We start from the raw sequence: 117,909 nt of genomic DNA on the forward strand, positions 1-117,909 counted from the left end.
ATTCAAGCCTCTGTAGTATTTTACACTTTCTGAAGATCTTCATAGCCCAATCTCATTTTATGGTTTATTTGTTCATACATTCATTCACCAAGTAAGAAGGTTTAGAGCATAGACTCTGGAGCCAGATTGCCTAGGTACAAATTTAACTTAGTGGCTAAGTGTGCTTGGGTAGGTTACCGTGAACTCTCAGTGCCTGTCTCATCTGTAAGTGGGCATAATGACAGTACCTGCCTCATGAGATCATACAAAACATTAAATAAATGGGTACATAGAAAGCACTTAGAGCAGTTTCTGGCATATAGTAAGTGCTATAAAAGTGTCAGCTCTGAGCACAGTGGTCACTAATATATAGGTCAAGGTGGACAGACTATGGCTCACAAGCCAAATCTGGCCCACTGACTGTTTTTTATGAATAAAGTTTTATTAGAACACAGCCATGCTCATTTGTTTATGTATTGTCAATAGCTGATTTCATGCTTCCACAACAGACATGAGTAGTTGCAAGAGATCACATATCTAAAGCCCCAAATATTTACTATCTGGCCCTTTATAGAAAATGTTTATTGACCCCTGAGACCTATGCTCCTGGAGCTTTTAATTCTAGTGTAATGGTCAGCATGAAACAGAAGATGAATATGAATAACTTACTGTAATGGCAGTAAGTGCCATGGGGAGAAGAACCAGGAATTACGAGTGTGATCTAAACGAGAATGGATAGTCACGTGGGTCACTTGCAGCTAGATGTGTGTGTGTGTGTGTGTGTGTGTGTGTGTGTGTGGTTTTTTAAGATTTTATTTATTTGTGGGATGCCTGGGTGGCTCAGCAGTTGGGCGCCTGCCTTTGACTCAGGTCGTGGTCCCGGGATCCGGGATCAAGTCCCACATCAGGCCTCTTGCGGGGAGCCTGCTTCTCCCTCTGCCTATGTCTCTCCCTCTCTCTCCCAGTCTGTGTCTCTCATGAATAAATATAAATCTTTTAAAATTATTTTTTATTTATTTATTTATTTATTTATTCATTTATTTATTTATTTATGTATGTGAGAGAGGGAGAGACAGAGCATGTACACACACTTATGCCAGCTCAAGCAGGGTGGGGTGGGAAGAAGCAGAGGGAAAGACTCCCAAGCACATTCTGTGCTGAGCGGAGCCCTATGCGGGGCTCAATTCCACAACCCTGAGATCATGATGCAATGAAAATCAAGAGTTGGATGCTCAACTGACTGAGCCACCCAGGCTCCCTGCAAGATATGTTTTGATGAAGAAGAGAAGCTGGTCAGGCTCTGAGGCATTGATGATAATGAGGGCAAAAAAGTTGGGGGAAACAGCACAGGGCAGGGTCAGGTTCCAAAAGAAGTGTACTGTGTGAGAAGGAAAGGGAGTGAACTGACCCTAGGAGAGGAGGCAGGGGCCAAGTCAGGAATAATCTTGGAGCTTCACTCAAGGACAATGAGGAGGCATAGCAGGATTATAACAGTGGGATGACATGTCAGATTTACATTTGGAAAGATAATTCTGGCTGCATTCAAGCGGAATAGATTTGACAGGGTCAGAGTAGATGCTGCGATCCAAGTAAAAGGCTATTTCAGTCATCCAGGTAGAAATGAGGATGGCAGGGCACTGCGTGGCTCAGTCAGTTGAGCATCAGACTCTTGATGTTGGCTCAGGTCCTGATCTTGAGTTTGTGAGATAGAGCCCCAAGTTGGGCTCCGTGCTCAGTGGGGAGTCTGCTTGAGATTTTTTCCCTCTCCCTCTGCCCCTCTCCCTGTCTTGTGCTCTCTCTCAAAACAAACAAACAAATAAATAAATAGAAATGAGGATGGTTTGAACCAAGATGGTGGCACTGAAGACAGGGAGAAGTAGATACATCTGTGACATGTTTAAGAAGTGGAATTTGAGGGGCATGTGGGTGGCTCAGTTGGTTAAGTGTCAGCCTTTGGCTGGGGTCATATTCCCAGGGTTTTGGGATCCAGCCCATTGGGATCCAGACCTGAGTCATTGGGCTCCCTGCTCAGTGGGGAGCTTCTCCCTCTCTCTCTGCCTGCTACACCCCCTGCTTGTGCTCTCTTTCTCACTTTGTGTCAAATAAGTAAATAAAATCTTTAAAAAAATAAAAAAAGAAGTGGAAGTTAAGGGGTGCCTGGATGGTTCAGTCAGTTGGGCATCTGCCTTCAGCTCAGGTCATGATCCTGGGGTCCTGGGATAGAGCCCAGAATTGGACTCCCTACTCAGCTGGGAGCCTGCTTCCCATCCCCATCCCCACCCCCCACCCCTGCCCCTGCAGGCCTCTACCCCTCCCCCTCATCTCCTTTCTCTCCACTTGCACTTGCTCACTCTTGTGCTCTCGCGCTCTCTCTCTCAAATAGATAAATAAAATCTTTTTTAAAAAAAGAAGTGGAATTCAAGGGGACTTTGTAGTGGTTGGCTGTGGGTGTGAAGTAAGTGGAGTAGATGAGGCTGCCATTTTATCAAATGGGGAATGTAAGGGAAGGAGTTTCGATGGAAGTGAGGAGCAAGAGTGCAATTAGGGGCATATTATATTCGAGATAGCCGTGAAACACAAGTGGAGGTATCTAGGACGCTGCTGGATATATGAATCTGGCCTCCAGAGGAGAAATTTAGATTGGAGATACACAATTGGGAATCGCGAGTGTATAGTTGGCCATTGAAACCATGGTAATGAATGTGATTATGGGAGGAGATATAACAGAATGAAAAAAAAAAAGTAAATCTAGAATTCAGCTCTAAGGAAGTTTAGTATTTAGAGACAGATAGAGAAGCATGAAATGTCAAGAGACAGAGAAGAAGAAAAAAAGCAGTCAAGAGGAAGAAATCCAGAAGACGATAGTAGTATGGATGCTAAAGGAAGATGAGTCAACTGTCAAATGTAGTAGCGGGTCCAGTAAAATGTCATTTGAATGTTCAGGCATGGAGCCATTCTATTTCACTAATGAAGACTCAGTGGTGCGTGTGATGGCGGTGGGGAGGGGTGGAACAAACCAGACTGAAGAGGGAAGTGTCATAGGTGGGAGATGGGAAAAAGAGAGCCCTGGGTGTAGACCGCTATTTTGAAAGTTTGTCAGTAGAGGGAGGAGAGAGTTGATGTAGTGGCAGAGATGGGGAAGGAAGTTACTAGGGGAGGATTATTTTTAAATAAAAGAGATACTATAGCATATTTATTTATTTATTTTTATTTTTTTATTTTTTACTATAGCATATTTAAATATTGATACGGTTCCCCTTGTAGAAATTTGTCCTACAGAAATACTTCCCACATGAGGGTCAAGACATGTGTAGGAAGGCATTCAACTGCTTGTAGTGACAAAAGCCTGGAAACATCTTAAATGTCTAGCAACAGGGGATCCTTGGATGGCTCAGCTGTTAAGCATCTGCCTTTGGCCCAGGGTGTAGTCCTGGAGTCCCACGTCAGGCTCCCTGCATGGAGCCTGCTTCTCCCTCTGCCTCTCTCTCTGTGTCTCTCATGAATAAATAAATAAAATCTTAAAAAATATATATCTAGCAACAGGACACTAGTCAAATCACTTATGGGACAGTCACACAGCTGGGTCAGTACTCAAGAGAACGAGGCAGATATGCTGGTATAGAAATAGCCCTTGGATACTAAGGGGGAAAGAGCAAGTGGCAGGAGAGCATGTATAGCATGTTCCCTTCCCGTGTGTTTTGTGCTTTTACATTTGTGTGTATTAGTCAGCTTGGGCTGCCATCACAAAATACCAGAGACCGGGGATCCCTGGGTGGCGCAGCGGTTTGGCGCCTGCCTTTGGCCCAGGGCGCGATCCTGGAGACCCGGGATCGAATCCCACGTCGGGCTCCCGGTGCATGGAGCCTGCTTCTCCCTCTGCCTGTGTCTCTGCCTCTCTCTCTCTCTCTGTGACTATCATGAATAAATAAATAAAATCTTTAAAAAAAAAAAAAAAAAAACAAAATACCAGAGACCAAATGGCTTAAATAACAGAAAATGATTTTCTCATGGTTCTGGAAGAGGGAAGTCCGAGATCTGGGAGCCAGAATAGTTGCGTTCTGGTGAGAGCTCTCTTCCTGCCTTGCAGATAGCCACTTTCTTTCTCACCGTGTTCCCACATGAGGGGGAGAGAGTAAGTTCTTTGTGCCACCGCTCCTAAGGACACTTATCCTATCAAATCAAGACCCCACCCTTATGACCTCATTTAGCCTTAATTGCTCCTTAGAGGTCCTATCTTCAAATGCAGTCACCTTGAGAAGTTAGGACTTCAACATATGAATTCAGTGAGGACACCATTTAGTCCATAGCAGTGTGTATGTGAGTGTTATGTTTAAGTGCTGGAAATATATACATATACAAGAATTTGTTTAAAATTTCCTTAGAGTGAGATGTGGGAACTAAGATAGCAGGAAGGCTCATTTTTCATTATACACTGTTTGTGCAATTTTCATTTTTAACATGTGAATGTATTACTTTTTTTCATAAAAAAAACTAGTTTAATACAAATGAAAGCAAAAGGAAAGATCATATCATATGGTTAAGGCTAAAAAGACAGACACCAATAAATAGTGATAGGGATGCAGAGAAAACGAGTTCTCTTACCCCATTGGCAGGAATACAAAATGGCATGACCACTTTGGACAACCATTTGAGAGTTTCTTATAAATTAAACATATAAATTAAACATATCAAGTGGCGATTCCTTTCCTAGAAATTTAATCAAGGGTATGAAAACTATGTCTCCATGAAGCCTTGTTCACGATCATACATAGCAGCTTGATTCATAATAGACCCAAACTGGCAACCCCAATGACTGTGGCCAGGTGAATGGGTGAACAAATTAGTGTATCCATCCATTCAGTAGGCTACAACTTAGCAAAATGGGACATGAATGTAGATGAATCTCACCAACCTGCTAAGCAAAAGAAGCCAGACACAAAAGAGTAAATATTGTCTGATTCTATTTCTGTGATATTCTAGAAAAGGCAAATTAAATCTAGAATGACAGAAAGCAGGTCAGTGTTTCCCAGAGAGGGAGGTGCTGGATGATTAATGGCAGAGGAATAAAGAGAATTTCTGGGGGTCATGGAAATGTTCTGTATCTCCATTAAGGTTATAGTTACATGAGTATATATATTTATGCAAACTCTTTAAACTGTACACCTAAAAATGGTACATTTGATTATATGTTACATATACCTCAAGAAAGTTGATTTTAAAAGTCTAAAGAGGTTGAATATATAGGAGAAATCATCCCCACGTGCAAACGCAGGGCTCCTGAGCAGGGGGAAGAGGCAGGTGCATACCGGGTGGATCTGGATGAAAGTAGGGGAGTAAATTCTGGTGGGGGATTCAGGCAGGACCAGGTTTAAGGCTTCTTTCTTCTCTGCTGAGAATGAGAATGGAAAAGGTGTGAGGAGTGAAAATACTGGAAATAAACTGGAAAAGCCAGGAGACGGGAAACAGGGTAGAAGTTCTGGGCAGCATGGAGGGCTCAATCAGAGCAGGTGACTTCAGAATCCAAATCAAGCCGTCAGACTCAACACTGGGATGAAAGAAATGGGACTGCTCCAAAAGAAGTCAAAGAGCAGGTGTCCAGTAAGTATGCAAGAGGGCTGAGATGCGGAGAGGGGGGCTCTGCAGTCGGAGGGCAGGATGCGAATTTCAGCAGTAGGTTGCCTTTTGAATGGGAAGGAGGCCAAAGGACCAGGGGAGGGGGTGGGCAGAGTGCCTTTGGTCCATGGGCCTGGAGGTCAGGCCTGTGTTTCTCCATCACTCATAGCCCTCCCCAGTTTGTAATCATATCTGTGTCATAAGGTCTTTGAATAATCTTCAATATAGTCTGACAAATTCCCGTCTCCCCCAGTAGTCCACAGTTCCATGGGTGCGGGGATGATGCCTACTTTGCCCATTTCTCTATCTCTGGAGCCTAGGACATGGCCTGGCATACACAGTGGGTGCTCAGTAAATAGATATTAGATGAAGGGGAGATTGTAGTTTGTAATGCTAACTCAACTCCTCTGTTACCAGCTGTGAGACTGCAGGCAAGCAACTTCTCTCTGTGGCTCAATTTCCTCCTTGAGGTTTAATTTAAACGTGGTGATGCCTGTGTACAGCTCCCAGCATCGATAGGTGTTCAGTATGTATGGTCTTCCACCCCCTCCTTTTCTCTGCTACCCCTCCCTCCTGCCACTCGCCACACCCATTATGTGGAGCCATAAAACCCAACCCAGGTTGGACTCTCACCTCCTCATCCCCTCCTGGCCAGTCCCCTTACCTCAAGTTGGGGTGAGGGGCTGGTGTCCTTTCTATCTGGCTCCAGGTATCTTCAACCCCAGAGTGCAGAACTGGGGCCCAAGTGGACCTCAGGTCTGGCCAGGTTGCCGCTGTCATGGTAACAGTGACAGTCCTCAGCCGCAGGTTCCCTAAGTGACTGGTTACTCTTTAACGTATCCACCCACCTTGGGTGATTAGAAGAATCAATAAGATAACCAGGCGGTGGCAGCTGGCTGTGCTCACTGCCTTCCTGGTGGACTGGCTCCCGGTGGCCCTGCTGTTGTGTGTGGAGCCCGGCTCCTCCATGCCCCCGCGTCTCTGGCTGGGTGGGCTCGGCCATGGTCAGTGTGAACGCGCCCCTCGGGGCTCCAGTGGAGAGTCCCTATGGTGAGTGGGACCAGTGGTGGGGCTGGGGGAGGACTGGACAGGGCAGGACCATGGTCAAGTTTGGGAGGCCATGGGACGCCTCATTATGCATTTCTAAGAAGCCCAAAGACTCTAGAGTCTCCTGGAGAATAGCAGGAAGCCCAGGGGATGCATGTGACTTGCTTCACTAAAGTCCCAAACAGGAGCATGCATTTTTGGTCTGGGAAGTGCTGGGAGGGGCTGTAGGAGCCCCGGAGCAGGGGCTTTCTCATTTTGCCTGCCAAGAGCCTGTTTTCCTGGGGCTAAATCCCAGGGGTCTTTCCAAAATTCCACAGAGGTTTGGGCTGGAACTGCCAACCCCAGGTTATCAAGGCAAGTCCAAGCCGACGGGGAGCTCGGCTGGGCCTAGCATAGAGCTGGCTCATGGTCTAGGCGGGATGGGACCCAAGGGGAGAGTTGGCCGATCCCTCTGATGAGGGCCGTTGGCTCTGGATGATTCACCAAAGGGAAGCCGCTCCAAGCAGCACACAGCATGGGGCGTCGGGAAAGGGAAATGATCTCGCGCTAGATGTTTGAAACTGAGGTGCAAGGCTAAGGAAGAGTGTGTTACTGAGGGTGAAAGCCCAGGCTCTGCTGCTGGGGTGACCCCACAATTGGAAGTAACCCAAGTGTCCCACAGTAAAGGATGGGTAAACAAAGCATGATGTATCTTTAGCAAGGAATGCTATCCTATTGTTGAAGGTTAAAAAATGCAGATCTGTGTACAGATAGGGAAGGGCCTCTAGGTTACACTTAGTGAAAAAAATAAACTGAAGAAACGTGTGTAGCATTTTGCATCTCTGATAACAGAACGGATATACGCATGTGTATGTATACACATATTTGTATTTGCATAGAAAACCAGTAAAAGGACAGAAAGACCAGTAACAGAGTTTTATTGCTGAGGAGGGAGGTTCAAGAAATCTTTTTAACTTTTTTTTTTTTAAACATCAGGTGCATTTTATAAATTGATTTAAATCGCACGAACACACACAGTGCTCGGCCTCTGGAAGCCAGGATCTAGTTTTGTGACTTTAGACAAATTATTCAACATTTGTATGCCTTGGTTGCCTTCTTTTTGCGGTGGAGAGAAGGTGTCTTATGGACCCTCACAGAGGATGAAAGGAGGCCAAGTGCTCTTGCCACTAGGGACATAATAAGGACTCAAGAAATATTATTTAACATTGTCATTAGCTAAGGATGGATGGCCTTAAGGAATCAGGGTCTGGTCTCTTGACTGGTCCAGGGGATCTTTTCTTTGATCTGCCATCAAGAAGAAGTATGTGATCGGGGAGAGTAATAGCAGCGGAGGCTGACCAACCAATAGTAGCCTGGGGATCCACCCCCATACACCCCCTATATGACCTTGGGCAAGTCACTTCCCCTCTCTGCATCTATTTCCTCACCTGCAAAATAGAGAGACCTGACGGGACCTATCTCACAGAGATAGGAGAGGAGGGGAGAGGAGAGGAGAGGAGAGGAGATAGCATAGCTGGAGGGCTAGGTATGTCTTAGTTGTTTCATCCAAGGTTAAAACACAATTAAGATTTGGTTGACCTGTAGCCAGAGGAAGACGCTGTCTGCATAGGGACCAGAAAGTCAGCTTCTGAGGATGGAGAGCCCCAGGCCACAACCCTACGCTAGAGATGAATAGAAGGCGCCCCACATTCCTCCCAGGGGATACTGTAATAATCTAACCTGATAGCCTCTCACTGTCTCCCAGGTCTATGTACTTTGTAGTGTCCTTACGCCCCTTCATCCCGACCTCTCGGTGGTGCTCATCACAAAGCAAGCATGCAAAACATATTTGTTGGATGGTTGGGTGGATAGATGGTTAGATGGATGGATGTTCTATGCCTATTACTTCATTTAATTCTTGTAACAGTTGTTCCAGATAAACAATATTGTTATCTCCAAGAATAGGAGAAAAACTAAAGCTCAGGATTGTTAAAAAAAAAAAAATTATCTGACTTTAGTCCATTTGTGACTCTGTTGACTAAAGCTACAGACCTGGCTGGACAGAGAAAGGAGAGCTCCTATGGCCAGATTTGCAGCAAACATCAACAGAAGAACATTGTTGGCGTGGGACAGTTGGGCGTTTGTTGGTGTGTGTGTGTGTGTGTGTGTGTGTGTGTGTGTGAGAGAGAGAGAGAGAGAGAGAGAGAAACACAGAGAGAGGCTAAAAGACCTTACTTTTTAAAGAAAATAAATCTAGGTTAGCATCCCCTTCCCTTTAAAACTGTGTGGCCTACCCTTCTCTGAGTCCTCATGTTTCACCTATAAAATGAACTAGGGAAGAGGACTGGGAAGCTCTAGGAAAGAAACAAGTGCTTTGAGGAGCACCCCTTCTCCTGGAGTTCTCTAATGGGGATAATACCAAACCCCTTAAGGCTGCAATTGCAGAGGTAAGTTGCAGGGTAAGGGATGTGGTACATAGCAGAGCCTCAGGAGAGGCACTGACAGGCAAGGTCGTGGTTAGGATCATGCGAGTTAAAACTTGTGTACTGAGTACTTGTGTACTCAGAATAGTGCCGGACACGGAGTAAGCATGTAATAAATCTCAGTTGCCATCTCACATTTTTTGAGCCCTAGTAGGACAGTCTTTGAGGGGCTGATCTTTGGCGTGGTGATGCTGGGTGAACTTGACCCTCCCTTGGACTTGCAATGTGCTCATGGTACACTGGCTTCTTCTTTATAGTTCTCATCATGACTGATCAGATAGCATTGGTGTGCGTTGTGGAGTCTGTATCCCCCACTCAACTATAAACTCCACGAGGTCAGGGACTCTCAGTGGTTTGTTCAGCCTTGCACGTCTCACACAGTGGCTGGCACAGAATAAATGCTCAATAAGCATTTGTTGGATGAGTGAATTGAAGGGGGTTTTAAGAAACAACCCTATGATAATAATGTCAGCCAGATCATGCTCTTCCCTCCTTCCTCTCTCTGTGCTCACGGTGGTGGCTTTACAGACCCAACATGGCTGGCACAGTAGCAAGCATCACATCTACCCTCAAGTGCCTGAAGCTGGAAGGGATATTCCTTGAAGCATTTGTTTCTTTTATCAAAAAGCAAATTTCCCCCAGAAACCTCCCAGCAGACTTCCCTGGTTCAAGGAAAGCTGAGATTAAGTATCTAGCAGAAAGAAATTTGAAAGCCAAGATTGGCTTAGACCAACGATATTCTTTTCTTGGAGTCTGGCACAATGCTGCTCCAAACAAAATCAGGGTTCTCTCAGAGTGGGTTTCTCAGCTTCAGCACTATTGACATTTTGGCTTGGATGATTCTTTATTGCGGCGACTGCCCTATGCATTGTAGGATATTTAGCAGGTTTCCTGGCTTTGACTCACTAGAAGCCAGTAGCATCCCTCCCCATCAGTTGTGCCAACCATAAATGTCTCCAGACATTTCTAAATGTGCCCTGGGCATGTACAACACTACTGTGTTATGAGGAAGCAGGAATAGGTGCTGCATGGTGTCTGCCACAACTGAATATACTGTGACTCTTATGTGGTAGTGTTTGCTTTGGGTGCCAGGAACTAGCTCAGAGGCAAATCTGGAGCTGCCCTTAGCAATTATGAGTATAAGATGCACTGGTGTGCTTATCTGTGTGCTAACCAGACTCCTGGCTCCACTATTTTCCTACCCTTTCCTATGCTTTTTCTTTTAACATGCTTTTCTTACCTTCCCTTAATTATTTGTTTTGGTCCTTTGGGAGTTTGTTATTTTTCCAAGCATTTCAAATCTCTTGAGGGCAAGGTCTGTATTTTTCTGATCCTTGTTGTTTTACTACAGGCTACCTCAGGACCTGGCCCTATGTTGATTTTGATGGAGGTTTATTGAATGAATAAATGAATGAATGAGAAGATGGTTGGATGAATGAACAGATGTGATGGGTGGGTGGGTAGATGGGCAGACGGGCAGTTATGGTGGATGATGGATAAATGAATAAAGAAATAGATGGGATGGATGAAGAAATATGTGGACGATGTATAAGTGGATGAATAAGTAATTGGATAGATGAGTGGATGGCTGGGTGGATGGATGGATGGATGGATAGATAGGTAGATGGATAGGTGGATGAATGGATAGATGGATGGATGGATGAGATATGCTGGGCTGGGCTGGCAGCACCTGCAAGTGCTTAGGACCAAACAAATGAGGAGACGGGGTGATTTGGCCACTGGTCAACATTCTTCCAGCAGGGTAGCATATCTAAGTGACAGATGAGCCTGTTTTTTCCTGGGGAGGTAGGTCTAGTTCCTTGACCAATAGCATCAGTCTCAAGCCAGTTCAGAGCTGTTGTCAGAGGCAGTTTGAGTATGTGGCTCTCCCATTGAAAGCTGTACAATGGTTAGTTAACACTTTGCTTCAGCCATCTGATTCTGAGTTTCTTCATCCATCAAACGAAACTTGGTTGTTGAGAGGATTCTATGAGCTAATGAAGGAGGAAGTATCATAAACTATAAAATGCTCCATTTCCCTGAAGTGTTGATGGGCCCAAAGTTGGGTTGGGGTCAGATGCTGGCCAGCTACAGGACTGTGTTGGATGTCAGGCATGGCTGCTCCCACTCCTTGCTCCCCAAGTATAGTTTTCCCTCTCTTATCACCTCTTCCCATTTCACCTCAACTCAATTTCAGCCTCTATGATTCACTGGTTCACAAACCTATCTGCAAATAAAAGCCTCCTTAAAATGATTTGTTTTGAGGCTCCACCCCAGACCTGGTGAATTAGAATCTTTTGGGGTGAGTTTTAAGAATCCTTAATTTTTTTTATTAAGTTGCTTCTGTGATTTTGGGTCCAGAGGAGCTGAAGTACAGAAACCATCATCTTATTTCATCCCATTTTATAAAGGGAGGATATCAATGCCCAGAGTGGGTCCTATCTCCACCTGGGAGGCTCCTGTATTCATTAAGTCACTGTTCCCTAGTTCATTTTTTCAATAAACCTCTACCTAGGGCTTATGGAATACAGGCACTCTGGTAGGCACTGTGGGGATGGAAGAGAATAAAATATGGCTTCAGATCTTCGGGATTACCTCATCTGGTGGGGAAGACACATGGCCTAGCCATCATCAAAGACAGAGCAACAGGATATACATAGATATGGAACTGTGGGGACACAAAGGGACTTAGGAGGAGGGCAAGGAATCAGGGACCTCTTGACCCTGGAGGAGTCGACTGATATCTAAGCTAAAACCCAAAGGTTTCACAGGAATCAGCCAAGAGAGGGGAGGGAAGGAAATACCATATGCAAAGGCCTAGAGCCTGGCATAACACGCACAGATTTTACTTGCACTTGACTGCAATTGATTCTGTCCTTTATTGAAAATATCTTGGGAGTTTTCTGATTGTTCTGGGAATGATTTATTTTGTTCCTAAAATATTAGGAGATACTTACGTGTAGGAACTATGCCTTCCATTTCTTTCTGACTGACTCACATGCCTCTAGCATGAGGGTGGACCTGAGAAGAAGAAAGGAATCTGTTCCCATTGAAGCCCTTCCTATGTGACAGGCAGGACTCTGGCTTTACTGTAGATGTTTTATCCCCCTCCTTTTTTTTTAATAAAATAATTTTTATTGGTGTTCAATTTACCAACATACAGAATAACACCCAGTGCTCATCCCGTCAAGTGTCCCCCTCAGTGCCCGTCACCCACTCACCCCCACCCCCCGCCCTCCTCCCCTTCCACCACCCCTAGTTTGTTTCCCAGAGTTAGGAGTCTTTATGTTCTGTCTCCCTTTCTGATATTTCCCACACATTTCTTCTCCCTTCCCCCCTCCTTTTTTTTAAAATTTTATTTACTTACTTATTTATTTATTCAAGTAATCTCTACACCCAGTGTGGGGTTCAAACTCATGACCTCGAGATCAAGAGTCGCATGCTCTACCAACTGAGCCAGCCAGGCACCCTTGTTTCTTCCCTTTTAATCCTTGCAATGACCCATCAGGTGAGAAGCATCATCCTCATTTTATAAACAGGGAAATTGAGATTCAGAGTCACTAAGTTTTGCTGCATCACACAGCAAACAAATGATGAAAACCTAGTCAGTCTGACACCAAATCTTCATTCTTTTAGCTACAACTATCACCCTACAATAACATCTAGGAGCTACCATGATTAGCAGCTCAGACCCCAGGGTCAGGCTGCCTGGGTTCAAATTGCAACCTTCTTCATCTGTCAAATGAGGTGATAATAGTGTTACCCACTTTGTAGGGTTGTTGTGAGAATCAAATGAGGTTTATATCTGGAAAGTGTTGAGTGTCATGTGCAAGGAAACTGCTAGACAAGTTTTAATGATTATTACAATACCTATAGAGTGTGTACCTACTATGAGAAAATAACTGAATGCTTACTGTGTGCTGGGCATCTTCTAGAAGCTGTGGAACACACTGAAATGAAGGAGGGCTATGTAACTGGTTTACAGGACTTGATTGTCCGGGTGGAGAGTCAGAACAAAGTTTACTTCCAAGCCTTCAGATGCCCTCTGAAGTCTGTCAGAGGGGTCTGTTCTCAGGGGCCTGGTTCATGAGCCTGGGGCTGTGGGAAGTAGATGGGAGGCATGGACATAGTGGGAGCAGAGTTGCCCTGGCCGCAGATGTGGGAAAAGGCTCTGGCCCCAGAGAGCTGTTTGTGATCCCACTCACGTCCTTCTACTGGCTCTCTACCTCCTCTTCTGAGAAAAGGGAGTGTGTTCCTTATTCAGGAGACATCATGCTGTATTCACTAGACCTTGAGGAGTCAAGAGTGATGCCCCAGGGTTCACTTTTGAGGCCAATTTGGGTGTTCACATGGACCAGACTCCTAGCCTCCCCCACTCACCACCTCTGGTTCAACCAGAGAAGCTGCATGTTGTCTTTGCACGGAGCATTTGATGAAAGGACTCCATGTTTCAACAGTGTTGGGAAAGCCAGAGGACCAGTTAGTGTGTCAAGCTGCAATCTTGACCCATTAATGGTTCATGCAATTTATTAGGTTTATTATTTAGGGCAGCACTAGGTGATGCAACCAAAAAAACCAAAATGGAAATTAGAAGTTTATTTACCTCTGTCACATAGTCATCCAGGAACCCCAGAAGTGGCCCTCTCTTGGAATGGCATTTGTTATTTCTGCTCACATTCCATCGGTCAGAACTAGTCATATGACATTGGCCAAAAACAGAGGAATCTGGCATGTGTGGTTTCTATAGGCCAGCTATTTTCCAGGAATAGCTCTAAATTATGGAAGGGGAAATATGAATTTGTTGCTACCCAGTTGACCACCTCTATCTTGGGGTCATGCACACACACACACACACAGTCAAATATATACAGCAAATGTGAATATATGAGTTTTTTGTTTTTATTTTTTATTTTTTGAATATGCAGTTTTTAACATCAAATATTTCAATAAAAATGTGCACAGACAGAAACATAGATGGTGATAAAGCAAATGTGAGAGATTGCTACTTACTGATTGGTGAATCTTGGTGAGGGATACGTCAGCTCACTGTGCTATTCTTTCAATCTTTAGTAGGTTTGAAATTTTTCAAAGTAAAATGTTGTGGAAAATATAATTGTTAAAATTTGCTAGACTTATGGATAGAATAGAACAAGCTATACATAGAAAAAGATTTAATTTAAGCTTAGGGGCTTTGAATTGTAACTTAAATACAGGAGCCGGCTAAGTTTTTCTGTAATGGGCCAGATGGTAAATATTTGGGGCTTCTCAGGCCAGATAGAACTGTGGCAACCACTCAGCTCTGGTGTTGGATGACTTGACTGCATGAAAGTAGCCATAGGCAACGTGTAAATGAATGAATGTGGCTGTGTTCCAATAAAACCTTATTTACAAAAATAGGCAGTGGGCCAGATTTGGCCAAGAGGTTTTAGTTTGATGACTCTTGCTTTAATATATGATTTTTAAAAAGCCTTTGAAGCACTATTTTTTAAAATTTTAAGCAGATATATTATTCCTGCTTAAAATATAATTAATTTAATTAAACAGTCTTTATTAGATATTATAGATCAGCATGTCCCAGCTACCCGGGACCCTGAGTCTATTAATGTTCCCTTACTATGCTAGACAAAATAATTTTAGCACATTTGCTGTTCATATAATCAGCTGTTTTTTTTTTTTTTAAAGATTTTATTTATTTATTCATGAGAGACACAGAGAGAGAGAGAGGCAGAGACATAGGCAGAGGGAGAAGCAGGCTCCCTACAGGAGCCTGATGCAGGACTCCATCCCAGGATCCCGGGATTATGCCCTGAGCTGAAAGCAGACACTCAACCACGGAGCCACCCAGGCATCCTTAATTAGCTGGGTTTTTTTTTTTTTTTCCCATTTCTTGCCTTTTCTTTGAATAAAAATGTACTATCTGGGGCCCCTGGGTGGCTCAGCTGTTTGAGCATCTGACTCTTGATTTCCACTGAGGTCGTGATCTCAGGGTCGTGAGATCAAGCCCCATGTCCTCTGTATCAGGGCTCCACACTCAGCAGGGAGTCTGCTTGAGAGTCTCTTTCTCCTTCCCCCTCTGCCCTCCCCCCATGTGTGCTCTCTCTCAAAATAAATAAATAAAGTCTTTAAGAAAAACATACCATTTTAAAAAAGAGTTTCACTGAAGTAGAACATTCACACAGACCAGAACATGAATTATAAATCACAATGGATAAGTCAAATTTCACAATGATCACATTTTGAAAAATGAAGTAGTCGAATAGACAACATCCTACCTTGTCTGTCTACTGCAGCGAGAATAAATTCTGCCTATGTGAAACTTTGGTTTCATTTATACATGTTTATGGATGTGTGTGTGGGGTTGTGATCATAGCAAAATTCTATAAAGTACTTATGGAGCTTTACACACACTAACTCCTTATCTTCACAATGACCCCCTGATGTAGATGATATTACTGATGTCCCTGTTTTATAAATGAGGGAATGGAGACACAGAGAGGTTGACTCACTCAGTGGAAGTGACACAGGCATTAAGAGGAAATGTTGAAGTTCCAAACCAGGCAGGCAGGCTTCAGAGTCTCTATTTTATGGGGTCATGGTCAAAATGGTTTCAAAGCCATGGACAGAATGTTCCCAAAGGTTCTTTATAGACCTAAAAATAGCGTCCTTCTCCTTAGGTGTACCCACAGGGTAGGGCTGATTTTAGGAGGACATGGACAAACATTTTAAAATCTTACTTACTTTATATTACTGTGTGTTAGAAAATTTTATAACCAGCATATTAAAGCACTAATATAAAATATACTTTTAAAGATTCATATATGTCTCTGGGCCATACATGGCCCATATCTGGGTCCATGTTCATTCATCTTCTAGTTCTGATTTATCACTTCAATAGTACTTACAATGGGCCAGGCATTGTTCTAAACAATTTTTTTAAAAGTTTTTATTGATTTATTCATTAGAGACACACAGAGAGAGGCAGAGACATAGGCAGAGGGAGAAGCAAGCTCCCTGCTGGAACCTGATGTGGGACTCGATCCCAGGATCCTGGGATCATGCTCTGAGCTGAAGACAGATGCTCAACCAGAGCCACCCAGGCATCTCTGAACTAAATAATTTATAACAATTACTTCCTTTAATTCTCACAACTGCCAATTGAGTTAGGTCCTGCTATCATACCCATTTCTCAGAAGGGCTAACCAAAGCCCAGAGATATGACTTACCCCAAACCACACGGACTACAAAGAGTCAGAGCTGGGATTCAAACCCAGGCATTGTATTAGGAAGGGCAATGCTAGCTGGTGTAATAAACAAACCCAAAATGTAAGATAGAAGAGTTTATCTCCTTCACTCAGGGATGTCAGCTCTTTCTCTTGTGGCTGGAAGAGGAGTTTTATTTTAACCACTGCACTCCACGGTGATAGGTTGCACTTTCTTTGTCATTTTGAGCTCCATGAATAATGCCAGTTCTGCTTACCTCTCAGGATACCTCTGCAGGTACAACCAATGTTGTTGGATGTAAAGTGTTAGTATTATTGTTATGTTGACCAACACATACCTGATAGTGTTATTGTGAAGATTAACTGAGAGAATGCAGGGAAAACTCTTGGTTCATATACAGGACATTAGCCATGGATAACAGTAATGACAGCAATGTGGTTATATACAGGAAAACAATGAATATTGACTTACCTCCAAACTGGGACATAGTTACCTAGGATCTCTCCTATTAGCGAGTTAACATGTTACATCTAAGACTGAAAAATCAAGAAGTAGTAGTATAACCATGATATGTAGAAAAAGAGAGGAAAACTAGCTAAAGGAGTTGCAAGTGGTTGCCTCTGGGTAGTGGGAATTAGATTCAGGAGAGAGAAGGTGGACAACTACTGTTACTGATTATCAGCTTTGTAAAAGTAGTTGCTTTTTTCCAACCGTACACCTGCACCTATGCAGCTTTGATTAAACTTTTGAAAAGAAAATTTAAATTAAAAAGGAAAAGAGAATAATGAAATGCTATTTCAAACACCCTTGAGTATACCTGAATAACAGAAAGCCCCAGAGGGGAAAAAGCAGAGTTAAAGTTACAGGAGAAATTTAGACTACAATTGTGTTCAAAATCCCTGCTGAACACGTTTTGGTACCTTTGTGTCACCCAAGTCTTTTTCCCTAACCTAAGAGGTTCCATGCACTCCGATTCTTGTCTGTCCTGCCCCTCTGCTGGTCTCTCCTGTCTTTGTCCCCTTTGCTTACTCTATTTCAGCCACAGTGACCCTTTTTTAACTATCTTTAAATCATGCTGAACATATTCCTGCCCCAGGGCCTTGATACTTGTCATTCCCTCTGTCTGGAACACCCTTTTCCCAGTTCTTCTCATAATGGATTTCTTCTTATAATCTGGGTCTGAGCTCAAAAGTTTCCCACTTGGAGTGGCCAGCCTTCCTTGACTGCCCAAATCTAAGACTGCCCCACCTCCACCCATCACTATCAATCCTCTTATCTTCTACAGTTCTGGAATTACAAATCTATCTCCTCCACTACAATGTAAGTTCCATTAGAGCAGGAAATCTGGCCTCTGTTGCCTTGCTAAATCCTCAGCATGTAGAAGAGTGCTTGGCACACAGTAGGAGCTCCATAAAAATTCATGGAATGAGCAAATACAGCCAGGGACAGCTGAGTTAGTATGCTGAGGGGCTGGATGGGCCAGTGGCATGGGGTGGAAGCTGCAGCCCCTGCCTGGGCTCTGCCCTGGGTAAACAGGCCTCCCTCTGCCCAGACAGCCACTGTTTGACAACTGTCTGCTGTGGGACCGGCCAAGCCTGGGCCGCCACACTGCCAAGGCCCCAGGATTCCCTGGGACAAGCAACCGAGGAGCCACACCTCAGGCAGAGCTTGTGAAGGAACAGGTTGAAAAGTTATCCAAACAGGCATAAGGAAGGGCGGAGTCTGTGGTGAGACACAGAGAGAACGGTTGGGCCCTTCCCTGGGCAGAGCCCAGAGAGGCTGGAGGAAGGCCCTGGCATACTCAGGGGGCAGTTTTCCTGGCGGGGCCTGGCCTCCAGACCAGGCCTCCAGGACCACTTCTAGTCCCAGCTCGGGTCCTGACTTGCAGACGGACCACAGGCACTTGCTTGTGGGGTCTCTGGGTCTGGGTCTCAGTTTCCTTCTCTGTAAATCAAGGCACTGTGGCAGGTCAGTGGTTTCCAAATTTAAACAAACAAAAAATGGCGGTAGTCTCTCTTCAAACAGAATTTTACCCCAAAGTCAATTCATAGGAAAGATACGATGGAGGCACTCGGTTTAAACCAAGTGTGGAGGTGCAAAAAGCCCCCCACACTGTAGCCCCCAGGCCCTTTGGAGTAGCTCCAGGGTAAAAACTACCAGGCTCCTTGGTCTCTGAGTTTCCTCAGTGCTGGGGAGTGGAAGAAGTATTGCCAGAGGGAACATCTAGACTCTTCTAATCAGAGATCTGAGCTTCAAAGCCCCACAGTGTGATCTCAGGCAATCTAATTCCACCTTTCTGAGCCTTGGTTCCCCGTCTCTAAATCTGGTATCATAAACGGTACCTCCCTCATGGTTTCCTGGTTCAGCATAGAACCGGGCACCTAGTCCATTTCTCAGTAAGGATAGTGAAAAAAAAAAAAAAAAATCAATGTTGGTCAGTAGGAGAAGTAGCAGAAATGACCAGAAGAGCCAGTTCTTTGTCTTTGCTATATGAGTAGGGAAAATATTTAACCACTCCGAACCTAGTTTGCTTCTCTGTAAAACATGGTCAAGGGTTTCATGGAGATCAGAGGTTGCAATCCAGCCCACCCAGTTTGGGGTTTTTTGAATATGATTTGAATTGACCCCTCACCTTTAAAAATCCCAACTTTCTGCTCCTTTCAAAAAAAAGCAAAACAACAACAACAACAACAAAAAAAAACGGGAGGCTCTAGTAACACTGGTCCCCCAGAGCCATGAGGCAAGAATCGACTGGAAGAAGTTGGCCTGGGTGTGCTTTCTCTAACTTGCTGCAGTCCCCACCATTCCTTAATACCCCTACACTAAAGTTATGCTAATGAACATAAACCATTGTCCGCTGCCCTGGTCATCTTTCAGGGAAGTGTGAGATTGGCATATGTGCCATCTGCTCCATATACCATTGAGGGCAGTTGAGTTGGGGACCCCTGATTGCGAAGACCAAGGGAAAGCTCATTATTTGTGAGAGCACTCTCCTATTTCATAGATTTTTTTACCGTGGCTGTTGAAACTTTTCAAATTACATACGTGGCTCCCATTGTACTCCTGTTGAACAGTTGCTCTAGCCCCCTGGATGCCACAGCAGTGACCCAGGCCACTGCTAACTCATTGTCTCCATGTCCCACAGTGAAGAGACTGGTCCTAGCCAAACCTCTTGGGCTCGTGTCCCTGGCTGGCTCTTCTCTCCTCCCCACAATTATCTCCGGTGTCCCCACCCCTTGCTGCCTGCTTGTCCGTCTGGAGGACCCAGGCTCCAGGACTCCAGTCCTGTCTTGTAGAAGTCTCCACTTGGGAAATCTCACCTCCCAGCCCTCATCTGGCAGCCATTGTGTTTTCTTTATCAGACATTCACATAAAACAATAGTCAATTTGAAACTTAATTACACACCCATTCTTCTGTCTCCAGCCTGCCCAATTTACCCCAAATCCAGTGATTTTGGGGGTGGAGCTGGGGTGGGGAGAGGCTTATTTTTTCCCCTTTCTCCAGGGCAAGTCATAGTTTTCCCAGAGATAAGGGGGATCGGGTTGAGGGGGAGGGACATAGGTCCTTCTATGGCAAAGGCACAGACTTTGTTTTTGGAAGAGATAATGTCCACAGCCCCCCTGGGGGGATGAGAGAATCCTGAAGGACTCAGGGAGTAAGAGGGAAAAGGAATCTTGGCAGGAATGAAGAACCCCCTTCCAATGGAGAGGTCTTGTCTGGTAATGGCTTTCGAACCTGTTACAGAGTCAGGAAGACCTGGCTTAGAGCTATGCAAGCTGTATGCTTTGGATAGGTGACCTCCATGACCCTCAGTCTCCTCTGTAAAATGGGGATAAGGACAGACCTATCCTAGCACAGTGCTTTTGCACATCAGTGCTCCATAAATGCGAGGCTATCATCACACTTTTTGGGAAAAAGTCCACAGGGGCAAGGTGGGATCATTTTAATCATTTTTTATTTTGCTTCAGTGCATTTTCATGATTTTCCTACCATGAGTCTGCTTAAAAGAAACAAACAAACAAACATAAAGTTAGTAGAGAGAGGAGGAATAAAATTAAGAGGAAATGTCATCCTAACACGGAGCTCCAATACAAGGTATTAGATCTGGAAATAGGTAAGAAATCTTAGAGTCTAAACTTCACACATACCCATGTTATATCTTAAACCAAAGCTCCAAGAGGAAACGTGATTTGGCCAGAGTCTATAGCAAGTTAGTGGCAGAGCCAGAACTAGAATGGAGACCAGGGAGGTCACCAGGTCAGACTTTCCCAAGGCCACTCAGACAAGACAGATTCTATTGTTAGTTGTTTGAAAAAGCTGGATTTTTCATTGGATTCATTTTTTTGTTTTAATGAGAAGTGAGATATTATTCTTAGTGTTGAAAGAAGTTGCGCTGATTTCATTACTGAGCACTTCTCAGAGCCCTTAACACATGACAGTGCCTTGGGCACTCCAAGAGAGGCCTCTAGAGTGCCCACAATGGTTCATCACAGAGCCCCTTAAAAAACATTAACACCCATGAAAGCTCTCCCCGCCCACAAGCAGAGAAATGCAATAGCTTAGATACACTCCTAGATTTAAAAAATAATAACTTTTTAGGTAGTTTTTAAAAGGATTTTATTTATTTATTCATGAGAGATGCAGAGAGAGAGGGGCAGAGACATAGGCAGAGGGAGAAGCAGGCTCCCAGTAGGGAGCCCAGTGTGGGACTCGATCCCAGGACCCCGGGATCACAACCTGAGCCAAAGGCAGACACTCAACTGCTGAGCCACCCAGGTGTCCCAGCTTTTTAGGTATTTTAAATCGTATGATTTTAAAAAATTACATTCAAATCGTCTGTTGCTAGTAGATAGAAAGCTATTTTTTTCATAATATCCTTCCTTTCTTTTAAGTTGGAAATATTGCAAACATGCAGAAAAGTATAGAGAACGACATTGTGAAACCGACATGCCCATCACTCAGTTTTGTGAAATCTTACTGCATGACCATTTTTTCATTGGATTCATTTTTTTTGTTTTAATGAGAAGTGAGATATTATTCTTAGTGTTGAAGGCTCCCTTGTACCTTTCCCTGATCCCATCACCCTGTCACCCTTCTTATTTATTTATTTATTTATTTATTTATTTATTTATTTTTCCTGTCACCCTTCTTGGAGGTGACCACTGTCAACTTGTGCTGTTTAGCGTAAAAAATATATACTATTATTCTGTAAATCCAAAAAATGTATTCTAATGGTATGTTGTCCGTATTCTTCAGCACCTTCCTTTTGTTCCTTCCTATAATAGCTTTTTGGATCTTCCCATGCATACACAAGTAGCACTGGGTCACTCACTGAAAATGCTGTGTCTGAACGTCCCAAGTATTGATTCTGGGTTTTGACAATGGAGTTATTTCCATTTCTTGCTACTTTGAACAATGCTACAAAGAACATTCTTATACCCAATGCTACAAAGAACATTCTTATACCTGTGGCTGCGGGTTTCTCTAGGATGACACGTAGGCATGGAATTTCTGGATCTCAGGCCTTGGGTGTTTTCACTTTGATGAGAGATTCGTAAACTGCTCCATCTTGCCCACCAACTAACCACTTCAATAACGCAGCGTCTAGGGGCACCTGGGTGGCTCAGTGGTTGAGCATCTGCCTGTGGCTCAGGTTGTGACCCCAGGGCCCTGGGATCGAGTCCCACATCAGGATCCCTGCAGGAGCCTGCTTTTCCCTCTGCCTGTGTCTCTGCCTCTCATGAATAAATTAATAAAATCTTAATAAAACAAAACGCGGCGTCTAGGGTTTCTGGATGCTCCACATTCTCACTAGCACTTGATTCTGAGAGATGATGAATGTAATATGAGAATTTGTATTTACCCTTTAGAGAAAGAAAGGCTCTTTTTGTCATTTGAGTTTGTATTGGGAGTGTACTTGTTCATATCCTTTGCCCATTTTTCTGTTACATTATTCAACTTTTCTTATCATCTGAAGGAACTATCTATCATCTATCTATCTATCTATCTATCTATCTATCTATCTATCTATCTATCTATCATCTATTTATCTATCTATCTATGATTTTCTTTTTAAGTAATCCCTTCACCCAATATGGGGCTCAAACTCACAACCCAGAGGTGGAAAGTCTCACGCTCCACCCAGGGGCCCCAGGCACTGTTTATTCTTGATCCAAATCCTGTTTCAGTTATATTAGCTGAAAATATCTTTGATAAGATTGCAGCTTGTCTTTTCACTTTCTTTAGAGTCTCTTTTGTTGTACAGAAGTTTAGAGTTATGCGGAAGTTACATTCTGGTTAAATTACAAATCAGGTCGTTAAATTTCCTAATCTTTTACTTTATGGTTTGTGCTTATTGCATCTTGTCCATAAAATCTTGCAGTACCCTGAGACCATAAAGTTATTATACTAAATATTTTCTTCAAGTTCTAAAGTTTTCTTTTTCTTTTTTAAAAATTTTTAAAAGGATTTTATTTATTTATTCATGAGAGACACAAAGAGAGAGAGAGGCAGAGACACAGGCAGAGGGAGACACAGCAGGCTCCATGCAGGGAGCCCGACGTGGGACTCCATCTCCAGGATCAGGCCCTGGGCTGAAGGCGGCACTAAACCGCTGAGCCACCAGGGCTGCCCCCTAAAGTTTTATTTTTCACATTTAGATGCTTATTCATAGGAATTGATTTTTGTGTGTGGTATGAAATAGAGACACCATTATATTTTTCTTCAGATGGATAACTAATTGGTCCCACACCATTTATTAAATAGGACTTGGCGGTGGAGGTAGGTAGGTGAGTGGAGTGCGGGGAGTGAGGGAGTGTGAGGGCGGGAGAAGGGAGGATTGGAGGTGTAGGAAGGATTCATGACTTCTTCCTTCCTTCCTTCCTTCCTTCCTTCCTTCCTTCTTTCCTTCTTTCTTTCTTTCTTTCATTTTCTTTCTTTCCAGACATCCTTTCTTGATTGGCATGCAATGCCATTTCTTTTTTTCTTCCATTTCCAAATACACGTAGATCTGTTTCTAGGCTCTGTATACTGTTCCACTTACCTGTCTCTAATAGCCACAGTTAAACAATAAAGAAAATTTTTTTTAACCCAAGTGAGTGAATCCACAATTTACTAAAATAAAAAGTTTAATTTTTAAAAAAGCCCCCAAAAGAAATGGTTGGAATTATTGATTAATATATTTCATTTAATCCAATACAATCCAATATTGGGTTATATATATATATATTGAATTATATATAGATTGGATTTTACATATATATATAATTTCAGTAATCATTTCAACATCTAGTCAATAAAAAACAATATTTCTTGTTCTTTTTTAATACATAGTTTTCAAAATATGATGTGTATTTTATACATACAATGCATCTTAATTTGAACCAGCCACATTTCCAATACTCAGTGGTCACATGTGGCTGGTAGGTAGCTACCATGTTTGACAGTGTACCTACAGCTTTCTATATTATACGGCATGTCTTTCTCATAGTATAGTTCTTTAAAAACCATCTTGTCTATTCTCATTATTCACTTATATAAATTTTAGGATAATGCTGAATAGGACAGAAAAAAGGTTTGGGACCAATGGTATATTTGTCTCCCTCACTGGATTTTAGTAAAATCAACTACCATATTTTGAGTACTTGCAATTTGCCAAGTACTGTGCTAAGTGGCTTTGTACTATTGAGCTTTTAATTGAAACTCCACTGAATTTATTGATTAATTTGGGAAGAACTGACATCTCTACATAATAAATCCTTCTGCTATGAATATGACACACTGATTATATAGGTCTGCTTTTATGTTTTTTAATAAAGTTAGATCATTTCAATAATCCAAAGTCTTTTGTTAGATTCATTCTTAGATAATTTATAATCGTTACTGTAATTTTTATTTTTTATTTATTTTTTATTTTTATTTTTATTTTTTTAATTTTTTTTTATTTTTTATTTTTTTTTTCGTTACTGTAATTTTTAAAACAGAATCTTCTCATTTCTTGATGTTAGTGTACACAAACCAAATGCTTTTAATGTATTGAAAATGCTAAATTCTCTTATTGCATGTTTTTAATTTGTTTTATTGCATTGTTAGGGCCTCCAGTAAAATATCATATAGAAGCAGTAATAATGTGCATATCAGATAGGGTTTTAGTTTGTCAGTGAGTAGCTGAGGCACAAAATAATAATAGCTTGAGCAAGATAGATTATTCCTCAGTTCTGTGGAAGTCCAGATGTAGAATATCTAAGGTTAGGATGGCAGCTCTTCCCCACAGCAGCCCTCAGGAATCTAGGCCCTTCAGCTTCTGCTCTTTCATCTCTGTGAGGTCTTCACCCTCATGGTCCAAGATGGCTGCCACAGCTCCAGCCACAAGTCCTTGTTACAGAAAGACCAAGCAAGGGGACAAAGGAGAAAAGGGAGTAAAAGTCCTGGTGCAGCTGTCCTTTAAGAAAAGATCCTGGAAGCTGCCACATTACATTTCTGATTGTATTTCATTTACCAAAACATATGTGTGTGGTTTCACCTAAGTTGACGTTAATCTTTTGGGAGGGCATCTATGTGAAATAGATGGAGGGCATCAAAGGAAAATGGAAGTTCTATTACAAAGGAAGATCAGGAGACTAGATGATATTGGACAATTCACAGCCTCTGCCAGTGGACAACCTTGTTTATTCTTCACTTTAAAGGGACTCTTTGACCTCTTTAAGCATGATATCTGCTTTGGATTTTTGGTAGGTAGCTTTTACGAGGTTTTAATTTTTTTTTTTTAAGTAAGCTAGAAATTTTGTCTGTTTTTCAAGTGGTGTTGAGTATTTTTAATTGCTTTTTGTGCACCTACTGAGAAAGTCACATTTTTCTCTCCCTAAATCTGCTAATTCGTAAATAAATATTCTCCAGAATGTTAAACCATTCTTGCATTCCTAGGATAAACCTAACTTGGTCATGATGCAATAGATATATATTTTATACATTGCTGAGACTTTAAAAATTGTGGTAAAATACAAAAAACATAAAATTTGCCACTTTAGCCATTTTTTATTGTACAATTCAGAGGCATTAAGTATATTCATACTGTTATGCAACCATCCCTTGAATTCTTTCATATTCCCCTACTGAGTGTCTGTACCCATTAGAAAATAACCTTCCACGCCTCTCTTCTCCCCAGTTCTGGTAACCACCATTTTACTTTTTGTCTCTACAAATTTGGCTGTTCTAGGTTCCTCATTTAAATGGCACTTGTCATTTTGTGATTGGCTTACTTCATTTAGCATGAAGTCCTGAAGGTTCCTTCATGTTACAGCATATCAGAATTCCCTTCTTTTTAAAAGAAGGGAATAAGATTCCATTATATGTATATATCACATTTTTGGTTTGTGTGTACATCACATTTTGTTTGTTTTTCACAAACACATATTTGTTTGCTATCGGTCAATTGACACTTGGGTTGCTTCTACCTTTTGGCTGTTGTGAATAACATTGCTATGAAATGGGTATAAAACATATTTCAGACCATGTTCTTAATTTCTTTGGGTGTATGCTGAGAAGTGGAATTACTGAATCATATGATAATGCTATTTTTAATTTTTTAAGGAATTGCTATATTGCTTTCCATGGTAGTTGAGTTATTTTATATTCCTACCAGCTGATCAAAAGGGTCCGTATTTCTCCCTATCTCTGCCAACACTTGTTATTATCTGTTTTTTTTTTAATACTATCCATTCTAATGGGTATGAAGTGGTATCTCATTGTGGTTTTGCATTGATTTACATTTCACTAATGATTAGTAGTGGTACGAGCATCTTTTCATGTGTTTCTTGGTCATTTGTTTATCCTTGAGGAAATGTCTATTCACATCTTTTGCCCACTTTAAAATCTGGTTTTTGTTATTGTTGTTGAGTTGTAGGAATTTACATACTCTGGATATGAACCCCTTATCAGACACATGGTTTGCAAAGACTTTCTCCCATTCCAGCTATTGCCTTCTTACATTGTTATAGTGTTCTTTGGTGCACAAAGGTTGTTAATTTCAATGCAGTCCAATTAATCTATTTTTTCTTTTGTTTCCTGTGCTTTTGGTGTGGTATCCAAAGAAATCACTCCCAGATCCAGTGTCATGAATATTTTCTCCTATGTTTTCTTCTAAGAGTTTTAGAATTTATGTTTAGGTCTTGATCCATTTTGTGTTAGTATTTGCAAATGGTGTAAGCGGAGAGTCCAGTTTCATTTGTTTGCAGGTGGATCTCCAGTTTTTCCAACACGGATTTGGTTTTGTTCAAATTTTATTTAAGACTTCTGTACCTGGGAGATGCTACTGTGATTTAACCTTTGGTTAAATTTCATTATCCTTCCTGACAGGTGGTCACTTAGCTTGGGCTTGATGCTTCCAGTGACAAGATGCTCACAACTTAATAAAGCAGCTTCTCCCCTGGTAGAACTACTGTATCTAGCAGAAAAATCTTAATTTGTGGCAAAAACCTTCCTCTCTGGAGCATTCATTTGTTGGTCCTGGCCTGTTTTCTGGGGCTATAAGAAGAGATATGCATTCTTTCCCAAAGGAAAGTATTTTGACTTAAGTAACAGAAGTATATGATAGGGAACTATATGCCAGGTTATAAGGTTTATCACATTTATTCCATAAAGCAATTGATTAACAAGTCCTATCACTGATTCCCATTTTGCAGATGAAGCAAATAAGGCTTAAAGAGCATATGATTTTCACAAGTCAGTTATGTAAATGGCAGCACTGATATTTCAAAAGCAGTGGCCTTGATCACTCTGTCACGCTTCCCCATTCCTCATCCCCAACAGCCAGCCCAGAACTCCTTTGGTTCTTTCTTTATTTATTTATTCATGAGAGACGCAGAGACAGAAGCAGAGACAGAGGCAGAGGGAGAAGCAGGCTCCCTTTGGGGAGCCCGATGGGGGACTGGATCCCTGGACCTGGGATCACGCCCTGAGCCCAAGGCAGATGCTCAACCACTAAGTCACCCAGGCGCCCCTCCTTTGTTTCTTTAATTATTCTTCAAAAGACATGGTTTTCTCATCCTGTTTCATCCTATGACACAGGAGGTCTTCATATATTTTGCATATTAATTCCTTATCAGATATATGATTTGCAAATATTTTCTTCCATTCCATAAGTTGCCTTTTCATTTTGCTGATGGCTTGAAGCTTTTTCGTTTGACATAGTCCCACCTGTTTATTTTTGTTGTCTTTGCTTTTGGTGTCACATGTATGGTCTTTAAGGGGAGGACACAGAGGACTTCTTAGCTCCTTTGACCTGAGCACTACCTCCTCCCTGATGTCACATGAAACCAGGTGAGAGGTGTGGGCAGCTGCTGCCGAGTGAAACCTCTAGAACTTAGTCATGTCATCTGCCACTAAGGCAGCTCTCCCCAGCCACACTGTCCAGATGATTTATTTTCAACCAATGTGGAGGATTTCTTATTCCTCTTCATGGAGTTCAAACATTTCTCAAATCCATGTGGATCTTGATCCTGCCATTATTTGATAGCTCACACCTGTGCAAAACTCACTGTGTGCCAGGCATAGTTCTAAGTCTTTTCTGTATATTAGCACGGATAATCCCCATAATATCCCAATGACATACATATCATTATCATCCCTATTTTGCCAATTAAAAAATAGTCACAGAACAGTTAAGTAACTCACCTAAGGTCACACAGTCTGTGGCAGAACCAGAACTCAAGCCCAGAAAGCCAGGCTCCAGATTTTGTGCTCTCAGCCTCTATACTGTGCTGCCTCCAAGCATCTGACAGTCTCAGCCAGCTTTTTTTTTTTTGGGGGGGGGGGGTTGTCCAAAAGGTTGCCACACACCTAGGGACCTCCTTTTTTTTTTTTTTTTTTTAAACAAAGAGACAATAGACCAAGGGCCAAAAGTCTTGAAAGGCAACAGTATTATATAGTATAATGGTTTATTTCATTCTGCTTATTTCCCCATTGCTTTCTACTTATGATGCTAGTGTTTCATTTGGAAATAATCATTTCCTCTGAAAATAAATTTGAATTAAAGCAAGTGAGTTGATGTAAGAAAAATATTAAGTAATAGTACAGGTGGTTTTCAGATATGACAACAATCATAATGATCACAGGAAAATCAGTGATCTTTGGAAAGATCAGAGTCAGTCAAGTTAGGTGAGGCTGGGTTGCAGTGACAAAAAGTCCCAGTCTCATTGGCTTAACACTGCTGAGCATATCGATCACCTACAGTACCTGCCCATCAGAGGCCCACAGGGTGCACTCCTCATCCTGGTGACTCCATATCCACACTTGCTTCCACTATGACCCCAGCGCTGGCTCTTCAAGCTCCTGCCCAAGTGTGACACACCTCTTTCTGCTCTTGTTTCATTGGCCAGAACAAGCCATGTGGTCACATCTAACTTCAAAGGAAGCAAGAAAGTGGTCATGTGCCTGAGATGAGAGAAGTAGAACTGTTGAGAACAGCCCACAGATAGGCTATGAATAAAGGAGCCCACAGATAGGCTATGAATAAAGGAGCGGGTCTAGAAAGGTAGACTGAGTCACTTGATTAGTCAGACCACTATGACCAGCCTCCCCAAGTGGCCTTCATATCTGTTCTCAGACAAGGGACTCTGGTCTACCAACGAGAAGACAGTCTGACAACACTGTTCTGTTAAGCCAATACTGCTCCGAGGCAGCAACTCAAGCTTTCTTTTAGATGGGAGTGCTGTTGTTTCATAAGCAGTGTGGGCTGAACTGTGTGGTCCAGTTTTCTTTGTTCCCTGAAGGTAGATGCAGCAGTGTGGGCTTCGGCAGGGATAGGATTTGGTTTTGTCACTACTTTGAAAAGCTATGCAGAGAAGGGAATTGGAAAGGAGAGGATTTCAAGGATAGGGTCCAAAGGACTATTTTCCAGGTAAAGAAAAAAGAATGTGCTAAGATCCTGAGATGGAAAAACGAACAAATGAAAGGCCAGTGTGGCAGCAGCCACTGGGATTGGAGTGAGTGGAATAAAATGGAGTTGGAGATGTAAGGATAGAGACACAAGGTCATCAAGACCTCACAGTCTAGAGGAGTTTTGCATTGTACCAGTTTTATTATGAGTGCATGAGAAACCACAGAAGTTTCAGTAAGGTCTGATCTGATCAGACCTGTGAGGATCATCCCTGGCCCTTGGGTGAAGAGTGGGTGATAGGGGAGCCAGCACCTGCGAGAATAGAAGTGCAGAGACTTTTGCAGACCCGCAGAAATTACATTGACGTGGACCAGGTTGGCTGTGTGGGGAGGACAACACGATGGAAATCTGAGATCCATTTGGAGGTGGCAAGAACTGGATTTCCTGATGATCCAGAAGGGATGGGAGGAAGAACACAAAGACAGTGACTCCCAGGGTTTGGGTTTGAATATCGGAGATGGGGATGGGGTGATGAACCACAACTGTAGGTGGGATTGCTATTGTTCTTTTTCAAAGGATGAGGAAAGGGGCGTGAGCGAACTGGCCTTCAAACCCTAGTGACTAAACTCCAATTCAGGTGTGTCTACTCCAAAGAGCATACTTTCCCCCACTCTCCCAGACAACTACCTTAATTTTTAGACTGGGGTGGGGGGTGGGGTATTTAATGCTTTTTTAATTTTAATTTTTTTAATTTAATGCTTTTACTATCATTCAATATTAAAATACATAAACGCCCCCGAATGTAAATGCAGACTTCCAATGGGGCCGGCACGAAGCTTGGGAGCCTGCTTACAGGCGCCGGCGCGGGGGGAATACACGTTTCCTAGCTGCTGTGAGACGTGAGGAGTGTTAAGGCCCGACTCCCGGGTCGGGGCGGTCGCCCAGGGCGGGTGTGATGGGCGGGACGCGAGCGGGCTCGGCAGCAAACTCAGCGAGTCGTGATTGGTCGTCGGGCCTCCTCGGCCTGTGATTGGTGGGGTTGTAGCGCTACTTCCCCTCTGATTGGCTGAGCCCGCGAGGGAGCGGAGAAGTTGCCGAGCGCCAGTCCAGCGTTGGCCACTAGGTGGAGCCCGGGATGCGCAAAGCGAGGCGCTGCCGCGGGTCGGGGCCGCTTCCTCCCGGAGGCCCTCCGGTTCTGCGGCGGCGCTGCTCCTGCGCTGTGCCCTCAGGCCACGGCGGGGCGGGGTGGGGGACCGTGTTAGGACTCCCAGCTCCAGCGCTGGTGGCCGCGCTCCTCCGCACGGCCCCTTTGGCCCCTTCGTCTGGCTCCCAGCTCCGCAGAGGACTGTGGCTGAGCGAGGGTTGGGGTAGCGCGTTTGCGAGGGTTTGTGAAGGGCCGGATCCAAAATGCAAAATTGTGGGGTCTATGGGAGGAGACGCCGCCTCGCCCCTTCCGTCCACGGCGCCCTCGGGCCCCCGGAGCCCCCCTCTCTCCACCGCGCCCTTTCGGATCCTTAAAGGACTTTTGCAGAGGAGGGTCTCGCTGGAGCTTAGGACTGTGCCCTGCGGCTCGGGGCCACCAGCTCTCATCCCCAGGCCCTGGCGCGACCTGCTGTTTGATGGTCTTGCTACTGCACTTCATCACCATTTGAAATTCGAGTCTTTTAAAAAATGTATTTCCTTGCTTACTATCTGGCTATCACGCCTCCACACCAACATCCAAGCTCTGTGACGGAGGGAGGAGGGAGGCCCAGAGACACTCCACGGTGCCCAGTGACATGTGCATTTGAGATAAACAACAACTTATTTTTTAAGTGTAAGTATGCTTCCTGCCTTATTTGGTACATATTTATACTAAACATGCATTGTTTATCTTCAGTGTCATTGGCCACCCTGTATTCTGATTTGCTAAAACCGCAACCGAGCGGGGGCTGGCTCTTGCCTGTTGGCTTCACAGCTGTGGCTCCACACCAGCAGGGCAATGGGAGGTGGTGAATACATGGTAAATGATGGCGTGGATGAGTTCCTTCCTCTCTTCCCTCATCCGACTCGCCCATTATGTGAAGTTCCAGCTGGGGCCTGGGAATCGCACAGTAAATGGGACACAGTCCAATGGAGGAGGCAGGAGCCACCATTTGGTTACGCTGCGATGGTGTAAGGTGTTGGGGGCTGTGTGGGCACAGAGGAGGAGCCTGCAGGCCTGCAGGAGGAAGATGATGAAGATGGGACTTGGAGGGGGGGAAGGGGAGAAAAGAAAGGTGTGACAGCTGCTCTGGGCAGAAGGCCTGGCATGTGCAAAGGCCAGAGCCAAGGGGAGGCTGTGGGATTCTGAAAGCTGCCAGTGGCTGGGGGGGGAGGGGGCTGTCAGAAAGAGCTGAGGAGGGACACTCGTTCACTGAGCATCCCTACCCACCGATCAGGCACAGTGGCGATGCTTGGTTGGTATTATTGTGCCCATTGCACAGATGAGGGGACTGAGACTCAGAGAAATGAAATGCCTGGTCTGAGTTTACAGTCAGAGTGAGAAAAGCTGAGCTTCAAGCTCATGTTTGACAGACTCTGAAGCCTGTACTGTTCTGGAAAAGCTCCTGGGTTAAGGATTGGAACCCTAATTGGAGGATGAAGAAACAGCCTCAGAAAGGTGACAGGGCCATCACTGTGACTATGGCTCCTCCAACTTAATAGGAGAACACTGAGGTGGGATGAAGGGTATGGCTTGTCTCGAGCCCTCTGAGACGACGGGAGGGCCGGGGAGGACCCAGGAGTCGAGGCTGCTGTATTTCCTACTCCTGTTTGGGTTGGGTCTCCGGGACCCCCTTGCTGAGCCCTGTGGCTAATTCCTTGCATGGGTCCTGGGCGGGTCCACCGTTTCCATGGAGACCGCCTCCTCTCGTCCCTGAAATCTCATTGTGACCAGTATTAAGAGATTAACATTGCCTGGCAGCCCTCAAAGGGTACTGGGTGCCAGGGTGGCGGCAGGAGCCCCCTCAAGGATGAAGAGGTTGCTCACTGTGCGGGACCCCATAGCACCAGGAGGAGGATGTCAGACTGGGGCCAGGGCTTCCCCCAGCACCCCCCAGGTATGGTCCCGACTCCACTTCTACCTGGAGAGGAGGACGGGGTGGCGGAAGAGAGACATGGGACCAAGGGGAGGAGTCCAGATTTTGGAGCAGTTAGAGGCCTGGCGCCCTTAGCCCCCAACCCAGGAAGGCCCAGGGTCCTTGATGCCATTCTGATGGTGGCAGATCCAGGTGAGGAGAGCCTCACAGAGTCTTATAGCTAAAGACCAACTACCTAATCTTTGTTTTGCAGTTTAGGAAACTGAGGCACAGAGAAGGGAAGTGAGTGCTTGGCCAAAGTCAAGGAGTTAGTGAACAGAAGCAGGTGGACAATCCAGAGGCAGCCCTGAGGTTGCCTGAGCAGAAAACACTGGCAAAGATGGCACTGCTCCCTCCTCCTTGAATTCTAAATGCTCCTCCCTGACCTCCAGGAAGGGGGTCCCCTCAGTCTCCTTCCCCTGGGCCTGTCCCATTGGCCATGCTTCCCTCCCCTCCCTCCCGCTCCTCCTCCTGATCCTCCCTGCCTCTCCTGCACAGCCTGACTCTGGCACAGAGTTCCTGATAGGCTCCACTCCAAAGGAGGACATGGCCACCAGGTCCTAACTGTCCCCATCCAGGGGACATTTCCCAGCTGGGTCACCATCTGGATGACTTTAGACATTCTTTTGTTCCCCTCTGTTTCTTTGGGGTCCGACACAGTGAGGGCCCTGACAACCCACTCCCACCCTACCTGTTGCCAGGCCAGCTCCAGAGAGATTTAGGTCAGGCTCCAAAGCTCACTGGGCCAGGTTTCCTGGAAGGCCACATTGGGGCAGGGGATAAACACGGCTCTGGAGCCAGGTAGAGATAACTCAAACACTCAGCAATCTGGGCCTCAGTGTCCTCGCTGGTGAAGGGAGACAATAACCCTTCCTTCCTCAAAGCTTGTTCTCAATGCTGTGGAAGAGTGTGCGGCCTGCTATGAGAGACCAAAGCAAAGTGCAGAACAGTGCGTGGGGCAAGGGTGCTAAGACACGGCCTCCTATACTGCTGGGTTGGCAGGAAATGAGTGTGCAAGAGGCTAAGGAAGTGAGAGAAGTGGTGGCCTGTGGTGAGGAGGGGCAGTGGCCTAGTGGGCAGTGTGGGAGGGGACCAAGACCTCTCAACGTGCACCTTTTTGTTTTGTTTTGTTTTGCTTTTTGAGCCACGTGAATGTAGTACGGATTCAAAAAATAATAATTCAAAAATTTTAACGAAATAGGTAAAACATCAAGTGGTAATAATAATAATTGCACCTGCCTCAATAATATGAAAGGCATTCGGCCAAAGCTGAGAACAAAGTACGAGGACTTGACACAAAGAACAGAGAAAGCCTGCCTCTGAGTCTGAATTTTTGACCTGGAAAGGCCCTTTATTTTAAGCCAATCTCGTTTTGTCGGTAGCAAAATAATGGTCCTTGGTACCAAGAATCAGGAGCTCCCTGCATCCGGCCACAGTGCCAGGCGCTGTCTGAATATCATCTCACTGAATCGGGATTCTGTCTACCAGGAAGCTATCATCGTTCCCATGGGGGATGTTGGGGAAACTGAGCCTCACTGAAGTTGCAACTAGTGAGTCGCAGAACGGGGATGCATATCTAGGCCTTTCTAGCTCCCATAGTGTGTCTCAATCTTGGCTGCACATCAGAATCGCCTAGAGACTTTAACAAATATGGATGCCTAGCACCCAGCCACCCCAATCCCAAGATTTGATCATTGGTCTGTGATGGAGCCTGAGCATCAGTATTTTTTTAAAGGTCCCAGGTGATTCGGATTCACTATCAGATTTGAATCTCTGCTTTAAGCTAGACAACTTTTCTTTCTTTTTTTTTTTTTGAAGATTTATTTATTTATTCATGATAGACATAGAGAAAGAGAGAGGCAGAGACACCGAAGGAGAAGCAGGCTCCATGCCGGAAGCCCGACGCAGGACTCGATCCCAGGACTCCAGGATCGCTCCCTGGGCCAAAGGCAGGCACCAAACCGCTGAGCCACCCAGGGATCCCCGCTAGACAATCTTTCAAACAGGAGACCAAAGCCAAGGAGGGAAATGACCTTGCCTAAGGTCACACAGTGGCTGGAAGCAATGCTGAGGCAGGGCTCTCATGGAGCCTTTGTGAAAATAAGAGGCGCTCTCTTCTGGGCAGATAAATCTCCATGGACACTTGCTTTGATAAATGGAACAGATTTCCACACTGATTCACTTTCTTGCACAAAGAACTTTTGTGCAGTGAGCAACCTGTACAACTGTATGCAGCAACCCTAGCCTGAGTCTCAGGACTCCCAAACACTACATCTCAGTGACCTTCAGGCAAATCCCTGGGGCCCTTCAGTACAAGGGGCAGGGGAAGGGGAGGGTGGGCAGGGAGACCCAGGTGGTTCCTGGGATAGGGGTTCATTCCTTACACCATGACCAAGGTCTGGGCCAGGCAGGGGCTTGCTATCATCCTTCAGGCTCCATAGGGGCTGAGTAGGCCCCATCTAACTCCGAAGGTCACTTGTGCAGATAAAGTCAGGAACATAACCAGGAGGGAGGAGGGACATAAACAGGGGGATGACAACAGCCTCAGCCCAGAAGTCACAAGCCACCTAGCAGGAGGCAGCCCTCAGGGAGGCCCTGCCCACACAGACCCAAGTCCTCCTGGCTTCCCTCCTGATCATTCTCCAGACCATCCACTCTACCCTAACTCTTGAGCCTTGTGGTCAGCGTCTCCCACAATGCCCTGCTCTCTGGCCAGAGCGGCTTCCCTGTCCTCCTGTCATCACCCACCACGTTGTCCGCTTCTGGATGTTCCCTCTGCCCAAGGATCCATCCCTGACCACCCCAGCCCAGAGACGTGCCCTCCTTCTCAGGGCCTCTCCAGCCCTCACAGTCCATGCACAAAGCCCACACGGGCCTCAGGATGGAGCCTATTTTGTCATCATCCTGGCCAACTTGCCTTGGGCACCGAGTGTCAGCCCTGGAAGGCCAGGGTGGCCCCGGGGTTGGGAGCACAGACTCTGGAGCCAGACCACTCAGGTTGGAATCCCCGCTCCTGTTCCTTATACGTTGAATGAGCTCAGACACACGGCCCAAACCTCTGTGCCTCGGGTCTGTAAAATGGTGCTAAAACTATTGCCTGCTTTGTTGATTGGTTGTAAGGATAATGCACTGACCCGTGTAAAGCCCCCCAAACAGCTGCATCAGCCCCAGTCGTGGCTGTCCGCGCTCCGCTTCATCCTCACAACCAGCCTGGGAGGTAGGTATTATTTTTCCCAATCACAGGTGAGGGAACAGATTCACGAGAGGTCCCGACTCAGGGAAGGGCCCTGCGTCTCTCTCTGTGGCCTGAGGCTTCCAGAGAGAGGACGAGGCCGAGGAGGTTCTAACCTGGAGCCTCTGGTTTACAGCTCAGGGCTGCTCCTCAGAGGGCCCGCAGGCCCCGGGCCGGGTGGATTCCCCAGGCTCTAGGTGGCTCTCGGCCACCCTGCTTCCAGCCAGCCAGGGGAAGGGGGTGCACGGCAGAGCAGGGCGGCTTGCTTACTCATGTCCAGAACACACCACTGAGTCCGGAGACGGCCCCTGTCTTCCTCAGGCTACCTGGAGATGCTAAACACCTGGGCAACCTCCTGTCCCCGGACCATCCTGCCCCCCTCCCCCCATCTGCATCGGGAGTGAGGGGCTGAGGCTGGTCCGGCACCCTTCCTGTCCTGTCATCAGCTCTGGCTCTACCTTTCAAAGGAAATGTTAAAAGGAGGACAGCAAAGAGGCGCCAGTGTGAGGTGGGGCCTGGGCATTGGTCCCTCAGCTCCTGGGAGCCTCGAATCTCATTTAAAGGCCGTGGGCGCACATCCTCCTAAGCACTCCCCGGGCTCTGACCATGCAGGATTCTAGAATCCTGTGCTCAAAGCTGCCGCTCTGCATCTCTGTTGTAAAGCCCCCCCCCCCCCCGCCCCCCCAGCTGCCTTTATCTCTCTCTTTGGTAACAGAGCAAATTTGCTCAGGACCTAGAGCAGGGGCAACAAGCAGACTGTTGACTCTTGAGCAAAACCTACCCTTTGGAGAGCAGGAGAGGAGGCGCTGGATGTGCGTGGGGAGGCCAGCAGCCTCTTGCATAACCCGGGTGGCCTCCTGCCCACCCAGGCCTTTTCAGGGTTAGGGGTGAGGCAAACCGCAAACTCATGCCCAGTTAATTTTTTAAGGCAAAATCAACAGGCTCAGCAATGATTAGCAGGCAAGTAAGTTCGTCTTAATCGTGCTGAGGACAGGGAGGAAGGAGGCTTCTGGGGGCCCAAGGATGGGGCTGGGTTATCAGTTAACCACATGAATGTTGTTTCCTTCCAAATCCACTGGCCTTCAGCCCCGAGCTCCCTCATCTTCCTCTCGGAAGTCCTCCCGTGGCAACCCAGGGGCCATCAGCGACTGAGAGAACTAACGGTCTACCGTGCCGGGTCCCCAGGAGGCACCTGCCAGGGCTGGGATGAAGGACAGGAGTCCTCACAGGGCTTGAGGTCTTCTTTTGAAGGCAAAGCCCCTCTCCACCCAGCCTTCTACCGCTGTGCGGCCTTGAGCAGGTCCCTTCCACCCTCTGGGGCTCAGGGAGAGGCCTGAGGTCTCTGGCTCAACCTACAGCCAGCTGCCACTACCCTGGGGGCCTCAGTGTTTCCATCCACCGAATGGGTGGGTTGGCTGAGACACCCTTTTCAGTCTTGAGGTTCTGGGAGGTCATGACTGGATTAAGCCAATGTAGCCTTATCCAGGCAAGGAGGGTGGTATGGGCAGTGTTTTAGGAATTCAAGGGGGAGAGAAGATGCCCAGAACAGGGAAGGGGCCTACCTGTTTTCTGCTGTTGCCACCAGCAAGCGACAGATCCCAGCTCCAGGAAGAGAGCTGTCCTCTCAGATGGGAGGCAGGGGTCCCTGTGGGGTGAGGCTGCAACCGGCAAACCCTGGTTGGCCCAGGACCCTTCCCCTGGACTCCAGCACTGCCAAGGGAAACAGCAGGGCCACACCAGCCCCGGGGCCTGCTGGCTGCCTGGACTGGAGTTTGGTCAGTCGTTGGGGACCTATATTGTGAGAAAGTTTAGGACTTTGTCCACAAACTGGAATTTGAAATTTCAAAGGGGCGAAACTGGAGGGCCCTACCCCAGAGTGGAGATGGCTCTTGGCTTCTTTCCCCCACGACTTTTGTTCTTTGTCTTGATAAGTCCGGGTTCCCTGCACCACTCCCCAGGCGGTGGGGGCGGGGTGAGGAGAGACCAGAGATAGTGGGGTGGTAAGAGCCCAGAGGAAGCTGAGATGCCAGGCAGCCTCGGGTGGCCAGTGTCTGGAGGATGCCTCTGAACTTGCAGGTGACCAGGGACAGGCTCCTTGGCTCCTCAGATCCCTGAGCTCCGGACAGTAATGTGATGGAGTCCCCAGCTCCAGGGCTCCAGAACTCTGGTGTTCTTTCTGGAATTCCCAGAGGGAAGCAGTACATAGGGGGTGAAGCCCTTATTAAGCTCTGGAGTCAGCCTTGGGCTCAGATCACAGTCCCCCTTGTGTGGGCTTAGGCAAGTCCCTTCTTTCTCTGGGCCTTAGTTTTGTCATCTGTAAAGCAGAGTGGATAAGATGGGAAGAGTGGAAGGTTCTTAGCACCGGGCCTAGCACAGGCTCTCTCCAGAAACATTAGCCATTACTATAGTTTAAAAGGAAAATGAAGTGGTCCAGAGTGGCAGCGCTCTTAACCACTGTCCACACCAGAGGCTTGAGCACCCTGCCCACAGCTGGGTCTGTGGCAACCCCTCCCCACTGGCTGCCCTAAATGAGCCCTCCTGCCCTTCTAGAGGCCTCCATCTCTCCATCTATGCTATGAAGGAGCTGGACCTCTCCATGAGCTCTGAAGTCCTCTGTTATCTGCTAAGAGCCACCATATGTCAAGTGGGGTCAGATAGCCCATGGGGCAGGGCAGAGAGCAAAAGTGGCTGCTGAGCTGATGGCACCGAGGCAAGGGTTTGTCCATGGCTGGGCAGGCCATCCCCAGGAGTTCTCCTGAGCAGGGGTCCTGATTGCCACCAATTGTATGACTAGTGCGTCAAGGAGTCAACCACCAGCGATGATAATTGCCCCTGTTGCACCAGATGCCTACACTTGGTCATTTAATGTCTACACCATCCCTGCAAAGAAGCTATCAACCCATTTATCTGATGCCAAAACTAAGGCTAGGAGGAGCGGAACTTGATGTCAGTTTTGGGAAGTTGGCAGCGCCTGGATTTTGACCTAGCTCCTTCTGATTTCAAGGCCTGTGGTTTACCCTCTTGAGTGGTGGGGGGGAGAGGGAAGGGGGGGCTAACAACCCTTATGTTATTTTATTTAACCTTCACGATAAACTACAAGTTAGGTTCATTTTGCAGAAGGAGAAACCAAGGCTTCAATAGAGTGACTTACTTGAGATCACAGAGCTAGGAGATCTTACAGGCGGTGTGTTGTTCATATGAGGGAATGTATCTAGAAGATACAGTTTGGGGTTGGCTGAGGGTGAAATAAATCATGTATATAATCAATTACGGAAGCTCATGTGTCAGTAGTTATAGTCCAAGAGTGGATAGATTTGCATACAGAGGAGGTTGTGATGTGTGGGACGTGGGCGGGGTATGGAACAGGTTTCCAGACTGTAACTCAGAAGCAGAGGATCATGCGTGTTGTGTGTTTGGTGAAGTGTTCATGTCATGCTTTATGTACTTGGTAGCTTGTCATATATGGACTGTCTACCTTGGTGGTTCTTATGTGTAATGGGTCCTGTGTGTGGCATGACATGACTCACCCCAGTTGACCATAGACTTTATTTAATTCAATCTAAAATGTCATCGATCGAGATTGAAAACTTGCTGTTTTTGTTACCAGCGAAACTCTGACACACCAATAATCACATCTCACTTTTGGTAACGAGAGCGTGTGCCTCTGAGAACTGACGAGACTCTAGGTGTGGAGGCCAAATATTGCTGGCTTGTGAGAGGAGTAGCTGTGTCTGGCCCATCACAGGTGCCAGACAGGTGGCAGGACCTGGGGCCAGCCCTCAGAGCTGTCCTTCCTCCTCTGTGTTTATCCCTTAGTCAGGTCTCTTGCCCAGCTGAGCTCTGTCTTGGCTACTGGAGCCAGAGTCAGATGTCCCCGAGTGGGCACGGGAGGGACCTGCCAGGAATTGAAGTCTCCTTCGGGCCTTTATCAAATCTCTAGATGCAGATTATGTGTGGGGGGCTCTGTCTTCCTCCCTCTCTGGGTTCTCCCTCCTTGGGGGGTCCTGTCCTGACCAACAGACAAGTGGGCCAAGATCTCCCCATTTTACAGATGTAGCACTTGAGGCCCCGAGAGAGATGTGATTTGAACAAAGTCATCCGAATAGTGACGGAGCTAGCTCCTAAGCCTGAGTCTCCTGACACCAAATCAAGTCTCTCTTCTCTTCCAGAACGATCACTTCCCTATCTCAGCCCTGGAGGGGTAGATGGAAGGGGACAGAACAAGGCTACCCAGGGCAGAGAAGGGACTTCTAATAATTGGAAGAATGAGGAGGATGCCTCTGCCCACCCTCGAACACACACCACCTCTCCCCTTGATTTACCCACAGAGAAACCCTGTCACCTATTTACTCATTCACTGATTCATTTCCTTTCACTAATTCACTGGCTCATTCCTCCGTCCCCTCCATCACTAACTCACCCCCTCGCCGCTTGCTAACCCGCTCACCAGCTTGCTCCAGCTGGCAGAGGAGGACAGGCTCCCAGGATCCCGAGTCTAGGCCCTTCTGCCCTTGCCCATGCTTTCTACGTCCTGCATTGCGACCTCACCTCCCAGGAACGCTCGTAGAAGGCAGGCAGGACCAGTAGCAGAACTTGCAGAAATCCTGAAGAATTGATTGCAAAGCATTAAACCAAACATGGGGACCTAAGTGAGGGGCCCCGTGCGACCGCTCAGGTGACAGGCCCACAAGGAAAGGCTCCTCCGAAGGAGGCGATGGGTGGAGAGAAGAGGGAGATAGAGACAGAATGGTGGGGGGAGGAGGCTTGGATGCTTGATAAGTGCTGCCTGATACCATCTCCTTTAATACTCGAGCCATCCTTTGAGGTCGATTATGCCTTTTACAGGGGAGGAAACTGAGTCTCTGAGAGGAGAATCATTGACCCAAAGTCATGATTTGGTAGGGGGTAGGCGCCTGAGTGTAATCCAGGTCTCTGGCTGTTGAGGGGGGCGGGGGAAGGAAGCTGGAGTCGGGATGGCAATGGGAGATGGTATCTGGCGGGCCCTGAGAAGCCGTGGGGGGCTGGTAGGGAGCAGGGGAGGAGAACCCCAGGTGAGTCCGTGCTGCCGCCCCCCCGGAAGGTGGGCAACTGGGAGTTCCCGGAAGGAGGATCTAGAAGATTGGTGTCTGGGGCCTGGGATTTAGGTCTTTAATTCATGTGCCACAAGGCAGCTTTATCTCTTCAAGAGCATTGAGGGTAGAAGCCAATGATTTGGGAAGTTACTGAGTCAGGGCATCTAGGCGGTGGGCTGTCAGTGTCTGAGCGCATCAGTTAGGATGCCTGACTTGGGGTGACCGTGACTCGACGGGGGGTGGCTGAGTCAGGGGTCAAGGGAGTGGCGGCGAGTTCGTGTGCCTGTCTTACAGAAATCCATAACTGGATGTCAGGGAATCGGGGCCCCAAGTGCTGTAATAGCACCCCCGTGTCCACCAGAAACCAACAAACAGCCAAATCCCGGCAGCCCCGCCCAGCCTATCCACCAGTGGGGGAGCCGATTAACCATTAACCCCCACCCCTCCCAGGCAGAGCCTCCACCCCTCCGCAGGGGCTAGGCCAGGACTCCCGGCAGATCCTCCCAGAGGACGGTTTGAAACGCAGGAAGGCAGAGAGGGCCCCTGGGAGGAGGCAGTGGGAGGGCGGAGGGCGGGGGCCAGGGCTCTGCCCCGAGCCTCTGGGGTGGTCATCCTGGGCAGGGCGAGCGGCTGAGGTGTGGAAGGGGAGGATGCGCCTCTCCAAAACCCTCGTCGACATGGACATGGCTGACTACAGTGCCGCGCTGGACCCAGCCTACACCACCCTTGAGTTCGAGAACGTGCAGGTGTTGACGATGGGCAATGGTAGGTGGGGGCGAGTGTGCCCAGGTGCGCCGCTCGGGAACAGGTATGCCCAGACACGGGAGCGGATCTGTGGCACTCAGCGTTGGGCTGGGAGAAGAGTGATCGAAAACGGCAGGTCGGGCCTGTAGGCCAGTACAGGTGTCTCCAGGTGAAACAGGTGTGCTCAGGTACAGTGACCAGAGGCATTCTGGGTGAGGGGAGGCCTGCGTGGGCAGCTCTCCAGCTACAGTCGATCCCAGGTATTCTCCTGTCTGGCCGGGCTGGTCCCTGTTACCCCAAGGCTACTTCTGCTCAGCCTGTCCCTGGGAGCGGGCGGTGACATGATGGTGAACTCCCTCTTGGTGTCTGGCTCCAATAATTGGGCCCGACTAAGGCCCCTTCTTGAACCCTTTGGGCTTAGGTCCAGAGAGGTAGAAAGGTATGTTATGTCCTTAGAGATGCTGGATGGGGGCACAACTGGGTGTCTTTGGGACTTTCCTGGGGTGAACGCCCCACTTAGGATAAAATGGAATTCTTAGGGAAGTTTTGTTCAATGAGATGCCAATCAGCAGTGTGTGCTGTGGTGTCCCCATGGCCTCTCCTTGGAGTGCGCGCATGTTTCTGGGCACTAGTGTGTGGGTGGGGGGTGCTGTGTTGACAAACACGTATGTACCTTTGGGGATCATTTGCACGTCTGTGTTAGTTTGTCTGGGTGTGCCTGTTCTGTGTCACTTTCCATGCGTATTTGATTACCGTGTCTGTGTTGGTTGGTGTCCCCGGGGGTGCCTGTGTGTTTGTCTTGCTTATGTATGTGAGCAGCAGTGAGCGTGTGTACGTGTATCTGTGGATGTTCGCACACATGTGCTGTGCTGCGGAGGTGGATCTGTGTTGGTGCGCCCTCTGCCTTTTGGACATGTGTCCTAGATGGGCATTCTGTCCTGGGCCCCTGTTTATACCTGCTTGTGTATAGGCGTGCATTCCTGGACTGGGGAGTGATCAGTACTGTCCGGTAAACATGGTCATGAACACATGACGCGCAGGGGTTTGATACTGCCGTTTGCCAAAGGAGATTCACAGGAGCCACACGTCCATTTCTCTCTGCGCAGATTTTGTTGCCCACGTTGTGTCTCTCCCCAGGTTTATATATTTGCTCCCACATCACCAAGAGCTCATCTGAAGCAGGGGTGGGAGGTTCTCCTCCCCAAGGAGGTAGGGGCAGGGAGGAAGCCTGGAAGCCAGGTAGCTTCCAGAGGCCAGCCTCAGAGGAGAGGTGGGGGGCAGGTGGCCGAGGTCAGCCTGCCGCCTGCCTTCCTTCTGTGGCTCAGCCAAGGTCTGTAATGCTTGTGGTTAGTTTGGCTTAGTCAGAAAGATGTGACTGCCCTGCCCATGTCAGCCTCCTCACCTGGTGCTAACCTGCCCTTGCCACCCACTCACTGTGTGACCTTGGACACGTCATATCCCTTTTCTTAGCCTATCTTCTGCAGAATGGGTTTAATCACTTCAGGCCTGCTGGCTGGCCAGCTTTTTGGGGTGTCCATGTAAGGGAGTTGAGGGGAAAAGAAACAGGAAATGGTACACAAGATGCTTCTGTACTAGGCAGGGTGTCGTGTGACCCCACAGGGACATTATGTACTGTCACACTCCTGGCCACTGCCCAGCCCCAGACTACTCCCTGGGACCAGCCCCATCACCCCTGCAGAGCCTGCACCTCCCAGGAGTTGTGTGCGCCTGAGGTGGAGGCCACCGCTGGGCGTCCCGTAGATATGACAGCCTCCAACTGAGGAGCCAGAAAGATCTGGGCTCAGATTCTGGCATGGACCCTTCCTTCCTGTGTGAACTCCACAAGAGGTTTTCCTCTCTGAGCTTCTGTTTCCTTATCTGTCAAATGGGAATGAATAATAGCACCTGCCTCCCAGAGCTCACCAGAGGATTAAGTAAGATGAAGCACCTGGTACTCAGCCCTGGTAACTGGTCCTGGCCCCACATGGGTCGTCTCCAGAACACTGGGCATCTGTAAGAAAGGTCTGCATTCTCCACTGGCATTGCCACCCCAGGAAGGGCAGCATGGGCCAGAATCATCCAGCACACCTGGGCTGTAAACCTGGCACCTCTACTCAACAGGAGTATGATGACCCTGGGCACATCACTGGTCCTCTCCGAGCTTTGGCATTCTCTCCTGGAGAATGGGACCTATCTGCTGAACACAGCAGTGAGGTGACACACTTGGCAGCACCCAGCCCCTTCTGCGCAGGATGTAGGAACGCCTGCCCCCAGCCTCCACCTGAATGGCCAGGAGTTGTGGGGTCATATCTCCCCCGGGGTTGAGGGAGGTGAGGCTGAGGAAGAAAGGGCACCAACATGGCTTAACAATTATCCCCATCTCCGGGAATAATTCACCAAGTGGAGGGGGCTGAGCTCTGGGCACCCTTAGGAATCCACGAGATGTCAGCCAGGCGACAGCAGAGATGAGATGCGACGGTGTCCGTTTATTCCTGGAGGCTGAACATCATCTGCTCCAGGGGTTTGATTCTGCAGAAAAGATTTTCTTTCGTGAATGTTGATACTGTGCTTTTTATGTACCGAGCATGTCATATACATTGATTCAGTGAATCCTCATAACAGTCTTAGGGGATTATTATGCTCCCTATTTCACATGCAAGGAAGCAAAGACATGGAGAAGTAAACTCCTACAGCTAACGTCACACGGCTAAGATGTGGGCAAACTCAGACTTAAGCTTGGCAGAAGGACTACAGAGTGTGTGCTCTTGACTGCAGCATGATGCCCCCTCCAGTTCTCAGTGGGGTGTTCCCTAGGAATTCAAGGTCGGAGTCATAGATATATGAAAACATGTGTGCATATGCCTGCATGGTGTGCATATGCACGCATTTTTCTGAGGAGATGGTCCATGGTGTTTATCATCTTCTCCAAGAGGTCTATCCTTGATGGAAGATCTGCTTACAAAAGTATGGTTCAGCTACTGAAAGTTAAAAAAAAAAAAAAAAAAAAGGCAAAAGGCAAACAACCAGACCAGTTGAACTGGTTGCCTTTTACAGGTAGGGACACTGAGGCCTAGGGGACCTGAAGCAAGGAAAAGAAACTTGCCCAAGGTCACAGGTGAGTTAGGGGCAGCATCTGGACTAGCACCCAGGACCCTAAGCACCTCATCCACGATCTTTGCCACCTGCCTCTTATCACCCTTCTCATACAGATGCAAGCTTTTGCCTCTGAGACAGGTGGTATTTGAAAGATGCCCAGAACCTTGCCATGACCCTCCCAGGAGGACAAATGGGCCATTATGTGCGTCTTCCCATTCCCTGGGAGAGTTTTCAAGGCCTCTGGGTACATTGAGAAATGAGGGACAGGACCTGAGCAGGTTCTGAGCAGATGATAGGGGAATATTTGTCCCTTCCACGGCACCCTCTGCCCAGTCAGTTGGGGTCCCTAAGAGTCAGATGCATCCTAGTGGGTGGCCAGGTTCTCATTACTTCCCAGAGGAAACGGCCTTGCAGCCTCTACCATGGAGAAGCACACCCTCGCAAGGGACTCTGAAGCCATGTCACAACCATCACTAAGTAATAGATGCAAAATAGGAGTTCCAAAATGCCAAGGGACTTGCTCAAGGTCATTGAGGGAGTGGGAACAGCACCTGGGTCTGGATGAGGCTGAAGCCCTGTGGTGGAGATCCCCACAATGCTCATATTGGCTTCTGGATCTAAGCCATCAGGGGAGCAGAGCCTCTGGGAAGTGAATTCCTGCCTGTCCTGAGGTGTTACTCTTGTTTCCTCTGGTGCAGACACATCCCCATCCGAAGGTGCCAACCTCAACGCACCCAACAGCCTGGGGGTCAGCGCTCTGTGTGCCATCTGTGGGGACCGGGCCACAGGGAAACACTACGGTGCCTCGAGCTGTGACGGTTGCAAGGGCTTCTTCCGGAGGAGCGTGAGAAAGAACCACATGTACTCCTGCAGGTGAGGAGCCCCTGCTTGGAGCCCGATTTCTCTAGCTGGGAAATGGGTGCACTGAGGCTAATGATATTCCCCAGAATCTATCTTCTCCCTGACTGGGTCCCAGAAGCATCTGCCTTCTGAGGCCTTTAAGCTTCCTCTGCTTTCTTGTGCCTCAGGGATCCTGATGGGAACATCCTCTCTAGGAGCCTCACTCATAAAGCTACCAACTGCCCTTTATTGAGCACTTACTATATGCCAGATATACTGAGTCTTTGTGTGTATTTAACTGGCCCTACAAGCCCATCATTATTTTTCCTATTTATTTTTTTAAGATTTTATTTATTTATTCATGAGAGAGAGAGAGAGAGTGAGAGAGAGAGAGGGAGGCAGAGACACAGGTAGAGGGAGAAGCAGGCTCCATGTAGGGAGCCTGATGTGGGACTCGATCCTGGGACTCCAGGATCATGCTCTAGGCCGAAGGCAGGCGCTAAACCACTGAGCCATCCAGGGATCCCTATTTTTCCTATTTAGCAAATGAGGATCCATTTGGGATCAAGCTTCCTCTGAAGCTTCAGAGGATGGGGCCCATCCCCCTAACTTGGAGCTTTTCCTGGGGCCAATCTCTGATTCTTAGAGTCCATTGGGCCTTTCTACCTATCCCAAGGACTTTCCAAGGCTTCCTTTGACAACACCTCCCATTCTGAGTAACAATAATAAAATAATAGCACTCAGTTATGAGTAGTTGTCATTTACAGAATGATGCTGTGCCAAGTCCCATCCACATATTATCTCATTTCTACCCATCAACACGCCTCTGACATGGTTGCTGTAGATGAGGAAGCTGTGGCTTGGAAAGGGCCAGGAATCTGTCCAAGGTCATCCAACTTGAGTTAATGGCAGACCCATGTTGACGCTCAGGGTGCCACCCTTAACCACTGTGGGGTACTACTACTGCTTACAGTCCCCTCCAGAGAGTCACTTCTGTGGACCAAGTATGGACTCTGAGCCATAACCAGGAGCCTGCTATGGGCTCTGCACTTTCCTAGAATGTTGTAGAAAGAGTTGTCCCTGGTTCTCAAGGGGCTAGAGGTTCCAGCTCAGTTTTGCCATCAGGTTGCCATCCCAGACTTCGTGTCACCTCTCTGAGCCTCAGCAGGACAGGGCTAGAATTTTGGAGTCCATTGGGCCTTTCTCATGGTTAGCATGAGTCCTAAGGCAAGGAGGCAAGGAGGCTGGGAGTCAAGGCTGGGATGGCCAGGATTCCGTTCAGGCGGGCTGTCCCTTCTCCATCCAACCATCCATGCCCTCCCCAGGTTTAGTCGGCAATGCGTCGTGGACAAAGACAAGAGGAACCAGTGTCGTTACTGCAGGCTAAAGAAGTGCTTCCGGGCTGGCATGAAGAAGGAAGGTGAGCCCCGGCCCCCCTTCCACCTCACTGCCCCACCCCCACCCATAGTCTGAGGACGTTTACAACTGGGGCCACACACTTTATGACTCGGTGACAGGCCCCAGGGTGAATGGCTAATGGCTGAGAGGAGGGAGGGCCTGGCAATCTGACCACAGGGAGGGGCTGGGCTTGGTCTTGAGAAAGAGATAAGCTCTCACTCTGGGCTACTCAGGTTCCCAGCCGCCACCACCACCATGGGCAGCCCAGTTGGGCGTTTGCTCTAATATACTGTTTCAAACAGGAAGAGAGCCGAAGATGACATTGCCGATGCCCCTGTGCCCACCACCTAGACTCAGCCAATGTGCACAGTGAGGTGTGGGTGGGGGGAGCTCTCTTCCTGAGCTTCCAGTCCCAGGGATAAGTGCCCCCCCTTCTGTAGTCTTCACTCTTGAGTATCGGGTGACCCCAAGTTTTCACGTTCTATGGCGTGGGAACAATGTGTCAGACTTGCCCTGGGTGGAGGCAGAGGGGAAGACCAGAGCACAATAGCTGTGAAGGTCTCCCCAGGCCTCCCTTCTTCTACCAGCAGATGCCAGCCACTGGGCTGGGCTTTGATAAGAGTGACCAGTGACGTGGCACCCTATGTGGCCACCACTATTGTCATTCCCTTTTTTCCTGGATGAGAGGACTGAGGTCCAGAGTAGTTCAGCAGCTTACCTGAGGCCCCACAGCTGGTCAAGACCTGAGGTCTGCACCCCGTGCCTCGGACTAGAGTTCACAACTATCTGGCACTACCTCAACAGTGCCTCCTTTATGACCTCCAGACCTCAGGAGATTTAAAATGTTTGCAGCCCGAGCTCAAGAAGCAGGAATCCTCCAACTACTCCATCTCCTGCTCCCCTCTGCTCACCTTCCCTGCTCTGGCCCCAGACCTTCACTCCTCACCCACAGCTGTGGCACACCAGCCCAGCCCTTGGTCTAGTCCTGTTCAAACACCACCCCCCACACCCCACCCCATTTTGCCTGGCCCATCCCTAGGAATGTGTCTGTGGGTCATGCCCGCAGGGCCTTGCTTTGAGCTCACAAGTCCTGTAGGGGACTTGGACCCTGCTAACTTCAACGAAGCGCTGGGTGGGCTCCAAGGCCCCCTCCTGCTGCCAACTTCATAATGGTAGCGCCCAGATCGTGGGGGAGGGGGGTGAGAAGCCTCAGGTGAAGAAGGGGCTTTTTCAAAGCGCAAAGTCCCCTCCTCCTTTCAGTGGGGAATGAAAGTCCCCTTTCAGTGGGGTTGAGTCTTTCTCCTCCAAACTGGGTACCACTTTGCAGAATGAGAAAGGTGAGAAATGGGACTGTGACACACGTCTGAGCCACTGGAGGCAAGGAAGAGACTGAGAACCAGGGGCCTCACGCTCTGTGGGTCTCCCAGCCAGTGGTTTTATTCCCCAACAGCCTACGGTTTTGGATTCAAGAGCTGAATCTTCCATGGTAAAATTTCAGGCCTTGTGACAGACAGGCAGGGAAAGGATTGGCCGCCTTCCTAGGCTATACGTGACCTGGTGCCCGCATGTGGTCAGTCTTTATATACGTCTCTTGCTTAACATCCAGAGTCATTGACACGAGTGTCAGTCACTTGGAAGACATTTCTTCTGGGCTCCAGTGTTCCCGTCTATAAAATGAGGAGGAGACAATGGTGCCTTCCAGCTCTGAGTCCAGCTATGCACTCACAGATTTACCTGACCCCACGGGGACATGTGTGTCTGTTCCCTGGTCCTGCCCCCGAGCTGCCAAGGAGGCAGCAGACCCATATCCTGGCTCCTGCAAGGGGACAAAGAGCCCCAGACCAGTCTGCCTTAGTGTAGCCTTGAAAATAGCCTGCATTTCTTGGCTCAGGGAAGGAGGCTTTATGCCAGGAGGATAGGAGCATTGGCTGATGGCAAGTGAGTGTGAGCTAGTAAGTATTCCTGATTTGCATGCCTCAGGCAACCTGAAGATCATGGCACCAGCAGTCACTTGGTTGCTTCCAGAATAGGTCAGGGCGGCAGGGTGTTCAGTTGCCATGGAGGGCAAGCTCTGGGAAGAAAGAATATTACCAGTTCTGCGGAAGTCTTGTAGTCTCAACACCCCTCATCAGCCTGGTGGCAAGTCCCCAAAGCCAAGAGAGATTTCTCGGTGGAAGCCTCTATGATCCGGAGAGTTGAGACAAGTTTTCATTTCTCTTCTTTGATAGCCTTAGGATTCAGGAATTGAAACCAAGAAGTGGTCCCCAACGACAGGAAGGCCTGTGCTGCCAGCAGGATTTATGGGCTGGCCGGGTGGAGGCAAGGTCACCAAATCGACCCCCTCCCTACTTTACAGATGGGGAAATTGAAGCCAGACAGGCGACATGATTGGGTGGAGTCAGGACTAGGACTCAGGCTCCCCCGAGCTGGGCACACACCAGCTGAAACTGGGAGGGCTCGGCTTGGAGGCATCTTTTCTGGTCTAGATTCCTGAAACTTCCTCCTGACCACGGCAAAGGGCTCCAGGTCCCACAGGCCTGTGAGTCTCAGCCAGGAGATTCCACAGTGGCCCGGAGTGGGTTCCCTGGAAGGAAAGACTCTGGGGGTCAGTGGGCCCAACTGCGGGTCTTGAGTTCTCTCCTCTAACCTGAGATGACATTTACCTGGGGCTTGGCTGGCAGACCCGGGACGAATGCCCAGCCCCTGGACAGAAGCCTACCCAGGAAGCAGAGCCCAAGGGTGCAGCAGGTACAGGCTGGCGGTGGGCCAGGGACAGTCTGATGGGCCCTTCCTCAGAACCCTGGCCCACCCCCCCATGGGCCCCGTCCAGGGGTTCTCTGGGAAGACAGGCTTGTCCTCCTCTCTGCCTCTGGCCAGGTCGGTTAATATTCAATAGAAGTTACATTAGGTCCCCGACCCTGCTAATACTGAGCAAACATTTGGAAAACATCATTCCGTGACTGAGCTCGCGCTGGGCACTGATAACACCGGCTAACCTTGGGGAAGCCCAATCCGCAGCTGCTGACAGCAGCCCTTTTATTGGGCCCGCCTCCCCTCGGCGCCCTGGTGGGTGCGGGCCCTGGCAACCAGGGAGGGGTGTCGGCGGGCAGGGCTGCCACGTGCACTGGGGAGCGGTCGGGGGCTGGCCCTGTCCCGGCTGGTGGGTCTCAGGAGAGATCCCTGACCTCGGGACCCACTCACACCAGGGCTCGGTTTAGACTGTCTGGCTTTCATTTTCTGATTTCAGCAAGGTGTGAAATCATGAGAAAGCTGAGTGGCTGCCCTGTGGATGTGCCATCGAGAAACAGGGCCTCAGGCCCACCTGGGAATCAGAGCTTCTTTCATGCACGCAGCAGACATTTCTTGAGCACCTACTGTGTGCCCAGCTCCCTTCTAGTCGCTGGGGCTACAGCAGTGAGCAGAAACGGAGTTCTAGGTTTCTGGAGCATTCCTTCCCATCGGAAGACAGAGAGGAAAAGAATGAACAAGAGATTCTATGATAAGGGCCCAGAAGAAAAGGAAAGCAGGATAAATCGGGGGCAGAGCACAAGGGAGGGAATGCTGCATCAGGCAGGGTGGTCAGAGGGCCTGACTCTGAGCAGGTGCCGTCTGCGTGGAGCCAGGCCGAGTGAAGAAGCAGCTAAGCGGTGGGGGGAGCAGACCTCCCAGCAGTGGAGCAGTGGTAGTTTGGGGGACAGAGTGGGATGAGACAGGAAGGCCCATGGTGAGGGGTTGTGATGTCACTCAGCATGAGATGGGGCCTCCCTGGTCTTGAGCAGTGGGGGGATGTGACTTCGATCAGTTTTAGCAGGTCCCGTTGTCTTCAGAGAGCTGCCAAGACGGTCAGGGCGAGGCCAGAAGCAAGGAGCCTGGCAGTTCCTGCGAAGAGGCAGCGGGGCCCAGCCCGGAGTTGGGGGGGGGATTCCAGACAGCAGGTGGACGTGAGCAGGGGTGGCCCCTGAGAGAGAGAGGGGCATGCTTGTAGGCGGGGAAACAGGCCCTGAGAGAGGATGTGATTCGTACCAGCACACGGAGAGCGAGTGGCCAGTTCCAGACAGGTACCCCGGGCTCGTGCTGCCTCGCCCTCCCTCCTACCGGCCTCAGCAAAGCCTCGTCCCACAGTGAGGCCTCTTGGACTCCAGGAGACGGGGCCAGGGCAGCAGAAAGTCCGTCTTATATCTTAGGCCAGGACTGATGTGGACGGGGATGCACAGGCAGGAGTGGGGCCCTAGTAGGTGGAGGCCTGCAGCTCTGAGCTCCTGGGGGAGAGCCTGCAGCAGGGCAGGAGGGAGCTGGGGCTTTTTCTTGCTGTCTCTGAGAGGGTTGGCCCAGAGCAGATGCAGCTCCTGCTGATGGATGAGTGTCAGGGCAGGTGGGACCTCCAGATCCCCTTCTCTGGGCCTTCTGTCTCCTGTTCAGGAACACCCGGGCCAGATCTGTGTCACCCAGAGCAGTTCATTTTGCTTGTTTTACACACTTTCATCTAGAACAAAAGGGACTCTTTTCCAAAACAGAACTTAAGAATCTGTCATCTAGACAGATCTCTCACTCAATACTCAAGACCCATCTTGAACCCTCTGCCAAGGCATCACTGTATTGCGTCCCTTCCAGGGACAGGTGGATCACTCCTGCTGCACCCCACTGTGTTGAGGGCAGTTCTGGTGCTTAGAAGGTTCCTCCATGCCCTGGGTCGTAATCCATCTCCCCTTAGTCCTACGTCCAGGCTCTGCCCCCCTGAACTGTACCCCCCCACACTCCCACCTCCAAACGTGTTTCCTTTACTCCAGATCAGCCCTGCAGTACTCCTTGTGGGTCAGACTCTCTCCCCTCACACCTCATCCACTCCTCAGCAGTCAGGAAGGGAGCAGTCTCCCCTCCCTTCCACTCTATCCCTGTCCTCCCTCCTCACCTCTCTCTGCCTCCTCACAGCTGTGCAAAATGAGCGGGACCGGATCAGCACTCGCCGGTCAAGCTATGAGGACAGCAGCCTGCCCTCCATCAATGCATTGCTGCAGGCCGAGGTCCTGTCCCAGCAGGTATCGGGATGACCCTCTACCCACCTGGCGATCCCCCGCACCAGAGAGGGGTCTCACCTCCACCCCTGTCCTCCCTAGCCAGGCCCTAGAGCAACAGCTGGAGGGGCCCTGGGATATCACAGAAGGGAAACTGAGCCAGCTTAGTACCAAAGACAGAACTTGAACCCAGGTCTAGCACTCTGTGGCACTTTCTAGTTCATCCTTTTGCATGCATCTGCAGGCCCAGCAGAGCTTGCTTCCATTGAGGGCCTGAGATCAGTTTAGCCCCGAGAGAAAAGATTAGTGGACAAGCATACAGATTGTCCCCATAAATTGGGGACCGCCCCACAAAGAGGGGCTCAGGCTATCCCTTGCTATGTGATCTTGGGCGAGTCACAGCACCTCTCTGGGTTGTGGTTTCTTCACCTGTCAGACAAGAATGATGATTTATCCCCCTGCTTCTCCTATAAGGCTGAGGGGTTCTTGGGGTTCTAAGGAGCTAGGAGAGGAGGAGGTGGGTGCAGAAAGCAGGTGGAGGCCCAGGGGGAGCCTTCTTTCCTCATATCTGCCTTCTTTGGCATCATTTCTTCTCTTCATTTGCCCCTGAGCTTCCTCCTGAACTGGGAGGCATCCACAGTCCATCTCCCCTTTTCCAGACAGGGAAACTACTGGGGGGGGGGGGGCGGCTCTGTGCAGGGGACAGAGACTGTAAGGAGGGCCTGGCCATCCCCAGCATTGTCCTTCACTCCCCCCAGATCACCTCCCCTGTCTCTGGGATCAACGGAGACATTCGGGCGAAGAAGATCGCCAGCATCGCAGATGTGTGTGAGTCCATGAAGGAGCAGCTGCTGGTGCTCGTTGAGTGGGCCAAGTACATTCCTGCTTTCTGTGAGCTCCCTCTGGATGACCAGGTGAGAGAAGACATGGTCTGCAGGCAGGGGGAGCACTGGACAGGTGGGTCCTGCGGCCCACTTAGGGTACAGCCTTGGATTGATTTGATTTGATTTAACAGAACACACATGGAGCTCATGTGTGCCCAGAGATTTTAAATCACTATTCAAATATTAACTCATTTAATCCAGCCAGCAGCCCTATGAGTTAGGTGCTATTGTCATTCCCATCTTACAGGTGATGCAATTGGGGCGCAGAGAGGTTAAGTAACTTGCTCAAGGTCACACAGCTAGTATCCAGCACAGCTGGGATTAGAACACTGTGCATACAAGTGTACTTTGGTCGGCAAGCTCCAAAGTCCAGGCACCTAGCCACTGCACTCCTGCACCACACAGCTCTCCTTGAGGCATGTTGACAGGGACCCCTGAGCCAGGGATCATTAGATTTGAGTTTGAGCCTTGGTTCTGAGACTGAAATTGCTTCCTCTCCCCGAGCCTCTGTTTTCTTATCTGTAAAGTGGGAATTAAAATATCTGTTTCAGAAAAAATGAAGGACATCACCATTTGAAATGCATTAATCATCTAATAGAGCACCGACATTGTGGCCCAGGCCACAGCTGGCCTCCCTAAATGTCACTTTCACTCTTGTATCCCACCAAGATGGTTTGACTCTGCGTTTTATTTCCCAAAGTATCTTCTTTGGAATCAAAAAACGTCCTGGGGACAGGGAAAGAGACTGGGGCAACGGAGGTGCACGTTTGAGGACAGATAAGTTTCCAAGATACTGCAAATGATCACTCCTGACCAGGCACCTCGTAGGCCTCTCCTGTCTGGCAAAGGGTTGCTGGACTGGGTCACCCTCTCAGCTCAGATGGAAGCTCAGGGGCGCTGATGGACAGCACCCCAGACCCATCAGTGCCTTTGAACATGTACACAACACCCTGGTGATGTATATTAGACAATTCAGGTTTCTTCCTTCAGGCCAGGAAGCTGCTGAACTTTGTGGGACCCAGGGCTTCTCAAACTCCGGTAACCCCCAGACTCTTTTGGAACACCTGTTGGCATCCTATGGTGGTACATGCTGTGGAAACGCTGGTTTGGTTGGTCCCTCTCACTGGTTTGGCTGGTCCCTGGATCAGAGGCTTTGTCCTATGGATCCTTCGCTGCTTTGGGAGGGATGACAGGCCGGGGATGTCAGCCAAGCTGCCCCTGCCTTTCCCCTTGCTCCTTGTGTCCTGGCCCTGGTCTCCTCTGCTGGAGAGTCTGTATTAATATTTAATCCCTTCTGTTCCTTCCCAGGGGCTCAGCAGGGCAATAAGATACCCCCAAGCTGAGCAATTGTTAACCTCAATTTCCCACCCAAACCTCCCTGGCTGGGGCTCAGAGCATTCTTAGAGAGCAGTGATGGGTGGCCAGCAACACAGGGCAATCATTAACACCCCCACCCCGCCTGTCCACCCCTGGAATAGCCGCCATGTCAGGAGGGTTCCCAGCTCCCCATTCATGGTGTATAAGGAGCCCATCTTGCCCAAGATAGTTGCCCCAGAAACCATCTTCCAAGTTTGTTTGATTCTTGATTTGTTTTGGGCCTCACCTCCATCCATGGAAACCTAGGAGGCTGAGTAGCATCGAATAAAAGGGCTGAGGTCTAGAGAGGGAAAGGGATCCACCCCAGGTGGCAGAGCAAGGCAGCCACAGGTGGGGATTTGGTTCCCAGGCTTCTGCCCCTGGGTTTGAGATGAAAGCCCTCCCACAGTGCCTGGTGAGTGGGAAGTGCTCAGCATTAAGTGTCCTTGGCCTCGCTTGTCCTGGTCATGGAAAGTGGTCTCTCATCTGCAAGGCTCTTTGCCATTCTCCTCTTTCTTGTCATCCTCACAAGGTATAACCTGGGGAGAATAGATGAAGGGCAGGTGACTGCCCAGGAGGGGCTGGATCTGGAGAGGGAGTTAATGAGTTTGTCCATTCATTCATTTATCTTTTTTTTTTCATTCATTTATCTATTCACCCATTCCTTCCTTTCTTCATTCAAATAAATATTTACTGAATGTTTACTATATGCCAACTACCTTTCGTGCCCTCGACAACGTCTCCTCCTTAGAGAGACATCTAATGTAGCCCCTCTTGTCCCGTTGCTCTTTATTCCATGACTCTCATCCCCCTCCTTCCCTCTCTCCATCCCTCCTTCTAATGCTTCCTTCCTAAGAAGTGTCTGTCACCTAGTAGCCGCTTAACATTTGACGACCAAAAGAATGAACAATCAGATGAATAGAATGAACAAAAGCACTTCTACTTCCTAGGTTAGCCTGCCAAAAGATCTCCAAAATTCTCTCACCTGATGTTGCAGACAGGATCCTTGAGGCTACCGGTCTGCTACTACTTTTCACCAGCTGCTATGTTTGCCATCCTTTGGCCTGATGCAAGCACCAAAGATGATGGTTCAGAAAGGACAGACAGTGTCATCCTGGCTGGGCCCCTGCCTCGGACTTCAGGCTGCCAAAGCCACTTTGTCTTCTCTGCAGGGAAGGGATACGTCAAGCTCATCCCTTGCCAAGGACCAGCGCTCACACCTTGGCCTTGGAAACCAACATCCATGTTCAAATTCTTGGAATTAGCTCTCCAAACCCTAGAATCTTAAAATGTCAAGTGAGCAGGTGCCCTGGAGACCTTCCAGAGCAATGATTTCCCAGACCCAACTGCACATCAGAATCAACTGGGGAGCTTATGAAATGGAGATCCTTGGGCCCACCTCTGTACACACAGACTCAGAATCTTTCGGAGCAGGGCCTAAGAATCTGCATTTTATAAAGTACTCTTCATAATCTTCTGTAGCTGGTGGCCCATGGGTAGGAATTCAAGGCCACAGTTTTATTTATTTATTTTAAAGATTTTATTTATTTATTCATGAAAGACACAGAGAGAGAGGTAGAGACACAGGCAGAGGGAGAAGCAGGCTCCCTGTAGGGAGCCTGATGTGGGACTTGATCCCCCTGTCTCCAGGATCTTGCTCCGGGCTGAAGGTGGCGCTAAACCACTTGGCCACCAGGGCTGCCCGAGGCCACAGATTTAGAACTTTCTGGCTCATAGACTCTTTTGAGAGTCTGATGAAAGGCGTTGAACCTCTGCTAAAAAAAAATACACTGAGAATGTTGTTAAGTTTCATTAGGCACAGAAATGAGGCCCAGAGGGAAGAAGCAACTTGCCCAAGGATGTAGCAGTTCACAGATAAAGTGAGCTCGGAGTAAATGTTCTTTGCCCTTCCAGGTTCCTGCTGAATCTTTTCCAGGTTTTATTGATTATGGGAGGAAGGCAGCAGTTTTCTGATGCCCATTTTATTGATCAGGCAGGTAAAGGCAAGGGAGGCATTAAGCCGACTTGTCCAAGGTTGGCTAGGAGCAACTTCCCAGGGGGTGCAGACACCTTTGCAGGGATGCAGCTGCTGGACACCATCCCTTCTCTATTCCAGGTGGCCCTGCTCAGAGCCCATGCCGGTGAGCACCTGCTACTTGGAGCCACCAAGCGATCCATGGTGTTCAAGGATGTTCTGCTTCTAGGTAAGGAGGCTGCCTGCCCCAGCCAGGGCTCCGAGGAGGGCATGCCCCAGGGGAGATGCACCCAGGCACAGGAGATTTCCAAGGTGGCATGCAGGGAAGAGGGAGAGAGATCAAGAATGGCCATTCTCAGTGCTCCCAACTGGATCCTCTCCTCAGATGCAAGGAAATGTGGATGCAAGGAATGGAAGTTCTCTAGCATTACAGTTAGAGCACAGTTGGGGTTATCCATGGAATTGTCCGTGCACTCTAGTCTGCTTTCTGGAGCAGGGGCAAGAGGCCACCAGGAGAGGCACAACACCCCCCCCCCAACCTATGTCATTTATGCTTCCATGGCATGTTTATGTATTATTTTAAATGCTTATAGATGGGCAGCCCGGGTGGCTCAGCGGTTTGTGTCGCCTTCAGCCCAGGGTGTGGTCTTGGAGACCTGGGATTGAGTCCCACATCAGGCTCTCAGGCTCCCTGCTTGGAATGGAGCCTGCTTCTCCCTCTGCCTGTCTCACGCTCTCTATCTCTCCTCTCATGAATAAATAAGTAAAAATCTTTAAAAAGAATAAATGCTTATAGAGATCACACTACGGTCCAGATACTAGTCTGAGTACTTTGCAAACATTACTCTTTTAATATAACAACCCTATGAGGTAAGCTCTATTATTTATCCCCATTTTACAGATGAAAAGATTGAGGCACAGAAAGCAATTTATCCAAATATATATGGTTAGTTATGGTAGAACTGGATTTCTTTTCTTTTCTTTTCTTTTTTTTTTAGAACTGGATTTCAACCCCAGGCAGTCTAGTTCTAGAATCTGAGCCTTTAACCTTGATGCACTGGTGCCTCCCAAGTGGCCCTTGAATGTCACTAGTCTTACAGGTTGTATTAGAGAACGGAGTGTGAAAGGTTCCTAGAAAACCAGACTCCAGGCCCAGTCCAATGACTTCAAGCAACTCATTCCTTTAGTCTGGGCTCCATTTCCTCATCTGTAAAATGGGCATGACAATCCCTATGGGGCCCTCTCCCATGGGCACCAGTGGCATTGCAACTGCAAAGGGCAGGGCCTGTCCAAAGCTGGGGAGAAGAGTACATCCAAGATGGCATTGTCATCCCCTTTCCTTCCCAACCCACCCAGGCAATGACTACATCGTCCCTCGCCACTGCCCAGAGCTGGCCGAAATGAGCCGGGTGTCCATGCGCATCCTCGACGAGTTGGTGCTGCCCTTCCAGGAGCTACAGATCGATGACAATGAGTATGCCTGCCTCAAAGCCATCATCTTCTTTGACCCAGGTACAGTCCACACCCCTCACCCACCCCTGATGCTCCAGACCCTCTGTCAAACTTCTCCTACTGGGTTAAGTACCCTGCATTCCCAGGCTCAACTGGGAGAGGCCGTTTGTGTGAGCTACTTAACAGATGAGGAAGACCTAGGTTCAGAGGGATGATGTGACTTGACAAGGCATACAGACTCCAAAGGCTTTGTTCTGTTCTTTCCCCCCTTTACCATTTGTCCCCTCCTCCTTCCTATCCTCTCCTTACCTCCTATCTTCTTTCTTTTCTTTCCTTTCATCTTTTCTTCTTACTCCCAAAACATTTTTATCAAAATAAGATCTGCACATACTTAAAATGCAAACAGTCCCCCCACCCCACTTTCCCTGCTAAAGCCTACTCCCATGGGGGAACCATTTCTGAGTCTTCTAAGTGTTTCTTCAGGCTCTACATAAAATGCTAAGTCTTCTCTTTCTGGATTTAGCTATTCTCAGTCATATATTTCCTCCTGCCCTGGTTGAGGATTTCCCTTTTCTCTGTCACCATTCCCATCTTTTCTCTCCCATCTTCTTCCTGTATTTTCACTGTGATTTTAGTGTTTCTACTGATTGTCTATGTTGTTGCCTCTCCTCTCTCCATTCCATCTACTGACTCTCCACCCGCATTTTTACAGAATGCCTTTTTAGCTATGTCTTTGTGCAAAGCCTGATTTCATTTCACAATATCAAGATGGCTGGACTCCAAAGCCTTGCTTGGTTACTTCCTTTCCTCCTAACATATTAGAGGGGACCTACATGTGCCAGGCCCTGCCCTCCCTTAGTACTAGGCTCCATTTATGTGGAGAGGACCTCCGGTAATTATAGTAATGAAGAGGGAGATGACCATAGTTTATGGAACACTCACTAAGGCACCATTCTAAATACATTATGTGGATTATGTCACTTACAGCATGGTACCTATGAGGTAGGAATCGTTACTATCTCCATTTCGCAGACAGGAAAACAGGCACAGGGAAATTGATTAATTTGCCCAAGGTCACACAACCAGGAAATGGCAGAGCTTGGATTTGAACTTCAGACTATCTAGCTCCCAAGCCTATATTCTTACCTACCACACACTGTTCTCCATTTCTTGAAGAATAAGATTTCTGGTTCCAGTTTCCTTGAGAGCCTGACCCATGCTGTATCCCCTGTAGTGCTCAGCATGGAGCTGGACAGATAGTAATTGTTCAGTAAGATGGGGAGAATTATTGATGCTGAGTCAGGGTCAGCAACCTGGCTTGGAACAGCAGGTGACCCAGTATAGGGCCTGGCATGTAGATGATGCTCCATACATGTTTGTTGACAGAATGAAGGCATGCACAAATGTGGCTCAGTGCAGGGAGCCCTGGACTGGAAGTGTGGGTGAAATTCTTCTTCTACCACTTACTTTGTCCATAAAAGAAGAAGTAAATGCGTTACCTCGATGAAGACTGAGTTTAACTATTGGACAATCACTTGAATCCCCTTCTAGGTTAAGGATCTATGTATTGATTATGTATTGATTTTTTTCCCATTGATTCCTCTTTCTATCCATGTAACCATCCCTGTATGTAGTTATCTACTCAACAAATATTGATCATGCATGGTGCTAGGTGGTGGGTTTAAAATGACAATAAGACATGCCTGTCCATCCAGAGCTCACAGTCTAGTGGAAGAGACAGTTACATCCTGTGTGGCCAGTAGTGACAGAGAGCTGCAGAAATCTAGGACATGATGGACACTCATAAAGCAAGAATGAGAGGATGGAACAGAGAAGGCTTCCTGGAGGAGGTGAAACCTGTTGAGACCCCAAGATGACACAGGCAAGGGAGGAGGGAAACGGGGAGACTCTTCTAAGCCAGCAGAAGCAGGTGTGCTGAGGTCTGGTCAGTGGGATCTCAGCTGTGATCAGGAGCCCCAAATCCCCATCACAGATCTGCCAACAACTGGATGTATGACCTGGGCCAAATCCTTTCCCTGCTCCCTGCCTCATCTTCCCTGTGAGTAATGAGGAGGTTGCCCATGCCCTCCCGTTGCAGATGCCAAGGGGCTGAGCGACCCAGGCAAGATCAAGCGGCTGCGCTCGCAGGTGCAGGTGAGCCTGGAGGACTACATCAACGACCGCCAGTATGACTCCCGAGGCCGCTTCGGTGAGCTGCTGCTCCTGCTGCCCACCCTGCAAAGCATCACCTGGCAGATGATCGAGCAGATCCAGTTCATCAAGCTCTTCGGCATGGCCAAGATCGACAACCTGCTGCAGGAGATGTTGCTGGGAGGTCCGTGCCAGGCCCAGGAGGGGCTGAGAGGTGGGCGGGGCTCCCTGGCAAGAGAGAAGCCTCACACCTAGGCTCACCTCTCAGCCTCTGTCACCTCCTTCCTCTGTGGCTTTGGCCAGATCCCTTAACCTACCTGAGCCTCAGTTTCTTCATCAAGAATGGGGATGATGGTCCATTTATTCAGGCACTGAGAGCCTCATGTGTGCCAGTCATGGCTCTAAGTGCTGCAGATTGAGCAGAGAATAAGAACTGTGCCTTCCTGGAGGTTTCATGTGAGTGTGTGTGCATGTGTGTGTGTGTGCGTGCGCATGTGCATAGGGCTTATGGGAACCAGCAGTAACTAAGTATACAATAAAGGGAATAACTACAGTTTTGAAATAAGCAGGTAATAGGATAGAGTGTAACTCTATTTTACACTATTTTAGTAAAAAGGGGCCTATTTTAATAGTTTGGCCAACAGAGACAGGCCTCTCTGAAGTGGTGACTTTTGTGCTGGGTGAAAGAAAATAGAACATTTAAAAACCAAGAGAAAAATGGTCCAGGCACAGTCAGAAGTAACTCATGCAAAAGCCCTGAGGCAGGAGAGGTTTGTGTATTCAAGAAAAAAGGATAAGGTCGTGAGATGGGGCTGGCGTGAGATGAAGATGGATCTGGGCAGGCACTAAAATCATGAGCGGAAAGCCTTGTAGGCCACGGTCAGAAATCTGGATTTCATTTTCATTGCAACCTTCATAAGAAGACTGAAAATCAGACTCCTGTTTTCAACAAACTACTCTGATTGTTAGCTAGAAAGTAAATTTCAGAGGACCACAGGAGAGGCAGGAGACCCCTGAGAATGTTATTGGCACCAGGCGGGGGTAGGACAGTGGAGGCTGAGGTGAAGACGTGCCTAGATAAACTGGATCATCTGTGCAGAGGAAGAACACACAGGATTTGGTGATAGATCTGATATGGGGAGCGGGGGAAGGGAAGAGTCAGGGATGAAACCCACTTTTTTGCTTTGAGTGACAGGCATGATCACAGAGTAACTTACTGAACTGAGGAAGACAGAGGGAAAACAGGTTGAGGCTGAGATGGCGGTGGCCGTGGAGATGAACCAAGAGACCATTTAGACTTTGGCAAAGCTCGAGATGACTGTAGATATCCCCCTGGATATCTTTCATGTTTGAGTCTGTTGCTTGAGCACAAGCTCGAAGCTCAGGACAGAAGGCAGCTCTGTGGTGCTCTAGCAATTAGGGACCGTGGTGATAGACATTAAGAAATGGGGGTCAGTGAATTGAAGCGGCAGTAGGGTGGAAGAATTTTTACAGTGATAGTACTAGATGAAGTAGGCTAGAAGGATATGAGTCAGGATCTAAATGAACATACTTGAACTCAGGATTTTGGAGGTGATGCGGTCACTGGTGATGGTATGGCTAAGGCCCCTCTCAGCAGATATTTGGGACTGGATAATCCTTTTATTGTGGGGGCTGTTGTGTACACTGTTTAGCCCCATCCCTGGCCTTTACCCATGTGATGCCACTACCACTCCCATAGGAGTGACAGCCAAAAATGCCTTCGGATACTGTCAGATGTCCCCTGACAGCCCCACACCTTCCCCAGTTGAGAACTACTAACTCACTTCACTTTTACTTTGACTCTGAATTATGAATCAAATGTCACTGAGATCAAGATTAGGACATGAGTGCCTGGCTGGCTCAGTTGGAAGAGCGTGTGACTCTTGATCTCAGGGTTGTGAGTTCAAACCCCACAGTGGGTGTGCAGATTACTTTAAAGTAAGCTCTTTAAAAAAAAAAAAAAAAGTATGGAGCTTGTGCTCTGTTGCCAATAAACTTGGATAAAATAATTAATCTCTCTGGGCCCTGTAATCTCATCTGTAGAATGGGACAATAATGATAACAATACCCACCTTATAGGACTGTTAAGAGAATTCAATTATTTTAAATCAGAAAAGTGCTATAAAACAGTACCCAGCACATATTAGATGCTCAATAATTGATAGCTGTCATCGAAACTTTAGAGGCCTCTTGGAAGCCTTAAAATCCCATCATGGCACACCAGTGACCATGGCTATTACCAAACTATACTTTATATGGTGTTATTATTCTGATGCTTTTTTGAAGTAGTTACTGAGTCCTAGACACTTTGATAGGCCCTCAAAAGGAAGAAAAGTACATCTGTAATTTTAATATTCATGGACAGAAAAGTAGATGTTCCCAAAAGTTAGGTTAGGGATAAATTGCAATAGGAATTCCAAGGAAGAAGAGGTTTATTTCCTCCTGGAGAATCAGGAAAGATTTCCCAGAGGTGGAACTCTCTGAGCTGGAATTTGGACTGGTGGACATGGGGGTGTGGAGAAAGCATCTCTTGTGGAAGGAACATATGAGCAAAAGCAGAGATAGGGAAGGACAGGGAACACTTAGGGGCTATGAATAGGTTAGTTTAACTGAAGCAGAGGTGTGGGGAGGGGGACAAGGCTAAAGGTGAGTTGGTACCAAATGCTTGAAGGACATGCATGCCAAGGAGCTTTGAGAGCCATTGATTAAATCCATTATATTAATATTTAATTGATACACTACTCATTTTAATATTTAGATCTCACAGCTTTTACACACTCCTTCTTTCTTTAAACTTTTGTTCTTTTGGTTTGTCTCAATACCCTCATAAAACCTATGGATAGGAATGGTAAGCCCCAGTTTACTAACCCAGAAATAGGTAGCCAACAAGCATTGTCAATATTGGATGCACAGATTGATTGGCCACACCTGAGGAAGATGTGCCCCCAGGCCCGTGGTCTTTATCTTAGACTTTCCATCCTGATTGACTCCTTCTCTATCTACAGGGTCCTCCAGTGATGCACCTCATGCCCATCATCCCCTGCATCCTCATCTGATGCAGGAACACATGGGCACAAATGTCATTGTTGCCAACACGATGCCCTCTCACCTCAGCAATGGACAGATGTGTGAGTGGCCCCGACCCAGGGGGCAGGCAGGTGGGCAATTTGAACTCTACTCAGCAAAGGATGAGATTGGGGCCCAAGAGAGGAGCCAGGAGAAGGATGGATCTAGAGGATGGGACCTGGGATATAACAGGTCTCTGTATTCCAGGGAGGATAAGGAAGAGGAGTGAGATTGTCCATTTGATAAGGCTATTTGTTCAGTGAGGCCATTTATTCAGTGAGGTAATTAACAGCCTCTACTGAATGAAGCTGTCCTTGGGATAAGGGATCCATTGGGTGAAGATGTCCATTGGGATAAGAATTTCAATTGGTGATGTTGCCTATCAGGTAAAATTGTTCTTTGAAGTAAGACTGCCAGATTAGGTAAGACTATCCGTTAGACAATTGGGTGAGACTACTCACTGGGTGAGGATGGCCACTGGTCAAGATAGTCCTCTGAAGTGAAATCTCACAAGAGTGAGTTTGGCATTGGACAAAGTTCTCTAAAAAGTAGGATTATCATTGGGATAAGGTGATCCACTAAAAAGAGATTGTGTTTCATTAAGATTTTTCTTTGGAGAAGTTGTCCATCGAATAAAGTTGGCCAAGTGGGTCATGGTCAAAGTTAACTTTCAAATACGTGATGCTGTGAGGCCAATTAGTTTCTATTATTCATCTACCTAAATATCAAAGGAATGATATTTTTGGAGCCAGTTGGCCAGACCCTTGAGTCTCATCAGCTGCTGCTCCTTCTCTCCAAGAAAGGATATTGTTGTCACATGTCCCATTGTCCTTGAAGAGAGTCAGAATTGGGCCCTGGTTAGGGAGAAGCAGTCCAGATCTCCATGTTACATGGTGGGGGAGGTAGGGGTTGGTAGGACCTGGGCAGAAGTCTCTGACCACACCTGGCCCAGCCACAGCCTTCTAGACCTCATCAAACTTAGATTTCCTGATCTGGGACTCAGAAGGTTTGAGCCGTAGGAGACCTTAGAGATTGTCTAGTTTAATTCTCTCATTTTACAGAAGAGGAAACTAAGTCAGAGGTGGGGAAAGAAACTTACTCCCCAAAGTGCTGGAATTCTCAGTGGTCTCTGTCTGTCTCTCTGTCCCTCCAGCCACCCCTGAGACTCCACAGCCCTCGCCGCCAGGTGGCTCAGGGTCTGAGCCCTACAAGCTCCTGCCAGGAGCCATTGCCACAATCGTCAAGCCCCCCTCCGCCATCCCCCAGCCGACCATCACCAAGCAGGAAGTCATCTAGCAAGCCGCTGGGGGTCAGGGGCTCTGCTGGCCCTAGCCCCCTCCAAGAGCCCCAGTGGTCACTTGTTCACAGTGAAGGAAGCCATGACAACAAGGCCAGTCTCAGGGCAGCAGTGGAAAGGCCAGGAGACCAAGAACTCGGGCTGTGGGCCGCATCCCATTGCTGTCCTCCACCCCCTGCTCTGGATGATGGGGCTTTGACTTGCAGAGACCCCAGCTGGAAAATCTTCTGGACAACTTGTCTCACTGAAGCCACTGCCTTCCCCTTCATCATACCTACTGCCAATTGCTTCAGCCCCGAAGGACAGCTGTCTGGAGACAACAGGGGACCTCACTTAAACCTTCCCCTTCAGACCGGTACTCCTTTTTCCAAGTACTGTCCTAGTCCCCAACACAGACCCCTTCCAGGCTGGGTCAGACCAGGGCATTGGACCCTTCCCTGTTCTGCTGCCAACCCCCTCCAATGCTCCCTGTACCTGCCACCTCACCTTCCTCTCAGCCATCCTAATTTCTCCATAGCCACCTCTCCAGAGGCTGCCGAAGACTTGCAAACAATCCCCCAGTGATTCCAGAAGCATTCTTACAGCACTAGCTGGATGAGGCACCACGTGGGAGATTGTTGAGAAGGAAGACACCATTCCACCTCTGATGCGTGGCTCCTCCCTTCTTAGGGAATTGGGCGGGGTCTTCAGGGGTGATGCTCCCCACAGGCTATCAGCAGGAGGACAATCCCAGGTGGACAGCTGAACTTGGAGGGGCTGAGGTGGTCAGAGAAACCACTGGGAAAGGGGCAGAGTCTGCACTAGGCCTTTCAGAAAGGGCCGGATTCCAGCTGGTAGAGCAGGTGACAAAGGACTTTCCAACAAAGGGCAAACAGTCTGGCAAGACCTCAGGTTGGAAGAAGGGCCTGAGAGGGAGGCGATGGAAAGACCAGGCTGGCTGGAACAGCACAGAGGTCTTGAATGCCAGACTGAGGCACTGAGGTTTGGGCTCCTAGGCCGAGAGCAGCTGGGAGGACATGCAGGGGGTGGGGGTGGGGGGATTGAGGAGGACAGATGGGGGCTGAGGATGTGATCCAGGTGAGAGTGAGGAGACCTGGAGATGAGAATGGATGGGTGCATGCTCAGCTCAGAAGGAGGTTAGGGAGGAGGAACCCCCACATCTGTCCTCTACCCCCACCCCAGGGCCGATCTCAAACTCTGCCTCTTTTCTGGCGTTGTGTTAAGGCACTTGACATGCAACATCTCCTTTGTCCTATTACCCAGAGACTGTTGCGGAAGAAGAAATTGAAATCTAAGTGGTTACACGATTTTCCTGCAACTAGCACAGCTGATAAGGGGCTGAGTCAGGATTTGATCCTGGGGTGCCTGGGTCAGAACAGGAGCTCTTAACCTCGGGGGCTGAAAAGGGCCCCTCTGTCTTCCCTGTGATCGGTTGAGGGACTTCCTGCCCCCGTCACCAGCCTCAGAAGCCAAAGTCTTATTCTTCCCAGGGCCCTGCCAACATCTTGGACTAAAATTGGCTTGGAGTTATACTAACGTCCAGGTAGGGTCCAGCATCCTGTCTGCTGAAGAGTAGGAGAATTCATAACTGCTGGACCCCTTTTCTCTCCTCACTCCCCAAGCCTGGGGGAGGGGTAGCAGGAGTCTCATTCTTGGGTGATGTGTGCTGGCAGTCCAGAAGTGGGATAGTTCTGGTGGGCCAGGGAGAGATGAGACCTGGGTTTGAGCACTGCTCTGGAAATACTAAGCCCCACGATGTAACAGCTAGTACATCATCCATGCAGAATTTTGGTGGCTTTGGGAAAATTCTGGAAAATGCCACTAACCAGTGGGAATGAAAGAGATGTGTCCTGGGGCCAAAGCTGTGCTGAGGGAGGAGAGTGAACAGTTAGACACCCTAGGCTGACCCTTCTGAGTGGACAGGGGCAAGACCCAGTACCCCCAAATTCCACTATTAGTGATCGCTCCTTTTTGTGAAAGAGGCACATAAGGCGGTTTGAGGGCAATATGTCCAAGAGAGACCTCTCCATGTCCAGTGGTCCCAGGAGCAGCCTGGCCATGCTGCTTCACCAAGTCCCCAGGCCCAGGAGAGACTTTCCTGCTCAGAGCTCCCAAGCCTTCCCCAGTCATCCCTTACTCCAAGTCCCCAGAAATCCCAGTCAGGGAGACCAGACTCATCTGGGGCGAGGTGAGGAAGCTGGAATCATTCTGTCATTTTGGTCATTTCCACTCTTTGCTCCTCCAGCCTCCAGTGTTGCTCAGCCCTCTGTTGTGAGAGTGAAGTTGAATAAGAATTTTCTGGAGGTTGGAGTAGGGTAGGGGTGGCTTTTAACGGTAGCAGCCTTCTGGGTCAGGGGCTCAGTCCTCAACTCCAAATTAACCCATCCAGGAGGAGAAATCCATTCGATTTTAATAATTTTATTGTAATGTACAAAGCACAAAACAAAGAGCAATTTAGTTTTCTAATTCTGAGGACATGGCATTGGAAAGTTCTCTCTCTCTCTCTCTCTCTCTCTCTCTCTCTCTCTCTCTCCCTCTCTTTCTCTCTTTTTCTTACAGCACATGAGTTCTGGTCCTAAAATATAAAATCTGGAGAATTAAACAAGGATTGGGAGGGTGAACATGGACCCTACAGTTCTTCCCCGAGACAGCCTCTTCTCTGGGCAGCTCTCAGGAGCTTCCAGAATCCATATGACTCCCTGCAGCATGGACGGAGAAGGCTAGGAAACAGATGCTCCTGGTTTTTTTGTGATGACCAAGCCAATTACTTTTGCCAAATTGTTCTGTGATTTTCCCTGATTGGGATGAATTGTGAAATTTATACCAAGCAATTCCGGAAGCAGGCTGCTTCCTGCAGGTGTGAATGCACCGGCTCCTGTGCTAACCCCTGAGCCCGTCACTGCCACCCAATGGGGCAAGGAAGCAAAACAAAACAAAAAAACAACAAAAAACAAAAAACAAAAAAAATATTTCTTACTCTTGTGTGTTTTAACAAAAGTTTATAAAGCAAAATAAATGGCACATATGTTTTCTAAGTCCTTGGATGGGTGTCCTTTCTTCCTTGTCAGGTGTTAGAAGTAAGAATGAGAATAGTCAGCTGGTCCTTGACAGTGTGCAAAATTATTACTTTTTAATCTCACATCAAGAGGTAAGCAGGTTAGACATTATTTTCCTTGCCTCCTGCCCGCCTTTATAGTCAAGAAAACAGGCTCAGAGTAGAGGTAGAAGCGGGACTCTAACTCTGATCCCTGATTCCAAGGGCTCACTATGTAGAGAGAGTGAAAGTCAATCCTCCCTCTTGAAGAGCAGAGGGATGTGGTGGGAGAGTGTTGGAAAGATCTGGGAGACTGGCAAGAGGGTCCAAGATGGAGCCCTATCCTGGATCATTTCCAGGGACCTGGACCAACTGCCAGCAATACGGGATGCGTAGGCATGGGGAAATTTCATAAAGGCAAGTGTTGTCTTTTAATTTTTTTTTAAATTTTATTTATTTGAAAGAGAGAGACAGAAATAGCAGGGAGAGCACGAGCAGGGAGGAGAGGGAGAAGAAGGCTTCCCAATGAGTTGGGAGCCTGAGGTTGCAGGGCTCAATCCCAGGACTCTGGGACCATGACCTGAGCTGAAGGCAGTTGTTTAACTGACTGAGCCACCCAGGCACCCCATAAAGGCAAGTGTTATAAAAATGAACAGAGGCAAGAACGCACTCAAGAATTTCTAGCCAGGTCTATAGCCACCTTGGTCCTTTCCCCTGAAAAACTAGATAGATGGGCTCATGCCATGGCCACCACACACCACAACCTCGTATTCACTCAGGGCTATACTGGAGAGCCAATTGTTAGGTTCCCTTCTTAGCCTCGTGTGTGGCAATGTGACACTGATGGTGGCGGTGGGAGCGTTTCCACCACAAGAACAGGTGAGAGCTACAAATCAAGGCATTTCCCCTGGGGAAAGCACACCGCGGCATTCAGTGATGGGGGGTAGGGCCTGCTGGGTGGCTGGACTCTGGATGCCAGAGTGGGGGCACTCAAGGATGAAGGTGGAGCAGGGCAACCCTTTCAGCTGCCCCAAGGGAGGGGACAGCAGTTCTGGTCTGGGAGTCGCAGATCAGTGTGACCTTGATCAGGTCCCTCACTCCTCTGAGCCTCATCTGTAAACTGGGAATGATAACTCCCTCCGGGAGTGTTGTTAGGATTAAATTGAATGAGTCCACAGTAACTGTTTAAGGCTGTTGGGTATGAGGTGCCCACCACCAGGGGCTCAGTGTGAACTCTCCAGACCATTTCTGATGAGAAGCTAATCAAGTTCTCCAGCCTCAAGAGCACCCATTAGCTGCAGGCAGATCCCTGGGGCCCGCTCCTGCCTTCCCTCATCTCCTCCCTCACCTCCTGAGCTCCAGGAAATGTTTTCCATAATGTTGCAACAGAAGCCTTGTCCATGTGGCAGCCAGCATGGACAAGGGGGTTAGAGGCCAGAGGAGGCTACTGCAGCCCCAGACTGTGCTTAATAAATCCATATCAAAACCATAAACCCTGGGCTGCCATAAATCCCTCTGGCCTTGGCTCCTCCACCTCATCAGCCCTTTGCCCCAGTTAATCTCAAATCTCAGTGTGGGCGGCCAGAGCTTCCAGTTTGATTTCCATTTCAGTTGCAAAACAACATCAGCTTGGGGAACAAACAGCAAATCCCATCATTCTCGATTTAGAGTTGATGAAACCAAGATTCAGGGAGGTGAAGGAACTTGTCCTAAGGTGCATAGCTAGGGAGCAGTTGAGCCAGAACTGGAATCCATACGGCTTCTACCAACCCATGTGGCCTCACTGAGAATTGGGAACTGCCCACCCCCACTTGCAGAGGTTGCTTCCAAAGCCATGATGCTCAAAGCTTTTTATCCCATTGTTCCAAATAGCACCCCACTGCTCAGAGTGAGGATGAGAAGTGGAAGGTGATAGGCTGCGTGAGGATCCATAGGGAAACCATGAAGTGTGAATGACCCATCACCCCAAATTGATGGGGATGCCCCACTTCCTCTTTCACAGAACCCAGATCACCTTTGATCTACATTTCTCAAATCAGAGTGTCATATGTAAATTCCAAGATGTGACCTAAGAGACCAGAATCCCAGGATCCTGGGATTGATGATGGTGGAACTAAAAACCAAATCCCGATTCCAAGGACAACACTTGACTCCTTCCTCTTCACCAGACTTTGCTGGACAGGACTTAATCCTCACAATAACCCCCTGAATTGGGCATCTTGTCGTTCTATTTTAGAAATGAGGAAAGGACTTGCCCTTTGAGATAACTGATGCGATAGCTTTGATTCAAACTGCCAGTTGTCTGACACCAGGGGCCACCTTGACGGAATCGGGAGGACGTCGATGACTCTGTCACTGCATGGTGGACACAGAATAGTCAATGGGCAAAGCCTCGCGCCAAAGCATCCTGGGGGTTATGATGAAGCAATACCACAAGGTGCCTAGGTCTTGGAACTTAAAATTTTCCTTTGTAGAGGGGAAAAAACAAGCAATTGAATACTAAGAGCCAAAGGAGTGAGACTGATGGGCAGTGAGATGGTAGTTTGCGGGAGTGACTGCTGTGGTGGGGAAAGTGGTTGGCATGCTCTTGCAGGAGAAGGATTCGGGGCTGGAAGGCAGAGAAAAGACAGAAGCACATTCAAGGTTAGGAGCCAGAGCTTAGCTGGCAGCAGGAAGTGCAGCCTGTAGGTGGGAGGAAGGGCAGGGACCACTTTACCCACCACAGGCATCGTACACACCCCCTAATGTTGTCCCTACGTATCCCTAAAATCACTCAGCAGGCCACTGAAGTCCTCATCCCACACCGCGATGTGCATGTGCACTATGGTTGCTCACCCGCTGGCAAACAGAATTTCTTCTGGGGAAACAGGAAACCACTGGAGATTGGCAATCAGAAGAAGGCTTTGGCCAGATCTGTTTTTTTTTTTTTTTAAAAAGAAGATTTTATTTATTTATATATTTGAGAGAGTGAGGGGAGGGAGGTGTGGAGTGAGCGGAGGGAGAAAGACCAGCAAACTCCAGGCTGAGTTCAGAGCCTGATGCGGTGTTCAATCCCACAATCCTGAGATCATGACCTGAGCTGAAATCAAGAGTCGGACACCTAATCCCCTGAGCCATACAGGCACTCCAAGATCTGTATTTTTATCTTTTAAATTTTTAAAAAATATTTATTTATTTATTCCTGAAAGACATACAGGGAGAGGCAGAGACTTAGGCAGAGGGAGAAGCCGGCTCCCCGAGGGGAGCCCAATGTGGGACTCCATCCAGGGACCTTAGGATCATGACCTGAGCTGAAGGCAGATGCTCAACCACTGAGCCACCCAGGCATCCCAGATCTGTATTTTTAAAGGATCATTCTGGCAGCTTCATGGAGGAGAGATTGGAAGAGATGCAAGTATAGGCAGGGAGATCAGTGAAGGTGGGAGGGACCAGAGGACAGAGGGTGATGGAGAGCAGAGATGGAGGGGAGGGAGCCAATCCAGAAAACACTCATGTCCTTTCATTCATTCACTCAACACGTACTTAGTGGGTGCCTACCATGTGCTGTGCACACGTGAGCAAGATGGAGCCCCCGACTCCATGAAGTTAGCTTTCTGCGGGGAACAGACAGAGTTCCAGTGAATAGATACATGAAGCTGATTTCGGACAGTCGAGTGTCAGACCGTCAGTGAAACAGCCCAGTTCTTTAAAAGTGAAGCAAGGTAATATGAAAGTGTGCATATAAAATAAAGATCTCAAAACAGGACAATTTGACAGGACTGGGGATGGGATCGTATCAGGCTGGGAGGGGATTCTGGACTGAGGTCTGGAGGGTGAGAAGGGGCCAATCACACAGAGCTGGGGATGGGCAGGGAAGGCCTGCCAGGTGCAGGGACTGCAGGTGTGAAAGCCCAGGTGGGAAGCAGCTGAGCACACTGGAGGATGAGCAAAAGGGTCAATGCAGCTAGAGAGAATTAGGAGATGAAGTCTGAGAGGTGGGAAGAGCAGGACCAGGTCGGGCCTTCTAAGCCATGAGAAAGATCTTGGATTTTATTTTAGGTACAATGGGAAGCTCAAAATTTTTTAAACAGGTAGGTGATGCAATCTGACTGTGTTCCTAAAAGGTCACTCTCTACTGTATAGAGAACAGACAATATGGAGCAAGAGTGGAAGCAGCAAGGCCCAGAGGTGGTGTGTGCAGTGGTCCAGGGGAGTTAGAATGGCAGCTTGGACAAGCACGGGGTGGTGGGCAGCATTCTAACGGGATCCCAAGACTCCTTCCCCCTGGTCTATATACACTGTTTCTTAATTATTCAATCAGGAACTAATCCAGGTTCTTCTATGCAGAGATTCTACAGATGTAATGAAGGTCCCAAACTAGATTTTGTGACCAGTAGATTATCCCTGGTGGGTCTGCCCTAAACAGCTGAGGCCTTAAAAGCAGCTGCTGTCTTTCTGGCAAATGAAATGAGGATTGTGAGAGGGATTTGAGGTAGGGGAGATTCTCCATGGAGGGGGTCCCCGCCATGGCAAGGAATGCACACAGACTCTAGAAATTGAGAGCGATGCCCAGCTTACAGCCAGCTGGGATATGGTGACCTCAATCCTATAGCCACGAGGAACCGAATTCAGGCAACAACGTGAAGGAGCCTAGAAGTGGATCCTTCCCCAAACCCTTCAGGTAGGAATACAATCTCGTAAGACCTCGGGCAGAGAACCCCGTCCTGCCATGCCTGGACTTTTGGCTGGATACTGAGATAGTGAGTGTTGTTTCAAGCCACTAAATCTGGTATACTGCATTATATGACACTGAAGAGGAGTACAGGTGGTGGAAGGGCTGAGTTGGCCAGATTGGGATTCAGGGAAATAGCACTGCCAAGAGCTTGCTAATGGGTGGGATGTGTGAAACAAAGAAGAGAAGTAGCTTGGTGGACGGGCGGTCCTGATTATTGAAATGAGGAAGACTGGGAGAGTTACGGTTTGAGTAACTGTAGAGTTGGGGGCTACAGATTTGGGGGTCTAACATTTGGGGAGTCTGTAGATTTGAGGAGCTACAGATTTGAGAGGGGCTACAGTTTGGGGGCTATACATTTCAGCAGCTGTAGATTTGGAGGGATTGTAGATTTAGGGAGCTGTAGGTCTGGGCATCTGTAGATTTAGGGACTATAGATTTGGGGGAGCTATAGATATGAGGAAACTGCAGATTTGCAGAGGTGTAGGTTTGGGTGTCTGTAAATTTGAGGGGCTGCAGCCCCGGTGGCGCAGTGGTTTAGCGCCGCCTGCAGCCCAGGGTGTGATCCTGGAGACCTGGGATTGAGTCCCACGTTGGGCTCCCTGCATGGACCCTGCTTCTCCCTCTGCCTCTCCTGCCTCTCTCTCTGTGTGTCTCTCATGAATAAATAAAAAAAAATTTTTTAAATTTTTGAGGGGCTGTAGTTTTGGGGCTATAGATTTGGAGGAGCTGTAGATTGAGGGAAACTATAGACCTGGGGGCTGCAGATTTAGGGACCTGTAGAATTGGGGGCCTATAGACTTGGAGAACTATAGATTTAGGTAGCTGTAGATTTGGGGAACTATAGATTTGGGGAGCTGTACATCTGGGACAGTATAGACTTGGGGGGATGTAGATCTGAGTTTGAAAGAGTGCGTTGGGGATGTTTTGTTTGAGATGCCAATGAAACATCTGAGAAATCATTGGATATATAAGCCTAGAGCTCAAGGCAAAGTTGGGCTGGAGAGAAGTCCAAGTCATAAGCATAGATGGAATTTAAAAGCCAAATAGAAATATTGCTCAGCAAGAAAAAGGAGCAAACTGCCAATTCGAGCAAACTGGATCTCAAATGCATTATTCTGAGTGTGACATGTAGGACTCCAAAAGCTACATGCAAGAGGATTCCATCTATACGATATGCTGGAAAAGACAAAATTGTTGAGTCAGGTACTGCGGTTGCCAGGGGTAGGGCAGGGGTGGAGTGTCTAATACAAAAGAGCTTAGAGAAGAGACACCTGTGTGGCTCAGTAGTTAAGGGTCTGCCTTTGGCTCAGGTCGTGATCCTGGGGTCCTGAGATAGAGTCTAGCATTGGGCTCCCCACAGGGAGCCTGCTTCTCCCTCTGTTTATGTCTCTGCCTCTCTGTGTCTCTCATGAATAAGTAAATAAAATCTTCAAAAAAAGAAAAAAGCTTCCTAGAGGAGGGGGCTTGGGTCATAGAAATGTGCTGTATCTTGACTCTGGTGGTGGTTACATGGCCATATACACTTGTCAAAAGTTGCAGAACCCTGCATTAAAGAGAGTTAAGTTTTAGAATATGGAAATTTATACCTTAATATAAAAAATGAAAGGAAAAAAAAGCCAAGTAGTTGATGGATCTCATTTAAAGAGGGAGTGCAGCCAGCAGGGAAGCAGGCGAGGACGTCACCCTGGACCACACCCATCATCCAGGCCAGAAAGAAGAGGCACAAAAAACTAGTGTGATGGAAATCTGATGGTGAGAGAAGAGGTTACAAGCAATGGTCCTTGCAGGCCTACTCCATGCCAAGCGCTGTGGGACACACTTGTCGTCTGGTGTAACCCCGTCACTGAGGCTGCAAGGCAGGTTACATCAGCTGTCCTTGTGGTACAGCCGAGAGGAAGTGACCTGCCCTGGGGCCACACAGAGTGTAATAGTGGCAAAATCAGGAGATCCACACTGGGGTGTCCTGCAGTCAATTCCCTGTTTGTTGAATGACTGAGTGAACACATAAATATCACCATGCCCCAGGTGCTGGAGGTTTCACCACTAGGTTCACACTGAGGATATGAGAACACGGTATTTTTAGAGAAGTTGGAGTCATAAAATTTGTTCCATTTCCTGACTGGTGCAATGCCCAGCCCTGCCCCCTGCAGCTCTGAAATTGCCTCCCGGCCTTGGGAAGGGCTCCCAGGCTTATCTCAAGGGGAGAGTGAAACTGTAAAAGCCTTTATAGCTTGAGATCACGTCTGGCAGGGACAGTGATTGTCGCCATAAACCTGAGCAGCCCTGTGAGGGCGATGTCCCAGGCCAGGAGATTCAGGGGACAGTTGAGCAATACCAAGGAACAGCCTCTGCTGAGCCCAGTGCCCAGCGCCCATGGTCAGGGCCTGTCACACGCTTATCACGTTTTGTCCTCACCTAAACCACAGGAGGCTTATTAAACCCCAGTGGCTGTTGTGATAGATTTCTTTGAAGCACCTTTCTTCACATTTTGTCTCTGAAGTTGGGATGTGTCCATGAGTCAATGGCATCTTGCAATCGCTGTTGGTGAGACCAGGTGGCAGTCATGATCTGGTTGGCTCTGGTCATGACTTGTGGTGGCCGGACTGGACAACTTTACACCCTGTGTATTTCATCCCAAACGATTTAGGGATCATTGAGGGAAGGACCCGCGTCCTGGTTGTTTTCTGAAAACCTGTTGACAACTTCTGATGAGAGCAAAGAAAGCACCAGCATCAAACTTGCAGAAGAGGAGCAAGCAGTTGGAAGAAAATCCTGGAGACCATATAGTGGAGCATTCTTTCAAGAAAGGCTGTGTGAGCCGAGCTTCCCATGGTACGGGGGACAGCACTGTGTGAAAAACAGGGACAAGGAAGATTCCGAGTTATCTAGATGAGCTGCATGCTGACTATGAGGAAGTTTTCAGAGTTCCCTAATTTATGTCACTTATATTTTTCCTTTGTATTTATGCACAAGGGTGACATGTGATTTTAAAAACACTGTCTAGGGGTGACTGGGTGGCTCAGTTGGTTAAGTGTCTGCCTTTGACTGAGGTCATGATCCCAAAGTCCTAGGATTGAGCCCTGCATCCTGCATCCCCGCTCAGCAGGGAGCCTGCTTCTCCTTCTCCCTCTGGTATTCCCCTGCTTGCGCGTGCTCTCTCTCTCTCTGCCAAATAAATAAATAAATAAATAAATAAATAAATAAATAAATTCTTTTTAAAAATTAAAAAAAAAATAGGGATCCCTGGGTGGCGCAGCGGTTTGGCAACTGCCTTTGGCCCAGGGCGCGATCCTGGAGACCCGGGATCGAATCCCACATCGGGCTCCCGATGCATGGAGCCTGCTTCTCCCTCTGCCTGTGTCTCTGCCTCTCTCTCTCTCTCTGTGTGACTATCATAAATAAATAAATAAATAAATAAATAAATAAATAAATAAATAAATAAATAAAAATTAAAAAAATAAAACACTAAGTCTCTGAGCTCTCTACTAAATATAAAACAAAAATTCTAAATCACAAGAAAGTATTATGCCATAATTTGTCAGTGTGCTTCCTTCCTTTCCTTTTTTTTTTTTTTTTAAAGATTTTATTTATTCATGAGAGACAGAGAGAGAGAGAGGCAGAGACACAGGCAGAGGGAGAAGCAGGCTCCATGCAGGGAGTCTGACATGGGACTTGATCCCGGGACTCCAGGATCACACCCTGGGCCAAAGGTGGATGCTCAACTGCTGAGCCACCCGGGCATCCCAGTGTGCTTCCTTTCTTAATGGTACCAAATGCTAGCGCCTCCTACAACTAAAGCATCTTAGGCTAGATTATATTCATTTCATAGATGAAAAACTCTCATTTCATAGATGAGAAAACTGAGAACACAAGGCACAGGTCAAACAGGTGGTGTGGCCAGGATTCTCTCTGACAACAGATTGTGTGCTCTTTCTGATACCCAATGCTGTCTTGGACATGGACATTGACTTCCCCTTCTCCCTCAAAGGCCTTGCCCCCAGCCAAACAACTCCAGCCTACCATCCCACGGGGTCTCTGGGAGGCAGCAAGCTGCCCTGATGTTCAACATTCAAGCAGGAGATAGTTTTCAGGGAGCCTTCCACCCTGCGGACCAACCACCCCTGTGACCCATCACCCAAGTCAGCAACCCCAGTGTGGCCAAGCCCAGGACCCCAACCTTCCGGCTTTCCCTACAACTGTGGCACACATGCCTAATCACCTGGTCTTGCGCTAAGCAGACTGCAGTCTCACCTCATTTTACAGATGAGAAAACTAAGGCCCAGAGAGGTTACATGCTCTTTCAAGATCGCACACTAGACTGTGTCAGGAAAGAGTCTGGAATCCGGGGCTCAAAATCCAGTGTTCTTTCCAACTTCACAGATTTCCTAGGTCCAGAAGAGACAGGCAGAAATGGGAGAGCAAGGGACCCAAAGTGAGTCAAAAGAAAGGACATTAAAACAAGAAGGCTTGTTGAGTCCTGAACACAAAGCAAAATAATGCAAAATGTCATTACCTGGGTCTCCTTAATATCAACAAGTTCAGGACGTCTGGGTGGCTCAGCAGTTTAGAGCCTGCCTTCGGCCCAGGGTGTGATCCTGGAGTCCTGGGATCAAGTCCCACATCGGACTCCCTGCATGGAGTCTGCTTCTTCCTCTGCCTGTGTCTCTGCCTCTCTCTCTCTTTGTGTGTGTGTGTGTGTGTATCTCTCATGAATAAATAAATAAAAAATCATAAAAAAAGAAAAAATACCAACAAGTTCTAGGACAGCTGAGCTTAGAGGGGCAGCAGAAGCTTTGTCTTGCTCGGAGGATGGGACCAAACTACACCAGGCATATCTCCCATCCTTGCCAGATCCCACCTCTCCTTCCAATGGCTTCCCACCATCCCTAGAGCAAGATTCAAAACCTTTACTGGGGCCCCCAGACACTATAGGCCATGGCTCTGACCACTTCTCCAAAATCAGCTCCTACTACTCTGTCCCTCAGTCACTCCATTGCAGCCCCCTTGACCTCCTCCTTGTTCTTCAATACACCAAACCTGTTCTCCTCTACCCTGATGTCCCTTTTTTCTGGAGCATTCACTCTTTCCCCAGCTCTTCCCATGGCTGCTTCCTTCTAACCATTTCAGGTCTCTGCTCAAATGTCACCTCTTTCAAGAGGTGAGGCCTTCCCTGACCAACTTAGCAAAATATATGAGGCTTTGCAGGCTACATGGTCTCTGGTGCAGCTGCCTAAATCTTCTGTTGCATAGTGAAAGCAGCCATAAACAATACATGAGTGAATGGGCGTGACTGAGTTCCAATGAAACTTTATTACAAAAGCAGGCAGCAGGCCAGATTCGGCCAATGACCGTCATTTGCTGACCCCTATTTTAATTTATTTTCTTGGTGATTTCCTTCATTGTGCTTACAATGATCTGAAAGTATCTATTTATTTGTATATTGATTTATTGTCTTCCTCCACCCTTCCCCCTAGACTGTTAACTCTAAGAGCGGGACTTTGTCAGTCTTATTCAACATGACTCCATGATGGCCCCCAATGAACCCCACTTCCTGGTATTCACAGATTGTGAGCTCCTCTCCCAAACTGACTAGAACTGCCCTGTATAATCCCCAGGATACTGTGGAAATGAAGGAGTGTGACTTTTAAGCCCAAGTTAGAAAAAACATTGGGATTTTCCGTTTTGCCATCCTGGATCACTTGCTCTGAGGAAGCCAGCAGCCTTGCTGTAAGGACGTCAAGCAGCCTTGTGGTGAAGTCCACGTGGAGAGGGGCTGAGGCCTCCTATCAACGGCCAGCCATGTGGATGAGCCATCTTGGCAGTGGACCTTCCAGCCACAGTCAAGCTTTCAGGTGACCATGGCCCTGGCACACAGTGTGAGATACTTTAGAGTGCCAGACTTTCCAGCTCGCCACTCCTGAAAATCCTACCACACAAAAACTGTGAGATAATACATTTTTTATTTCTTTAAATCATCATGATTTAGGGGTACCTGGGTGGCTCAGTTGGTTAAGCATCTGTCTTTGGCTCAAGTCATAATCCTAGGGTCCTGGGATAGAGCCCCACATTGGGATCCCTGCTCAAAAGGGAGTCTGCTTCTCCCTCTGCCCCTACTCCACTCATGCACATGTACTCTCTCTCTCTCAAATAAATAAATAAAATATTTAAAAATAAATAAATAAATCATGATGATTTGTTATGTAGCCATAGATAAAATACAGTCACCAGCACTAGTATCTGTATATAGTATGTGTTTAATAAATATTGGCTAATAAATAAGTTTGGTGCTTAATACATATTATAGAAGGATACATTACAAAAATTAATATTTGAAAGACATGAATGTAATATTATATAAATATATGTAAAAATATAAATTAAATACATAGAAGAGCATAACTGAGACTTTCCTAATCCACTAACAGTCCTTGGACAAGTTATCTATACAAGAATTCTTTCAACCTTGAGATTCTGTTTTGGGGATTCTCTGTTGGTGTTTCTAATACTTTCTAAATTGCTGTTTATACGATTCTGAGATTTCAGGTTTTTGTTTCACCAAATCCATGATTCTCAAATTTTGTGACTTGGTGATTCTAACATACTATGATTTACTTAACAGTACATATCTTTGTTCAACAACTGTTCTCTGTAGGCACAATGCCAGAAGCTAGGAGTTCAGTAGAGAAAAGATGACCCCTGTCTTTGCCCTCTTGTAGCTCACACAGGTAAACCCATGAGCATATGTGATACATAGGGAGTAGTCACGTGGGTACTGGGGGTGGGAGGTGGAAGTGGAGAAGGAGGCAACCTCCTTCAGAAGGGTGTGAGTAGACATGGCTTCCCAGAGGAGACAGGAAGAGAGAGGGAGGAGTCCAACCGGAGAAGAGGGCGCTAATGCACACTGAGGTCCAAGTGGAGGGAACAGCACATACAAAGGTCCGGGGGTTAGGAAGTGGGAAAGAGAGTGGATATCTGGTAAGATGAGGTCGGTGTGAGTTTGTGTAGAGTTGGTGAAGCAGTGCTGGAGAACAGCAGAGTAGCAAGAGTCTATGGCCAGGTGACAGAGGACCTAGTAAACCATGTCAAGGAGTTTGAACTTTATCCTGAGGGCAAAAGGGGAGCCAGTGGAGGGTTTTAAGGGGAAGAGTGGCATAGTGTACCTAGAGTTTGGAAAGTTACCTCAGCTGCTGCATGCAAAGTTTGGAAAGAGGAGAGACCAGAGAGAAGGCTGAAACAAGACCCCAGGTGAGAGAAGAAGAGGCCTAAGCAGATGGGAGATGGGCCAGAGAGAGCTGTTTTATCCGTGGTGTGGTGAAAGGATGGGGGTGTGTGTGGATTTTACTGGTAACCCGTGAGTCTGGGACTTCTGGACTTCATGATTCTCTGATTCTTGGATTCTGTGCTCAACACTCCATAATTCTTTGTCATAAAATGCCTGTTGATATCACTGTACACTTACAATCCCTGACTTCACACTGCCCTGCATACCCCCCTTTTGAGCCTGTTTTCCCTGTTTGCAAAGTGGGGATCATCTACACCTTCCTTGCAGAGCAGCCAGGGGAGTGGGAGCTGGTGTGTGGTCAGCACACACACGAAGCAGGCATTTGGTCCATGGTAGGCATGTTTGAGCTAAGTGCTTGATATGCAGACATTGCCAGGAAAGAAGTGCTTCTTGAGAGAATAAGAGAGATAAGAATGGAAGAACAGAGGTAAGGAAGAGGCCTATTTTCATCTGCTCCTAGTGACCTGGGTTGTTCTGGCTTCTGGGCTTCTGGCTCAGCATCTGGCTCCCAGATTTGGTTATTTTCTCCCAGGCACTGGCAGGTGGGCCAGTTGGCTGTGGGACTCCTCATATCTGTAGCCTGCTGGCCCTCCCAGCCCCTCCTTCTGGTGCTAAACTCCCCCCGAAGGCTGCAGACACCAGCTGGAGGTGGCCATGTGGGATCTGGTGTTTCCTGGGCAGGTCTAAGCCAGGTCAAGTAGCACTTAGCTTTCTTCCAACCCAGCCCATCCTGGAGGCCGTACTCTAGTATTCCCCTCTTAGGCAACTGTTCTGTTTACTCCAACTAGAGTAGGGTTGTGGAGACAGAAACCTCACTTGTGTCCTCAGAACAAGAACATGTGGTCTCTGGAACCAGACCCAAGGGTATGTGTGCTCCTGTGTTACAATGTGCATCTTGCCAGTGGTTCAACTTTAATTCAGTTGGATCCATAAATCATCAGGTGAACAACACAACTGTGGGCAAACCCCACGGGGCTGGCAAGACCTGCAGAGACTCACTCCTTGCTTGGAGGAGGAAGAAATGGGAAACCACACAGTACTTAGTGAAGGGTTGAGCTAGAGTCCATAGCCAGAACTCCCAGTCCATTTCTCTGCACACAGTAGGAAGTCCACAAGCATCAGTGAAATTAAGTCGAATTAGGACCTTAAGTGACACACATCCTATACATTTCCCAGCTAGCACCTGCCTTGACTCTTTCTAGAAAGCGCTAAAAGACTGGAGAGAAAGGTGGCCTCTGGGGAGGGAAGCTGGATAGCTGAGGTCAGGGGTGGGGGGAAAACCTACTTTTCATTTTATGCCCTTTTGTACTGTTCGAATGTTTTATTTTCACCCAGTGCTGATAGATCAAAGTCAATCAATCAAACAAACAATCATAATTAAATAAACAATTAAGTGAGCCAGGCTCTTTTGTAACTCCATGGCTTTTTGTACATGCTGTTCCCTCTGCCCTTTCCTGGTCTGCTCCACCCAGAAAACTGCACAAGTTGCAAGACTGAGCTTGGATGCCCAGTATCAGGGGCCTGTGGCCAGCTCCCTGCGATGGCTATCTTCCATTTGCCCATCACCTCTGCATGTCCTCATCTGCCCCCGCTCTGTGCCCCAGGAGGCATCCATGTCTCCTGACTTCTCACTGGATCCCAGCAGAGGAAGGTGTCGGTGGTAAATTAAAAGGACGGGCGCCTGGGTGGCTCAGTCATGATCCTAGGGTCCTGGGATGGAGCCCCGCATCGGGGCTTCTCCTTCTCCACTAGGTCCTCTGCTTCTCCCTCTTCCTCTGCAGCTACCCCTGTATGTTCTCTCTCTCTGTCAAATAAATAAAAAAATCTTAAAAAAAAAAAAAAAAGACAGGATGAGAAAGCAGTCGGGGTGTTAATGCCATCCGTCTCCTTCCTGCTCTGCCTTCATCTTCACGGATGCTACGTTTCTACAAGACCTCCACTCCTGTCTTGGCCTTGTTTCCACAGTTCCAGCTCTCCCTGGAGTCCTGTTTCCTCTCTTGCCCCTTCAAGCCTTGGGGTGATAACAGCTTCCTGCTGTTTCTAGTCCCTGGCCGCCTCCATATCCCTTAAAGCTTTCCTTAGCCCCACGCCTCTGTAAATACTTCCTTCAAAATTTGCTTCAGTTAAGCCAGTGATTCTCTACCTGGAATAATTTTGCCCCTCAGTTGGAACAGTTGGCAATGTCTGGAGGCATTTTTGGCTGTCGTTGCTAGGGTGGGGGTGCTACTCTTGGCATCTAGTGGGTGGAGACCAGGGATGCTGCTAAACATCCTCTGGTGCACAGGATGGCCCCTCCTCCAAGAGAGAATTGTTTGGCCCCAAATATTAATGGTGCCGAGTTGAGAAACCCTGATTTACACCTTTGAGTTGCCAACCTCTCCCAGTTTGGAGCTGGAAAGTTCAAGGCTGGGGGTTCTGGACACCTGCAGCCCTCTCTGCACTGTGATCTATCTATTTTTTTACAGGCCTGCTGTTGGCTTGTTCTAAATGGCAGAGATGAAGAGACCCAGTCTTTGTCCTCAAGCTACCCCCTGTACTGTGGGGAGAGAACCTGGGGAGCTGAGTCTGAGTCCCTCGCCAGACTTGAGTCCTTGAGGGTAGGGTCCTGTGTCATTCACCACATAGCCTCAGGGGTAGGAGACATTTGCTCTTTGAATCAAAGAATACTTCTATAATATCTTAAAACAGGCTACAGCAGACAAGGGTCTAGACTCACTAAACAAGACCCAGGGAACCTGGGTGGGGTTTTTTCCCCCTGTGACAGAAGTTTCAGGGAAACCACAGTTAGACAAATATGTACAGAATGAATGAGGAATGAATGAATGATAGTTCCAGAGATACGAGTGGGTGGGCAGGCGGGAAGGCAAGACAGCAAGAAGGTGTCTCATCTCTTAAATGGGTGTTGCAGCAAAAACAACTCCTAGGATTACTGTCAGAATCAAATTAAGGGAAAGCACTTAGTATGGTTCTTAGTGATCAGTGAGCACAAAAGAAACAATATCTATCAGCTATCCGGAGGAAGTGATGGAGGAGAATCGCCAAGAGGGTGCTGGGGAGGAGCTCTGCCACTAAGAAGGGGGGCTTCTCTGCATCTCTGGGCATCTGTAAAATGGGCAAGATTAGTGCTTAGCAGAAACTATCATAGGGGATGCTTTAGCTCCACAACAGGTGATTCAAATACTATTTTCAAAATCAAATCTGTAATTTAATAAAAGTAAAAGCCAGGTCTGTTAAGTAACATTAAGGTAGAACTGTCAGGTAGGTTTCAAGTGACCAATTCATCTTTTTTTTTTTTTTTTTTTTTTCCTGAGACTTGGCCAGTTTTAGCAGTGAAAGTCGTGTGTCCTGAAAATCCCCAGTCTTGGGCAGACTGAGATGGCTGGTCACCCGAGCAGGTCAGATGATCAGTCTGACCTTGTGATTTTTTTTAAGATTTTGTTATTTTTTCATGAGAGACAGAGAGAGAGGCAGGGACACAGGCAGAGGGAGAAGCAGGCTGCCCTCAAGGAGCCCTATGTGGGACTCGATCCCAGGACCCTGGGGTTATGACCTGAGCCAAAGGCAGATGCTCAATTACTGAGCCACCCAGGTGCCTCTGCCTATGTGATTTTTTTTTAAGATTTTATTTATTTATTCATGAGAGACATACAGAGAGAGGCAGAGACAGAGGCAGAGGGAGAAGCAGGCGCCATGCAGGGAGCCGGATGTGGGACTCGATCCCAGGACCCTGGGATCACACCCTGGGCTGAAGGCAGATGCTCAACCACTGAGCCACCCAGACATCCTGTGATTTTTAAAATAATAAGTAGCTAACATATATTGAGCACTTATTCTGTGCCAGGTGCCTTTCTAATGACCTTATAAGTATTATCTTATTTAATCTTCATAATCCCAGTAAGATAAATATTACTAGCATCCCTCTTTGTACAGTGGCACAACGAGGTTCTGTCATTGGCCAAGGCTACCCAGCTCCTGAGTAATAGAGTCATGACTTGATTTCAGGTTGTCTGGGTCCAGAGTTACCCATATATAACCATGACCTTTATGACACATCTAAATACATTTTAAGGGACGCCTGGGTGGCTCAGTGGTTGAGCTCTGCCTTCAGCCCAGGGCGTGATCCCACGGTCCCAGGATCGAGTCCCGCATCGGGTTCCCTGCATGGAGCCTGCTTCTCCCTCTGCCTGTGTCTGCCTCTCTCTCTGTGTCTCTCATGAATAAATAAAATCTTTAAAAATAAATAAATACATTTTAAAAGAATCTTTGAGAGGCTAATGGTAATAGTAATAATGATGGTGATGGTGGTGGTGGTGGTGGAAATCTACTTTTTAAACGTTTTTTGAAATAGTCATAACGATAATACATTTTTTGAGCACTCACATATTCTTTCCGAAGTTTAACCTGGTGGAGGCCGCTTCTATTCTAACTTGGGCTGCTTATCTACAACTTGTGTAGACCTCAGAATAAAGGGCCACCTGTGCTGGATTATAGCTGGAGTGGAAGACTCAAATATTTACAGGACCGGGTGGGCAATGCTGGCGTGCGAAGTGGGCCTGGTTGTAATGCAACAGGGGGACAGGGCGTGGTGGGGACCGTGGCGGAATGGGACTGGAATACACGTACTGACTGGGAGAAGTCAGGACTCAGCTCTGGGCCCGTGAAATTGAGGGTCTGGTAATAGCAGATCTTGCAAGAGAAGATCACCCACCTTTAACAACACCCACCTTCAACAACAACTAATCTAGAGAAGCCAAAACAAAAACACTAGGTGCATGAAACAAAACCTGTCTGTGGATCAAACCTAAGCCCTGCCCCCTATGCCCCATGAGCTGTTGAAAAAAAAAAAATGACTGCTTGCAATGATGTCATATTCATCTAATGGAACATAATACAGCAATGAAAATGAATGAACTCTAGACATAAAAATATGGGTGAATCTCACAAACATAAGCCAGACATAAACAAATGCACGCTATGTCTTCCATTTCTATAAAGTTCAACAACAGACCAAATTAATAGAAGATGTTCGGAGTCAGGACTGTGGTTACTCTTGTTCAGAGGTAGCAGGGAGTAGCTGAAAGAGGACCCAAGCAGAGCTTCTAGAGGGCTGGCCGGGGGCTAGCTCTTCATCTGGGAGCACGCAGTGGTGATGATGCTCCCTTTGTGATGGTCATTGAAGCTGTCCACGTAGGCTTTGTGTACTTTTAAAATGTGTATCTTTAAAATTATATAAAACTTTCGAAGCACACATACAACACAGATTGTTACCATTTGGAAATATTTCTCTGGATGAAGCAGGATTGCTTTCGGATGGGAAGGAAACCAAATACCGAAGTAAGATTTTAGAGCCTGGCTTCCCTGCAGGAGGCATCTGATGGCTCTTTGATGGATAAATGCAACTAGAGCAATTGTCAGGTATGCCCTGATTTGAAACTGAGGTGTTGAATAAAACAGCTTCGTTTTCCTTGAGGATTTCTTCAAATAAGAATATCTGTGTTGAGAATCGTGTCTGTTTAGTTCACCTCATTTATCGAAGTTCTCAGGTGTTTGAAGTGACAAAAAATAACTTTCTATACATTTTATATGTTGGACTTTCATGGGAAAAGGGTTTTGTGGCTAAAATTTTAAATGTGAGAACCTGGGGTGCCTGGGTGGCTCAGTGGTCGAGCATCTGCCTTTGGCTCAGGTCGTGATCCCGGGGTCCTGGGATCGAGTCCCACATCAGGCTCCCTACTGGGAGCCTGCTTCTCCCTCTGCCTATGTCTCTGCCTCTCTCATGAATAAATAAATAAAATCTTAAAAAAAATGTGGGAACCTTCAGGTTCTAAAATTCTGCCTCTCAGAACCAGGCTCCACGTGGCAGGTTGGGCTCAGGGGTGATTCACCAACGGGGATGGGTAGCAGGGGAGTGCTCTTGGGGGTGGAAGGAGCACCCAGGAGCCACTGTAGCCACTTCTCAAAGGGTGTGTCTCCATTTACAAAGGGCCTTTTCATCTTTAGTCATCCCTTCCGCAAACATGTCCAAGTGCCCACTCTGTGCCAGGTTATAGGGTGTAACGTTCATCCAACAATCACAAAGACGGAACTACCCACAGCAGCAAGTCACAAGAGCACATGGCCAAGGACCCTCGCTGGTCTGCACCCTGCCTCCCAAACCACCCAAACCCGCCTCTTCTCACAGCTCCACTCGGCCACCCTGGCCTAGACTGCACCAACCCCAACTCCACAGTCACTAACTCACTGGCCTCCCTGTCCCAGTCAGACCCCTAAATCCAATCTCCAGAGTGATATCCCACCACCCACCGGCCCTACATGGGCCCCGATCACCTCCGCTCTCCTTTCTTCCACTGTCCAATCATGGGGGTCCTGCCTCAGGGCCTTTGCTTTTGCCCTTCTCTCTGCCTAGACTCTTCTCCCACATCTCCAAGAGGTTGCTGTTTCTCATGATTCAGTTGTTGCCACAAATGTCACCCGTCCCCGAGAAGCTGGCAACACAGGGACCTCTTTGGCCGGATGATGTGTAGTGCCTGAATTTTGTACCAAGGGCCTATTCACATAAATTGTTAGTTCAAACACAAGTGTCTCCTTAGAGAGGCCTTTCTGGAAAGCAACCTTCCCCGCTTACTTCCTCTTATGGCACTGTAATTTTCCCTTATGAGTATATAATACAGTCTGTAATTGCCTTAGAGTTGGTTTTTTTTTTTTTTTTTGGTTTTGTCTTGTATTTAATTTCTTTTTATTGTCTATCTCCCCCTCGTGAAGACACAGACTTTGCCTTGTCTTATCTACCACCTACTACAGTCCTGGCACATAGTAGGCGCTCAATAAATATTTATTGACCCAGTGACGAAAAGAAGGGAAGGGGGAAGGAAGAATGCCTGTGTTGATAGTGGAGAGTTAGCCTGCAAAGCTGGGGATGGGAGGGACGGGCTCAGTTCCAAGCATAGGGAACAGTCAGTAGTTTGAGGGCTTTGACAATACTAGGCTGATGGGACCAAAGAAAGCCGGGATGTGAGGCAGGCAAGATTATATCCATTTTGGGCAGCCCAGGTGGCTCAGCGGTTTAGTGCTGTCTTCAGTGTCGGGGGTGATCCTGGAGGCCCCGGGATCGAGTCCCACATCGGGCTCCCTGCATGGAGCCTGTTTCTTTCTCTGCCTCTCTCTCTCTCTCTTTCTTTCTCTCTCTCTCTCTCTGTGTGTGTCTCATGAATAAATAAACAAAATCTTGAAAAAAAAGATTATATCCATTTTACACATGAGGAATCTGAGACTCAGAAGGGGAAGCGGCTTACCCAAGCCACCCAGTATATACTGAGCACGTATATGCAGTAACTTATGAGATGGGTACTATTACTACATCCTCATTTGACTGATGAAGAAACTGAAGCACAGAAAGGTTAAGTGACTTGCTCTAGGTTGTACAGCTTGGAGGTAGCCAAGCCTCAGGCCTTTCTCTGGCTCTCAGTGGTTCCCAGTTTTCACCTCCCAGTTCTCCCTCAGCCTCCGGCCTCACACAGAGTTCCGGCTTGGACTTGGAGGGGTTGTGACTTTAAACACTGACCCTCTCTGGAGTTTGGGGCAAAGCCAGAAAATTCTCTAAAACCTTCCAGGACTTGGGTTCTCCTAACTCCAAACCAAAAGAGAACAAAACTAACCCTACTTGCAAGGCTGCTGTGAGAAAAAAAAAAAAAAAAAAAAAGTGATAAAAAATAATTATAGGACTCATAAGTGATAAAAATAATTGTAGGGCTCCTGGCAAACAGCCTGGGCTATAGAGATACTGAGTAACGACAAGCAAGAATTTATGGCCCTGTGGGCCCAGTCTTTTAGAGGCTGGGGTGATAGGAGCTGGGGTCATAAGTGGGGTCACAGGCAGAAACTCCCAGCAGCCCCTTCCTATCCTATCAGCCTGGGCAGGGCTCTCAGATGGCCATACCCTCTGAGCCCAATGGGCCACCATGTGTCATCCATCTGGTTGGGTCTTGTGTCTCTTGCTACTTCTAAAACCTGTAAACTCTTAGCAAGTTATGGTGATTTGGTTCATTCATTAATTATCAAGGTTCCAGGGGAAGGCCTGGAGCAGATCTGGGTGATGGAGGTAGATCAAGCTCCAGGCACAGTGGGGTCACAGAGCTGGGACTTGAGCCTCTAACATCTGGACTCCAGAGGCAGAGCTCAAGACTGAGAAACAAGCACTAAGAAATTCAAAAGGGTTTGAAGTCAGGTGGACATGACTTTGAATCCCTGTTCTGCCAATACTAACTGTGTCACCTTGGGCCAGTGCCTTAATCTCCTTAAGCATCAGTTTTCACATCTATAAAATGGGACTGCTGATATGCATCACACAGCTTTGCCACAGAGATTGCTCCAATCTGGCTAATAGCTGCTGTTTCTGGAACAGTAATGCAAGCGAGGCTCCATGTTAAGTGCTTTTCAGACAATATTTCTTTTTTTTTTTTTAATTTATTTATGATAGGCACACAGTGAGAGAGAAAGGCAGAGACACAGGCAGAGGGAGAAGCAGGCTCCAAGCACCGGGAGCCTGACGTGGGATTCGATCCCGGGTCTCCAGGATCACACCCTGGCCCAAAGGCAGGCGCTAAACCGCTGCGCCACCCAGGGATCCCCAGACAATATTTCATTTAACTAATAAGCACAGGTAAAGCGCCTCACAGACAAACAGCAATATTAGCTCCCCTAGAATGTATGTTTCATAAGTGCTGGGGTTTTGGTTGTTTTACTGGCTTCAGGTCTCAAATAGTGCCAGGTACATAGTAGATGCTAAACAAAAATTGTTGCATGAATAAATGACTCTAATTTCACCCATATCAGTAACAAAAGAGCTCTGTTACTTAACTGGTATGTGACTTTGAGCAAGCCTCTGTCTCTGAACTTCAGTTTTCTTCTCAGCCTAATGGGTACAATGATGCTGGCAAAATTTATTGAGTGCCAACTGTGTGCTGGGCCCTATTCTAAATGGTTTATATCTCCCAACATTAATGTCCCCTTTAAACCTTACATCTCCCTTTGAGGTACTATTATCAGCCCACATTAAGGTTAAACTAGCTGAGGCACAGGGAGATTGTCACCTGGCTAAGGTCTCATGAGCAGTAAGAGGTGGAACTGGATTCAAATTCCCCAGGCATCTGACAGACCTGCAGACTGCAGCTGCTTAACATTACTCTAGAGTGTCTTTCAAAGACCCCTTTCCCCATCAATAGTAGAAGTAGTAAATATATTGAGGTCTATCTATAGAGTGGAATGCTAAATAGTGATGAAAAAAGAGTAAATTACCAATGACTATAACAACATGGGTGAAGCTCACAATTATGTTGAAAGGAGCCAGGTGCAAAAAACACTAGAGTTGCCAGATAAAATACAAGATATTCAGGTGAATTTGAATTTCAGGTAAACAGTGAATTTCTTTTTTAGCATATTTCCCAAGGGAAATTCAAATTCAACTGGCATCCTGGGTTTTTATGTGCTAAACCTGACAATCCTAAATATTATATATGTATGATTCAATTTATACAAGTTCAAAGATAGTAAAAGGAATAAATGATGATAGATGTTATAGGATAGTGGTGGCCAAGGGTGGGGGTGGGTGGAAAGGCTTCAAGAAAAGTCATATAACTTGATCTGGATGTGGTGTTACCTGTATACACACTTGTAACAATTCACCAAGCTGTACACTTAATATCTGCCCATTTTACAAGATTTATGAATTATGACTCCTTAAAAAATGTTTAAAATTCTAAAGAGCAATACACCCTTTTTACAAAATCTTTAGTAAATGGTGTCTGATGGGGTGCTCGAAAGGATAAAATGAGATAAAGGCTGTGGGTCTCTTAGCACATTTGAGGAGCTCCTAGTAAGAACTCAATAAATGGAAGCCATTGTTAAATGTAACTGTAGCCGCCTTCTTCTTCTTCTTCTTCTTCTTCTTCTTCTTCTTCTTCTTCTTCTTCTTCTTCTTCTTCTTCTTCTTCTTCTTCTTCTTCTTCTTCTTCTTCTTCTTCTTCTTCTTCTTCTTCTTCTTCTTCTTCTTTTTCTTCTTCTTCTTCTTCTTTCGTCTTCGTCTTCTCCTCCTTCTTCACTCCCTTTTTGATTTTCTCTATTGCAGATTGATTAGAGTGCCCTCAAGTGTCTACATTTTGTCATAGCACCTCAGTTACTGCAAAGAATACCCTTTATCCAAGCTTGGAGTCTCAATTATAAATGCCAGTGCTTTGCTTTTCCTTTGCTTCAGGACACAGAAGAAAGTACCCAAGTCCACTTCAGACTAATGAGTCCCAAGTCCAGCTCTAGCCCTGCCCATGGTAGCCCCCTGAAGTTCGTGAGAAGGCAGGCAGAAGGGGACGCACAGGTCTCTGTGTTTCGCTGGCCCAGCATTAACTGCAAACATCTTGTTCCCAGGAACTCACATGATCATATTTGAAAGTAACATTGGACAGGCTACAGAATGCTTTCACATCAACAATAATCGCAGCTAGCTTTCAATGAGTGCTTCCTGTGTGCCACACACCAGGTCAAGAGATAAATGTCCCTTCCCCCCCCCCCCTTTTCATCCTTAAAATGACCTGTGAGGTATATATTGTTTGTAGCCTGCTTCCCGTCCCCTACCCGATAACCCCCCCTCCCCCAAGAGTATGCTTTGGGCATCTTTCCATGTCAATAAATATAGCTGGGGCGGTAAGTACTTGATTCAAAGGCTGAGAAACTTAAACAATCAGCAGCCACTGCCCAGGTGAAGATCAATAATAGTTAACATTTATTGAGTGTTTTATTACACACCAGGCCCTATGCTAATTATTTAACGTGAACTATCTCTCATTTGATCCTTGAGGCAATCTCGAGGTAGCTCCTATTATTATTCAGATGAGGAATCCGAAGCTCAAAGAAGTAAAGGAGCCAATCCAAGGCTAGACAAACAGCTGGTTTGTAAATGGTAGAGCTGGGATTCAAACCCAGGTGGTCTGATTCTGGTCCTGAGCTCTCCACCAGCACATTTGAAGGACAATATGGGGGAGAATTCAAGGGGAGACCCCCAAGGGGAGAAGGAGCCACGGATAAAATCCTGAAGGCAGGTAGAAGGGCAGTGTGGTCATGGGAGAGGCAATTTCTGAAAAGCCAAGTTTACCATGGTGGGGATGGAAGGCTTCCTGGAGGTGATGCCATTTGGACTCACTTTATGTCTCCAGCCAAGAAAGGAAGGCTTCTAATAACTCACCACCTCCCAAGTGGTTTCACATCAGACTCATATGGCTTCAAGTACTAATTGTGCCACTCTCTACTTTAAAAACAAAAAACACAGCATTATTGAGTCATAATTGATGTACAATGAATAATTCCTATTTAAATTGCATAATTTGATGATTTTTGACATATGTACATACCCATGAACCATCACCACAATCAAGATGATGAACATCTTCACCATCCCAAAAGTTTCCGTGCCCCTGTGTAAGCCCTCTCCTTATCACACTACACTCCTATCCCCATACCGTCATGGTCACTGTGGAGTACTTTTCACTACAGATTAGAATTTCATTTTACTTTATTTTATTGTTTTTAAAGATTTTATTTATTTTCAAGAAAGAGAGCAAGAGTGGGTGGGGAGGGGCAGAGGGAGAGGGAGAAGCAAACTCCTTTCTGAGCAGAAAGCCCAATGTGGGGCTTGATCCCAGAACTTCAGTATCATGACCTGAACTGAAGGCAGATGCTTAACCGACCGAACCACCCAGGCACCCCTGGAATTTTATAGAAATGGAATCATACAAGGTGTACCCATTTTGCCTGGCTTCTTTCATTAGGCATAATTATTTTGAGATTCACCCTCATTGTTGTACATATCAATAATTTGTTCCTTTTAATTGCTCATTTTATTTTTTATATGTATACCAGTTCATATACCACACTCCCCTAGGGATAGACATTATTTTTCCCTAGTTTTGAGCCATTAAAAATAAAGCTGCAAAAAATAAAATAAAATAAAGCTGCAAAGCACATTTACAAGCACACCTTCAAGTGGACAGACGCTCTCATTACCCGAGGGCAAGCGTTGAGGAGTGGCTTTGCTGAGTCATGCAAGTGTATGTTTAACCTTGAAAAAGCCACTGCAAACCATTCTCCGAAGTAGTTGTGCTATCTGGTGTCCCCACTAGCAGTGTAGGAAAGTCTCAGGTGCTGGGGCATGTCTTTTTACTTTTAGCCATTCGGGCCAGATGCACTGGAGTCTCTTAACCTGTGGCCCCTACTGGTGGTCCCTTAGCCTTTTCTGGAGCCCAGTTTTCTTATGGGTAAAGTGGAAGTAATCATAACAGCTTTGAAAGGTAGTGAGCTTGCACAGAAGCAACATAGAGTATCGGGACAAGCAGATCATAGAAATTTCTAAAAGATGGCTATTTTATTACAGTGGACCCCCAGCCATCCCATGGTCTGGGGGCCCCCAGTGCACCCCAGGACACACCTTCAAACCAGGTGGTAAAAGCTGCCTTCTTTGTGTGGAGTCAGTGCTCTGAACCTGGAGGAGTAACAGGACTACTGGTGACTGTGCCGGGCACTGTGCTAGGTGTTGTAAATGGTTCATCCTTATAAAGCCTTGAAGAGAGTGGTTTTTTTTTTCCCTCTATTTTACATACAGGAAAAATGAGGTGTGGTAAGCAGTCGTTGGCCACGGTCACACAGCAGTTAAGTGATTGTGTTGGGATTTGAACCTTGGTCCATCTGATTTGGGATCCAGAAGAATTGCTAGTAGAGTACCTGGCTCAGGGTTAGCAAAATGGCCCAGTTACAAAATGCCTCCTGAGGCTCAGGGCTGACTTCACTCAGGTTCCCTGGAAACAGAGTCTGGCAGGGATGAAGTACATGTGATTTATTAAGGGTGGAACCCATAGGGAGGAAAGCAGGATAGGAAGGAACCCAGCAAAATGTGCTCTCAGGTGAAGTCCTACAAGGGCGCTGGCCTTTTGTATCACTTTGGGTCATTGGCCATGAACCACTCTGTGGATGAGGAGGATAACCTCTTAGGTGAGGTGACTTCTGAGGTCACAGTGCTTAGGACAAGGAGACACAATAAGCCATCAGACGCCAACCACTGAAGCATCTGGAGGGTGGAGGGTCCAGGCCCCAAACAGGAAGGACTCAAGAGGTTCTCAGAGGTACTCACACTTCTTGCCTTCCTAATGCAGCAAGCTCTAGGGCATTCGGGAACATTCATTTCTAGGCTTGTTTTGGAGAATCGTCCATCCTGCTGCAACCAGCATGTTGAACAAACTAGACTTGTGACATAATCAACACACACCTTTATTTTTGTCTCCTAGCATCCCTTTTAAAATTTATTCAGTGCAGAGACATTTTCTCTGCCACGAGGTGAAAACTCATCGTGTTACTTTTTTGCTCATTCTCAAGAAACAGTTCCATAATTACATTAGGTCATAAACACAGTATCGATTTATAAATTAGAATTTCCAGTAAAGCTACTGATCACAACTCCAAGCTTGATTTGGGTTTAAAGCTTCTCCCCGTAGCCTGCTTGGTGTTGCTTTAGGCTGATAGCCTGCTGCAGTGGGGGAGGCGGTGTAGGAGGCTCCATTCTTTCTCCTCCCCTTTCCCACAGGTGGGGCTGAGGGGGCTGGGTAGACAGGGAGTGGGGAGAGGAAGTGTCTCACTTGACCTGCCACCAACCTGGCCAGAGCTCTCTGGATCTAGGAAACATTTTAAGTTGCCCCTTTCTGTCATGGGATGCTGCCGTGGGCTCATGGAGATGGCCAATGCCATAGGCCCTTCCCAAACTTGATGTTGGTGGATGCTCCTCTCTAAGGGTGTCTAGAAACTCCTTTCTAAGCCCTAAGAATCTGACATCCAACTCTAGGTTTTTGCTGCTACCACCCCTCTGCCCCTCCATGAGGTCCTGGGGGACATGACTGCACTATCCCAAGTGACCAAAGGGGAGGCTTGGACCCCTTGTAGATGCTATCAGCTCATGCTGGTCCATGGGAAACACTGAAACAGCCTTTGCCTTGGAGCATCTGAGAGTATGGACTGATCTCAGGACATGCACACACTCTAGCTCCTTCACCAGTGCAGCTGGGCAGCCCATTTCTCCCAACTTCTAGACATCCCTGCCCACATAGGAGTCACATATTAACTCTTCACATTGGTTCCCCCCTCCCTCCTCAAGAAGCCTCCACCATTCTATTCCACTCTTCCAAGAAGGTGACCACCAAAGTAATGTTGCCCTCTCTCCCCACCATAGAACTGTGGGTGAATGTAGGGGTAATAATACATATTGTGGTCATACAACTTTAGCACTTGTGGGCTTTTGGATTATGCTCTTGAAAAGTTATCACTGGCTGTCACAGCAGAGCTTTAGGGCAACATTGTACAAGTTACATCCACCTCCCCCAGACTCTGTTTTCTCATATCTTCATGAAGGCGATAATACCCACCCAGCGGGGCCATTGTGAGGGCCGCGTGGCACAGATAGAGTATTGCCAGATCTGACTTTCTAAGATCCCACAATCACACACCTGCAATTCCATCTCTGTGTGATCACTGACAAGTGATTTCCTGACCTGGTCTTAGGTTTCCTACTGTCCAATGGTACTCAGAAGAGCCCCTACCTGATAGCATCTCCACGAGGTTAGTGTGGTGAATATATAGAGAGTGTGTAGCCCAGGGCCTAGCATTTGGTAAGGATTTAGTACTGCTGGATGTTAATAATACGGTGAGGGCAGTCTGGGTGGGCTTTAAAGCTGGTCCTGGTGGGATAGGGGGTGTAGAGTCTACCCCTCTTGGTCCACTAGCATTCCAGGCCCTGTTTTGGAAATGCTTCAGCCCAGCTGGGATTCAGGGCCCTTGGGAACAGAGAGGACAGTCTGTACCTCCAAACAGTCATGCTGACTCAGATTTAAAAATCAATGTGTGACCAGAAAAACACAGCTGGGCTCTCACCTCGTATGGGAAATCCACACAGCCAACCCCACTCATGTCTTTATCTCAAGCTCGGAGAGGTGGCCGGCCCTATTCAGGGCCCTGATTCTAAGGCTTATAAACAAAAAGGCTGGCACACGGAGTAACAGAAATCTCTGGCTTCTTGAGGAACACCAGGCCCATGGGTCACAAGCTTCGCATGACCCCCTGGTTGGGGTCAGGCATGTCTGGTGCTTGCCAAACCCTTGACTCTCTCAGCCCTAGTCTGGACACTTCTCAAGCCAAGTCAGGCTCTGGACGGCTGGTTGGGCAACCCATGACCTCAGACTGGGTCAGATCCATCAGATGAGCATCTGTTTAAGAGTATGGAACATTTTGTTCTTTAGAATCCCAAGGGCCAAAGAGTATGAACCCTCCCCAGCCACAATTTACCTTCCCCCACCCCCAACTGCCATTTATTTTGGGCAAGTTCTTTTGCCTCTCTGAGTCTGGTTTTCCCATCCGTCAAATGCAAACTAACAAGCACCTCCACCCACCAGGATTGTGAGATTCAGGTAATAAGGATAGAGGAATGGCACACACATTGACAGGCACTCAGTAGGGGGAAGTAATTCCTACAAACAGGGCACTGGACACTAAATGAAAACCGGTAAGTTATATATGCAGTGGGTAGACTGTGGAGGCAGACTGCCTAGGTTCAAAACCAAGCTGCTTTGCCACCTTCTATGTGGTCACAGGTGACCTCTCTGACTCAATTTTCTTCTCTATAAAATGGGAATGATAATAATAATAGAATTATGGGGATGCTGTTAAATTAGATGCACTGGGAATGGTGCCTGGCACCTAATAATCACTTAATGAGAATTAACTATTTTTGATTGGTCACACAAGTTAGTGATGTTAGCAATGGTGCTGAAATCACACCAGTAAGGCTGTTCGACAGGATTAACGGTAAAGAGAACTCATAGTTATTGAGAACCTACTATGTATCAGAAGCCATATATTCAAACGTGTATATGCACATACACGTACACAGTGAGGTACGCAGTTCTGTTTTCATCTTTTAAAAACTTTGTATTATAAAACAAATCACAGATGTGGAAAATCATACAAATTAAACGTGTGGCTTAGTGATTATTTGGGGGGCAAACATCCCAGTAACCACCACCCAGGTCAAGAAATAAAACTTTGCCAGTGACCCCAGGAGCCTCTCTATGTACCCCAACTCAATCAAACCCCTCCCCCCAAAGTCACTAGCCTGACTTTAATAGTAATTATTTCTTTGCTTAATCATTTTCATGTGCATCCCTAGATATTATAGTTCTATTCTGCCCATTAAAAAAAAATCTTAATATGTGTTTTAAGCCGTAGATTCCCCCTGTATTTCTTTCTTTTCCTTGTAGTTTATCTGTTACGCTTTTTGACCCATAGAGTTTCTCAAAGTCTGGATTTTGTCTACTGCATCCTTACAGTTCAATTCAACATGGCCCTTGCCTTCTGTGTTTCCTGCATATTAGCAGCTAAGTCAGCCAGTTTCCATCCCTCTGACATGATTATAGGTGGTTCTGTGTTCTTTTATCAAGAAACACATATGTGGTTAGAGTTTGCTCTTTTTTTTGTTATTAGCTGCTATTGTGTACAACAGCTATATACACTAAATTCATAGGAGGTTGCAAAATGGCAGTATTGTATCATTTTGTTTTCCTGTACCAATTTTAATAATTTTATAAGATGTTTTTCTTAATCTATTATTTGGTCACCCAGTGGTACAGTTCATATAGGAAAGATGGGACAAATACTTGATTCTCCTGTTTTATTTACGTAGTTTTAAGAATATAATTTGTTTCTATGCCATCCTCAGAAGGAGATCAGTTGGTGTTTTTTGCTAAATGTCATTATGAACTTATTGAAACATATTTGATGCACTTCAATCAATTGCAATTATAATCTTTGTTTCAGCAGAAATTGTACCATCATTAGGTTGGTTTCTAAGTCCACTTGATAGCCTGGATGGCTTCCTTGTTATCTAGTTATGACAAGATATTCCAGGCTCATTTCCTGCCACATCTTTAGAATCAGAAATTTCTCCAAGAAGTCCTTCTAGAAAAGGGCATTTCAAGACTATAAACTGAGGCTAAGTACACTCACTGCTACTAGATTGGTCATTGTTTTTAGTGAATATAATTAATATTTTATATAAATATAGACATAGATTTTATTATATATTTGTTAATATAGATTATAGGGTGTATATATATATACACATATATATATCTCAATGTAACTTTGGTTTTCAAGGACACAAGAGATGAAAAATTTGAAAGATTCTGCAATAACTGATTTGCCACTTTATACTTACAACAGAATAGCAATGGTAAAACTGCCGCTGTTAACTAGAATAGTGAAAATGGATAAAAAAATGTTTGCATCCACTAGGCCTATTCCCTACCACTTCGGGGGAATTGTACTATAGCTACATTGTTAGAGCATATAGGCTCTACAAACTTTGTTTCTTTATTTTTATTATTAAAGATTTTATTTATTTATTCATGAGAGACAGAGAGAGAGAGAGAGAGAGAGAGAGAGAGAGAGAGGCAGAGACACAGGCAGAGGGAGAAGCAGGCTCCATGCAGGGAGCCCAACATGGGACTCGAGCCCTGGTCTCCAGGATCACACCCTGGGCTGAAGGCGACGCTAAACCACTGAGCCACCTGGGATGCCCCTTTGTTTCTCTTTTAGCTATCTTTCAGTAAATATGCAATGCAATATTACCACCAGTCCTCATGGCAAAGTCTCTCCAGGCATGTTGTTGGGCTGGAGCTCATTCTCAGTAGACAACTCAGGAAAGGCTCAGAGAAAAAACACTGAGTGTTTGTGAGATAATAACGGGTCTTTATAGAAGATCAGTTTTGCTGGATTTAAATTCTTGGTATGTACTTCCTTTGAGTGTCTTACATATATTATAGCATTTCCTCCCTGCTTAAAGCATTGCTGTTGAAGAGTCTGATGAAAATCTCATTTTATTTCCTTTTGCCTACGTGCTCAGGGCACCTAAAAATTGTTTTTCTTTATCTTTAAAAACCAGTAATTTTACAAAAGTGTGCCTTGGTATTGGTTGTTCTGAGACCATGATGTATTGCTGGCTTTGTTTTGGGGTTTTGTTGTTGTTGTTATGTTGTTTTATTTTTCCCTTTAGTGACTCATCTTATTCCTAGGTTAGATGATCATTTCTGAACTTTGATTTGTCCCTTTCCCTCAAATTCTTTTATGTCCTCATTTACCTTTAATTTTTAAAAAATGCCCCTTCGCTTTCTATTTATCTCAACTATCTGTTGATTTTATTTTTTTCATTTGCTCTTATATTCCATTTAGTTCACTTTTCATTTTAAAAATAATTTTTTTTTACCTCTGATTCTTTCATGACTTGACACCTGGTTTCTGAATTTCTATAATTCTGATTTATGTTGTTCTTTTTTTGTTTAATGTCACGTTGTTCATGTTTTTAGCTTGCTTTCCTTTTCTTCTTTTTTAAAGAAGAAAATTAAAAAAAATTTTTTTTTTCTTTTTCTTTTTTAAATGTCTTTCTGGGCAAGCGATCATTGTCTATAGGGCTGCTATTTTACTCCTTCTACTTCTCTCTCCTGGTCTCTGTCTCTCTCTCTCCCTCCTCTCTCTCTCCCTCCCTCTCCTCTTCTTCCTCCTTCTCCTCCTTCTTCAAGCCATCTTGCTTTCCTAGGATTTGACTTTGGTACTTTTCCGTTGCTCATTTTTATGTGAGATAGTTTTTCTGAACATTTGGAGGAGGCTTGGTTAAGAAAACTTTTGTATTTTCACAGAGCTCCCCCTTCTGTTGTTTCTGCAGATTGTTAACAAAAATCTGGCTTTACCTCTGAGGTTTTCTGGCTCTGCTCTCCTCCCCTACATTCATCTAGCCCACTTTTTTCCTTGATTTCTGCTTTCCCTATCCTACTCCATTGAAATTTCCCAGGAGTTTCTCAGCATGAGGCCTGTCCTGGAAGGAGGGTTCGGTGGTCATTTCTGGAACTCATGGGCATTAAACTCCATTAGCCCTGAGGCTTCGTGGCAGACTCCTTGCACTCCTCTAGTTGGAGTTGGGAAAACCCTTCCCAGTTTTAGCTGCTGTTTTCAAATAGCCCTGACATGCTTTCCATAGATGTTGCAGTCTGGGGACTCCAGTTTTAAGGTTTGTTAGACAGGTTGTTGCTTCCCTTTTATATTTCCTCCAGAGGCCCTGGTGGCACTCAGGCCTCAGAGCTGCTGCTGATTTGTCCTCATTCATTTGTTCAGGGAGTTCCTGAAAATACCTTGTTACCTAGGTCTGTTGTAAACATGGGTATGGATTTTATTTTTGTTTTTATGTGGGGACTTGGGAGGATTTAAATCTGTGCTTGGCATCACTGCCATCATCTTCCCAGAACTCCCCTGCTGCTATCATTTTATAGATAAGGAAACTGAGCCCCAGGGTGGTTTGCTCAAAATCACATAGCTAACAAGAAGGGATAAATGTATGTGAGAGCACCTGCCATCCTGCATGGTACAGAGAAGATGCTTAATACAGATGACTTTCTCCCTTACTTTTTCCTCCCTGCTTTTACCAGTCAATGTCCCTTCAGGATTCGTTATTGACAATTCAGTGAGATTATTCAGGCAAAGAGCTCATGGCACTGCCAAAAAAAAAAAAAAAAAAGGTGTTCAATCAGAGGTACCTGTTAGTAAAGAATTTATGATTAAAGAAACCAAGGTAGGGGATCCCTGGGTGGCGCAGCGGTTTGGCGCCTGCCTTTGGCCCAGGGCACGATCCTGGAGACCCGGGATCGAATCCCACGTCGGGCTGCCGGTGCATGGAGCCTGCTTCTCCCTCTGCCTGTGTCTCTGCCTCTCTCTCTCTCTCTCTGTGACTATCATAAATAAATAAATAAATAAATAAATAAATAAATAAATAAATAAATAAATAAAAAAGAAACCAAGGTAAATAATTGTTCCAAGGTTGCACAGCTGACTTATGTCTATTCAACCAGAAGCCAGTTTTCTTTCTTCTATACTAGTGGTTCTCAATGGGGGCAATTTTGTTCCCTAGTATATATTTTTCAATATTTGAAGGCATTTTTGTTTTTCACCACTGTAAGTGTGGGGTGCTACTCTCATCTAGTGGTTAGAGGCCAGGAATACCATTAAGCATCCTACAATGTACAGGTTGACATAAACCCCCACCCCTCAAAAAGACTCACCCAGCCCCTAAGGTCAATAGTATTGTGCATGAGAAACTAAGCCCTATATCATGGTGGTATCCTAAATAAGCCCTCCCTTAGAATCAATACTAAAACTTGTTCTAGCAGATTGTCTGAGGTCAGAATCACATGCTTTGAAAACAGTGACAGGTCAGGCATTTCCGGCCTCCTCTAGCAAATACCCAACAGCCAGATTTCTTTCTTCAGAGACTGGATGAAGCTAGGAGGACGGGATGCTAGGAGTCCTCCAAACCAAGATGCAGGGCAAGCTGCCCTCCCTCCAGCGACCTTTCTGCTCTCAAGTGGGGTGGTCATCACGAGTTAACAGACATGTCATGATCCAATGTACCAGAACTCTGCACACACCATTCTACTGAATCCTTCTAAGGACCCCCTAGACAATGAGACACATACCCCCATTTTGCCCACAAGGAAATGGATATTTTGAGGGGTAGTTCTGAGTGTGTTACTTCTGAGTATCCAGTGCAAAAAAGTAAAAGACAGAAGTTCAAACTGCAGCTCAATCTTGGAGTCATCATGTGACCATGGGCAATTTCTTTTCCTCCTCCGAGCCTGCTTCTCAACGTGTAGGAACAAAGAGGCAAAGTAATCTCTAAACCAAAGTAAAAGTTGGGGCCGTGTTGTCATACAGACTTGGGTTCAAAGCCAGCTCTTTCTTTGACTATCTTGAGCCCCTAGGTAAGTGACTTTCCCTTTCTGGGTTTCAGTTTTCCCATCTGTACATGAGACAATCCTAGCTTCCTGTTCACAGGGTTGTAGCAAGGTATAATTGAAATCATATAAACAAATTATTTAGCATAGTACCTGGTGTATATAATCCCTCAAAAAATGAAAACTTTTTTGTTTTTTTTTTGTTTTTTTTTATGAAAACTTTTTTGACTGAGACTCTTCTAATCCTAAGATAACTTAGTTCCATGATATGTAACATCAGGAAGACCCAAAAATAATGGCCCTTAATTGAGGGAAGGGGCAGGGACTTCTGGGCATCTTTGAATCTCCTCTCAACCCTCCCCTGCCCTTGAGACCAGGTTCTAGACTTATATTCTTCTCCTCCTGCTGGCAGTATCTGGGATTGCAACCTGATCGTACCACCAGTGGGTCTGGGGTCTGGGTGAAGTTTATTCAAATAACTAGGACACCATGGTCTGGAAAGGATCATTCCTTGCCCTTTGCCATGAGAGCTGCCATTTGTAAAAATACGGTTTGCCTGGTGAGGGGCAAGGTGTTTCCTCTTATGAGCTTATTTAATCAGCTTTTTGCTCATGGGGAACTAGAGGCTTTGGAAAATTGAGTGATTTGGCTATGGTCACATAGTTGGACATAGGGTTGCCAGATTGTTGTAGGTGGAATAATGACACCCCAAAGATAACCCTGTGGTAATCTCCGGAGCCTGTTACTATCTTATCGTATATGATAAAAGGAACTTTGAAGATGTGACTAAGTTAAGGATCTTGAGATGGGGAAGATAATCCTAGATTATCCGGGTGGATCTAATGTAATCACAAGAGTCCTTATAATAAGAGGCAGGCAGGACAACAATAATGTATTATACACTTAAAAATTTGTTAAGAGGGTAGATCTCATGTTAAGTGCTCTTGCCACAAGAAAAAAAAATTTTAATATAAAAGAGGGACACAGGAAGATCGGAGTCAGTAGTAGATGTGCCAACAAAAGTAAGAGGTTGAAGTGATTTGAGGAATGAGCTATGAGCTGTGGAATGCGAGTGGCCTCTAGAAGCTGGAAAGGCAAAGGAACGAATCCCCTCTTTAAGTCCCCAGAGAGAATACATCTTTGTCAACACCTTGATTGTAGACTTCTGACCTGCAGAACTGTAAGATAATAAATCTGTATTGTTTCAAGCCATTACATTTGTAGTAATTTGTTACAGGAGCAATAGGAAACTAATACATAGATAGACTGGGGGCGGGGAGGGGGACTCAAACAAACAAAACACAGGGTGTCCAGTTAAATTTGAATTTCTGGGGATGCCTGGGTGGCTCAGTGGTTGAGTGTCTACCTTTGGCTCAGGTCATGATCCTGGGGTCCTGGGAATGAGTCCTGCATAAATAAAAAAAAAAAAAAAAAAAAAAAGATTTGGTTTTTAGTATAAGTCTATCCCAAATGTCGCAGGAGACATACTTACACTTAAAAAGAAATTGTTGTTTATTTGAAATTCAGATTTAACTGAGTGCTCCGTATTTTATCCTAGAAATGGTGGAGCCAGAGCAGGAGTCAAAACTTACGACTTCATGGCTCTTCCACTTTCCCCAACAATCTGGGATCCAGCAGAAATTGCCATGTTCTCATGGCCTGCGTGGGTCAGTTCCCATCCTCCAGAGCTCCTCTTGCCCTCTGGGGTTGGGAAAGGAAGGGGTTGTTTAAAGTCATCTCTTGGATGCACCTTTGGGCTCTCGGTCCTCCCAGACCACAGAATTTCTCTCTACAGATTTGTGTCTTTGCTCTGCTTGAAAGAGCCACCCAGGGGCTTTGTCTCAAAGTCATGGTTGCGTAATAATAATAGGTATGTTGGGGCGGGAGGTGTGGGGCTGATGGTGCTGGGGGTGGGGGTGGGGCAGGAAGGGGACTTTATGAGCCCCAAAGCAGGACACAAGTCATTACTCAAGAGGGTGATTTTCAAAGCCAGAATCGTGTTGCATATGAGGACCCTGAGGCCTGCGGCCACTGAGCTGGAGGCAGACGGAGGTCCGCTGGATGGGCATCTCCCCGCGTGCTAATCCCGAAGTCCAGGTTGGAAGCCCCTTCTACTTCACTGCTTGCCAATTTCCCTTCCACGACATAGGGGGGCTCCATAAACAAGACCGAGTGAGGCAGTGGGTGTAAAGCCGCGGGCGCGCGGTGGGATGTCCTGAAGCCGCAGTTCCTTGCCTTCTTCCTCGGGGTCTCATTTCCCGCCTCTGTACCCCCCCCCAAGCCTCCCCTCTCCGCAGGCCCGACCCCGCCAGCGCGCAGGCCCGGCCGCTAGGTGGGGCCCGAGGGCCGGCACTGCGGAGGGAAGCTGCGCGTGCGCACTCGCGGGCGGCGCCGCGCCTTCCCACGCCCCGCGCACGTCACTTCCGGCGCGAGGGGCCGGGCCGGCCGGGCCGGGAGTGCGGGTCGGCTCTGTGCGCGCTGCCGGACGAGGCTCCCACTGCCGCTAGACCCGCGCTCCGCCCCGTGTAGCCGGGCCGGTGAGTGCCCGCGAGGCCGCCCCTGTGTCAGGGGGGTCGGGGAGAGGGACCCCCGAGAGGGAGGGATCACCGGAAGTTGGAGGACTCAAGGAGAGAGACCCCAGGAAATGGGGACGCTGGGGAAGGGGTGACAGCCGGAAGTGGGGGGCCTCAGAAGGTGGTCGGCGGGACGCGGGGGCTCGGGGCTCCGGGGGGCCGGCTTCCTGGCCTCCGCGAGGCGGGGCGGGGAGGAGGGCGGTGCCCGCGACGTGAGGGGCTCCAGGCGGGGGAGGTTCCAGGCTTCACCGTAACAAACGGTGTTTGCACCGTCCCTACGCCCACCCATCACCTGACGCTCCAGACTGTCCTGCCCTGGGCTTGACGCTGCCGAGGCCCTGGAGATTACACAGGAGGCTCCAGGCGGAGGGTGAAGCCCAGTGTGGGGCCACGCACATCCACGCGGTGCCGCCCTAGGTGTGTACCCTCCGGCCCGTCTCTTAACCTCCCATCGTCCGCTAATATTCACAGAGCACCGTCATGTGCCAGGCTAGGCCTATAGCCAATGGACACTACAGTCTGTTTCCCAGGTAAGCACTGGATTGGGATTACAGGCATCTGTCGGTGCCTCCCGTGGAAACAGCCCAGGGTGGGTCCCGTGAGCCGTGATCGCGGTTTCATGCCTCGCTTAGCATTCCTCCGCCAGGCAGATCCAGCTCATTCAGCAAATATTCATGGAGTGCAGTCTACCCGTCTGACACGTTGTTAGGCACTGGGTCTAAGGCGACGAACGAGACAGATAAAGATGCTGCCGGCAGATTGCCTACAGACCATCAGAACAGAGGGAGCGTGCTCTGCCAAGGAGCTCCTGGTGGGGAGGCTCCTACCCCTGGCCTGGAGTTGGAGAAGGCGTCCTGCGTCAAGCACCATCATCTCTTACCTGGCTTACTGCAGCACCCTCTGAATAGTCTCTACTTCTGTCCTTAACCCCTTACAATCCGTTTGCAAGACAGACGAGCAATCCTGTAAAATAGAAATCAGATCGTGTCACTCTTCTCAGATGGCTCCCACCAAACTCAATAAAAGAGTTCTTACTGGCCTACAAAGCCCTGTATCAATGGGGCTCCCGGTATCTCTATCAACTCATCTGCTAATATTCTCCACCTTGTTCATTTGGCTGTAGCCGCACACTGGCCTCCTTACTGGCAGGTGTGTTCTTGCCTCTGGCTTTGCCCTTGTTCTCCCAGATATCTGCATGGCCTTACTCCCTCATCTTCATCTTTCCTCAAATGTCATTTGGGTGAACAAATCATCCCTGACCACCCTATTTAAAATTTCAATCCCTATTCCCAGGTACCTCCAAACCCTCTACCCTGCTTTATTTCTCCCCCTAGCACTTTCATCTGGTAGATTATAGTTTTTTTTCTTGCTTATAGTCTGGCTCTCCCACGAATCTAAGTTCAACACAGGCACAATTTTGTTGTTGTTGTTCACTGATGTATATCTTTAGTGCCTGGAAGAGGACCTGGTACATAGTAAGTCCTCCATGTTTGTTGAATGCATGAAGTGGCATTGGGACTTTTGGATGAATCAGTATTGGTCAGGTGAAGAACAAGCTTGCTAGAGGAAACAGGATGTGAACAAGACAAGAAAACACAGCTTTGGGAGGAACTGAAAGCAGCTGGGTGGGGCTGGAGGTTAGAATGCAAGGAACGGAGTGGCAAGACGACGGTTTTGGGGGAGTGACCTGGTCACCAGCTACATGCAGAGACCCCTGAGATGGTCCCTGCTCTCCTTGAGCTCAGAGTCAGGGACCAGTGGTAGTCTGTGGACAGGAGCTTGGGCTTTGGGACTGGACAGCTGCTACTGCCTTACTCCTGGAAAATCTAAAGCAGCTGTTTTTGGTTTTGTTTTTTTATTCAATAAATGTGTTCTGCTCTTCCAAGAAACAGACACTAGGATGAGATTAGACATGCAAGGAATGAATTGGAGGCAGCACCTGTGAAGCATAAAAGGAGGGGAAGCTGCAGAAGTCAGGGAGAGCCTTCAGACTCCAATAGGAGCTCAGCTCTCTAGGGAAGGAGGTTTGGGCAGGGAGTCGTGGACGGTAGGGCAGTTCCATGGCAGGTTCAGGCTGAACCTCGAGGCAAAGTTGCCTGTTAGTGGAGGCCCACATTTCACTCAGTCATTGACTGGGGAAAGGGTGACATCCACTGGATGGTGGATCCAGAGGGATGGCAGCTGGGGCCATCCTGTCAGTTATGCTCCATTCCCATGTGAGCGTCAATCAGCCTTGTTTCACGGCCATCATAAGTCATATATGTATATGGTAAAAAAAAAAAAAAGGTATAGTTTTTAAAAAAAGGTACTACTTTTTTTACCCTACTTAAATGTCCAGTTATCCAGTACTCTTCCCTAGAGGGAACCACTGGTAACGATTTTCTTATATTTCCTTCCAGAAATTTTAGGTGCGCTCAATATATAGGTATAGATTTTAAGAATATAAATAAGGTTATTCTGTGCCCACTGTCCTGCAACTTGCTTTCTTTTCCTTAGTGTGTCAGTTCATAAAAATCTTCCCCTAGTATCCCATTGTTAGGATAATATCATTTAACCAGTCTCCAGCTGGTATGCAGTTAAAGTCTTTTCCCTGTCTTTTCCCATCATAACCAATACTTGAAGTAATTGTCCTTGTGTGTATATTTTGTGCACATGTACAAGTATATGCCCTTGAAATGAGATGCTGAGCCACGGGGTGTGTGGCTTTAAATTTTGATAGCGACAAACTGCCCTCCGATGAGGCTATGCCAGTTTATTCTCTGTCCAACAGAAAGCACATCAGCACCCATTTTGTATTTTTGCCAATATGACTTTCAGAGTTGTTTTAGCTCACCTTTCTTTAATTACAAGTAGGTCGAGCAGCCTATCTCTGTACAGAAGGCCACAGCGTTGCCTGAGGAGTGTGTGTGTGTCCCACTGCAGTTGCCTGGGTGCCTTGGTGGGGATTTTCACTTCATTCGGTCGGGGGTCGGACCTGGGCCTGTGGTCCAGATCCACTTCATTCCCCCAGCTGAGAACCGCCGCTCTGACAAAAGTGCGCCTGCCCACCACCCTCACCCCTCCACATCATGCTGCCCTTCAGAGGAGCAGTGCCGGGCTTCGTTCACTTGGCTCGGGGTTTGTGTGTTGGCAGGGATCCTGGTAGCTAATGTCAGAAGAAAGTGACTCTCTGCGAACCAGCCCCTCTGCGGCCTCACTCTCGGAAAATGAGCTGCCGCCCCCGCCCGAGCCTCCCGGCTACGTGTGCTCGCTGACAGAGGAGCTGGTCACCAAAGCCAGGGAAGAGCTGCAGGAGAAGCCGGAATGGAGGCTCCGAGATGTGCAGGCCCTCCGTGACATGGTGCGGAAGGAGTGCCCGACCCTGAGCACCTCTCTGGATGATGCCTTCCTCCTGCGCTTCCTCCGCGCCCGCAAGTTCGATTACGACCGGGCCCTACAGCTGCTGGTCAACTACCACAGCTGCAGGAGAAGCTGGCCCGAAGTCTTCAACAACCTGAAGCCCTCGGCCTTAAAGGATGTCCTCGCTTCCGGATTCCTCACTGTGCTGCCCCACACTGACCCCCGAGGCTGCCACATCCTGTGCATCCGCCCAGGTATTGCCCTGGCCAGGCCGTAGGTACCTGCCTGCGTGCCCACCTGTGTGTGGGATGCGTGTGCCTGGCACCCCGTCTCTCCCTTGCCTTTCCCTATCGGCCCCCTCCCTGTTGGAGTCAAAGCTCTTCTGGTTACAAATGACAAAAAGCTACTCAACCTGGCCTAGGAGAAAAGGGAGGAGTTAAAGAAACAGGAGCATCCCCCAGAAGCAGTGAGCTCAAAGTGTAGCAGCTTTCCTGGGGCTCCCGGGCCCCAAAACCAGAATCCACTTTGCCCCCCCCATCAGGAACTAAGCCAGCCATTCTCCCTGTCTCTGCTTCTGTCTACGTGTCTCCCTAGGCCACACGTTTCTGCTGTCCTGTATATATCTTCCTTGCTCTTTTTCCTGGAGACTGGCTTTTGCCACCACTTTGCACCTGTCAAGATCTCGTACCCCTTAGTGTGCGGGCTTCCTGGGCTACCCAGCCAAGTTCCTCCGTGCAAATTCCTGCCCTGGTCAGAGGGTACAAGCAGGCTTGCCCCATGCCTCCTTTGCGAGGAGGTGAGGCAGGCATCTGGGGGGGGGGGGGGGCGCGGCTGGGCAGATGACCAGAAAGGTGACAATTCACTGTGTGTCTCTTCCTCCTCTCCCTCCTTTCCTCTACTTTGTTAAGCCACTGATTCACTTTAGATTCACTTTTCCAACTCAGCACTTACTGTTGGTAATGAGGACATCTTACATTTCCTTGCATTGCTTTTAATTAGGGGCACCAAATATGCTATAAACTCAAGAGTGTTGTCCACTAGACTCCAACCCCCACGGCCTTAAAAATCTGTCAGGCCAGAGCAAAGACAAAATTTGAAAGTAAGATCGCAGTGTTCTTCCCAACTAAGCCAGGAGCAGGAGAGTGCCCGCTGGCAGCCCTCCTTTGCTCACATACTCCTCTTGAAGGGATGTCTGTCAGGCAGTGGACACCTCCCTGCACTTTTCTCTCTGCCTTTAAGGTCTGCATCGCCATGTGCTTTGGTCAATTGCCAAACCCTTTTTGGAGACTAAACCATCCTCCTGAACCTTTACTGTGTACCAGGCACAATGTTAACTAAGTGCTTTACCTGCTGTTTTAGGCACTTTCCAAAATTAGGGTTATTTTAAAACAGGCAATGTGGTGGTGATTTTAGGGCACCAGGAGACCTAGGAACCAATCAGCAGGTTTTTTTTCTGCTACTTCTCTGTACTGGACTCATAAGGATCTACAAAACAGACTAGCACCCTGGTTTCACCTCTTTGCCTGTGTGGTTTCAAACCTTTGCTTGCACAGTTTCAGCCTTTTGCTTGTGAGATGAAGTCTTTCCCCCATGTCTCTGGAGCAGCTAGACCCCTCCCTACCAATGCAACTTAGGAGGAGGCGTACTGAGATGGTTTTGTTCTCAACTGGGTATTAGCTTTGCCTCTTTTGGGACATATGTTATTGAAAAGGAAGACATCCGGTTATGTAGAAGCAGGTTTGGTTGGCAGCAACATTCAGTAGCAAGCTGGCACAGCTTTTGGACAAAGATTATTTTTCATAGGAATTTTGCACATATTACATATCCCCTTGGTGGCGGCAGTCATGTGGAATTTTATCGTCCTAAGAAAAGGACACACAGATTGGTGGAATTTTCTTGAGAACAGCGGTTAATAGTCAAAAGTTGTCATTTCCATCTTCTTCCCAGAGAAAGGAAGGACTCCTTTAAACATATGGGCAATACTAAGAGAACGTCTGGCCCGGAAAGGGGATATAGCACAAAGCACAGACTGGAAAGCCATCTCCATCCCTGCTTTCCTTGACACATGCTTCATTTTCAGGCCAGCTCTTGTCGCTTGGGGCCCCAGAGTCTCAGGCTCCTAGCCTCACCACTGCAAGAGGGGAGAGGGATCTCTTCTCTCCAAAGGGCCATGGTCGAAGAATTGAGTCCCCTTGGCTCTGTTTGATCTGGCTTGGATCACACAGTAGCCAGGATGATGTCGACTCCCACTGACCACGCCCATCTCTGCAGCCAGGAGGCAGGTCAGTGGTACCCAAAGTGGGAAGGCTAATGTGGGAAGAGGTGGCTCAGGGCGGTGGTATGAAAATCTGATGTAATTAGATGTCCATTAAGGTATTACTGGCATATTCTTCTTCTGAGGAGATGTGGGCTCAGAGTGAGGAGGTAACTCACACAGCTAGTAAGATTCAACACACACACCCTCCTTCCGTGTGTGTCTGACTTCAGAGCTCAGGCTTTTAACTCCAGCACTCACTTGCATTCCCATTTCCAAATGTGCTGCTGCATTTAGAATTAACATCAGCTGCTGCTAAGGTGTCCCATTTACTAACCTAAATAGAGCCATGCCAATAGAGTAGCTTTCTTTCCATTTTTTAAATTAAGAGTTCGAGCAAGGAGATAAATCTTAGCCTGTGATTACTTGTTTTGTATTCATCTCTGTAACATTCTGTCCATTTCTTATGACCTCAGACAGATGGATACCGAGCAACTATCCAATTACCGAAAACATCCGAGCCATATACTTGACATTAGAAAAACTCATTCAGTCTGAAGAAACCCAGGTGAATGGAATTGTAATTCTTGCAGACTACAAAGGAGTGAGCTTATCAAAAGCATCTCACTTTGGCCCTTTTATAGCCAAAAAGGTGATTGGCATCCTTCAGGTATGGCCCCTGTTTGTCGTGTGCCTGTTTCGTGGTGGTTTTGGCTTTTCTCAGGGTCCTATTTACCACAGGTCCCACATGATACACAAACCTCACTTCTCATGCCTACAGTCTGAAAGATACAACAGCATTATGGGAAGAAACGCAAATGTCCTATTTACCATTCATTCTCAGCAGGTTCTCCAGTGGTTTCTAAGGTCCCTTCAGTCTGGACAAGATCAGCTTTAGGGGCAAGAGCTCAAACAACCAGAGAAATACTTTCTGCTCATTTTTGTTGTTTACTTCTCCAGAAGACAGGGGAACAATTCTAACAAATGAAACTGAGAATTTGTGTTTCTGATGTGTTAGATAGATCCTGCCCTCTGGGACCTCAGAATGGGGATCCTGTCGGACTATTTTGGACAGGTGCTTTTGTATCTCGTGTGTTATGTATTTATTATTATTTTTAGAGAGAAAGAGAGTGTACATATGTGCATGGGGGTGGGACAGAGGGGGAGAGAATCTGAGGTAGACTCCACCTCCAGTGTGGAGCCTGAGGCAGGGCTCAATCTTACAACCCTGAGATAATGATCTGAGCTGAAATCAAGAGTCAGATGCTTAATTGAGTCAGCCACCCAGGTACCCCGTGTTCTGTGTTTTAGAACATAGTGGGGGGCAACCCTCTTGGGTCCCCTCCCTCTTCAGGAGCTTTGTACTATCACTTTGCTATTGCTCAGTAAACCTTGCTTTGCTGCCCACCAAAAAAAAAAAAAAAAAAAAGACACAAGTGCAGGGAACCAGAAAGTTCCATATGTGCACAATGTTCAACAGTTTGCAAAGTGCTTTTATAGTCGTCATAACTCATTCAATCCTACAAGGCAAAATTTATTTTTCCTTTTTAGTATATGTGCTGCTGAAGTGAGCATGAATCCCTTTTCCTTTTTGGTGGCTGGGGACACAGCCCTTGCAGGGGTAGCATGGCCTGAGTCTCAGGTCTCTAACAGTTTCAGCTCCCTGTTCCCTCTGACCAGCCCACAGGTACTGTCCCTTGCGAGCTGTAGGGCACCAAAGAAAAGTTTCCCCTGTGAATCCCACAAAGTGTGTGAGCCCGCACTGGGTGCCAGGTTGATTATTTAAACATCAGCATCACATTTGGTCATTATCAGAAATGTGGAGCTAATACTCTGGCTTTCCTTTGCTTCCACTCTTCTTTTACTACCTGCTAAGTACCGCACAGATTAAAGTGTTAGGATAGTGAGTTTGGATCAGTGTTTTCTAGTCTTCTAAGGTGATCTGAGGGGAAAAAGCTCCAGGGTTAGATAGGTCTGGGAGATGTGGCATAGTATGTCCCTTTCTTGAGAATGTGACTGTAAACATTTGCATATGACAGTCCTGTGGTTAAGGACATCTGTATGACTATATACAGCGTGCTGTTCTCAAACTTATTTACCTACCATGGAACCATTTGGGCATCACACCTAGTACAATCCTGAGAAATACCGTTTGGCAACACCAGTCCTGAAGGTCCAATGTTTGTTAGATCCATCCACACAGGCTCCAACCTTTTTTTTTTTTTTTCCTTTGCCACAAGAGGAGCAGCTCTCCACTTGTTTGCCCCAAGAAAGACCCTCTCTCTGAGTCTTGTCTTCCAGGTTAGCCCTCACTTGAGCTGTCTTGGAGGAGGCCATGAGAATCAGAGCAAACTGATATGGAGGCCTAAAGAAGATTTAAAGGAGGGAGGCAGACTGTGGAAACAGCCTGCGAGTGCCTCCCACATGTTCTAACATCTCCTTCCCTTCTCCTACAGGACGGCTTCCCCATTCGGATAAAAGCAGTCCATGTAGTGAATGAACCTCGAATATTTAAAGGCATTTTTGCCATCATAAAACCATTTCTGAAGGAGAAAATAGCAAACAGAGTAAGTGATGATTCTTTTAACTTGATACTTCTTTTTTTACTCCCCTGTGACATCAATAAACTTCTTTTAGTTTATTATTTTTGCCCTGGGATGGTTAATTTGGAAAGAACAGATTTACAGATAAATGATCTTTTCTGTGAAAGGAAAATAAAATTAATAGGACCATAATATGTGACAGTGGAGAGAGCAGGGAGGCAGGCAGTTCTAAGAGTTAAAATGCTATATTTTGGCTCTTCAATATCCTGGCCTGGGCACTGTGAACCAACATTGTATCATTGTATTTCCTGTATAAGAGGACAGGGAGAAGGGTAGTATTGGGCAGGTAGTTAAAAAGTTATAGTGATTTCTTACCACAGCTCCTTGGGGCTTAAAAACGCAATTTTTGAGCTCTTCTATTTACCTAGTTTATTGTCTCGTGTATCAGGTTTGTGGAATATTTCAAGGTTCATGAGATAAGTGAGTTTTAGCCTACCCGTTATTTAAGAAAGGACAGATGGCCCTTGAAGGATGGTCTTCCTCTGTGACCTAGAAGAGCCATTTCTCACTCAGCCTTTGCTAGGTACCATGGTTGCATGTAATGGATGGTATTTTTCTCCTCCTCCTTCAGGCCTAGGAACATCGTGGTCCCTCCAAAGACCGGGTCTTGAATTTTGTACTCTTTTTCAAAGAGGAAACAGAATCTCAAGGTTGCAAGGGAAGGAATTTAAAATACAGAGGGGTGCCTGGGTGGCTCAGTTGGTGGAACATGCCATTCTTGATCTCAGGGCTGTAAGTTCAAGCCCCATGTTGGGTAGAGAGATTACTTAAAATCTTAAAAAAAAAAAAAAATCAAATTTAGATTCCCAGGCCCTTTCCCTGAAAATTTTAACTCCAGTCCAGGGGTGGAGCCCAGGAGTGTGATTTTAAAATCTTAAAATCAGAATCTGTGATTCTGATGCACAGTCAGGTTTGAAGTTAAGTTAGTGGCATCCCTGCCTGGGTTTGAACCTATCTTAGTACCTGAAGATCCTGTTTGGAACCTGCTCTTAAAGCCAAAGCAGTCTTTGGAACACGCCTCATTATATCTATGAAATGACCTTATTTGTGGTCCATAATCTTGTTCATTTCATCCTTCATATGTTCATTCATTCATTCAAAAATATCCATTAAAGGGCAGCCCCAGTGGCGCAGCGGTTTAGCGCCGCCTGCAGTCCGGGGTGTGATCCTGGAGTCTTGGGATCGAGTCCCCACGTCAGGCTCCCTGCATGGAGCCTGCTTCTCCCTCTGCCTATGTCTCTGCCTCTCTTTTTCTGAATAAATAAATAAATCTTAAAAAAAAAAAGTACAAACTTTCCATTTAAAAAAAAAAATATATCCATTAAACTACTGTGTTTACAAATACGTTCTAGATGAGCAATATAGACCAAAATCTCTGCCCCCAGGGGAGCTTACATTCTAGAGAGAAACAGACAGTGGGTATATGTGATCTAGTATTAAGATATGCTAAGTGCTGTGCAGAAAAATTAAGCAGAGAAAGGGGACAGTACAGAGCAGGGGCACGGGACTGTAGCACAGGATTAAAGCTGGGCGTCGCTGAGAAGCTGGCCTTTAAGCAAAGACTGGGAAGAGGCGAGAGCATGAGCTCTCAGATATCTGAGACCAGCAGCTACGGTACTGGCCTGAGGTGGGAGCACATTGGACATGCTGGAGCAGCAGCAGAGGGAAGTGGGAGGAGGGGAAGAGAGGAGCAGCGGGGGCCAGACTGTGACAGGCCCTATGGCCCAGTGTGCGGACTTTGGCTCCTAGTGCGTGAGGTGGGAGCACTGGCAGGCCGTACAGAAAGGAGTTGGCACGACCTGAGCGTGAAACAGGCTGTGAGCAGGGAGGCCAGTGTGAGGCTGTCGTGAGAACACAGGGGAGAAGTGGCAGCGGCGGCATGGTTCCAGGGTTCCGTGGGCAGGCAGCAGAGTGGTTGCATCTGGCTGTATTCTGAAGGACCAGCCAACAGCGCGGGAAGGGAATTAAGGATCCTCAAGGTCTTCGAGGAACTGGAAGGGTCAGGTTGCCATCAGCTGCTCCTTCATTCATTCAGCAGGTGTTTGAGCACTTGCCTGCCTTGCAGGTTACTGATTCTGATTAACCTGAGGACACGTGTTTCCATTTCCCCTTCAGTTTTTCCTCCATGGGTCTGACCTGAACTCTCTCCACACAAACCTTCCAAGAAGCATTCTCCCCAAGGAGTATGGTGGCACGGCTGGAGAGCTGGACATCACTGCCTGGAATGCCGTGCTCCTGGCCTCAGAGGAGGACTTTGTGAGGGAGTTCTGCCCACCTGTCTCCGTCTGCGACAGCATCCTGGGCCAGGCCCTGCCGACGGAGGGGCTAGCCTCAGATGCGCAGTGTGACGATTCCCTACGGGCCGTGAAATCACAGCTGTACTCCTGCTACTAACCAGTCCCCTGTGAGTGCCACCATCTTTAAATCCTTTCCTTTTTCTCTGGAGAGGCGCAAGGAGAATCTGAGGTGCCCGTGAGTCAGTCTTGCTCCTTGTAATTAAATTGCAGCCTGTACAGCTCTGAAGGTGAGCCATGGAGTAAGGCCTTGGTTATTGGAATTAATCCATGGAAGACATGGAAAATGGTCCCAGTGATTCTCAAACGTTTGGAATCTCAGTTGGCAACCATCAATCTGGAAGCTATGTCTGGTTCTTAGAGATCTTGGAACAAGAAAAATCAGGACCAAAGTCACTTTTGTCCCACATTCCAGAAGAAAAGCACCTGACTGGCCAGTCAGCACACTCCTAAGAAAGAACCTGGCCGAGTCTCCAAGGTGGCCACAGAGGAGACTTCTGGAGTTTGTGTCTTTCACCTGATTCCCAACTACAGACTTCTGTTGCTCATCAGGAAATTTCTAGTTTGAGGACCAGGCCCCAGCTGCCATCACTGGGTTTGGAAAGCACCTTAATTGAATCATGGGAGCATCAGGACATAAGTAGCACTTCCTTATCAAATTTGGGAGCCAGAGACTTCAAAGCACTTCTAAGATTCATTGGTTGACTCTTGCAATAGAAACTGAAGTTTTCCCAAACCCATAAAGCCTTAGCCCTGGTTCTCAATAAAATTATAAAGGATCCTAGAGGTATGTGATTTTACTCAACCTAAAACACCACATGCCAGGCCTGAGTAGCTAAAAGAATTCTGGCCCAAGAATGAAGAGACCAGTACTCCAGCTCCAGAAGTGTGACTGTGGATAAGACCTGGGCCTCTGTGGGCCTCTCCTTTCTCATCTGTAAAATGAAGCTGGATGAAATGATGCCAGGGGCTTTGGCTGATGTTTGAGAATTTGGTTTAGTTACTAAATGCCAAACATTGGTGTTCTGCCCAGAAGAATGGCTCTCTAGAGGCAAGTGTGATCCTACTTTTTTTGTGGTACATCTGGGCCTTTCCAAGAGGCACATGTCACCATCTGGCCTACCTTTAAAAAGGAAAGTAGTATCTATATTCTTGGGACCTGCTGATAACCAACTTCCTTTTTATAGGGAGGGTTGAACTGGACAATGGCAGGTGAGATGACCAGGGTTCATGTGAATTCCTTCTATCCCTGAGGCTCTGGTGGGACACTGGAAACCCAACAGTGGGGAATGGCTAAATTACTTGGGATTCTTAAATTTTGGTCTCTAGAAACAAATGCAAGAGTTATTGCTGGATCACTTCTGGGACCCTAGTCCTCCCAGACATGCTTGTTTCTCTCTCTGATGTGGGTGGACAGACTTTAGCCAGCAAGTCCGAACGTTAGTTCTGCGTTTCAGCACTTTAGACTCTTCCTGTCAAAACGTTAGCCTTAGCCCAAGCATCTAACTAGGTGGTTCATCTGGTGGCATTTGACCTATTTCCTTTCGTATTCATTCCTTGAAAATTACAGTGATAAAAAGCAACAAGTACAGTGTGTTGTGTAAGTACGTTCTCCGTGCATTTATGAGACCACCAGGCAAGGGAACAAAAAACAGCTCAGTTAGGAAGAGGATGGTGCTCTGAAATGCAAAGGCCAGTCTATTGTTAATAAGCTCTGCATCTTCATAGTACTGTTTCAAATATCTGGAGAAGGTGGTGGTGGAAACGATTCACCTCATTAGTGCCAATTCCAGGGAAGGCTCTTCACCATAGATACTAACCCTGGATCCCCTCTAGGGACCTGGCAGAGCTGGAAGTGCCAACACGCAGACCCCTGGCAGCCTCCAGGTCCATCTGCCAATGACAGCATGACCAGCAAGGCTGGAAAGATCTAAATAGCACAAGTAGGACAGCTATAGTAGAAGGTTCAGAACCCAACTGCTTGGATGTGGGAACTGGTTAGAAGCATTCTTAGGCCTCAAAGAGAAAACAGATTGAAAAACAACCACTGCTGCCAAGCTAGATGGAGGGAGGCATGAACTATTCAGCCCCACAGACTTTCCCCAGTTTACACTCTGCACTGCATTCCTGGCTGGTTTTGCCCGTGTCTGTTGGACTTTAAAGCTTATGTGTGTTTAAGCTCACGGAGACAAGCATCTCCCAAGACCAGGATATTGCCCACTTCCTAGGACTTTCCAGTTGGCCCAAGGAGCCGATGCATTCAGCTTCTGAAAGGAGTCAGAGCCAAGATGTGTCTGCCTTCTGTAGCCACTGTGCTTTATTTTGGTTCCAAAGAGAGATCAAATAGTTCTGACGCCTCAGGAGGTTTGAATCAAGGTGTGAAAGCAGGACCTCCCTGGGTGAAAATCAAGGCCATTTCTGTGTGGCTTCACCAGATCTCTGTACAGTCACCGCTGCAGGGTGGGGGAATGACCAAAGGAGCACACAGTGAGCCTCAGTAGTGGGGGTACAGTGACGGGGCAAACAAGTGAACATTAGGAGAACTGGGAGGGTCTTCCTTCAGGGGAAAGTTCTGGCCCATTTCACAAAAATCTAAAAAGTAACTTCCTTAAATTCAGGGTACTGTGGTATAGGAAAGGGAAAGGGATAGTATCCAGGGGACCTGAGTTCTGGCTTTACACTGCTATGTGACCTTGGATGAGCCACTGAACCCCCCCTGAATCGCATGATAAAAGGGTCTCTGCTCTGAGTTCTGAACCCTGTATTTTAGGCATCATTTGGCTTCCTTGCCACAGGGACATTGTACTACCATTTAGAGGCCTTCTTCCTTCCCCCACCCCCAATCTGGATTATTTTACAGAAAATGTAAGTCTGAATTGACATCCGAAGCTCCCAAATGAAATCTGTAAGCTTAGGTAATATGGGGATTTTCTTCCTCCTCTGCTCTTTTTTTTTTTTTTTTTTTTTTTAAACCTCCTCTGCTCTTTACATAGAATCTGGAAAATTGTGCCTCTTCTTGGAATTCTATTCTTCCTTCACAGAGGAGAGGCTGGGAGAAACGTACAGAAGCACCTATGCAACTCTTGCATCCTCTCTGGAGTTTATGTGCTTTTTGGCAGAAGTGGCTCTAGCTTCCCCATACTTCATCTTGCTTTCACAAGGAGCCACTTGTCCTTAGAGGTTTACAAACACTTCAGCTTGTAAGATACATGTTTGCCAGAAAGGACAAGAAGAGGTATTTTCCCAGAATTCCTGAGAGTCTTTCTGAATTCTCCCAGAGTGGGCAGTTTCTCTTAAATGCCACCAGATTGTCAGATCAGTTGTGGGATTACTTTCCCATTTGGGTAGGCAAAAGCTGTGGCACAGTGGTGGTGGTATTATAATAATTAATTTTAAAGTTTTCAGTTTTTTAAGGTTTTTCCTTTGAAGCCTCTTTCATTTGGGAAGTGAAGTGTTAGCTTAGGTCATGATGCAAGTGTGGCTGTTCTGTGGCATGAGATAATGTGCATAAACCAAACAGAAACATCTCAACTGTTCAGGAAAGAGGGCTGTCTGGTGAGGTCTCTCAGTATTGGGATCTGTTAATTCTGTAAATCTAAAGTAAATTCTTTTTTGCTCTCCTGACTCAGTATTGGTTTGCTTGAAATGCAAGTGACAGGCATTGTCAGAGTCAAATATTCCTCCTTATAAGACTTGCTCCACTGGAAGGCCCAGTGTGACTCGTGGATGGAGAAGCTAGTGATGAATCTGTTTGCCAACTGGCTGCTCGTCCTTGGTCTCACTGGGCAGCACGTTAAGCTGGGGAGAAAGCTGCCATTGGGGTTCTTGTGGCTATGCCTCCACATCTTGGCACATCAGGTGGTAACCTGTTATGGGTGGAATGCTTAAAGCCTCTGATCCTCCTCTGACAGGGTAGGAGGTAGGCTAATGTTCTGACCGGATTGGTTCCTCATTTCAGCCACTGGTCACATTCCTCACTTCAAACTGAAATTCAGTTTAGCTTTGAGTAGACCGACAAGTGGTGGTGGATTCATCTACTTCAGTGTTTGTTTTGACCAAAAGTTTATTTTTCTAGTGCATTTTCTACGTCAAAGTGGTGAAAACATGTAATTTTAGTATGCATGACTGGGTCTTAAACAATAAAAATTCCTGTAAGGTTATGTGTGGAGCTCTTTTGTGACAATGACAGCTTGGATAAAGGTACTGAAGTTTTATTATTTGTGGTACATCATGGCCTGTGCAGAGCCTCCCTCCAGGTCCGGGAGAGAGAGGCGCTTTCGCAACACCGTGTACCTATAGATTTGGGGCTGGCTACCTCTGAAGATCGTGTGCAATTAGAAGATACCAGTGTGTACAAAGAATGGCACTTGATGTACACAGTGGTAGAGATGATATGCAAATTTTTCAGTTCTTAAGGCCCAGCTGTACATTCTGGACTGGCCTCGAATTCCTGAGTGCTTGTATGGGCTGGGCACCCACTACATTAAGTGCTTCACATAGATAACCTCATTTAATCTTTAAGCACACTTAAGTAATATTACTACCCCTGTGGGACAAATGAGGCTCAGAGAAGTTAAGCAGCTTGCCCAAGGACACACAGCTAGTCAAACAGTAGAGTTGGGCTTCAAAGCCAGGTAGCTGACTAAAGCTGCTCTCCTGATGGTTAGAGCCAGGTTGTGTTTGCCTTTTACTGTCGTTCACTCTGGGACAGAACACAGAAGAAAGGAAAGGCGGTTCCAGATTGTCTTCTGGCTTCTTGTAAAATATAAAGCGGAGGTTCTTAACCTCTGGGACCCAGGCTATACCTCAGGCTTTATTCTGGAAGCACTTAGAAGTAAACTCAGACTCCTTTGAGGGATTACTAGGTGTTGATCAACTCTGGTCCCATGCATCTTTGGCTTTTCTCTACCTGCTCCCTTTTGGTTTCGATGCAGGAACATGTAATCTGCCCCAAAGGAGACAAGGTAGGCCCCGCCATGGGCGTGGTGTGCTGGTGATGGGTCAGCTGGGAAATAGTCTTGTGTAGGATGTCTGTACACTTACCAATGACCTCCCATGATGCAACAGGTA

General features: G+C 47.2%; 2 protein-coding genes and 1 long non-coding RNA gene across 15 annotated transcripts; 2 read left to right on the forward strand and 1 right to left on the reverse strand.

Annotated features, from left to right (window-relative positions):
* Positions 1–6,393: 6,393 nt before the first annotated feature.
* Positions 6,394–66,926, forward strand: HNF4A (hepatocyte nuclear factor 4 alpha). 9 transcript variants are annotated; one of them, XM_038572398.1, is made up of 10 exons: positions 6,394–6,642; positions 45,138–45,312; positions 46,605–46,699; positions 51,607–51,713; positions 52,448–52,603; positions 56,046–56,133; positions 57,261–57,416; positions 59,455–59,721; positions 62,534–62,686; positions 63,748–66,926. In XM_038572398.1, exons 1-10 carry the CDS (start codon positions 6,594–6,596, stop codon positions 63,888–63,890), a joined length of 1,389 nt encoding a protein of 462 aa, XP_038428326.1. In that variant the 5' UTR covers positions 6,394–6,593; the 3' UTR covers positions 63,891–66,926. The 9 variants fall into 9 exon arrangements, with proteins under 9 accessions (XP_038428326.1, XP_038428322.1, XP_038428324.1 ...); XM_038572394.1 differs by lacking the exon at positions 6,394–6,642 and adding an exon at positions 30,430–31,013 and having other exon boundaries at positions 62,534–62,656; XM_038572396.1 differs by lacking the exon at positions 6,394–6,642 and adding an exon at positions 30,432–31,013 and having other exon boundaries at positions 59,455–59,691; positions 62,534–62,656.
* An 11,858-nt stretch (positions 66,927–78,784) lies between these two features.
* Positions 78,785–116,999, forward strand: TTPAL (alpha tocopherol transfer protein like). 5 transcript variants are annotated; one of them, XM_038572407.1, is made up of 6 exons: positions 102,178–102,313; positions 102,654–102,879; positions 105,483–105,942; positions 108,419–108,612; positions 110,399–110,509; positions 112,661–116,999. In XM_038572407.1, the coding sequence occupies exons 3-6, from the start codon at positions 105,498–105,500 to the stop codon at positions 112,937–112,939; spliced, it is 1,029 nt and encodes a 342-aa protein (XP_038428335.1). In that variant the 5' UTR covers positions 102,178–102,313; positions 102,654–102,879; positions 105,483–105,497; the 3' UTR covers positions 112,940–116,999. The 5 variants fall into 5 exon arrangements, with proteins under 5 accessions (XP_038428338.1, XP_038428339.1, XP_038428335.1 ...); XM_038572408.1 differs by having other exon boundaries at positions 102,190–102,313; positions 102,821–102,879; XM_038572410.1 differs by lacking the exons at positions 102,178–102,313; positions 102,654–102,879 and adding an exon at positions 78,785–78,884.
* Positions 99,949–102,121, reverse strand: LOC102156098. Its single transcript, XR_005377909.1, has 3 exons — positions 101,369–102,121; positions 101,143–101,183; positions 99,949–100,954 (listed from the first exon to the last, which is right to left on the reverse strand). It is a non-coding gene; the product is annotated as an uncharacterized LOC102156098 (long non-coding RNA).
* Positions 117,000–117,909: the final 910 nt, after the last annotated feature.

This window comes from Canis lupus, chromosome 24, assembly GCF_011100685.1.
Source record: "Canis lupus familiaris isolate Mischka breed German Shepherd chromosome 24, alternate assembly UU_Cfam_GSD_1.0, whole genome shotgun sequence".
Taxonomy (NCBI): Eukaryota; Metazoa; Chordata; class Mammalia; order Carnivora; family Canidae; genus Canis; species Canis lupus.

Excerpts from the sequence above, each read along its gene's own strand:
- HNF4A (XM_038572391.1), top strand. The coding sequence starts at position 30,869 with ATGTATTTCCTTGCTTACTATCTGGCTATCACGCCTCCACACCAACAT. Across the intron at positions 51,714-52,447 it reads CCGAGGTCCTGTCCCAGCAG|ATCACCTCCCCTGTCTCTGG; the intron begins GTATCGGGATGA and ends CACTCCCCCCAG. Across the intron at positions 57,417-59,454 it reads CATCATCTTCTTTGACCCAG|ATGCCAAGGGGCTGAGCGAC; the intron begins GTACAGTCCACA and ends CTCCCGTTGCAG.
- TTPAL (XM_038572410.1), top strand. The coding sequence starts at position 105,498 with ATGTCAGAAGAAAGTGACTCTCTGCGAACCAGCCCCTCTGCGGCCTCA. Across the intron at positions 105,943-108,418 it reads CATCCTGTGCATCCGCCCAG|ACAGATGGATACCGAGCAAC; the intron begins GTATTGCCCTGG and ends TTATGACCTCAG. Across the intron at positions 110,510-112,660 it reads AGGAGAAAATAGCAAACAGA|TTTTTCCTCCATGGGTCTGA; the intron begins GTAAGTGATGAT and ends TTTCCCCTTCAG.